The 144,179-nt window shown below is 34.5% G+C and overlaps 6 protein-coding genes across 7 annotated transcripts; 4 read left to right on the forward strand and 2 right to left on the reverse strand.

Annotated features, from left to right (window-relative positions):
* Window positions 1-3,782: 3,782 nt before the first annotated feature.
* Window positions 3,783-29,442, forward strand: LOC128204632 (dentin sialophosphoprotein-like). The gene is made up of 7 exons (XM_052906033.1): window positions 3,783-3,915; window positions 6,505-6,588; window positions 7,751-9,402; window positions 9,465-10,343; window positions 23,735-23,831; window positions 26,425-26,508; window positions 27,671-29,442. The coding sequence occupies exons 1-7, from the start codon at window positions 3,849-3,851 to the stop codon at window positions 29,440-29,442; spliced, it is 4,635 nt and encodes a 1,544-aa protein (XP_052761993.1). The 5' UTR covers window positions 3,783-3,848.
* An 18,141-nt stretch (window positions 29,443-47,583) lies between these two features.
* LOC128205274 (perlucin-like protein) lies at window positions 47,584-50,715 on the forward strand. The gene is made up of 6 exons (XM_052906796.1): window positions 47,584-47,716; window positions 47,952-48,052; window positions 48,379-48,466; window positions 49,104-49,196; window positions 49,498-49,630; window positions 50,631-50,715. Exons 1-6 carry the CDS (start codon window positions 47,674-47,676, stop codon window positions 50,653-50,655), a joined length of 483 nt encoding a protein of 160 aa, XP_052762756.1. The 5' UTR covers window positions 47,584-47,673; the 3' UTR covers window positions 50,656-50,715.
* Window positions 50,716-51,696: 981 nt separating this feature from the next.
* LOC128204133 (perlucin-like protein) lies at window positions 51,697-55,869 on the forward strand. Its single transcript, XM_052905499.1, has 6 exons — window positions 51,697-51,818; window positions 52,702-52,799; window positions 53,241-53,328; window positions 54,538-54,630; window positions 55,055-55,187; window positions 55,707-55,869. The coding sequence occupies exons 1-6, from the start codon at window positions 51,758-51,760 to the stop codon at window positions 55,729-55,731; spliced, it is 498 nt and encodes a 165-aa protein (XP_052761459.1). The 5' UTR covers window positions 51,697-51,757; the 3' UTR covers window positions 55,732-55,869.
* Window positions 55,870-72,662: 16,793 nt separating this feature from the next.
* LOC128205651 (uncharacterized) lies at window positions 72,663-79,316 on the reverse strand. Of its 2 annotated transcripts, none has more exons than XM_052907460.1 (5): window positions 79,223-79,316; window positions 78,549-78,933; window positions 76,969-77,133; window positions 76,373-76,545; window positions 72,663-75,112 (listed from the first exon to the last, which is right to left on the reverse strand). In XM_052907460.1, exons 2-5 carry the CDS (start codon window positions 78,832-78,834, stop codon window positions 74,981-74,983), a joined length of 756 nt encoding a protein of 251 aa, XP_052763420.1. In that variant the 5' UTR covers window positions 78,835-78,933; window positions 79,223-79,316; the 3' UTR covers window positions 72,663-74,980. The 2 variants fall into 2 exon arrangements, with proteins under 2 accessions (XP_052763420.1, XP_052763421.1); XM_052907461.1 differs by having other exon boundaries at window positions 78,549-78,883; window positions 79,223-79,283.
* A 98-nt stretch (window positions 79,317-79,414) lies between these two features.
* On the forward strand, window positions 79,415-83,453 carry LOC128205652 (uncharacterized). Its single transcript, XM_052907462.1, has 3 exons — window positions 79,415-79,803; window positions 80,993-81,145; window positions 81,621-83,453. The coding sequence occupies exons 1-3, from the start codon at window positions 79,548-79,550 to the stop codon at window positions 81,869-81,871; spliced, it is 660 nt and encodes a 219-aa protein (XP_052763422.1). The 5' UTR covers window positions 79,415-79,547; the 3' UTR covers window positions 81,872-83,453.
* Window positions 83,346-92,300, reverse strand: LOC128205650 (RAD52 motif-containing protein 1-like). Its single transcript, XM_052907459.1, has 8 exons — window positions 92,230-92,300; window positions 91,252-91,379; window positions 90,532-90,634; window positions 89,534-89,646; window positions 86,700-86,819; window positions 85,832-85,970; window positions 84,641-84,822; window positions 83,346-84,253 (listed from the first exon to the last, which is right to left on the reverse strand). Exons 2-8 carry the CDS (start codon window positions 91,354-91,356, stop codon window positions 84,101-84,103), a joined length of 915 nt encoding a protein of 304 aa, XP_052763419.1. The 5' UTR covers window positions 91,357-91,379; window positions 92,230-92,300; the 3' UTR covers window positions 83,346-84,100.
* Window positions 92,301-144,179: the final 51,879 nt, after the last annotated feature.

Raw genomic sequence — 144,179 nt, forward strand, 5'->3', positions numbered from 1 at the left:
TAGTAAGGTAAAACTTGTATGTTCCATTTAGTATCATAAAACGTGTATGTTCCGTTCAGAACGTATAACGTGCATGCTCCGTTCAGTAAGGCAAAACGTGTATGTTCCATTCAGTAACGTAAAACGTCTATGGTCCTTTCAGAAGGTAAAACTTGTATGTTCCATTCCGAATATGTTCCATTCAGTAAGCTAAAGATTGTATGTTCCATTCCGAATATGTTCCATTCAGTAAGGTCAAACTTGTATGTTCCATTCCGAATATGTTCCATTCAGTAAGCTAAAGCTTGTATGTTCCATTCCGAATATGTTGCATCCAGAAGGTAAAACTTGTATGTTCCATTCCGAATATGTTCCATTCAGTAAGGTAAAATGTTTATGTTCCATTCCGAATATGTTCCATTCAGAAGGTAAAACTTGTATGTTCCATTCCAAATATGTTCCATTCAGAAGGTAAAGCTTGTATGTTCCATTCCGAATATGTTCCATTCAGTAAGGTAAAATGTGTATGTTCCATTCCGAATATGTTCCATTCAGTAAGGTAAAACTTGTATGTTCCATTCCGAATATGTTCCATTCAGTAAGGTAAAACTTGTATGTTCCATTCCGAATATGTTCCATTCAGTAAGGTAAAACTTGTATGTTCCATTCCGAATATGTTCCATTCAGTAAGGTAAAACTTGCATGTTCCATTCCGAATATGTTGCATTCAGAAGGTAAAACTTGTATGTTCCATTCAGTAACGTTAAACGTGTAAAGTCCGTTCGGAATGTAAAACTTGAATGTTCCATTTAGTAACGTAAAACGTTTATGGCCTGTTCAGAAGGTAAATCTTGTATGTTCCATTCCGAATATGTTCCGTTCAGTAAGGTAAAACTTGTATGTTCCATTCAGAATATGTTCCGTTCAGTAAGGTAAAACTTGTATGTTCCATTCCGAATATGTTCCATTCAGTAACGTTAAACATGTATGCTTCGTTCAGTAGCGTAAAATGTGTATGCTAAATTCCGTAAGATAAAACGTTTATGTTCCGTTCAGTAAGCATTTGCATTTTTTAATCTGAAACACATACATTATTTTCGACCCATTCTACACGAATGACCAAAAAATGGAATCAGTTAAACTAAATGGGTGAAATAACAAATCTTCACCTGCGCTCAAGAATCCGAAATATAAAAGCCAACACTTCTAACGTCACTATTCATCCGAAAAACTCATTTCTCTGAAAACAGGCTTCAAATCACAAGACAAGATAGATGAAGGTTAGATGAATATTGAATGTAGGCAAACTTTATCAATATCAGACGCAGAATCGCAGTCCAATACCGACGGAACGGTGTCGAGCATCCCGAAACCGGCTCTCCCATGGCCCTCCGCGTCTGTATCAGTTAACCGGAAGCGTGACAGCATCTCATCAAAGGAGCCGAATTCCCGTCTTAATGGTCGGTCCCAGTGGACGTTTTAATAATAAGTTGGGCCGTTTTGTTTCTCCGAAAATATTCTGCAATGTGAAATGATCGATGGCATGTTATTATTTAGTTTGTTAGAAAATTGATGTTTAATAGAAGAGGAATTTGAATTCAATTTACTGTGCGATGTAAATAAAGTTAAAAAATAAAGATAAAACTATTTGGCTTAAGTACGCAGTGTTTGTATAACACATGAAACAGGCAACAATATGACTGTTATACATAACTGTAATAAGTCAATAATTGTGAAATTCCTCAAACAGGGAATTAAACTTTCGTCCCCAGCCAATTTTTCCACATTTCATTTCTACACGAGAGCCAATTTCAGCTACACATTAACCACTAATTGACCGATATTCTGACCATGTGTTTATTCATGTTATCATATCTAGGGAGTTGTTGTAGTTCAGGTCAAGATTTGGAAAATGTATTTAATTTTGCCCAGACAGACGTGAAGAGTTATCAAGTGTTAGACATAATCACGGAGTACTTAATTTAGTAAAACTTATTATTTACTTATTCTTAAACAAAAATATGTTGTTTTTAATGAGTAACATTATTTTTTTAGACATATGACAGATGTTAATAAAATGGTATGGTTAACCAACTGTTTTATTTGGAATGAAAATGTAACTCAACTCAACTCAACTATACTTTATTGTAAATACAACATAACATTGTAAATAGTATATAATTTAAATAGTGCCCCCTTTCTATATCGATTATCCATCGGTTTTAATAGCAATCATTATTTTTGAAACATAGTATGCTACTTGCTTTAAAGTGTATGCATCTTGGAAACTCATTAAGTTAATAAATGTTGACTGACATGTCTGACCATTTGTTCTTATTTCCCCGTATTGAGGACACTCAAAAAAGACATGATACTCATTTTCAATGATCTGTACGTTCAGAAAATTGCTTAGTTTTTGTGTTCATCTGGCATTGTCTTCATACAGTGACCGGTGAAAGAACATAGTTTGACCCCCATATAATCACGGCAATGGTCGCGGTCCTTGAGTGACTCCTTTTCTGTACAATATTGACCCCCCCCACACACACACCCCAAATAATAACATGACTCCCAACGATCGTTACTATAAATAGGTATTTAACCCCACCGAACAGAACCGACTATGTTGGTCATTTAATACGTGTGCTCTTAAGTCTTAGTAATGAAGGTGGTAATGCTGCAGCTATTGCTGTTGATACTACCACTACTGCTTCTGCTATTGCCACTGTCAACACCACCACAACCACCACCATGACCACCACCTATGATGATGATGATGATGATGATGATACCCCTAAAGCTACTGCCGCTCCTTATGAATTGTTGTTGTTGTTGTTGTTACCACTTCTACAACAACAGCTACTACTATTCCTTCTACTAACTATCATATATCTACTACTGATGCTGTTAGTCTCGCGTTAATCAACTATATGTTGCTGTGAATGGAGGAACTAAGCTTTTTGTAACAATGCGAAGACCCTTCATTTATCTATTTATAATGAGCGCAAAGTACAATGAACCCTTAAAGGGACTGTACACCAGATTCGCACCAAAAAAAGTTTTTTTCTGTAAAATATCTCAGGACAATTAACTAATGGAATGTGTTACGCTTTGATATCATAATTGTATAAAAATACCAAAATGTAAAAAAAAATGTGTCGGAGACCGGATTCGAACCCGTGTCGCCAAAATTGCAGTCCAGCGTCGTATCCACTGAGCTACGGCGGCTTACTCTATTACTAACATAATTAAGCTATACACGTACCTCGGTAATATCACGTGACTAGCCAATCACGCATAAGGAATGAGTTCTACCTGGTAGACATACCCAGTAATCTTTTTAATGGAAACATACGAAATAACTGCTTATAAATTGTAAACTATGTGGTACTTCAGTTAGTAAGTTTCAATGCATTGTACACATCGATGCCAAGTTTATGTCATTTTTCGACAATTTTCTTTTTTTTTCGCTATTTTATCATACGGAGCACAGACCCTTTAAGCAGACTTTCGACATCCACAGATAAACGACTCCCGGTATCATGTTATTAAATATACATGGGTCATTACATTTTGAGCCGGTTGTCGATAAGTTTGACTGGGGTTCGTGATTCTATTTGGGCTAAAATACATCCTCACGCCGGCCAAATCATAATAGCCTCTTATAGAACAATACCGTAATCAAGTTGTTAAATTAAACCACTTGATTACGGTATTGTTCTATAAGAGGCTCTTAGGATTTGGCCGGCGTGAGGAAAATATTTAGCTGTTGGGGAACTAAGACATATAGTTAGTACATTTGTACATGATGTTTTCAATCTTTAAACATAATCCAAGAGTGAGGTTTAGATAGGCTGGCATCACAGAACATGGGTAGATTTTCGCTCCTTGTTGCCGTGTGTTTGATTGGATGTGTGTGGATGACCTCAGCCAGATGTGAGTATATAGTTCTAAATTATAAGCGATTATCTAGTAATCTTACCGGACAACCACTTTGAAATTCGGTCGATGATCATTTTTTTTTGTTATTCTCAATTCGTATATGACAAATGATGTATTGTATCAACCTGTATTTCGTGGGGTTCATGCTAGATGGTTGTAGATCAATATAGAAATGAAGGGTGTTGCAACAGCCTTGGTCTTAGTCCTCGAATTATTTATAACGAAACTCCTTTATTTATTACAACGTGTATGAACATTTTCAAGCGATAAACATGCCAGATATTACAACATAGGATTTTTTCTATAGAAGGTTTTTATATTGTGGCCGATTTCTGCAATTTCCTTTCTTCACATTTTTACGGCGATACGACAAAAACGCATCTATAATAAATTCGAAATGAAACACATAGTAGGTAAGCGAATCAGGGTGTCAATATACTTTACCATTTAATGCCTAGCGGAAGGCAAAAGGGCGCAAATGCGAAAGTTAGCCAAATGGCGAGGCGAAAATGCGACAGGTTTCATTTCGCCCCGCCTCCGTCACGATTTCGCCCTGCTGAGTTGCCAAATTTCGCATTTTCAATCTACGAAAACAATAATCCAAATGACAAAAATCAGCCACCATACTAAAGACTTTGTTATACAAAATCATTATACGGAACCAGCAAAGAGACAACTGTCACCATGTTGTATAATAAGCGGTGATTAAAGTAAACATCGCCGGTTCAATAACATTAAATCATCGATTAATTTTATCCTTGTGATTGAATGGCGAGTAAACTGCTTAGTTAAACAAAGTTATCTATTGAATCCAAGTCCACGATCTTTAATATGCTGATCAATTATGAGTAGCAAGTGGTTGCTGGTGGTTGCAGGTGGTTTTGCTTCATGTTAATAACACGATATGCTTAAAGTGACACACTCATTCAAAATCAAAACACACATGTATAACAAACATAAATTTTGAGTGATAAACCTTTAACTACTTGGAAAATAATGCAATTATGGAAAATATTAATTACTGAAAACAAGATTGTAGCCGTGTATTTAAAAGCAGAAAGCGCAAAAATGTTAAATGATTGGTAAATGCTTAAAGATTTACAGTGATCTTCTATATTCTCTTAAGGTAGAAATACAGCGTTTTATGCACATTTCCTTTAAATCAAATTCGGTATCCTTCATAAGAACAATTGTTTTTGACATTTATTCATCCTTTAAGGAATATTAAAACAATAGTATTAATTGTGGTAAATCTTTTTTGGGAGTAGGAATGCATCTTAAAGTTAAAGTCGTAACTACAACGATTGTAAAACACCTCGTTACAACAGTATATTAATCACTCTCGTTGGCATGATGTTGCGCGAGATTGCCGTCTTGTATTGTCGGGAAAACCGGAGAACTCGAAGAAAACTCCAACTTGGTGACCACTTACCAAACTCACATGCGCCCAGGCCAGAAATCGAACTAGGGTCGTTCGTAGATAAGAAGCGAATGAGCTAGCCACTGCCGGACACCGAACAATGTCTTTATATAATAGCTTCGACAATATTCTGATTCGACCCTTCATTGTTTTCATTTGTATATAATTATTTAAATTTTATAAAATTTATGTGTCACAAGAAAAATCGATGATCGTTTATGGTCAAAATAGAATTTTGCCTCAAAGCTGGCGCCCCAACGCCGGCGATAATCGATTTTGATTTTATTTTTTATCGCTAGCAATGAATTTATATAAATATATATAAATATGTGCTTTGCTTGAAATTAAACAGGAGTTTTACCAAATGATGTATGTTAAACAGATTCAAACCACAGTTTTTTAGTACTATTTAAGTTTTTTATTTATTTCAAAAGCAAATGTGACATTTACGTCTATGTTCGGAAGACATTTTATATCATTCATGAAAACACTTTGCAGTAACTTTTTTCTTCATATCATCAGTTTTGAATATGCCAAGTACTCCGATTATTTCCGATAATCGATATTCAACCCCTTTCGATTGAGAATGATTCACGACGGCAAATCCAGATTTACGCAAGTTAATCAAGAATGACGTAGTCATTGTGCATAAAGTTTTGGGCAAATATTCTTTCAACTTTCAACTTTTATTTCACAAAAGCACAAGGTCCCTACATAAGGACAGCATTAGCATACTTAATATATAATGCGCAATGGATACTGCTATATGAGATATTAAGTATTAATTAGTTTAACAAGGAGGTTTTTCATATGTTTTATTTTCAACTCTTACTTATAACTTCGAAAAACGAATACAACTATTTGGGTTATAGTTAATGTCTTAAACATATTGTTAGGAATAATGCATTGTTTCGACATACGATAAGTAACACTTTAAATATTCGCGTGTAACCGGCTATGGTTCGGTTGCTATTCTTTGTTACTAACGGGGTCCATTTCCGGAATAAATCAAGCAGAGAGGAGAGTTCTACACGTGTGAACTATCGGTTAAATAAACCACCAAAATTCACGTGTTTTGGAACAACCCTCGTTCGTCCAAAAGAGGAGGAAGAATAAGAGCAAACTATCCACAAAGGAATAACCGTCGTTAATATTATCTTCAGATATTCGACGGGAAGTCAAGGCAGACCAAGCGCTGGTCGATGATGATCTGCTTCACATGATAGAAAATTGGAGAGGACAATTGAGTAAGTGGCTTTTTGTGTTTAAGTACGCCTGCGACCGTGCAAAGAAATGGCTTTCATTGTGTTTTAGTTTGCCTGAGACCGTGAAAACAATTGGCTTAGTATGAGCTCAGTCACAAAGGTGGACATATGAATAATCTAGGGATGCAAAATAATATTCGAATATTCGTTCGCGACGTTTGAATATAAAATTCCATATTCGAGGCTTTTTTTGAATAACAACAGAACAAACTTTCGTCGGCTCATAGCGTCATGAAACCGGGAATTTACGATCTTCGCCGATTTTATTTCGCATTTTCACACAAATATGAATGAAGTGGTATTGAAATTATTCGATTATGTGTTTTGTCTTTTCAAAATGTATTGCTTTCTTGTATATTTACAGAAAATTCGGAATTTCAGAGGCTATTTTTTGAAAAAGATTCAGTGTCCGTCGCGTGTAGCGGCTACGATATAAAAGAGTAAAAAGTCCCCGGCTATTACCGAATCGAATAATGCTTGTTTACTATAACTACTCAAACAAAAATCATTTTGTTAATCAAATATTTGAATTTTCAATCAAAAGAATTACCGATTATTCAAATATCAACTTTGCCATTCGTTTGCATCCCTAGAATATTCACTATAGTTTTCAAGTGGTTCAGTGCATATATATTAAAAATTTAAACAATAAACAAAAACAGACTAAATGTCGAATAAGTATATACAGCAACTAAATATAAAGTTTAGTACGTTATCACATAATACGGTATTAAAAGCTTGATTCTCAGAAAGTTCGGTTTATATTTATATATTATTTATATATTTGATCAAAAAACATTACTGCATTTTCCTTACAAAGTCTGGTAGAATAACACGCATGAATATATGTGTTTTATCATTAAATATTAACATACCACCCTACTTTATGCCGTGTGCTCCGATTAAGAATTTTATTGTCTAAACAATCATCAAAATACCCAAAAGTAAATTCATTTAATGCATTTGTGTTGCAGTGTTTATTAAAGCAAAACCTTAATTAACATTTTCACGAAATATTATAAGAACATGTCAAACACTCAGTTATTTGTTATATCAGTTATTTGTAAAGTAAACGTATTATTTAATGGCCCCTGTATACACTTTGTAGTAAGTGTCACAAAACAGGTTTAATGTCTATTTGAAGCTGCCGTCAGATTGCGACGTGGGGTTGACAGTTCTTCAAGCGACACAGAGGATGAAAATAGTGATTTTGATGAAAGTAAACGCCGTTCCGATGACTCTGATGACTCCGATGACGACTCTGATGGCAATGATGATTCTAATGATTTCAATAAAAGAAAACGCCGTCCCAACAAATCTAACGACTCCGACGACGATTCGGATGATGACTCCGATGACGACTCTGATGACTCCAACGACGACTCTGATGATTCTATTGATTTGAATAAAAGAAAACGCCGTCCCAACAAATCTAACGACTCCGACGATGATTCTGATGACTCCGACGACGACTCTGATGAATCTAATGATTTCAATAAAAGAAAACGCCGTCCCAACAAATCTAACAACTCCGACGATGATTCTTATGATGACTCCAATGACGCCTCTGATGACTCCGACGACGACTCTGATGATTCTAATGATTTCAATAAAAGAAAACGCCGTCCCAACAAATCTAACGACTCCGACGACGATTCGGATGATGACTCCGACGACGACTCTGATGATTCTATTGATTTGAATAAAAGAAAACGCCATCCCAACAAATCTAACAACTCCGACGATGATTCTGATGATGACTCCAATGACGCCTCTGATGATTCTAATGATTTAAATAAAAGAAAACGCCGTCCCAACAAATCTAACAACTCCGACGATGATTCTGATGATGACTCCGACGACGACTCTGATGATTCTAATGATTTAAATAAAAGAAAACGCCGTCCCAACAAATCTAACAACTCCGACAATGATTCTGATGATGACTCCGACGACGACTCTGATGATTCTAATGATTTAAATAAAAGAAAACGCCGTCCCAACAAATCTAACAACTCCGACAATGATTCTGATGATGACTCCGACGACGACTCTGATGATTCTAATGATTTGAATAAAAGCAAACGCCGTCCCAACAAATCTAACGACTCCGACGACGATTCGGATGATGACTCCGACGACGACTCTGATGACTCCGACGACGACTCTGATGATTCTAATGATTTAAATAAAAGAAAACGCCGTCCCAACAAATCTAACAACTCCGACGATGATTCTGATGATGACTCCAACGACGACTCTGATAAATCTATTGATTTCAATAAAAGAAAACGCCGTCCCAACAAATCTAACAACTCCGACGATGATTCTGATGATGACTCCGACGACGACTCTGATGACTCCGACGACGACTCTGATGATTCTAATGATTTAAATAAAAGAAAACGCCGTCCCAACAAATCTAACGACTCCGACGACGATTCGGATGATGACTCCGACGACGACTCTGATGATTCTAATGATTTGAATAAAAGAAAACGCCTACCCAACAAATCTAACGACTCCGACGATGATTCTGATGATGACTCCGACGACGACTCTAATGACCCCGACGACGACTCTGATGATTCTAATGAATTAGATAAAAGAAAACGCCGTCCCAACAAATCTAACGACTCCGACGAGCTTTGTTGTTTTTTCACTGTAAAAAATATTGAGTTCGTAAATATACGTATACACCATGGAAAATGGAAAATACAAACGAAACTTGAAAAAATACATCACATTGGCGAAACTGAATCTCCGAATATTAAATTTATTTCAATTTTGTTCATATCATCATGAACACATTCTGAGGCGTTTAAAATGCATTTTCGTATAACTGATTGCGATTTGTTTTTGCAATGTTTCAATCTAGAAAATTGCTTAGTTTTTGTGTTCATCTGGCATTGTCTTCATACAGTGACAACAACTCCGACAATGATTCTGATGATGACTCCGACGACGACTCTGATGATTCTAATGATTTGAATAAAAGCAAACGCCGTCCCAACAAATCTAACGACTCCGACGACGATTCGGATGATGACTCCAACGACGACTCTGATGACTCCGACGACGACTCTGATGATTCTAATGATTTAAATAAAAGAAAACGCCGTCCCAACAAATCTAACAACTCCGACGATGATTCTGATGATGACTCCAACGACGACTCTGATAAATCTATTGATTTCAATAAAAGAAAACGCCGTCCCAACAAATCTAACAACTCCGACGATGATTCTGATGATGACTCCGACGACGACTCTGATGACTCCGACGACGACTCTGATGATTCTAATGATTTAAATAAAAGAAAACGCCGTCCCAACAAATCTAACGACTCCGACGACGATTCGGATGATGACTCCGACGACGACTCTGATGATTCTAATGATTTGAATAAAAGAAAACGCCTACCCAACAAATCTAACGACTCCGACGATGATTCTGATGATGACTCCGACGACGACTCTAATGACCCCGACGACGACTCTGATGATTCTAATGAATTAGATAAAAGAAAACGCCGTCCCAACAAATCTAACGACTCCGACGATGATTCGGATGGTGACTCCGACGACGAATCTGGTGATGACACCGACGACGACTCGAATACAGGTGATTCTAGTGATTCTGATGACAGAAAACGCCGTTCCAACGACTCTAACAACTCCGAGGACGATTCTTATGATGACACCGACGAGGCCTCTGATACAAAAGATTCTGATAAATGAAGTCGCAAATCCGACGATTCTGAAGACCCCGACCCGGCTCTGAGGAGAAGGATTCTGCAGATGGCAGTGATGTAGTTGTCGTTGTTGTTTAGTGTAACGGTTGAGCATACAAAAATACTTAAAAAATAAAAACTTAATAATTAAACTGAAAAACAGAACAAAATAAATATCAGTATAAGTGTTTGTCTTTGATTTCATATTCGGGGGATATTCTGTCGTCAGCGCTGCCTTATGAATATAAATGAGCAGCATATTCTTCTTACAGATGTAAAAAGTGTAGTCCAAGTCACACAAAAATAAAAACATGTTGCGTGATTTCATTAAACATGTTCTTCTTGTTTATAACCGGCAGAACTACTACAGTAACTAATGTGTCAAAAAATAAATCAATAAATCAACGAAAACTAAAAGGTCAAGACCAGTAGTCGAAAATTCAAAAATAAACCTTGTTTAGACGCACAAGGGCCAAAATAATAATGAACTATAAACACCACATACACCAATATTTATGCGAAAAGCTACAAAAACAAGCTCAGTAGCAAAAAGTGTAAACATAAACCCGGTTTAATGGCACTGGGTAAACGCCAAAGACATAAAATCACAAACAAGAAACATGGAAGAACAGCACAAAACTCCACAAGCAGAACAGTGCATACATACTATATATAAAAAATCTAGGTATGTTTTTCAAGGATTGTTAGGTACCGCAATGGAATGATCAGTGAAATGTAAATTAACTGGGGGGGGGGAGGGGGTAAACCAGTTTGTGTGCACAACCTCACTCTTATCCTAAAAATCCCGAATAAAGTAAAGACGTAAATGGTAAATCCTATCAAAGTATACATTGACTTGGGGAAATATAAACCCCGTTTAATGGCACAGGGTAAATGCCAAAGACATATAATACAAAAACGAACATTCACAAACCAGACACATGAAACAACACCACAAAACTCCACAAACAACTCAGTTCACATATACTATTTAAAGAAATCAAACTAGGGGTGTTTATCAACAACCACTTCAAACGGACCACAAACTAATGGAACTAAATGGTTGGATAAACGCTTTGGAACGGTCAGTGAAACTCGAGTTCACTAAAACACGATTCTACTGCTATGGGGCTTAAAATTTTACTCTCACAGATTAAACGTTTTGACAACTTTTTTTGTCTTTTTTTTTTGTCTTGGAACCAGCCATTTTTTTGCGAAAATCCATAGAAACCAGTTATATAATACTGCTGACAAAAAAATTCGAACGGAAATATGAAAATCTACCATCTGATCAGCCATCTTTTATCATTGGTTTGCAGATATATACGCAAAAATCTGCTATTTCCAAGACAAAAAATAGACCATTATAATCCTAAAATCAAGGTATACTTCGTTTACGGATGCATTGTAATGTAAATCAGATGGTGTTCAAACTTCATAACACGATAAAAAAAACGTTGACTGACGAGTTTGTGCCAGGCCGTCTGTAGTGTCTCACACATTTAAGAGTCCACAACAAACAACAAAAGGCTGGACTCATTATCCATTCGTGTTCATAGCAGAATCTGCATCAATCGCGTCAAAGTAAAATATATATGTAATAAAATATAAGTAATGTTAACGTATGCAAAATTGAGGTAAACACGTATCACGGTTTATTTCTTTGATGTAACGAATTTAATGATCGGTAGTTTTTAAAACGTCACCGTTTTTATCACGAAACTTTATACTTATAGGAAACTGGAGCAAAATAAAAAAATACTACATTTTCTTAAAATCAATTCTAGAAGCTGCATGCGTTTTTAACTTTAAATAATAGTCAGATGACATGAATTAAAATCTTAATGATTTAGAATGGGTGGAGTGAGCGTAGCGAAGGAGCCCTTCTTTATACTTAGGATATAACTTCATGTCATGTCAACGCAAAATCTGACACAGGGAATATGTATCAGATGAATGGCAGTAGGTGAACTTTTAAACATCCGCGAAAATTGAAAATCTTCATGATTTAGTCTAGTATTTAATGATTGCCTATCTGCAATTTCATTGGCTGAAAATGTAGGGTGTATTCTAACCCTTGTTAGTTTTTTTTTTTACAGAACAAGATTAGGACAGATGTACACATGTATATCAAAAATTAAACACATGAAATTGTATTACATATGTCAAGCGTCAATATCGTCATCCCACGGGATCATACCAGAATGTCGAAACGCGCCCAGGAGCGAACCGCCATACAACATGTATTGGAGCCGGTTTTCCTCACACACGGTTATAAATACATCAAACAGGGACATCAAATCGTTAAATTCCTCGTCTGTAATCATTTGAGCAAACGCCCTGTATCGTGGATTGTTTGTTCTGTTTAATAGGTTCATATTCCCCCATGCAGCTGCGAATTCCGGAGACGGCGAATCAATTGTTGAATTATTTATTTCGAACTGATTAAAATCATCACTGGCTGTCATCGTCGGCGTCTGGTTTGGAAGCAGCCAAAAGTCCGCCGGAAACTGGACATGATTAATGCCGACCACGCACGTAACGTCAGTCCAAGTTGCACGGGCCCTGTTCTCTGATACATCACACGCCGGGTTAATAGAATCATGATAAATGAGCTAGTCACTATAGCCGCGAATCCAATAAGCAACCCTCTCACTTTAGCTCCATTAAGGCGCATGCCTGATTTCTGGTAAATGAATGTAATTTTGATTTTTCTAATCCATTGGGCTTTCTATTCATTTAGATTAATCTAATTTAGCAGTATCATTAATGTCACGGAACTCCACAACAATTGGTTAATAGTTTGTGTCTGCTCTGTGTTACTGCTCTATGGAGTTCTCGCACTTATGTTTCAGACATTAATCTACTGCTTGAGGAAGTCGCTATATACATTGATACTGTATTAATATAAAATACGTTGTTGATTATTTGTGTATTTTTAAATAGTTTTTTTATGATTCAAGTTCATACAAATCATTATCAAAATTTATTACCTAAATTATATTGTATTAGTAATGGCTATTTTAATGCAACGTTTTTTTTTTGTAAATTGATATTTATAACTGATGCTCATCATGATCTAGTTCTTGAAAACTTCTGAAAGCGAATATTATATATAAAAATTATATTCACCAAAATTTTATCGGCTTATCTGCTGCGTCGTACGCTGATATCCCTAATACAACCGTAATCCATATCATGTATATATTGCGTTCATTTAGTTATTGTATAATTTCTTTTCAATGCAATTCACCTTTCAGATTACATGTTTACTAAATAAGTATGTAAATAGTTTCATCTTGAGATGAATAAATCCAATCGTAATCTTTATACCCCCACAAAAGAAGTTTGAGGGGGTATATAGGAGCGAGCTTGTCGGTCGGTCTGTCGTTCGGTCGGTCGGTCTGTCGGTTTTCGTGGTTTCCGGATGATAACTCATGAAAGGCTAGACAGATTTGAAAAAAAAATTGGTACACAGGTGTAACATACAGGTCAAGTTCGATATTGGGGCTGGTGGGGCCGAAGTCAAGGTCACTTTACTAAAAATAGAAAAACGGTTTCCGGACGATAACTCACGAAAGGCTTGACAGATTTGAAAAATTTTTGGTACACAGGTGTAACATCAGAAGATACAGGTCAAGTCCGATAGATCCTTCAAAAACTAAATGAGCAAATATTTACCTTAAAAGTAATTGACACTTGGAAAGATGAACAAACAAAACAAATCCAGCATGCTTCATTTGAACCAGATGCCAGTGGAATACCAGCAGAACTTAAGTATGGCATATTTGCCACAGTAGTGCTTTCTACAAATATTGACCTGTCAGATGGACTTGTTAATTCGGCTACAGGAACAGTCCTGAGATTTATTCCCAGGTGAATAAGGATGCATTCAAGCCCAAATATGTACTTGTAAATTTTGATGATGATCGTGTTGGAAGAAAAGCTACTGAATGCTCTAGATGTCTTATTCCAGAAGATATCAGCTAGAGCATCAGCTAGTTTTTCTTGTCAGCAGTTTAACTTTTTAATTACTCAACAGATTTAAATAAAACAATACATGCATGATAAAAGAAGATGCAGTGTGCAGTAACCTTGGAGTTATGGCCTCTTTTCAAAGGAATGGTTTGCCATTCCTGTGTCCAGGCGGCATTTGAGGGTATTCGTCACTCCTGTGACAGCTCTAGTTTGACTTATTTGCGCAGTTCAGCCACTTAAAACGTGAATGCTCCATTCAGGAACGTCAACGTGTAGGCCCGTTCAGTAAGATAAAACATGAATATTCCGTTCAGTAATATTTGCAATTTTTCACCTGAAACACATATAATTGTTCGACCCACTCCACGCGAGTAGAAATCAGTCAAACTAAATGGGTGAAATAACAAATCTTCACCTGCGCCCAAGTATCTTAAACTTCTGCAGTCAATATTCATCCGAAAAACCCATTTCTCTGAAAACAGGCTTCAAATCACAAGATAAAATAGATGAAGGTCCGATGAATATTAAATGTAGGCAAACTATATCAATATCAGATGCAGAATCGCTGTCCAATACCGACGGAATGGCGTCGAGCATCCCAAAACCGGCGGTCCCATGGCCCTTCGCGTCTCTACTAGTTAACCGGAAGCATGGCAGCACCTCGTCCAAGGAATCGATTCCCGGTCTTAATGAAAGCAGGTCCCAGTGGACGTTTTAATAATGAGTTGGGTCGTTGTGTTCTTCCGCAATTATTCTGCAGTGCGACCTGATCGATGGCATGTTAGAAGTTTTAGTCTTTTAAAAGTGATTAGGTAATAAAAGATGATATCACTTAAATTCGCTTTACAGTGCAATGTAAATGAAGTAAACAGATAGAGACAAAACTGTAAGGTTTAATTAGTATTTATTTCAATGAATCATTTTTCATTTTAAGACTGTTGGTCAGTATATTGGCGATTAAAGCAAAACATATGGCTCAAGACCACAGTTATCTGTCCCTCATTGACCAAGATCCTGATGTTAATGAAGAACAAAGAGTGCATGTGTTCAAGTATCAATATTTTATTAAATTTGAATGGAAAAAAAAAGAAACAAAATCTTTTTGCACAGAACTTGACTCAATTCGACACTCTTTTGCAGCAATTGATAGTTTCCAGTGTATATATTGGAAAATTCATATCCTGTGAAAGTCTGAAAATTGGTTGTTTGTAGCCGATTAACTCTTTTTGCGCTACGATTATGTACTTGTACTCGATTTTGACAGGCGGGTCAACGTGGTGTTTTATGTGATTATCTTTTGTGTCTTGAATTATTCTAGAACTGCCAGGTTCTTGTATTTCAATTCGGGCTGTTATAAAGTTAAAAGCTAGGTTAGTGTCTATATGTAGCATATAGTAAAAATTACTTAGGGCTCACGCCTGATATGGCAAGTAAAAAACCGATCAATAAGGAATTTAAAATTGAAATATTTCCCCAAAATACTGCCACCCCTTTGGTTCAACCATTATTGAACATTAAACGATAGTAACTTCTACATTTTTCCCATAGCGTTGTGTTGATAAGTTCATTTTTCCATAATATACAATAATACAATTTTAGAAAGTTTATTAACATTTCTCTATTTGCGATCTACGTTCAACTTTATAAAAGCTTTCTACGATTGTCGATGCTTAAAATTTGATTTTAGTGAAGTTAGGTGTAGCCTTATGCCTGTATTGATAAATCATTTGCAATTCCCACAGTTATTTTATAACTTATGACCTTTCCTTAAGTAAAGTAACTCACTGGTCAGATGATATAATAACTTACTTATATCTAAAATTATTTATTTTTCATTAATTTTATGTAATGTAACAAACTCTATTTTGACCTGCGTATTTGATACTGACATTAAAATGTTTTGTGTTTTATTGAGTTTTTTTTTTAATTAAAGCTAAAGGGCTTTTAAGGGGCAAATATAGTTGGACGCAAAATAATGGTTTTGTTTTGTTTCTTGATATTTTAATGCATTATGATGTTTAACGAATTTGTTCCCCAATTTAAAGTTTCGTGGCCACAAAATCGCCATTTAAATAAGCGCCAACATATGCTTCATTTTTTATCGGTACACAAATCATATGCTTTTTTTGTTTTCTCATTAAAGTCAACGATTAAAACATGATAATGCACTAAAATTAAAATTAATAATATTTATATCAACCAATGTTGTGTTGTTTTAATTGGCTATTCGTTTAGTTGCCCAAGCAGCGTTTTAATAATACTAGAGAGACAAATCCAGGTAGATGCTATAGATTTAGTGTGTAGAAGAACCTCATCTATGTGCTATAAATGAGGCGAATTGACTACAAGCGCAGTGGTAAACGCACTCGCTTCTCACCAAGGCGACCCGGGTTCGATTCCTAACCTCGGTGCATATGAGTTTGGTTAGTGGTCATCAAGCCGGACAAGTGGGTTTTCGCCGGGTACTCCGGTTTCCCCCACATTCTAAGACTACACTCTCGCGCAACATCGTGCCAACGAGAGTGACTTAGTATAAAGTATCATAGCTTTCGTCACAATTGTTGTAAAATAAATAACGTTCAAACTAATGTGTTACAAATGAGTACAAGGCGGTGTAAGCCATAATTATTATAATTTATTGACGAATTTTAGTGAAGAAAGCATCAGGTATTATATCAGAGATGACACAGTCACAAAGGCGTATAAATGTATTAGAGTGAAAGAAATACTTGAATTGATTGGAGCGGTTAAAATTTGAATTTGAGGGGAAACATTCAAAACGGCAATCAATTAACCGAAAGTCATGCGGGGTAACGGATAGCACCATCTGTCACAAACGGAAAGAAAGGATGCAAGTTTCTGCAAGGAACTGACACCTGTTTCCTGTCTGAAAGTGTATAACTTTCTTCCTTGTGCGAAAATGTTGACGTCACACATAAAGTGACGTCATAACTTCTGTCTAAAACGCTTCTAATATCTAATGGTACATGCGGTCGGAAAATGTAATATGAATATCTTGTAAGAGGAAACACTATTTCTTTTGAATAAATATAAATGTCTCGATCGGAATAAAGGTCCCATATGTGTGTCGTGTTTTCTCCAAAGAAGAAAATGTCAATGTATGGCCATTTGTTCCCATTAGCGCGCGTTTTATTGTAGAATTTCCACTGTCTGTCTGGCGGCGTGTGCAGACGACAACCGTGGACGTTCCCTAGGGTTTCCAGCAGCATGGACTTCTCACTTACGTTCATAAATACGTCAATATCGTCATCCCACGGGATCATACCAGAATGTCGAAACGCTCCAAGAAGCGAACCGCCATACAACATGTATGGGAGCCGGTGTTCCTCACACACGGTTATAAATACAGCAAACAGGGACATCAAATCGTTAAATTCCTCGTCTGTAATCATTTGAGCAAACGCCCTGTATCGTGGATTGTTTGTTCTGTTTAATAGGTTCATATTCCCCCATGCAGCTGCGAATTCCGGAGACGTCGAATCAATTGTTGAATTATTTATTTCGAACTGATTAAAACCATCACTGGCTGTCATCATCGGCATCTGGTGTGGAAGCAGCCAAAAGTCCACCGGAAACTGGACATGATTAACGTTAGCAGACCACGCACGTATCGTCAGTCCAAGTTGCACGGGCCCTGTTCTCTGATACATCACACGCCCGGCTAATAGAATCATGATAAATGAGCTAGTCACTATAGCCGCGAATCCAATAAGCAACCCTCTCACGCTTGCACCATAAAGGCACATGCCTGATTTCTGGTAAATGAATGTAAGTTTGATTTTTCTAATCCATTGGGCTTTCTATTCATTTAGATTAATCTGATTAGCAGTATCATTAATGTCACGGAACTCCACAACAAAAGGTTAATAGTTTGTGTTTGGTCTGTGTTACTGCTCTATTCTATTTCTCGCACTTGTGTTTCAGACATTAATCTTCTGCTTACGGGAGTCGCTACATCAATTGATACTGTGTCATTATAGAATTTGTTGCTGATGTGTTTTATTTTTATTTTATTTTTGTAATAGTTCTTTTTTTCATGTTTTAAGTTAATACAAATATCTTTCCAAAATTCATTGCTTAAATTATATTGTTATAATTATTTTTATTTGTAAGCAACATTTTTTAATTATGTTAACCTAACCCTGCCCAAACATGCTTGACCTAATTCTGAATAAAACTTAAACGGAAACTATAGAAATACATGTTCACTAAAAGTGTATTGTCTTATCTGGTGAATGCACAATTCAGGAACGTAAAACGTGTATGCTCCATTCAGTTAAATAAAACATGTATGCTCCGTTCAGTTAAATAAAACATGTATGCTCCGTTCAGTAGCGTTTAAAATATGCTTCGTTTAGTAGCGTAAAACGTGTATGCTCTGTTTAGTAAGGTAAAACTTGTATGTTCCGTTCAGAACGTATAACGTGCATGCTCCGTTCAGTAAGGCAAAACGTGTATGTTCCATTCAGTAACGTAAAACGTCTATGGTCCTTTCAGAAGGTAAAACTTGTATGTTCCATTCCAAATATGTTCCATTCAGTAAGGTAAAACTTGTATGTTCCATTCCGAATATGTTCCATTCAGAAGGTAAAACTTGTATGTTCCATTCCGAATATGTTCCTTTCAGTAAGGTAAAACTTGTATGTTCCATTCCGAATATGTTCCATTCAGTAAGGTAAAATGTGTATGTTCCATTCCGAATATGTTCCATTCAGTAAGGTAAAACTTGTATGTTCCATTCCGAATATGTTCCATTCAGTAAGGTAAAACTTGTATGTTCCATTCAGTAACGTTAAACGTGTATAGTCCGTTCAGAATGTAAAACTTGAATGTTCCATTTAGTAACGTAAAACGTGTATGGCCTGTTCAGAAGGTAAATCTTGTATGTTCCATTCCGAATATGTTCCGTTCAGTAAGGTAAAACTTGTATGTTCCATTCAGAATATGTTCCGTTCAGTAAGGTAAAACTTGTATGTTCCATTCCGAATATGTTCCATTCAGTAACGTTAAACATGTATGCTTCGTTCAGTAGCGTAAAATGTGTATGCTAAATTCCGTAAGATAAAACGTTTATGTTCCGTTCAGTAGCATTTACATTTTCTAATCTGAAACACATACATTATTTTCGACCCATTCTACACGAATGACCAAAAAATGGAATCAGTTAAACTAAATGGGTGAAATAACAAATCTTCACCTGCGCTCAAGAATCCGAAATATAAAAGCCAACACTTCTAACGTCACTATTCATCCGAAAAACTCATTTCTCTGAAAACAGGCTTCAAATCACAAGACTAGATAGATGAAGGTCAGATGAATATTGAATGTAGGCAAACTTTATCAATATCAGACGCAGAATCGCTGTCCAATACCGACGGAATGGCGTCGAGCATCCCAAAACCGGCGGTCCCATGGCCCTTCGCGTCTCTACTAGTTAACCGGAAGCGTGACAGCATCTCATCAAGAAAGCCGATTCCCTGTCTTAATGGTCGGTCCCAGTGGACGTTTTAATAATAAGTTGGGCCGTTTTGTTTCTCCGAAAATATTCTGCAATGTGAAATGATCGATGGCATGTTATTGTTTAGTTTGTTAGAAAATTGATGTTTAATAGAAGAGGAATTTGAATTCAATTTACAGTGCGATGTAAATAAAGTTAAAAAATAAAGATAAAACTATTTGGCTTAAGTACGCAGTGTTTGTATAACACATGAAACAGGCAACAATATTACTGTTATACATAACTGTAATAAGTCAATAATTGTGAAATTCTTCAAACAGGGAATTAAACTTTCGTCCCCAGCCAATTTTTCCACTTTTCATTTCTACACGAGAGCCAATTTCAGCTACACATTAACCACTAATTGACCGATATTCTGACCATGTGTTTAATCATGTTATCATATCTAGGGAGTTGCTGTAGTTCAGGTCAAGATTTGGAAAATGTATTTAATTTTGCCCAGACAGACGTGAAGAGTTATCAAGTGTTAGACATAATTACTGAGTACTTAATTTAGTAAAACTTATTATTTACTTATTCTTAAACAAAAATATGTTGTTTTTAATGAGTAACATTATTTTTTTAGACATATGACAGATGTTAATAAAAATGGTATGGTTAACCAACTGTTTTATTTGGAATGAAAATGTAACTCAACTCAACTCAACTATACTTTATTGTAAATAAAGGCCTCCGGCCCAGAATACAACATAACATTGTAAATAGTATATAATTTAAATAGTGCCCCCTTTCTATATCGATTATCTATCGGTTTTCAATAGCAATCATTATTTTTGAAACATAGTATGCTACTTGCTTTAAAGTGTATGCATCTTGGAAACTCATTAAGTTAATAAATGTTGACTGACATGTCTGACCATTGAACCAATTAAAAGGTAATTTGTTCTCATTTCCCCGTATTGAGGACACTCAAAAAAGGCATGATACTCATTTTCAATGATCTGTACGTTCAGACGTGTGAGACAATAAAAACAGATGCGATCATTACGCTGAACATTATAATGTCTGCCTAATTCTATATTTGGTTTATGATAGAGCATCTAAATCTCGCTAGTGATCGCCTTATCTGAAATGGTATGTCAATGAATAAGTACTTTTCAGGATTCAATAGCGATTTAAAGCAGTTATAAGTATCGTAACCTATATTACATTATATATGAATCTGGCCGTCTCATAGGTCGAATTATATTTAACGGTATGCTTTACTAAGCGTATGGATATTGATTTTAAAATGTCAGATTTATTGGGTTCGCATTTTTTAACAAAAACACACACTCTTATTATTCATTTTTAACGCTTTGTTGTTTTTTTCACTGTAAAAAATATTGAGTTCGTAAATATACGTATACACCATGGAAAATGGAAAATACAAACGAAACTTGAAAAAATACATCACATTGGCGAAACTGAATCTCCGAATATTAAATTTATTTAAATTTTGTTCATATCATCATGAACACATTCTGAGGCGTTTAAAATGCATTTTCGTATAACTGATTGCGATTTGTTTTTGCAATGTTTCAATCTAGAAAATTGCTTAGTTTTGTGTTCATCTGGCATTGTCTTCATACAGTGACCGGTGAAAGAATATAGTTTGACCCCCATATAATCATGGCAATGGTCGCGGTCCTTGAGTGACTCCTTTTCTGTACAATATTGACCCCCCCCCACACACCCCCAAATAATAACATGACTCCCAACGATCGTTACTGTAAATAGGTATTTAACCCCACCGAACAGAACCGACTATGTTGGTCATTTAATACGTGTGCTCTTAAGTCTTAGTAATGAAGGTGGTAATGCTGCAGCTATTGCTGTTGATACTACCCCTACTGCTTCTGCTATTGCCACTGTCAACACCACCACAACCACCACCATCACCACCACCTATGATGATGATGATGATGATGATGATGATACCCCTAAAGCTACTGCCGCTCCATATGAATTGTTGTTGTTGTTGTTGTTGTTGTTGTTGTTACCACTTCTACAACAACAGCTACTACTATTCCTTCTACTAACTATCATATATCTACTACTGATGCTGTTAGTCTCGCGTTAATCAACTATATGTTGCTGTGAATGGAGGAACTAAGCTTTTTGTAACAATGCGAAGACCCTTCATTTATCTATTTATAATGAGCGCAAAGTACAATGAACCCTTAAAGGGACTGTACACCAGATTCGCACCAAAAACAAAAAATCTGTAAAATATCTCAGGACAATTAACTAATGGAATGTGTTACGCTTTGATATCATAATTGTATAAAAATACCAAAATGTAAAAAAAAATGTGTCGGAGACCGGATTCGAACCCGTGTCGCCAAAATTGCAGTCCAGCCTCGTATCCACTGAGCTACGGCGGCTTACTCTATTACTAACATAATTAAGCTATACACGTACCTCGGTAATATCACGTAACTGCTTATAAATTGTAAACTACTAAGTATGTGGTACTTCAGTTAGTAAGTTTCAATACATTGTACACATCGATGCCAAGTTTATGTCATTTTTCGACAATTTTCTTTTTTTTTCGCTATTTTATCATACGGAGCACAGACCCTTTAAGCAGACTTTCGACATCCACAGATAAACGACTCCCGGTATCATGTTATTAAATATACATGAGTCATTACATTTTGAGCCGGTTGACGATAAGTTTGACTGGGGTTCGTGATTCTATTTGGGCTAAAAAACTTCCTCACGCCGGCCAAATCCTAAGAGCCTCTTATAGAACAATACCGTACTCAAGTTGTTAAATTAAACCACTTGATTACGGTATTGTTCTATAAGAGGCTCTTAGGATTTGGCCGGCGTGAGAAAAATATTTAGCTGTTGGGGAACTAAGACATATAGTTAGTACATTTGTACATGATGTTTTCAATCTTTAAACATAATCCAAGAGTGAGGTTTAGATAGTTAAATACTGTTATCATGGAGATTGTTCATAAACGATATCAAAGATGTAATGCTTAGCTTAGTTAATTAATAATTATACTTTTTATAGTTAAGAAAATCATGTCAATACTTAATAATAAACTATTATTGAAATTTATGATTTATTTTTGACAAGTGTCGTAATAAACAAAGTGAGATGAAGCGTTAAACCTAAGAAACATGCACTATAGAAAGATTTTCCGAAAAATGACCCAAATCATTGCTCCCCTGAATTTCATGCTGGTCGTAATGGCCATTAAATGAAATGAATTAGCTGTTACAGCAGATAACTGATAAAAATTACATGGAGAACCAAGTCAGCCCTTTAACCCTTAGCACAAAACCACTGAATGGAACATAATGCATATGCTGCTAAAATCCAGGTATATGCTGGCATACAGGGGTTTCCTTTTTAATCGAAAATTGGATAGGCATGCATGGTTTCAATTTAATTTCTTCTTTTTTAATTTAATTTTTTTTACGCCATTTGGCCACACGATACACAAAAAAAATGTTGTATAAATAAATCAAATTAAAATAAATTAAACCAATAAAAGTCAATCTGTTGTGTTATGAGTTCAGATGGGTATCATATAGTTCAAACATCGGCTACTCATGTGCGTTCGCTTAGAAACAAAGAATATACATATCATATATATCATTCCAATCGATTTAAATAACGATAACTCAACCTGTGAAACAAGAACCGTTAAGTAGGTTAAAGCCTTTTGGCCACATGGAAGAAAAACAACTGTGTTACAAATATAAAACAAAAATAAACCAATAAAAGTTAATTTGTTGTGTTATTAATTTAGATGAGTATCAAATAGTTCATACGTAGGTAACTCATATATATACGCTCATTTAGAAACAAAGAATATACAACGTAAATTTTATTCCAAGCGTTTTAAAATTACGAATACTTTACTGTAAAAAGTTGAAACAAGGACGGCCGGCTGGCATCACAGAACATGGGTAGATTTTCGCTCCTAGTTGCCGTGTGTTTGATTGGATGTGTGTGGATGACCTCAGCCAGATGTGAGTATATAGTTCTAAATTATAAGCGATTATCTAGTAATCTTACCGGACAACCACTTTGAAATTCGGTCGATGATCATTTTTTTTTTGTTATTCTCAATTCGTATATGACAAATGATGTATTGTATCAAACTGTATTTCGTGGGGTTCATGCTAGATGGTTGTAGATCAATATAGAAATGAAGGGTGTTGCAACAGCCTTGGTCTTAGTCCTCGAATTATTTATAACGAAACTCCTTTATTTATTACAACGTGTATGAACATTTTCAAGCGATAAACATGCCAGATATTACAACATAGGATTTTTTCTAACGAAGGTTTTGATATTGTGGCCGATTTCTGCAATTTCCTTTCTTCACATTTTTACGGCGATACGACAAAAACGCATTTATAATAAATTCGAAATGAAACACATAGTAGGTAAGCGAATCAGGGTGTCAATATACTTTACCATTTAATGCCTAGCGGAAGGCAAAAGGGCGCAAATGCGAAAGTTAGCCAAATGGCGAGGCGAAAATGCGACAGGTTTCATTTCGCCCCGCCTCCGTCACGATTTCGCCCTGCTGATTTGCCAAATTTCGCATTTTCAATCTACGAAAACAATAATCCAAATGACAAAAATCAGCCACCATACTAAAGACTTTGTTATACAAGATCAATATACGGAACCAGCAAAGAGACAACTGTCACCATGTTGTATAATAAGCGGTGATTAAAGTAAACATCGCCGGTTCAATAACATTAAATCATCGATTAATTTTATCCTTGTGATTGCATGGCGAGTAAACTGCTTAGTTAAACAAAGTTATCTATTGAATCCAAGTCCACGATCTTTAATATGCTGATCAATTATGAGTAGCAAGTGGTTGCTGGTGGTTGCAGGTGGTTTTGCTTCATGTTAATAACACGATATGCTTAAAGTGACACACTCATTCAAAATCAAAACACACATGTATAACAAACATAAATTTTGAGTGATAAACCTTTAACTACTTAATAATGCAATTATGGAAAATATTAATTACTGAAAACAAGATTGTAGCCGTGTATTTAAAAGCAGAAAGCGCAAAAATGTTAAATGATTGGTAAATGCTTAAAGATTTACAGTGATCTTCTATATTCTCTTAAGGTAGAAATACAGCATTTTATGCACATTTCCTTTAAATCAAATTCGGTATCCTTCATAAGAACAATTGTTTTTGACATTTATTCATCCTTTAAGGAATATTAAAAAATAGTATTAATTGTGGTAAATCTTTTTTGGGAGTAGGAATGCATCTTAAAGTTAAAGTTCTAACTATTTATTTTACAACGATTGTAAAACACCTCGTTACAACAGTATATTAATCACTCTCGTTGGCATGATGTTGCGCGAGATTGCCGTCTTGTATTGTCGGGAAAACCCGAGAACTCGAAGAAAACTCCAACTTGGTGACCACTTACCAAACTCACATGCGCCCAGGCCAGAAATCGAACTAGGGTCGTTCGTAGATAAGAAGCGAATGAGCTAGCCACTGCCGGACACCGAACAATGTCTTTATATTATAGCTTCGACAATATTCTGATTCGACCCTACATTGTTTTCATTTGTATATAATTATTTAGATTTTATAAAATTTATGTGTCACAAGAAAAATCGATGATCGTTTATGGTCAAAATAGAATTTTGCCCCAAAGCTGGCGCCCCAAAGCCGGCGATAATCGATTTTGACTTTATTTTTTATCGCTAGCAATGAATTTATATAAATATATATAAATATGTGCTTTGCTTGAAATTAAACAGGAGTTTTACCAAATGAAGTATGTTAAACAGATTCAAACCACAGTTTTTTAGTACTATTTAAGTTTTTTATTTATTTCAAAAGCAAATGTGACATTTACGTCTATGTTCGGAAGATATTTTATATCATTCATGAAAACACTTTGCAGTAACTTTTTTCTTCATATCATCAGTTTCGAATATGCCAAGTACTCCGATTATTTCCGATAATCGATATTCAACCCCTTTCGATTGAGAATGATTCACGACGGCAAATCCAGATTTACGCAGGTTAATCAAGAATGACGTAGTCATTGTGCATAAAGTTTTGGCCAAATATTCTTTCAACTTTCAACTTTTATTTCACAAAAGCACAAGGTCCCTACATAAGGACAGCATTAGCATACTTAATATATAATGCGCAATGGATACTGCTATATGAGATATTAAGTATTAATTAGTTTAACAAGGAGGTTTTTCATATGTTTTATTTTCAACTCTTACTTATAACTTCGAAAAACGAATACAACTATTTGGGTTATAGTTAATGTCTTAAACATATTGTTAGGAATAATGCATTGTTTCGACATACGATAAGTAACACTTTAAATATTCGCGTGTAACCGGCTATGGTTCGGTTGCTATTCTTTGTTACTAACGGGGTCCATTTCCGGAATAAATCAAGCAGAGAGGAGAGTGTACACGTGTGAACTATCGGTTAAATAAACCATCAAAATTCACGTGTTTTGGAACAACCCTCGTTCGTCCAAAAGAGGAGGAAGAATAAAAGCAAACTATCCACAAAGGAATAACTGTCGTTAATATTATCTTCAGATATTCGACGGGAAGTCAAGGCAGACCAAGCGCTGGTCGATGATGATCTGCTTCACATGATAGAAAATTGGAGAGGCCAATTGAGTAAGTGGCTTTTTTGTGTTTAAGTACGCCTGCGACCGTGCAAAGAAATGGCTTTCTTTGTGTTTTAGTTTGCCTGAGACCGTGCAAACAATTGGCTTAGTATGAGCTCAGTCACAAAGGTGGACATATGAATAATCTAGGGATGCAAAATAATATTCGAATATTCGTTCGCGACGTTTGAATATAAAATTCCATATTCGAGGCTTTTTTTTGAATAACAACAGAACAAACTTTCGTCGGCTCATAGCGTCATGAAACCGGGAATTTACGGTCTTCGCCGATTTTATTTCGCATTTTCACACAAATATGAATGAAGTGGAATTGAAATTATTCGATTATGTGTTTTGTCTTTTCAAAATGTATTGCTTTCTTGTATATTTACAGAAAATTCGGAATTTCAGAGGCTATTTTTTGAAAAAGATTCAGTGTCCGTCGCGTGTACCGGCTACGACATAAAAGAGTAAAATGTCCCCGGCTATTACCGAATCGAATAATGCTTGTTTACTATAACTACTCAAAAAAATCATTTTGTTAATCGAATATTTGAATATTCAATCAAAAGAATTACCGATTATTCAAATATCAACTTTGCCATTCGTTTGCATCCCTAGAATATTCACTATAGTTTTCAAGTGGTTCAGTGCATATATATTAAAAATTTAAACAATAAACAAAAACAGACTAAATGTCGAATAAGTATATACAGCAACTAAATATAAAGTTTAGTACGTTATCACATAATACGGTATTAAAAGCTTGATTCTCAGAAAGTTCGGTTTATATTTATATATTATTTATATATTTGATCAAAAAACATAACTGCATTTTCCTTACAAAGTCTGGTAGAATAACACGCATGAATATATGTGTTTTATCATTAAATATTAACATACCACCCTACTTTATGCCGTGTGCTCCGATTAAGAATTTTATTGTCTAAACAATCATCAAAATACCAAAAAGTAAATTCATTTAATGCATTTGTGTTGCAGTGTTTATTAAAGCAAAACCTTAATTAACATTTTCACGAAATATTATAATTACATGTCAAACACTCAGTTATTTGTTATATCAGTTATTTGTAAAGTAAACGTATTATTTAATGGCCCCTGTATACACTTTGTAGTAAGTGTCACAAAACAGGTTTAATGTCTATTTGAAGCTGCCGTCAGATTGCGACGTGGGGTTGACAGTTCTTCAAGCGACACAGAGGATGAAAATAGTGATTTTGATGAAAGTAAACGCCGTTCCGATGACTCTGATGACTCCGATGACGACTCTGATGGCAATGATGATTCTAATGATTTCAATAAAAGAAAACGCCGTCCCAACAAATCTAACGACTCCGACGACGATTCGGATGATGACTCCGACGACGACTCTGATGACTCCAACGACGACTCTGATGATTCTATTGATTTGAATAAAAGAAAACGCCGTCCCAACAAATCTAACGACTCCGACGATAATTCTGATGACTCCGACGACGGCTCTGATGATTCTAATGATTTGAATAAAAGAAAACGCCGTCCCAACAAATCTAACAACTCCGACGATGATTCGGATGATGACTCCAATGACGCCTCTGATGACTCCGACGACGACTCTGATGATTCTAATGATTTCAATAAAAGAAAACGCCGTCCCAACAAATCTAACGACTCCGACGACGATTCGGATGATGACTCTGACGACGACTCTGATGATTCTATTGATTTGAATAAAAGAAAACGCCGTCCCAACAAATCTAACGACTCCGACGATGATTCTGATGATGACTCCAATGACGCCTCTGATGATTCTAATGATTTAAATAAAAGAAAACGCCGTCCCAACAAATCTAACAACTCCGACGATGATTCTGATGATGACTCCGACGACGACTCTGGTGATTCTAATGATTTGAATAAAAGAAAACGCCGTCCCAACAAATCTAACAACTCCGACGATGATTCTGATGATGACTCCAATGACGACTCTGATTATTCTAATGCTTTAAATAAAAGAAAACGCCGTCCCAACAAATCTAACAACTCCGACAATGATTCTGATGATGACTCCGACGACGACTCTGATGATTCTAATGATTTCAATAAAAGAAAACGCCGTCCCAACAAATCTAACAACTCCGACAATGATTCTGATGATGACTCCGACGACGACTCTGATGATTCTAATGATTTGAATAAAAGAAAACGCCGTCCCAACAAATCTAACAACTCCGATGATGATTCTGATGATGACTCCAACGACGACTCTGATGACTCCGACGACGACTCTGATGATTCTAATGATTTAAATAAAAGAAAACGCCGTCCCAACAAATCTAACAACTCCGACGATGATTCTGATGATGACTCCAACGACGAATCTGATAAATCTATTGATTTCAATAAAAGAAAACGCCGTCCCAACAAATCTAACAACTCCGACGATGATTCTGATTATGACTCCAACGACGACTCTGATGACTCCGACGACGACTCTGATGATTCTAATGATTTAAATAAAAGAAAACGCCGTCCCAACAAATCTAACGACTCCGACGACGATTCGGATGATGACTCCGACAACGACTCTGATGATTTTAATGATTTGAATAAAACAAAACGCCGTCCCAACAAATCTAACGACTCCGACGATGATTCTGATGATGACTCCGACGACGACTCTAATGACTCCGACGACGACTCTGATGATTCTAATGATTTAAATAAAAGAAAACGCCGTCCCAACAAATCTAACGACTCCGACGATGATTCTGATGATGACTCCGACGACGAATCTGGTGATGACACCGACGACGACTCGAATACAGATGATTCTAGTGATTCTGATGACAGAAAACGCCGTTCCAACGACTCTAACAACTCCGAGGACGATTCTTATGATGACACCGACGAGGCCTCTGATACAAAAGATTCTGATAAATGAAGTCGCAAATCCGACGATTCTGAAGACCCCGACCCGGCTCTGAGGAGAAGGATTCTGCAGATGGCAGTGATGTAGTTGTCGTTGTTGTTTAGTGTAACGGTTGAGCATACAAAAATACTTAAAAAATAAAAACTTAATAATTAAACAGAACAAAATAAATATCAGTATAAGTGTTTGTCTTTGATTTCATATTCGGGGGATATTCTGTCGTCTGCGCTGCCTTTTGAATATAAATGAGCAGCATATTCTTCTTACAGATGTAAAAAGTGTAGTCCAAGTCACACAAAAATAAAAACATGTCGCGTGATTTCATTAAACATGTTCTTCGTGTTTATAACCCGGCAGAACTACTACAGTAACTAATGTGTCAAAAAATAAATCAATAAATCAACGAAAACTAAAGGGTCAAGACCAGTAGTCGAAAATTCAAAAATAAACCTTGTTTATACGCACAAGGGCCAAAATAATAATGAACTTTAAACACCACATACACCAATATTTATGCGAAAAGCTACAAAAACAAGCTCAGTAGCAAAAAGTGTAAACATAAACCCGGTTTAATGGCACTGGGTAAACGCCAAAGACATAAAATCACAAACAAGAAACATGGAAGAACAGCACAAAACTCCACAAGCAGCACAGTGCATACATACTATATATAAAAAATCTAGGTATGTTTTTCAAGGATTGTTAGGTACCGCCATGGAATGGTCAGTGAAATGTAAATTAACTGGGGGGGGGGGGGGGGGTAAACCAGTTTGTGTGCACAACCTCACTCTTATCCTAAAAATCCCGAATAAAGTAAAGACGTAAATGGTAAATCTTATCAAAGTATACATTGACTTGGGGAAATATAAACCCCGTTTAATGGCACAGGGTAAACGCCAAAGACATATAATACAAAAACAAACATTCACAAACCAGACACATGAAACAACACCACAAAACTCCACAAACAACTCAGTTCACATATACTATTTAAAGAAATCAAACTAGGGGTGTTTATCAACAACCACTTCAAACGGACCACAAACTAATGGAACTAAATGGTTGGATAAACGCTTTGGAACGGTCAGTGAAACTCGAGTTCACTAAAACACGATTCTACTGCTATGGGGCTTAAAATTTTACTCTCACAGATTAAACGTTTTGACAACTTTTTTTGTCTTTTTTTGTCTTGGAACCAGCCAATTTTTTGCGAAAATCCATAGAAACCAGTTATATAATACTGTTGACAAAAAATTTCGAACGGAAATATGAAAATCTACCATCTGATCAGCCATCTTTTATCATTGGTTTGCAGATATTTACGCAAAAATCTGCTATTTCCAAGACAAAAAATAAACCATTATAATCCTAAAATCAAGGTATACTTCGTTTACGGATGCATTGTAATGTAAATCAGATGGTGTTCAAACTTCATAACACGATAAAAAAAAACGTTGACTGACGAGTTTGTGCCAGGCCGTCTGTAGTGTCTCACACATTTAAGAGTCCACAACAAACAACAAAAGGCTGGACTCATTATCCATTCGTGTTCATAGCAGAATCTGCATCAAACGCGATTTTTGCGTCACATGACATTATAGATGTTTGTTAGCGTTTGTACATGACTAACTTAATGTCATGTTAAAGTAAAATATATATGTAATAAAATATAAGTAATGTTAACGTATGCAATATTGAGGTAAACACGTATCACGGTTTATTTCCTTGATGTAACGAATTTAATGATCGGTAGTTTTTAAAACGTCACCGTTTTTATCACGAAACTTTATACTTATAGGAAATTGGAGCAAAATAAAAAAAATACTACATTTTCTTAAAATCAATTCTAGAAGCTGCATGCGTTTTTAACTTTAAATAATAGTCATATGACATGAATTAAAATCTTAATGATTTAGAATGGGTGGAGTGAGCGTAGCGAAGGAGCCCTTCTTTATACTTAGGATATAACTTCATGTCATGTCAACGCAAAATCTGACACAGGGAATATGTATCAGATGAATGGCAGCAGGTGAACTTTTAAACATCCGCGAAAATTGAAAATCTTAATGATTTAGTCTAGTATTTAATGATTGCCTATCTGCAATTTCATTGGCTGAAAATGTAGGGTGTATTCTAACCCTTGTTAGTTTTTTTTACAGAACAAGATTAGGACAGATGTACACATGTATATCAAAAATTAAACACATGAAATTGTATTACATATGTCAAGCGTCAATATCGTCATCCCACGGGATCATACCAGAATGTCGAAACGCGCCCAGGAGCGAACCGCCATACAACATGTATGGGAGCCGGTTTTCCTCACACACGGTTATAAATACAGCAAACAGGGACATCAAATCGTTAAATTCCTCGTCTGTAATCATTTGAGCAAACGCCCTGTATCGTGGATTGTTTGTTCTGTTTAATAGGTTCATATTCCCCCATGCAGCTGCGAATTCCGGAGACGTCGAATCAATTGTTGAATTATTTATTTCGAACTGATTAAAATCATCACTGGCTGTCATCGTCGGCGTCTGGTGTGGAAGCAGCCAAAAGTCCGCCGGAAACTGGACATGATCCGACCACGCACGTAACGTCAGTCCAAGTTGCACTGGCCCTGTTCTTTGATACATCACACGCCTGGTTAATAGAATCATGATAAATGAGCTAGTCACTATACCCGCGAATCCAATAAGCAACCCTCTTACTTTTGCTCCATAAAGGCGCATGCCTGATTTCTGGTAAATGAATGTAAGTTTGATTTTCCTAATCCATTGGACTTTCTATTCATTTAGATTAATCTGATTTAGCAGTATCATTAATGTCACGGAACTGCACAACAATTGGTTAATAATTTGTGTCTGCTATGTGTTACTGCTCTATGGAGTTCTCGCACTTATGTTTCAGACATTAATCTACTGCTTGAGGAAGTCGCTATATACATTGATACTGTATTATTATAAAAAACGTTGTTGATTGTTTGTGTATTTTTTAAATAGTTTTTTATGATTCAAGTTCATACAAATCATTATCAATATTTTATTTCTTAAGTTATATTGTATTAGTAATGGTTGTTTTTTATGCAACGTTTTTTTGTAAATTGATATTTATAATTGATGCTCATCATGATGGGCCTAGTTCTTGAAAACTTCTTAAAGCGAATATTATATATAAAAATTATATTCACCAAAATATTTTCGGCTTATCTGCTGCATCGTACGCTGATATCCCTAATACAACCGTAATCCATATCATGTATATATTGAGTTTATTTAGTTATTGTATAATTTCTTTTCAATGCAATTCACCTTTCAGATTACATGTTTACTAAATAAGTATGTAAATAGTTTCATCTTGAAATGAATAAATCCAATCGTAATCTTTTGACTTATTTGCGCAGTTCAGCCACTTATAATGTGAATGCTCCATTCAGGAACGTAAAACGTGTAGGTCCGTTCAGAAAGATAAAACGTGTATGTTTCGTTCAGTAACATTTGCAATTTTTCACCTTAAAAACACATATAATGGTTCGACCCACTCCACACGAGTAGAAATCAGTCAAACTAAATCGGTGAAATAACAAATCTTCACCTGCGCCCAAGTATCCAAAATATAAAAGCCAACACTACTGCAGTCAATATTCATCCGAAAATCTCATCTCTGAAAACAGGCTTCAAATTACAAGATAAGATAGATGAAGGTCCGATGAATATTAAATGTAGGCAAACTTTATCAATATTAGATGCAGAATCGCTGTCCAATACCGACAGGACGGTGTCGTGCATCCCGAAACCGGCTCTCCCATGACCATTTGCGTCTCTATCAGTAAACCGGAAGCATGACAGCACCTCGTCCAAGGAACCGATTCCCGGTCTTAATGAGAGCAGGTCCCAGTGGACGTTTTAATAATGAGTTGGGTCGTTGTGTTCTTCCGCAATTATTCTGCAGTGCGAACTGATCGATGGCATGTTATTGTTCTAGCCTTTTAAAAATGATTAGGTAATAGAAGATGATATCACTTAAATTCGCTTTACAGTGCAATGTAAATGAAGTAAACAGATAGAGACAAAACTGTAAGGTTTAATTAGTATTTATTTCAATGAATCATTTTTCATTTTAAGACTGTTGGTCAGTATATTGGCGATTAAAGCAAAACATATGTCTCAAGATCTGTCCCTCATTGACCAAGATCCTGATGTTAATGAAGAAAAAAGAGTGCATGTGTTCAAGTATCAATATTTTATTAAATTTGAATGGAAAAAGGGAAGAAAGCATTAGGTATTATATCAGAGATGACACAGAAACGAAGGCTTATAAATGAATTAGAGTGAAAGAAATACTTGAATTGATTGAAAGGGTAAAATTTGATTTTTTGGGAAACATTCAAAACAGCAATCAATTAACCGAAAGTCATGTGGGGTAACGGATAGCACCATCTGTCACAAACGGAAAGAAAGGATGCAAGTTTCTGCAAGGAACTGACACCTGTTTCCTGTCTGAAAGTGTATAACTTTCTTCCTTGTGCGAAAATGTTGACGTCACACATAAAGTGACGTCATAACTTCTGTCTAAAACGCTTCTAATATCTAACGGTACATGCGGTCGGAAAATGTAATATGAATATCGTGTAAGAGGAAACACTATTTCTTTTGAATAAATATAAATGTCTCGATCGGAATAAAGGTCCCATATGTGTGTCGTGTTTTCGCCAAAGAAGAAAATGTCAATGTATGGCCATTTGTTCCCATTAGCGCGCGTTTTATTGTAGAATTTCCACTGTCTACCGGGTGGCGAGTGCAGACGGCAACCGTGGACGTTCCCTAGTGTTTCCAGCAGCATGGACTTCACACTTACGTTCATAAATACGTCAATATCGTCATCCCACGGGATCATACCATAATGTCGAAACGCGCCCAGGAGCGAACCGCCATACAACATGTATTGGAGCCGGTTTTCCTCACACACGGTTATAAATACAGCTAACAGAGACATCAAATCGTTAAATTCCTCGTCTGTAATCATTTGAGCAAACGCCCTGTATCGTGGATTGTTTGTTCTGTTTAATAGGTTCATATTCCCCCATGCAGCTGCAAATTCGAGAGACGCCGAATCAATTGTTGAATTATTTATTGCAAACTGATGAAACCCATCACTAGCTGTCATCGTCGGCATCTGGTGTCGAGGCTGCCAATAGTCCGCCGGGAACTTGACATGAATAGCGTTAGCCGACCACGCACGTAAAGTCAGCCCGAGTTGCACGGGCCCTGTTCTCTGATATATCACACGCCCGGCTAATAGAATCATGATAAAAGAGCTTGTCACGATAGCCGCGAATCCAATAAGCAACCCTCTCGCTTTTGCGCCATGATGGCGCATAACTGATTTCTGGTAAATCAATGTAATTTTGATTTTTCTAATCCATTGGGTTTTCTATTCATTTAGATTAATCTAATTTAGCAGTATCATTAATGTCACGGAACTTCGAAACAAATGGTTAATAGCTGTTGTCTAACCTGTGTTTCTGCTCTCGCACTTGTGTTTCAGACATTAATCCAGCGCTTAAGGAAGTCATTAAAGAATTTGTTGCTGCTGTTTTGTTGTAAAATAGTTTTGTTCATGTTTCTAGTTAATACAAATATGTATCCAAATTTCTTTCCTTAAATTATATTGTAATAATGTTTATTTGTATGCAACATTTTTGTATAATGTTACCTTAACCCTGCCCCACCATGATTGACATAGTTCTGAAAAAAACTGAAAACGAAAACTATATAAAATCATTTTCTGTCATATAATATGTATCGTTTTATCTTGTGTATGATACGCTGATAACCGTATGATACGCATATATATCATGTATATATTGCATACGTTTGTCAACTGTTTCAGTTCTGTTCAATGCAATTCACCTTTCAAATCACATTTTTACTTAATAAGAATGTAATTTGTTTCATCTTGAAATAATTGAATCCAGTTGTAAACTTGCGAATTATTTTCTCCGTTTAGGAACGTCAAACGTGTATGCTCCATTCAAATACGTTAAACGTGTATGCTCCATTCAATAAGGTAAAACGTGTATGCTCCATTCAATAAGGTAAAACGTGTATGCTCCATTCAGTGAGGTAAAACGTGTATGCTCCATTCAATAAGGTAAAACGTGTATGCTCCATTCAATAAGGTAAAACGTGTATGCTCCATTCAATAAGGTAAAACGTGTATGCTCCATTCAGTGAGGTAAAACGTGTATGCTCCATTCAATAAGGTAAAACGTGTATGCTCCATTCAGTGAGGTAAAACGTGTATGCTCCATTCAATAAGGTAAAACGTGTATGCTCCATTCAGTGAGGTAAAACGTGTATGATCCATGCAGTAAGGTAAAACGTGTATGCTCAATTTAGTAAGGTTAAACGTTTATGCTCCATTTGGAAACGTTAAACGTGTGTGTTCCATTCAGTACAAAACGTGTATGCTCTGTTCTGTAACTTTAAACTAGTATGCTTCATCCATTTAGCTAAAACTTGTATTCGCCATATTGTATCATTTACATCTTCTCATCTTAAACACATGAAGATAGTATTTTTGACCAACTTCACACGAGATGGAATCCGTTAAACTAAATTGGTGAAATAACACACCTTTACTTGTGCTCCAGTATCCAAAATATAAAAGCCAACACTTTTGCAGTCAATATTCATCCGAAAAACTCATTTCTCTGAAAACAGGCTTCAAATCACAAGACAAGATAGATGAAGGTCCGATGAATATTGAATGTAGGCAAACTTTATCAAAATTAGATGCCGAATCGTAGTCCAATACCGACTGTACGGCATCACGCATCCGGAAACCGGTGGTCCCATAGCCCTTCGCGTCTGTATCAGTTAACTGGAAGCGTGACAGCATCTCATCAAAGGAGCCGAATTCCCGTCTTAATAATCGGTCCCATTGGACGTCTTAATAATAAGTTGGGCCGTTTTGTTATTCCGAAAACAATCTGCATTGTGAAATGCAATCAATAAGATATATATTAAAACATTGCTTTATTTCCATTTAATGAACACTTAGAAATGTCTCTTGTTCTTTACTGGTCAGGCAATACTTCCTTTTACATTTAAATATCAAAAGATGTAATTCTTTTGAACCAAAACCACTGTGGTAGCCTCATGGATATATTTGTTGATCTACATGAGCTTAATATATATATTTTGATTTTTATCCAGATTGACATCTTTTTTAAATGAAACAAAACAGATCCCATGAAGTGATCGTGTCGTACGACCGCTCTTTCAAGCGGTAATTATAACTCTTTTTTTCAAACATACTAGTTTGGCTGAGACAGTTATATATTTATGTGACATTGACTGAAAAATTAACACAAGTATTTGATCCTACGATGTTATAGTTTGTTGTCATTGCTTAAGACAACTTTTCTGAACTAAGAATTAATACATCTTAAAACAAAATATTAATAAGCAAACATTTCTTCATTTCTTTTATTGCAAAAAACACCTTTATAATGTATAATGATTAATTATTAGAATAAAATAACAGGTGAGATGGCGTCACTGTCGAGTTATGTTACAACAATGTTATACAACTTATTTATATGAGAAAGTAAGTAGTGTTTGTATTACAAATGAAACAAGCAACGATATAAGCGTTATAACTATAATTAATTGTTATACATAACTATAATTAGTAAATAAATGTCTTAAACGGGGAATTAAACTGTCGTCCTTTAGTTTCAATTTTATTTCTTTTATTTAATTTCATTATATATCATGTAGGTAAAAGCCATTCATGGCCTCAAGGTAATAAACAATATTGCAATAAATATGAAGCCAATAAAAGTTCATTAATTTCGTAATTAATTAAGATGGGTACCATAATGTTCATGCGTAGGTAACTCGTTTATAAACGTTCATTTAGGAATCGACGAATATACATAGTAAAAAATACGGTAAATATCATACCAAGCGTTTTATAATTACGAATAATTTACCTTTACAATATTGAAAACAAGGACGGGTTGTCATCATAGAACATGGGTAAATTTTCGCTCCTAGTTGCCGTGTTTTTGCTTGGATGTGTGTGTCCTCAGCACGATGTGAGTATATGGTTCTAAATTATAAGCGATTTTCTAGTAATTTCACCGGAAAATCACTTTGAAATTCGATCGATTATCGATTTTTGTTTTTCGAAATACATATAGTACAATGTTTCGCGGGCTTCGTGCTAGATGATTGTATTTAAATATAGATATAGATATTATTACAACAGTCTTGCTCTAAGCTCTTGAATTATTTTAACTAAACTGCTTCATTGATTGCCAGTCTTTACATAATAGGTGTGACAATATGATGTATAATAGTCAACTAAAGACAATGACAAGTTTGAAACTTTAATTAAAACTTAAATTTCGCATTTTAACCCTCCGAAAACACAGAAATGGCAGAGATCAACCATCACATGCAAGTCGTTTTTATACAATATCGTTGTACGAAACCAGCAAAGAGACAACTTTAACCGCTTTGTGTTTTTAGCACATCGCCGTAATAATATTGCGATTTAATTACTTTGTTGAACAAAGTAATATGTTGGATCAAAGTGCATGTACATCTATTGGATAAGAGTCATGAGTATCAGTTGGCTCGGCTTCACGTCAATTACACGATATTCTTAAGTTTAAGTTAAAAAAATACATGTATTTATTTTAGAACGATTGTGAAATAAGAAACAATAACATTTTATAAATCACTCTCGTTGTCACGAAGTTGTGCGAGAGTATGGTCTTGTGTCGTAGGGGAATTCGGAGTACCCTGTCCAGTTTATTGACCACAAACAGACCTTACATGCGCTCAGGCCAGGAATAGAAACAGGGTTGCCTAAATGAGAAGCGAGTGCGCTAACTATTGCACTTACTGGACACCGAACGATATGTTTATAATATAACTTCGTTTAAATAACTTATTTCTCCTTTTTACTTTTATTTGTATATAATTATTTGATTTGAAAGCTGCACTCTCACAGATTGAACATTTTGACAACTGTTTTATTTTTGGTCTTTGAACGGGCCATTATTTTTCAGAAAATCAATGGAAACCAGTTGTTTATGACTGCTGACAACAAATAGATCGCAGATTTTTATATTTAAGTTCAAGAAAGGATTTTAGGCATTTTTTTTAAATCCGTTAGTAACGGTTTAAGCCATAAAACATTAAGTTTCGAACAGAAATATGATAATCTACGCTCTGATTTTTTATCAGCAGTCTTATATCTTAGGTTTGCAGACATGTATGCAAAAAAATGCTCTTTCCAAGACAAGAAATAATAAAGTTGTAAAAACGGTAAACCTGTGAGAGTGCAGATTTAATAATGTTATGAGTGAATGTTAGGGATAAAACACTGATCGAGAATGGCCGATAATCGATCGCCATCCCAAAAAGTAATGATAATCGATAACGATTTCCAATATAAACATTATAAACTTGAAAAACATTGGACACTTTACCAAATAAAATTGTTTAACCAGATATTGTTCGCGATGATTTTTGTAGTATTAAAGATTTTATGCCAAAGCAAAAATGTCGTCTAGCCGAATGTTATTTTATATAATTTATAAATTTACTATCAGTGGATTTTTTTTCTTCATTTATTCAAATTCGATTAAGAAATTGAAGATTGGTCGAACTAAACTGTTATTTCCGACAATTGATTATAACTTTGTCAGATTTAAAATCTCTTTTAAATGGGACTGATTCACGAAGCTTGTTCCAGAATAACGAATGCCGTCCAGACTGACGAAGTGATTTTGCATTAACTTGTCATTTGGGAATATATCGTTAGAAACATCAAAGCTAACGTGTTTTAAAACAATCCTGATAGTATCTGTCATGTGTTCCCGTTCCGGATAGAAAAATCCGACCCGAGGGCACCTGCGTTGCCAGGTAACGAGGCCTGCCGAGTTACCGGCCACGCAGCGTGCCCGAGGGTCGGATTTTTCTATCCGGAACGGACACACATGATAGATATTTTTTCTAGCATACATAAATTACAAAAAAAATATGGAGAAAATACATAAAAAAGCGCATTTTTATAAGTATCACCAAAAAGCGCGTGCGATGATGTTTACTGACGTCATGACGCGCAGTAATTTGTATTCACTGCATACGTCAAGAAGTTCCTACAGTATCACGTCTTTTAATGGTTATTATGTTGTTGTTTTAAAGTATATTTTTGTAAAGTTAATGTTAATGGAACTTATCTATTTAAATCTCATAATTATGATTACATAAAGTGTATTATAAAAGAAATTGAAATTATTACGTCACAGCGCGTGACTCATCTGGCATGGGGGGATGCCAGATGGAGTTTTCCAGCACGGCTGAATTCACCGGAAATGCCTATCTGGTGTGCTAGAATCGTTTGTCTATAGATAGAAGAAGAATTATGGCATATTTCTTTACACAAAGAATAACTGTCGTTCATGTTATATTCAGCTATTCCGCAGAACGTCAAGGCAGAACTAGCGTTTGATTACTTCCTTCTCATGGTGAAAGAAGGGAAAGGAAAATTGGATGAGCTATTTTTTGTTTTTATCAAACATACCAAATAGTCGATAGTATTCCTGTATTGATCGGGTACCAGGCCCCAATAGTACGAAAATACTTGAGTCAAATCTCAGAATTACTAATGTTTTACTATCTTTAAAAGGATATACTCACATGTATTATGTTGATTAACATGATTGCTCAATTTTCTAGAAAAACATATTTCTACAGCTTTGGTTTTGGTTTTAATTATTTCTGCGTGTTCCTATTGGTTAGGGATTTAAAGGAGAACCAATCAATTTAAAAGTCCGGTTTGGTTCCTAATTTTTTCATAAATACCCTGTTTTGAGCGAATTTATACGGGTACCAATAAATTGATATTTCCAGAATCAAAATGGCTGCTTCCTGTTAAAGCTGCACTCTCACAGATTTACCGTTTTGACAACTTTTTTTTTTATTTTTGTCTTGGACAGATTAAATTATTGCGTAAATATCTGCAAACCAGTGACAAAAGATTGCTGACAAAAGATCAGAACGCAGATGCTCATATTTTCGTTCGAAAATTAATGTTTTATGGTTTAAACCGTTACTAACGGTTTAAGAAAAATGCATACATCATTTTTTTAACTTCAATAGAAAAATCTGCGATCTATTTTTTGTCAGCAGTCTCATATAACTGGTCTCCATGGATTTTCGCAAAAATTGGCTCATTCCAAGACAAAAAATAAAAAAAAGTTGTCAAAACGTTTAATATGTGACCTTGGCCTTAAAGGTCAATCGACAATGTAAACAGAATGGCATATTGAAAATAAATTGTCATATAAGAGCTCGGTTAAAATCACTTTCTGCCAGTGCATATCATATTCAATGGCTCACTAGTAAAATTCTGTATACTGATATAGTCGGGAACTTTAATACATGGTCGTCATCAACGATTCATTTAACCCTACTATCTAAAAGTGCCAAATTTCGGGAAAAAAATATGACAGAATTCTTCCTCTAAAGGCCTAGATTAAGAAATGTTCTGCATGATAATCCCCTGCTGTGCATGGCCTGTTTATTGTACTGGTGTCATAGTAGGGGTCTATTTTCTGTGTATTCGTTTATTGGCTCAGCGCTTTTCAGGGTCCATTTCTATAATAAAACTTTCAAAACTGCTTAGCAGGATACTCAGATCGGAGATCTGATAAGAGGGATCAAGGCAAGTAGATAAAGATCAATTTTGACAACAGAGTGAAATATGTCTAAGGAACATAGTCATCGCAAAGTAACATACATCTTGGATTTATCATTTTTATTGAACAAAACTATAGTTAAACGTAGCACTGCATGCTGATATAACATAATTATTTTATTTTGTTGTTTTATTATTGAAATTTGCTAGGGGCACTTAGATGATTTTCTTCGATAACTTCGAAATACGTTAACGTATAACGAATGCATGCCTTGTGTGTAATTAAAGACCTTTCAAACTTTTTTAAACAAAACACTTTACGGAAAATAGATTATTATCAAAATTACAAAACATCATTAACCCATATACATTTGAGGACGTCCATTTTATAACAAGATTACCAGATTAATTAGAAAAGCAGCCTGTCCATAACCTTTGCAAACAAAACAATATACAATAAAGTTTTTCTATGTGATTCAATGCATACATATTACAAAATAAAACAATAAACGAAAAATAAGGCTAGATGTAAAACCAGCATTTTCAACATCTAAAAACGTAAAGTCAGCTATGACACATTTTGGACATAAAAGCTTGATTCTTAGAAAGAGTTATGCACCAGTCAATTGTAACCACGCCCCCCCCCCCCCCAGGTCCGGGGTATAGCGGGGACTTTGACTTTCGGTCTAACCAACCCCGGCTAAAATCCATGCCCTGCGGGGACGCACAGATGTATTTAAAGCGAAGACAAAACCACCGCACTCACCCGGCACTGCGGGGCCACCTGAAAGGTAAACACACGGCCCATTTCCCCGGCTATCCCCGGTATACCCCCGGACCTGGGGGGGCGTGGTTACAATTGACTGGTGCATTACTCATATTTGCATAGTATTCTTACATTTCACCAATATTAAATAAGTGTATTTCGACACTAAGACTAGCATTCAATATTGGTCTTAATTGAATCTAAGAACGATGAAGCTAATCGGATTACTTGATATTTATAACTCATCAATAGAGTAAGTTGCATATTGAATACCCCCCAGTATTGAAACATAAAACGCCTTTATACATGTTTTCTATCATCAAATATTTATCCATAACTCCATTAATGTTGTGTGCTGCGTTTCAGCATTTGATTGTTAAAATAATGATCAACATACTCAAAAGTCAATGCATTTAAAATATATTGATTGCAGTGAAAAGAATACATCAATTAATATGCTCACAAATTAGAATGATAACAGGTCAACACCTTTATTATTAAAGTGGATGTCTACATGTTTAATAGCCCTTGGTTACACCATTCGGAACTCCTCGGCCATTTTTATCATAACTTTTTTCTAAAATGTGCCCTTTGAACTTATACTTTTAAGCTGAAAAAAATATTATCTTAAATTTGTTTTTTGTAGATGCCGCCGATTTTTGACTTAGTGATGACATTTCTTTAAGCGTCATAAAAGATGCAGAAAAAGGACGCCGTTCCGCCGACTCCGACGACGACTCTGATAATGAAACCGAAGACGAGTCTAATACAGATGATTCTAGTGATTTTGACGACGACTCTAATACAGATGATTCTAATGATTCCGACGACGACTCTAATGATGATTCTGACGACGTCTCTGACACAGATGATTCTAGCGGCTCTGATTCTGAAGATGGTGGTGTTGTCGTTTAGTTTTATGTTCCCTCATACAGTAATAAACATGCAGAAATCCTATTACTATAAAGAACATGTGTTAATCATTAAACGATCATGGTAAGGATGGAAAACAAAACAAAATAAATGTCAGTTGAAGTGTTTGTCTTTGATTTAAATGTAACGGTACTTTACCGACAAAGCGAATGGTATTCCCAGCACAATAAAAAATAACGCAAGCGTGCTATGTGTCAATTAACCATAAAACGCAATTCTATGCACATAAATAGTACATACATCTTTAAATGTTTTCGATTTCATAGTTATATCGATACCCTCCGGAATTTATATCGATACCTTCTTGGTTTTATATCAGAACCCTCTGGAGTTTATATCGATACCTTCTATGTTTTATATCAATACCTTCTGAAGTTTATATCGATACCCTCTGGAGTTTATATCGATACCCTCTGGAGTTTATATCGATACCTTCTAGGTTTTATATCAATACCTTCTGGAGTTTATATCGATACCCTCTGGAGTTTATATCGATACCCTCTGGAGTTTATATCGATACCTTCTATGTTTTATATCAATACCTTATGGTTTTATATCAGAACCCTCTGGAGTTTATATCGATACCTTCTATGTTTTATATCAATACCTTCTGGAGTGTATATCGATACCCTCTGGAGTTTATATCGATACCCTCTGGAGTTTATATCGATACCTTCTATGTTTTATATCAATACCTTCTGGAGTTTATATCGATACCCTCTGGAGTTTATATCGATACCCTCTGGAGTTTATATCGATACCTTCTGTAGTTTACATCGATACCTTCTATGTTTTATATAAATACCTTCTGGAGTTTATATCGATACCTTCTGGAGTTTATATCGATAACTTCTCGAATTTATTTCGATAGCTTCTAGGTTTTATATCAAGACCTTCTGGAGTTTATATCGATACCCTCTGGAGTTTATATCGATAACTTCTGTAGTTTATATCGATACCTTCTGGAGTTTATATCGATACCCTCTGGAGTTTATATCGATACCTTCTGTAGTTTATATCGATACCTTCTAGGTTTTATATAAATACCTTCTGGAGTTTATATCGATACCCTCTGGAGTTTATATCGATACCTTCTAGGTTTTATATAAATACCTTCTGGAGTTTATATCGATACCCTCTGGAGTTTATATCGATACCTTCTAGGTTTTATATAAATACCTTCTGGAGTTTATATCGATACCCTCTGGAGTTTATATCGATACCCTCTGGAGTTTATATCGATAACTTCTCGAATTTATTTCGATACCTTCCGGAGTTTATATCGATACCTTCTCGAGTTTATATCGATACCACCAAGACGGATTCATGCATTTTACGCGCAAACTTAACCGAAAGTATGAAGAGATCAATTGAAAATGGGATAAATTGAAACTGTTCATTGACTTGATATAGATTCAACACTGCCAACACCCCATAGCACTGTCGTTTAAGGCTGTATCTCTAATACAAACTGGGTAGAGAAACACAAACGTTTTAGAAAACCATGTTCATTTAGTTTGAGGTACAAACCTTTGCTAAGATCAAACAAATTATATGATCAGTACGATTCAAAAACGCAAATATTTATAAAGGAGTCGACGGAATCAATGATGATATACAAATGCTATACAAAGATATAAATATTGATATGCCTGTGAGGTTTTATCATAAAAAGGTAACAACTTTCGATAAAATGAGGTATCATTTTGTGTTAGAAGCATATTTTTGTTGCCTAAAGCTCAACTGATTTACTCACTGATTTATCAAAAAGTAATTCAAACAAGGTTCCGGAATATTTTGCTTTTTCAGCTTTTAACGCATAATTAACCAGCTTAATAAACCGCCAAAGAATATCAGTTTTCGGACGATATAGTTAAAAAAATCCTTAAACGATCAAGTTATCATATGTTGTTGTTTTTTAATTTTCTTTTCTTACTTAACGTGATCTGTTGAGAACATACATACACGTACTTTAAACAGTATTTAAAATATGATTATATAAATATGTATATTTTGTAAAATCAGGACGAAAACACATGTATAATATATGCACTATTGTTGTTATATCTGATAAACAATCGATGATTAAGAAAAATCGGATATGTATACTCTTACTGTTCTTTGACATAAATGTCTGCTTACTTTTCATAAAGTAAATTTAATTTTTTATCGAGTTATGTTGCTCGTCAACTTCAACTTTAGCACTGATTGTGGTATGAATTGTACCATATAAACGGTTTATTGATAATTTGTGTTTAATTTAAGGAATGAATTGCGGGGTTGATGTCATAATCGGGGTATCAACGCAATTGGGCACGCGTACTTTGACCAGCCCAATTGCGTTCATTTCCCCGATAATGACATCAACCCCGCAATTCATTCCTTATATTTATACCAATAGTTCATAATTGTATTCAAGAAAGGTTAAAAAAATAATTCATTTCCTTTCGGATTACCTTTCAGTAATCCTTTATTACCCATTCTGTAAATAGGACGACTCGACTGTTACCGGAAACATTTTTTTCAACGTCACAATAACGCGGGAAAAGACCACTTGAAATCACTTTTAAACGTAAAATTAAAACACTTTTGGCAACAAAACGTTTAAAATATAGTAACTTAGCACTTCCTAAAATGTTGATTTATAATTTACGCAACCTGCTGACACAATACAAACAATAACAAGATCAATAGTGTTCATGTATATTGTTATGCGATGAATTGCGATCCGAACATATCCGAAGATGTTGCGTTCATCGATTGATGCACACAATTGCCGAGGCGGTTCAAAGAAATGGAAGTTGGGGTGTAAATATAGGTGTATAGATGCCTTTACGTTTGACTGTCTTTGAGTTAGCTTGGATATGTTTAAGTTAACTTGGCTGTCGCTAAGTTATCTTGGTTATCTTTAAGTTAGCTTGGCTATCTTTAAGTTAACTTGGCTGTCGCTAAGTTAGCTTGGCTGTCCTTGGCCTAACTTGGCTGCCTTTAACTAAGTTAAGTGAATAGTTATGAAAACAATAAACATACTAACTATCTAAATAAACTTACTTAAGTTTAGTAAAAACAGGAACTAAGACAGATGTAATTATTCTGCCATTATAACTTAACATTATTATGTCATCTGCATATAAAACACCGTCTCCGTGGCCTAGTGGTTAAAGCTTTCGCCTATGGAGCTGGAGGTTGTGGGTTCGATCCATGGCCGCGTCAAACCGAAAGACGTTAAAAGTAGGTACAAGTAGCTCCCTTGCCTGGCGCTCGGCATTCAAAGGGAAGTGCTTTGAAAACTGGTGTACTCAGTACTGGTTCAACCCAGGAAAGTTGTATCCCGTGTACCGGTGCTTTATACCGAGCACGTAAAAGAACCAAGAGGTCTCTTCACAAAGAGCTAGGGTCTCGCACCTAGATCTCTTGTATCTCACCCTGTTTCTTCAAGTCTTCCAATGTCTGGATTTGACTACGAATTGCTGTCACTTCTATCTCATGACACTTATGGCATTTAAACACAGTTTAAGTCGTGATGGCGTCACGGCGGGGTCAAGCCATAATAATTTCCGCGGGCAGACCTTGATAAACTCAAATAAACAAACCTGCATATAACAGAATAAAAAGCGTCAGGAACTGAGGAAGTTCATTGTCTCATTAAGTCGGATTGAAATTCCGTTAACTGTTCGCTTTGACTGCAAGAATCCACGTAGACCATTACGGAATAATGAAAAAAAAGAGAGGCGAAAGATTTTCTCATTACCTGACTCCTATATTCACGGAAACAATTGGAGTATTGTGTGGTAGATGACAGAAACACTCACACTTTGATATTCCTATCCATATAAGTTAAAGATCTTAAACATTTACCCGAATTATTCAAATTTTATACTTTTTTTCAAGAATCAAGATCTCCATATCTTATTAAAGGCTTGTTTAAGGTCAATAAATGCACACAGAACTTACAGAAGCTGGGCCTTCTGCACTTTAGGTCATCTTTAGAAATATAACTGGGCGAAGATAAAAGGAAATGTGACAGTTATGCTTTGTTATCAGAACACAATGGATACATAAAGCTTTTGTTAAAAAATATAACCAGGCTGCTTCAGGTAACATGTTAAAATGCATTCGTATAGAATATACCTATCGGTTCGGTAATGAAGATCACATTAAATCGGTTGGTACAAAATCAAGTTTGGAAAAAAATAAAATCAGACAATGTTTAGTTCTAATAAATCACTTTTGTTCGGGTTCATAACCTCTGGTAAATTTATTTAATATTCCGCATTAACCAAGTTTCATTTTCGCAAATGATTTTTGATAACAGAAGTTCGTTTATATCATGGCTTCCAGGGGTCTTATCTAGAACGTTCACTGATAACTGTCCATACCCATACATTTGATAGTTTCCAGACCTACCACTTATACTTGCACTTTTCACTTATGGTCAACTTTAACACCATCTGAAGTATTTACCTCTAGCAAAAAGCGTTCTTGTACTGGATGTAGTTTCATTTTGCCTGACTGGTTTAAAACGTTATATCTTTGCGTGAATGTTAGAAGGGACAGTTTACTTTGCAGTATGTGTTTGCATACGCAATATGGGTGAACGAGGAAAAACGGTTGGATATAACTTTAAAAAAATCAAAATCTTTAACAACTGTATGAGATCGACTGTGCGGTACAAGCTTTAAATATTGAGGATGTTGTGATGTGCTTAACTGACTGCGCAACCTAGTTTCAACAATAGTCTTATCTGTTATACACTTACACACTTAATGGTGTGCATATATTACTGACATTTAGTAAGTAAACATGGAAACGCTTTAATAATGTATTTGCAGTGTGTGTTCATAGTGACAATTTGCCTTTGTGGTAAGTAATTATGTTTTCATCTGCTTAACCAAATTCTAGTTCTCAAGGTAGATAAGATTTACTTGAAACAAAGTAATTTAGACTCATATATTGATAATATCATATCTTGAAATCATTTTGTGTTGGGTCAGTGAAAATGGCCAAAATGTAATAGAAAAGATAATACATCAAATAATTGCAAAAGCAACTATTAATTTATATGTACGTTCGACTATGTTGTACGAATCTATTCTAGGTGTGTATAACATCAGATTGTGCCCCACAGGCGGGTGGTTTTACCATGGACATTGCTATGACTTCCATAATGAAAGTTATGCGACTTTTACACAGGCACAGGTACTTTCTACCTTTATTATAACATTCTCTTGTTATAACTTCCTTTGTTTTTTTACTTACGTGAATATAACCAGGTAACACTATGCTAAATATACGTTATATATTAAAGAAACTAATGAATATACGTTCATTTATATCTCATTTATAGAAAATTATTCTTATCTAAAATATTTCTTTTTTCGCTGTTATTACGTCGTAAGATTATCCGGCTTAAGTACTTCAATGACGTTCCAACCTATGTCAAAAATAACCAAGGCTCGATACTTTATTTCCGGAATATTGCATGATGACCTTGACTTATATTATACACCAATGGTGTGCTTCAGGAAAGATGCGTTCGTGACGGAGGTAACTTGGTTCACGTTAACAATGCTGAGGAAAACGCCTTTCTTGTTGAACATGTGAAGCACCTCCGTAAGCACATTGAATAAAGCTTGCCTTTTATTATTGTCTTATTAGATGTATCAAATATTTAACCACTTGATAATTGCTTTACTATTTGTCGATGGTGAGATGTAAGTGGAATATAAGAGTTTAATTTTGGTGTTCTACAGTAAATGGACGAGCCACGACCATGGTCGATAAATCTGGCTCCATTTTCGGAACAACGTCAAAAGGATCTCTTACCTTACAAAGAACACTGAGTGTAATTTAATTATCATTGATAATTGAAATTCTAAACAGACGAAGAAATTGTGCACATTCAAATTTATTTCATTGCAACATAACACCAAGACTATTAGTTGTGTACGACCTTTGATTGACAAGTATGTGAGGTGATGCGCATATTTACTATACTGAATCATGGCGGTTATTTCATCTTTTATTTATCAAGATTTTTGGATGCGTTTATTGTATGTTTGTGATGAATGGGTCTTTTGTTGAGTGTCGTTTGAGCTGTTACCTTGTGCCTCCAAACAGAGTTTATATTTAACTTTTGTTTACTGGATTTGCCCCTTTAGTTGTCTTTTAATTTTGTAATTTGAAGCCAAACATGTATAAGGTATAAGTTGTGTTCTACATCATACATATGATGTTCCCCATTTTCAAGGTCCCATAAACAGCTGGTGGATCGGCCTTTGGTACAAAGACACGGAAGGAGAATTCTCCTGGATAGATGACCAATCTTATATCACATATCAAGGTAAGGGGTAATTTGTGTTCCGTACCATCGGTCAAAGGTGAGCCACGGTGGTATTGTTTTTATTTGCCTTCTATAATTTCTTAAACTGTCCTATTGTTTCAGTGGTGTCATTAAGATAAATTTCAGTGGATATGATGGTAGAATAACACTTTTGATCGTTATGATAGTATGAATATCGTTGAAGATCCTTAACCTAATCATTGCTATATTGTGTCTCATCTGCTATATGGGTCTTGCCTAATAAGGAAACTCCAACACGTTAATATATAGAAATTACCAGTTTTACCGAATATAACTGCAGACTTCAGCGCTCACCAGCCTGATGACCATGGCAGTCAACATAACGAGGATTGTGTCCTCATTTGGCACAAGGCAAACTGGACATGGAACGATGCCAAGTGCAGCTCACAATATCACTTCGTCTGTGAAAAAGGGTACTTACACAAATATGGCGATCATAAAATAAGTCATTTTGCTAGGATAATTATGAAGTTATGTGTGTAATATCAGCAGCATACTGATAAACAGGGTTATGCAGAAACCAGTTGATTCTATCTACAGAAATGACAAACATGTTTATACGACTAATCTAGACAAGAAACATTGTACTATTTAGCTAGATGATAATTGCCTGAAGTCCCAGTCACACATGGCTCACGAACAATCGTTGACTTTAGACAACCGTTGGTCGCAAGTTGATTGTAAGAGGTCTTAAAAGGACGTGAAGTGGTTGTTTGTAGTGTGAAAAAGATTGTAAGTTGTCATTTATTGGTAGTTGGAAACTTTAGTTGGCTTAACTTTTCGCTGTTTCATTGAAAAGCCTTGGCCAGCCGAACTGATCACCTTTTTTTCTTCTGGTATTAATCGATGGTCCTTGTGTGTTCTCTATAGGTCTCGAGTTGGTTACCAGACCTCGTCGATCAGCTCTAGTCAGACTATGTCAGCATTTGATCGGCAATCATCTAAAGATAAATTTACGTTCAATCGACGAAGACATTTACAACTAGCAGCAACCATTTTAAGAATGGTAGGCGCTCGCTTCGCCTATGAAGTGGCCTTCTTCGGTAGTATAGCTGAAGAAGTAATGCAATGGGTCACTAATAAATAATGATTATATGCTGGTAATCAACGATAATTCGACGATAAGGTGTTAACTTGTTGCCGACACTCGCTCGAGTGGTCGGCCAGTCTGTTATAACCGGGAACTGGTCGAGCACCACACGGCCTTGCATGGTCGTACAATCAAGTAAAATGCATGCACATTTCGAGGCTTCAGTTGGCACTGGTTGTCGTTGGTGGTCGCAGCTCTGGTTCCATTGCGAAGAGTCGGTTAATGGTCGTGGCGTATGTGTGACTGCGCCTTTAGCGCAGATGATACATATTGCTTCCTGTATTTTATTTTCTCATCAGGTAGCATTGTTTATCAATTTTCAGATCAGTTACAGACTTGGTTGGGTAGACTGACATATCGGTCAAGAATGCTTTATTTGTATTCACCTTAGGAAATAAATGGTAACCATAATGTTTTCTTTCTTCTTTTCCAACAATAAAAAATACTTACGAAGACACTTTATTGTGTTGTTCTTATACGGTTTACGAGTTTGTTTTTCTGGATTTGTTTTTTTGTTTTTTGTATTTTCCTGTAAGTGAAGGAGATTTTGATATGAGTCACTCACTCTATATACATAACATTTGAGTAGGTTTTTTTAAATATTACTATTGCCCGGGAGTTTGATGTTTATTGGTCCCCGCTATTGGCAAGATGTTCTTTTAGGGATGATGATATGAACGCAAATTAACCCTCAATGAATTGAAAACAATTACAGTGGGCACACTCTTGTGAAAGACCCTTTTCATATAAATGTCTGTTAATTGTTGCCTCTAAGGGCTATTTTTATTTTATTTTTATTTGTTAAAATAGATACTCTGTTTGCCACTCCAATACAATTGTTATTATTTTTCATAATATGAAATAAGGCACTGCCTTATACGGGCTCTAGGTATGTTATCAACTACAGGCAAAATTGATTTTATATGACATACTATGGCTATGACTACGACCAATTAGATCATTTAGGTGCATCAGAAGTAAGGTTAAGGCAATGCAAAGCAAATTTAATATTTTATTGCTTTTTTATTGATTTATTGCTTTTATTTATTTATATTGAAGGAGGTGGCCTGTATTAGCTTTGACTTTCCGATCAAATTTGTATGTTGTCAATTGCACAAATTCATGAAAGAAATATGTTTAAACGAAGAGCTCCAGGATAATTTGTACATTTGCAAGTGATGTCTGTATCTGGTATTTGATTCATTGAAGTACCTTTATGAACTTAAGCAACTATTATAAATGATTTCAAACTAATGTCAATGTCTTTAAGTTCACGGTGTATTCTAATGGATAGAAATAGGTGAATTTAAATGTAAACATATTTATATAGTGTTATCTTGAAGTAACTGTTGGCCAGGCATAACCACTTTGTAACCTCGTCTGCTCAGTTCTTATCAGTCCAATTAGTGTGAATTATATTCATTAGTTTGTACTTTCTGCGACAGTCAAGATGGGTTTAAGGAAGGTTTTCTACTTTCAGTGTTTTGCTGTAGCCACGCTTTACATTTATGGTAAGTACATTAACATATTGTTTCGATTGGAATAATCTATTTTATATTTCAAATGAGTCAGATCGAAATCGTATCACATGTATACGACATCTGCATACATATATCCGTTTATAAAATAAGCCATTCATTCACATGTGTTTTCATGTTATGCTCATAGACATGTATGTGTTCTTTTCTTTACTTCCCAATTCTAAATTCCAGTCGTTTACGCCCAGTTATTATTTCTTCCTTAATAAGACGAAACATTACGTTTTCGTATAAATCAATTACAGTGTCTTTAAACTTTCATGTATATGCGACGAACTATTTTCGTGTATAAAAATTAGCACACATAACAACATATTATGTCATTGGGTGTACTAGTAAGATATCATGGACGTCAAATTTAAAATATCGAATATCAATCGTAACAACTCGGCAATATCCGGCAGACTTCGGGATATTCGTAAATTGGCTTCAAGATATACTAAAATGGTATGCAGCCGCCGGAAATTAACTCAATTACCATCACTCTAAGTAGACCCATTCGATAATGCACCAGTCAATTGTAATCACGGCTCCCGCAGTGCCTAGTGAATGCGGTGGTTTTGTCTTCGCGCCAAAAATAGCGGAGGTAGGCCTTACCTAGGGTCCCTGGGGTGCGGGGGCATTTGTCGGAGATTTTACGAGCAGTTCGTTCCCGAAGGGCGGGGATTTTACCCGGACTTGGCTTGACCGAAATTCAAAGTCCCTGCTATTCCCCCGACCCGGGGAAATGGGCCGTATTTTTACCTTCCAGGTGGCCCCGCAGTGCCTAGTGAATGCGGCGGTTTTGTCTTCGCGCCAAAAATAGCGCGGATTAGCTGGTGCATTAATGAAACGGCAACTTGAATTATTTTTGCAGGAGCATTAAGCGTACAATGTCCGGATGGTTGGGTGCCCAATGGTGCGTCCTGCTATAAGTTCCATAATGAAGAGGCCATCACCTTCATCGAGGCGCAGGTGTGGTCTATTTAAAGATGCCCTCTTACTCCCAAATAAGATTTACCACAATTAAAACAACTGTTTTAATATACCAAAAAGGATTAATACATGACGAAAACAATGCAAAACAAATCGCGGCCGAGCGTTCATACTGCGTGAACGCACAAAAATAAGAATCAATCCTTAATTTAACGTCCGCGCACAAGCCAAGGCTAGGACGCAATTTCAACGACGTCATTTTTTCTGAGAAAAAAAACCCTGTAATTTAATGTTATTTCTATTTTTGTAAGGCATATAACAAAAAAAATGTTTGTTTCAGTGTAAGGTCGCAATATATTTCACCGAGTGAGAACCATAGGCTATATTTCACTCGTGGCTCTTCAATCGTATTTACTTTTGGTGTTCACGGGGTTAAATGTACATACAATTATATTCTATTTCATGTTTCTCATATTGAAGGAAAGTTGTAATCGCGACGAGAGTTACTTGGTACACGTGGACGACGACGTAGAAAACACCTTTCTCGTCAACACTGTGCAAACTCTAAGTAAGTAATCTAGCAATTTGAGAGAGCTTGCAAAATAATATGTGTTAATCTATTTGTACGTGTAGTCGAACATAATACGATGCAAAATACAGGGACAAGCCTAGTTTTCGAAAATTCAAAAATAAACACTGTTTAAGGGCAGAAGACAAGGGCCCGAACGACAATAAACTATTGACACAAACACATTTACATCACATTCACAAATACAAAACCCAAAACAAACTTAAACACATACACAAATACAAACATCACAAACAAACCATCACCTCAACAAAATTGGATGGGATTACCGCTTTGGAACGGTCAGAGAAACATAGAAAATACGTTTCTCGTCAACACTGTGCAAACTCTAAGTAAGTTACCATGCCATATGAGAAGGTTTTCGAATCATTATTTGGAAATGTTCTTATACGTGTAGCCAGGTTGAAGTTCAAGTAACTTACAAGTTGCTTGTGAATCTCTAATTGTACGTAAAGCTAACGGACGCTAAAGAGAACGCTTTCTGCGTAAGTTTGGTTTTCTATTGATGCACAATTTTGCAACGATTCATGGTATTGTAAAAATATTCGAATCAAATATTTATATACAAATCAGCATGATATATAACGTTTTTTTCTAAAACTCCAACATTCTTGTATTCTTACTCCCAAATAAGATTTGCCATGTTTAATACAATTCTTTAAATTTACCAAAAGGTATTGATAAATGTCGAAAACAATGGTTCTCATGAAGGATACTGCGTTTAATTTGAAAGAAAGGTGCAGAAAACGCGATATTTCTAACTTATGAGAGGATAGTGGCTCATAGTTAATCTTTTAGCATTCACCAATCATTTAATATTTTTGCGTTTCCAGCTATTAAATTCACAGTGATATTGTTAATAGTAAATAATATTATCCATATATTATCCATATATACATCATTAAGAAGTAGTTTAAAGTTTATCGCTTAAAAGTTATGTTTGTTTTGCATGTGTATGTATTGATTTTTATGTATGTATTGATTTTTATGTATGTATTGATTTTTAATAAGAGTCTCACTTTAATGAGACATACATGAAGGGCCTAATTGTTTATATGTACTTTTTTAAAGTTCAGAACGTTTCTAGAGTAAACGTTCTTCATTTTTAAATCTTTTCTGATAGTTAAATGGATATATTTGTGATCTGCAGTATGTCGACTGCGTATCAGGTTATTCTTCTCTTTTCAGTGCCGATCAACAGCTGGTGGATCGGTTTGACGGACAATGACACCGAGGGAGTTTTTCAGTGGGTGGACGACATGGCCAACATCACTTACCAACGTAGGTTTCTAGAACTCATTTAAAAAAATAACATTTCAGGATGCATGATAAACTTTATTTGTAAAATGAAAACTGTTTTACAAACACGTGACAGGCATTCTAGAGGTAAGATGTATCGAAAGGCAAAAACAAATAGCCTTCTTGGTTTGTTTGATATTCGTTATTTCCAGCAATGAATGTAGTACCAAAGCACAGTGAACATGATTATGTCGTTTTCACAGAACATTGATGCAGGTTTACAGGTATGTTTAAAACAAAATAAAGGCGAGGATAGTGAAAATGGTTGAAGCCATGACTCAATTATTAGTGAGTGATCCGTAGCAAATTTTAAGAAGAACATAGTTTTTCCCTTTTGGGCATGGAAGAGGGCAACACACTGAAAGCGTGAACCATGCAGTGGACCTTGATTTAACTATAATTCCAGACTTTAACGCTCACCAGCCTGACGACCATGCTAGTCGCCATGACGAGGATTGCGTCATCATCTGGCACGCGCAACACTGGGGTTGGAACGATGCCAACTGCAAACTTCATTTCCACTATGTCTGTGAGATCAAGTATGTGTATGAAATGTCATTGATAATATGCTATCGTTCTTTAAAGAAGTAAATGTATTTTTTCGTTCTTAATGCTGGAAGAATGCTTGGGACAAGCTTTCAAAATCCATAGGCTTCAATGCAAATGTTCCAAATTGCCCTTCTGCGTTCATACAGCATAAATAACACACAAATGTAATCAGTCCTTATATTTTCATTTTCAATATGTTTTTATCATGAATAAAAAAATCATGCCGTGAAATGTACAAGCAATCATTTTTTATGTCAGATTAAGAGAGAATAATTTAAGGTTTGCAAGAAACAATTTCACAAATGTATTTCTAGTCCTGATCAAAAACTTTGACCAAAGCTGCGTTGCCTGTGGTCGGATTAACCGATCGCTACCGGGAACGCATGATATAAAATATTCTTCGCATATTAAGGCATTATTTTTTGTCAAAATAATTTTTACTTTAAACATGTTGATATTCGTTTGTTTATTAAGTCCTTTTTCTGTACAGTATATTTCTATGCTTTCAGTGCCGATCCCGACATCATTGGATAAACAAGACAGATATTAACAGATACATTGTGAGATATAACCAATAAAACAGTGGCTTTAATATGAACAGAACAGAACAGACAGTTTATTCGACATATACATGACTGTGTACATCGTCGTAATACATATACATATAAACATGTCACGTATCTAAACTTACAAACATAATATAATAAAATAAAATATAAGAAAAAATATTATGTAAATTGAATACCAAATAATTATTATGTTAACTTTGGCAGTGAGGGAATGTTTCATAACTTCTATATCAAGTTAAATTATTTATAAGTGAGTTGCGTATAATAAATGATTCTTTAATATATTTACAAACATTCATAACTTCCTTTTTATCACATGATACCAATAATTGATGGAATTTGAATACAGATGGATTAACATAATAGCATCGTTTTATATAAGTTACACGTAACTGACGATAGCATGGACAAATACATATGAGGTGATATTCATCCTCTATGTCCCTGCTATTACAACATAAACAATATCTTTCGTTACGAGGTATATTGTAACGTGAATAACGTCCTGTTTGTATTCTTAAAGGGTGTGCAGAAACTCTCAATCTAACAAAGTATAAGCGTACATTCTTGGAACTAAATCTAAATATATTTCATAATCAAAGGAAGTTTTGAAAATTCTATACATATCCAAAACAGAACTGTTACTATTATTACCATACCATTCTTGTTTAAATGTATCTATAATTCTACATTTAAATTCGTTTATAAATACATTAACATGCGCAATATTTGGGTTATCAAATACGTATGCAAAACCATAATCATTTAACAGTTTTTTTACCTTAGAAACCCAGTTTATATAACCCTTATTACAGTCATCAATGGCCTGGTTATACACGGACTTTATTATAATGTTATTACTGTTGCAAATCTTAAACCAGTATCTAATAATTCTTACATATCGATTAATGTATAAAGGGTATATACCTAGTTCTCCATACACTGTAGCATTACATGTGTTTATTTTAACGTTTTAAAATTGTAAATGTATACGTTCTATTTCTTTTGACTTACTAAAACCCCATATTTCACAGGCATAATTCAATATTGAGCCAACAAAAGAACTAAATAGTTGACAAAATATTTCAGGTTTAAGGTCGTATTCTTTGCATTTATATAATAAAGTATTCATGGCCTTAAGAGCTTTTCCAACCAAATGCTCTTGATTCAATGTAAACCTTCCAGTGTAATTTATCACAGTACCTAAATAATTAAAGTTATCAACAACATCGATAGTATGGCCATTATATGTCCAATGCTCATTACGACGTATTCCACCCCGTTTACGGAAACCCATTCTTTTTGTCTTTGATGTATTTACATTTAATCCCCATGCTTTGCAATACGAGTAAAGAGTGTTTAAATGGTTTTGGACTTCCTCGGGCGATTTCCCTAAAATGGCCATAGCGTCAGCAAATAGCAACATAATTAATACAATTTCATCAATACTTAAACCGGAAGTGATGATATCTTGCATATATAGTTCTAAGTCCTCTACAAACAGGGAAAAAAGAATCGGGGACATAACCTCCCCCTGGCGCAGGCCAACGGCATAACTAAAGTATTCAGAGTAAGATGTACATGATTTCACACAAGATTTAACATTTTCATACACAGCTTTCACTATTTTAAGTAATTTACCTTTTATACCAGATTTATACAACTTAAGCCACAGAGCATTGCGATAAATACTATCAAAACACTTCAACATGTCGACATAAATAACATATAATCTTTTATTATCATTGATGTATTTTTGCACAATAAACATTAAAATATAAATTGCGTCAACTGGTGAGCAACCTTTTCGAAATCCGAATTGTGCATCTGAAATAGTGGCATTAGCCTCATAAAATGACTCGATGCGCTTATTTAAAATTGTTGTAAATACTTTTGAAAAACAACTAACAAGTGTAACTCCTCTATAATTATTGACATCATTAACAGAACCTTTTTTATGGAGTGGAATGATGACACCTTCTGTTCACTTTTCTGGAAAAAAACCAGACGCTAAAATGCTATTAAATACATCACAAAAGTGGCTTGTTAATATGTCAGCGCATTCAATAAAGTACTCATTTAATATACAGTCGCTACTAGCCGAATTATTTCGTTTTAAATGCTATATTGCGTTACGTACTTCTATAATAGAAATAGGTTGGTCTAACTCTGGAAATGTAGAGTTATCTCATCAAAATCATTACTTGAACAAAACTGTTCAGCCTCGTCGTTATTGCAATCAGACGTATTGTTGCTACGATTTTTAAAAAATGTTTTAAAATCTTCCAAAGGGATATTACAATTATTAACTTTATTTTTTTATTTAAAAAATTTCCAAAATTCTCTAGGTTTATTTTTTTCTTAAATTCTCAATATCCTTCATTTTTTGACGATAAGCAAAGTTTTTCTTTTTACGAAGTAAATCTTTATAAGACTTCTTTTGTGCACACAGACTAGCTCTAATATGCATGTATTTGTTCTTAAATTGATCAATTGATGAATTCCGACAGTAAAACCTACAATGCACATATAATCATACCGGCACTTCACAAGACGTAATTCCTATTATGTAGGGCAAATTACACCAATTCGGAATTACGAGAGTTCTTTTCCTTTTTAACCCATTACCAGTGTGTGTATACCACGTGATAAATTACGTCATATATGCTACGTCGGAAGGAAATATTTTGCTTAAAATGAAGACTTAAATCAAAGATAACTTTTCTTTAAGTACACCATTTTGATTGAAACAAAGGGCCGCTTAAAGAGCCACGCCTTCGTTTTATTACCGGAGTTTGATAAGGTGATATGTTTCATCAAACACTTCGACAAACCTGTTTCCAAAATAATGTTTTGACAGTGCTCCGTCAGACGTCCGTATTGCGAAAAGGTTTGTCGAAGTGTTTTAAGATACACTCTCAATCAAACTCTGGTAAAAGACCAAAGGCGGGGCTCTGTTAGCAGCGTAGACTGCGCTGTTTCCTTTAAAATGGTGAAGAAATAGGAAAGTTATCTTCGTTTAAAGTCTTCATTCGAGCCAAAATATTGCCTTCCGACGTAGCATTTATGATGCATCACGTGGTATACACACACTGATTACAGTGAATCAAAGCATGGTTTTATCAAAGCACGGTTTTATCATTTCAAACGAGTGGATACTTTCAATCTTTTGAGGCTAAATGGTTTGTGATTTAGACAACGCGTCGATCATGCTGGAACTTTTTTATCTAGTTTTTGACATTTTAATCGCATTGTTTGTACACCTATACCGGTCACTCTATCAAATACATAGGGATTGCGTTCCACTATTTTTATTTTTATTATAAGAAACGTAAAATAATTTCCAACCCTGTCTAATGTTAAGTACACAAGTAGAACCTTCTTCCCATATATGATGTGTGGGGTCGTGAAGCCCTAGCAGTTCTATTTTGCGTGATAAATGGTTAATTGACAATACAATACACAGGAAATTTAATTAATGGTATCTAGCCTGTACGGTGTTATGATGACATTAAGCTTGGCCCTCGATATGTGCTAAATATATATTTCTGCATGAGTTAGATTTTCTTTTTTTTACCTTCGATGCATTTCCTGTATGGAATAAGAGAAATTGCTTGACTTTGGCTTCATTATTCATGTCCCGAAGATAGAGGAATAAGCACATTTTAGCCACAACGTGTTTAAACCCTAATTCACAAGTGTTTCAACGTCTCTCTCTATGAGGTCATCCTGGGCCCATGATTACGAACAGTCTTTGTCTGAGTCTGGACTAAGTCTCCAAAAAGAACACGTTTTTAAAATAACAAAGAATCTTCTTAATTCCATTCGAATTACAAACGTAAATCTTCGTTCTTAATAGTTTTAACATTCAGCTAATTTCATTATCAATACTCAACTAGAAGAAAAGTTGCAAAAATGAAGTTTTGCATTTTTGCCACTTGAGTCTCAACTCAGTTTTGAGACTGTTTTCAGTTTGGCACAATACTTGAATTTCACAAACATTCTGAAGTCCCTTATAACAAAATCAAGCTAAGCTCATAATATCTGTTCGGTATAAATTGTGTATTTTCCTCCTTAATTTTAAGAAGTTTTGAAACTCACTAAGGAGATACTCATCATGAACAATGTTTTGGTTTATAAACTCAAGTTGAAACAAGTTGTTTGGCTAAATGGAATACTTTTATAATATTAAAACCTGTGTTACGCTTACGATAGTTGGAAGTATTGCGGCCTGCAGGAGATCAACACGATTTCGTTGATCAGCTATTAAGTATAACACATTATCCATTATGTAACTTTAATTCAGGGCTGATAAAAAAGGAATTAGTTATAGGTTATACTATTATCTTGCACTTGGAACGTACACTAAACAAAAGCCTTAGTCCCGGTGTGTTGGTATTGGAACTTTTCGAAAGGCGGGTTTTAGCAAGGTACCCTTGCGGGTTTTTTTTAACAAAGCGTTTTTCTTTGTAATCGGCGGCTTTTTTTCGTAGCGCGATTTAGTGTGGCGAGTTTCGGATGTCGGCTTTCCGCTACGTTAATGTAGAATCATTGTGTTATTAGTTCTCCTAAATATACACACGGTAAGCCAGGACACCAACGCGATTTCTCGGAACTCTGTTTGCCTCAACTGTACACTATTACACCTTATCCTTTATTTAGTCTTAATTAATGAGTTATATCAGAGTGTGTGATAAGTTGGTATACCTACGTGCGTTTTACAATGAATCCAACTAAGCGTTACATACACTAAACAATAAAACTAACTTTGCAAGAAAAGGTGATATTTTCTACCAAACACACCAAATGGAGAAATTGAAAGAAGGTGATGTTTTCTCAACCACAATTATTTGATCAATATCATATGAAAATATAAAAAGAAAAGAAAACACCAATGGAAATCACCTATGACTGATAAATACAAAGAAATAACAACACAAAATTAAAAAAAAAAAACGAACAAAATAACATTCTGGAAATTGAAAGTATATTTTTTTTATTAAACAGTCCACCATTAATTCAGTTATACACTGAGACATGTCTGTTTGAAAGCAGTTTTAATAGAGCGCCGAATTATTGGTCATAGCGAAAGAACGTAGGTGTGTAAACCTAAAGATGTGTTTATTTCTAATACTGTCTTAAGCAAATATGTAGCAAAGTAAAGAAAACATGATACTTCACAACAAATTCAACTAAGAAATTCATTGAAACAGCCTCCAGACTTAAAGGTTTTTCTACGTATAACCCAAAACAAACTCAGCTAAACGGACGAGCATTGATATTCGCCCTGTGCTGCTCTTGTTGTGTCAGTTAGAGTTAAAAAAAATGAAAGCAACTAAACAATGCTGTAGTTTTTTTGTCAATCTATTGGTTAAGGGTATGTTGTAGATCTCTGATGGTAGCCGGCCGTCGGTTTATTTCATGTGTGGAGTCAATCAAAAAGATATATGTGTTCCATTTGACTTGAAATTCATTAGATAGATAAGGGTTGCATATGGTATTTCTCGTTGTTGGGTTTTCGGAGTGATAAAAGTACAGGCTACAGTCCCGACCTCCTTGGTGGGAGCGGGACACAATATACTTGCCAATATTTCTCTGATTATCCGTCGGCGCCTTGGTGCCCTCATTCGTGTGTTACGTGTAAATTACAAGTATAGCATTACTAAAAAAAGGAGATATACGAATCTACGTCGGTAATGCTGGAGTGGCTTTTGCTATGCCTACAAGATGTTTTATAGTGCGTTTATTAACCGACGTTTGAACCTGCAATGTTCATTGCTCCCTGTTCCGGTCAGGGGTAATCTTATATATATAACAAACATAACATGTTGTTCACCATTCCTGACCTGGAGGTGTTGGCTATATGTAATGACAACTACAGGTTTTAACTACGATTTTCACGCGCTCTACATGATTGTGGTGTTTATGGATCACAGCAAGAATTAACACCGCCGTGCCAGTTACTTCCAAGTTCTCAACAGATGCTAATGCTTACAAGCAAGCTACATGTTCAGCATACTCTCATGAAATTACCTTTGGTCAGTTTCCCTATGTTAGCTAAACTATCAAAAACCAAGGTGTTTCGCGAAAGTACAGAGATTTTATGTTTATGGAGAACGACAGTATGATGGCCATATTACATTAGAGAGCTACAAGCTTTAAAAGACTGTCGTCGAGATAGCTGAAGCAAGCATTCGGTCATATTTCTTTCACACCCGAAGTTAGGTTAAGACTTTCATTCATTTAAGGAATGAATTGCGGGAATGAAGTCATTATCGGGGTGTGAACGCAGTAGGGACGGTTCAAGTGTGTGGAGTCCGAAGGACTCCACGCATACTTAACCATACATACTTTACTCGCATATAAAATGGCGAGCTTGACAAATTTACAGTACTATGTGAAAAGTTGGTGAATTGTTCTCTTGTTCGAAATAACATAGTCAGAAATGCGCATGCCATGTTACTACTTTTTGATATTATAATGATATACAGTATTTAATACTCATCATTTCGTAGAAGTATGCACTTTTTATTACATTTCCGTTTGAGAACAAGTGTCAGGATTGCAAAAAAATCAGTTCAAGCTCTTGTCAATAAATTATTTATAACGTAAATGAAACCGAAAGTAACTCCTGTGATCTGTCCCTTCAAAATGTATATAATAAAATAGATATGTCAATCACTGCACACTTCCTATCGAATGTATATGTTTGTATACGATATATATCAAATATAAATTTTAAATTTCGAGTAAAATAAAGTTATTTCCCTTACTTAACGTCAATATCAAATCGCCACAGCCTAAAAAAGACGAATGTAAATTTTACTTGTTCAAAATACCTAGTATACGTCCTGTAAGTTACTAACGAATGAGGTATTGTAATGACATCGAAAATAGTACGAGTGTTTGAAAATAGTCAATCATGGCGATGCCAATATTGAAACGCATTGTAGGTGTTTTTCAACCGTCAAGGGCCATACTAGATGTTTAAGGGAGAAAAAAGAGGCATTTTACCAGTCCTAAAAGTTCATTTTCAAATTTTGTTTTCAAGTACATTGTATTGAACTATTGTGCCAAATCGACTTTATCGCATGGGTGTACTTACCTTGACAAAAATTATGTTAAATGCCGGAGGCCTCAACACATGTTCGTATATCTTGAAGCCCATTTACATGGTCTATCCAAAAACTTTCCGGAGCTGGTACCCTTGGGTGTATGATGTGGTAGTATGCATTTAGAAGCGACCATGATTGTTCCATTAGTCGCCTGTTTTTAAGTGTCATTGGTGGTGTCATTAAAGTAGTTAATTGATGTAATTGAACAAATTTTGAGGAAATTTAATTATTATTAAGGGAGGGAACTCTTTCTCAGCGCCGAATGTTTAATTGTCCGCCCTTCTTTATTTTGGCGCATTTCTCACTTGTTCTTTAGTTTTAATCCGGTTAGACGTGTGTTTTCTCCCTTCCTCCCGCCCGGTTCTTTTTATTACTTTTTGTCGGACAAGTCCCCAATTTTATCTTTGCTTACATGATTAATCCATCTCTTCCCTCTATTATTTTAGGATATTGAATATTGTATTACGTTTTTCACTTTATTATGCTTTCTAATGTGGTGTATCCTCGCATGGAGGATTTATGGCTCCTTTTGACATAAGCTTTATATCTATGTTAATTTCATTTCCAATCTAGCAGCCCATTATTTCGGCAAAATTAAATTAATATTTACATTTGTCTTCGTTTTTCCTGAGCGCATTCATTGCAATTACATGGACAAGCTCAGTAGTCAAACAATCAACTATAAACCCTGTTACGAGGCACGAGATAAGGGTAAAAAGGCAATATAAGAATACTGAGAAAATGATGGCTACCAAAACAAGGGTAGGCGCAATATCGAATTTATAGTTTTAATCAATTTATCCATTAATTTATTAATAATGAGTATATATTATTGTTGAAGCTTGACCTTAAACTCACTGCAACAGAACAAATTATTGAACATTAATATGCTAGTTATATTCCGATTTGTAAAATCTATAATCATACATAAAAACTACAGGGACACACCCAGTAGTCAATCATTCAAAAATAAACCCCCATTAGAAGTACAAGGCAAGGGCCAATAGCGTCAGTGTAATAGAGACACGAACGTATAAACACCACATACACAAATGCAAACACCACAGACAGACCACACACATTAAAATAGCTTCACCGATAAATGACGGGACTACCGTCTCTGAACGATCACTAAAACTAGAGTCAATATGCACATTGCAGTACGTGGGGCTTAAACTAGTTGCATGGCAAAATATAAAGTGTATAAATGTCAGGCACACCTTAGGAGTGAAAAGTTATTTATTTGATGTTTAATATCTTAGAAAAGTTGGACCAGAAGTTTCTACAATTGAACAAAACCTGAACCGTTTCTGCGTCACAATCTAACAATTCAAGATTACTGCGCAGAAGTATAAATAGTACCATCAAGCACAATCTAACAATTCAAGATTACTGCGCAGAAGTACCATCAAGCACAATCTAAAAAAGGTAACTGCTCAAAATTACAAACAGTACCATCAATCACAACCTAACAAGCCAATGTCACTGAGCGTAAGTATGAAAAGTAACATCAAAGACAACTTAACAATCCAAAATAACTGCACACAGGTGTAAATAAATGTAGTACCATAAAGCACTGTCAAGCAATTCAAACTACTTTCGATTAAGTGTGGATAGTGCCATCAAGCACAACCTAAAAATTCAAAGTAATTGCGCACAAGTATAAACATGGAGCATCAAACAAAACCTAAAACTTCAAGGTAACTGCACAGAAGTATAAATGGTGGCATCAAGCACAACCTTACAATTTAAGGTTATTTCGCAAAAGTATAAATAGTAACATCAAACACAATACAATTATCCAAGGTAACTGCAAATAAGTATTAATAGTGCAATCTAACACAACATAACAATTCAAGGTAACAGCGCAGATGTATAAAAAGTAACATTAAACACAACCAAATAATTCAAGGTAACTGAGCAGAAGTATGAAAAAGAGTCCTCAAACACAACGTAGTAATCTAAGGTAACTGTTCAAGAGTATGAATATTACCATCAAACACAACCTCAAATTCATGGTTACTGCGAAGGAGTATAAATAGTTCCTTCTTCGTCCAATGTAAACTTCAATTAGGCACTACGTTCGAAGCCTATGGTTTTTCGAAAAGAAGAATTTTATTATTAAATGATGGTGTTGTATTATCAAAATAAAATGTCCCTATACCTATATATCAGTATGTTTCCTTTTAATATAGACAATTTCACGCGCATTAATTTACGGCTGATTGATATCGCACTATTGAGTCTATGACTGTCCGCGCGCGATACCGTTGTAGTATTTAACGTTTTACTTCAGCAACCAAGTAGTCTAAATTGGAAAATGTCACCAATGCTTGTTCGCTTTCTGTGGTAGGAAACAATTCAGACAGAACCTTATTCCGGATAAAAAAGTGTGCTCAAAATGTCGTGGTAGTTTTTACCCATAACTTATCAGTAGATGGTTAGAAGTACGGCGATTGGTAAACGAAAAAAACTTTTTCATTTCAATTTGCTTTTTCTTATGATAGTTGAATGTTTTATATCACTAAAAGGTATTTTATATATCAGTAGAGACAAAGAGATTTTATTCCAAGCCAATTGAAAGCGCGGTAGAAACTCGCTTAGCGCTTTGAGCATCTCCGTAGCAATTAGTTTTAGGTTAATGTGTGATTGTTTTTGCCATGGATTGACTTAACTGTTATACACATGTATCTAATATGGTCATCTTTTTCAGACAGTTACGACCAAAATGATCACGAACGTCACAGACGTTGTTTTATCCGATAACCAAAAACAATTGATTGAACGTGTGTATGGCAGTATCATTCTGCAGTTGAACGTCATGGCAATGGTTTACATTATTAGAGCTTTGAAAGGAAGAACCGATTCCGAAGCAAGTTATTATCTGCAGCTGTTGTACATTTCAATAAATGACTCCATTCTGGGAGCACTGATACTGGCGGCAAGTTCAATTACTACAACTAACGTCCATTCAGCGACCGCATGCCAGGTTGTCGTGTACCTACTTTCTACTTTCAATTGCACTTGTCAGATAAATATGTTGCTCGCTTGCATACAGAAATATATGAGAGCTAAAGAATCAAACATGCCGACACAAAGCTGGAAAACATTGTATACAAACCGCTTAGCAGTCATCAATCTACCGCTTGGTCTGTCAATATTCTGCGTGTTCCTTACCTTCGCAATCATGCGGGATTTCGGATATTCTAGTGAACTTTGCATTAGCGCTGAAGTGGCTACGAGTACTCTTGGCCACATTGCATTGCCGATCATGACATCGGCTATCTTTATTGGTTCTCTTTGTGCATCCGATGTCCTACTTGTTTTGACATTCAAATCGCTTAAGAGGCAATTATGCATCCATTCGGAACAGAGCCTTTCATCGCTCGCACAGCGGAAAATAGCTAAAACACTGGCCATGATGGCGTTCGTCTACAATATTTCCGTGTTCCCCGTTCTGATCGACATTCCTCTTACTATGGTCATTGGTGTTGACGAAAGCAACGAACGCATTGTCTTCGTAACGTGGTTTCTATATTCAAATTCTTTGTTCAGTCCACTTATTGTTTTGACAAGAGCGACATGCATTAAAAGATTAGTCACAAAAGATGCACAGTATATTAAATCGAAAATCGGAGAACTTTTTCAGTCGTGTTTACGTCACAACAGAGTGGAACATGTTGAGACATTAAACTTATAAAATTTCGAGTTGGGTGGTTTAGTCGCGTGTATGCCAAAGGCCATAGGTTCGAGCTAAGTAGTCGCATGTTCTCTTTGTGTCTTAGACAGATCACGGCCGGTAACAGAACTGCAGTCAAATGAACAAAATTTGGCTGTGTACAATCTAAGTTTGCACATAAAATTGATTTGATTTCCTACTAATAATTATTTGACAAATATTGGCCAATAATAATTTATAAACCTTTTTAACTAACTTTTGATCAAAACACGAAGATTCTTGACCATTTTTTAACAATCAATTTCAGTTTTCTACTCGAAAGGGATTCATACCAGCCTAGATCTGTTTTGACAATTGAACAAATTTAAAATGTAAAAGCAAGACCAATAAACCCTTTCGAGCCCATAGATTCTTTCTATTTGGACGGTAAAGGACATTTCATCACGCAATATTTACTTGTGTATAAGAAAATAGAAAAGACTGTTTTATTAAATCCAATAATATTACACGTAAAAGTCAGAAAAAAATATCAGCTGGATTTTCGACACATCATAATTGTTTTAATTCACATACTTCAACAAAAATATCGTTTTTTGTGCGTTTATTGGTTTAAAGAGAGTAGATAGAAAAGTTTGTAATATAACAATTTCAATATACACGTCAAATGTCATCTCTTATTTAAACTATAGAGGTGTCCAACGGGGAGAGAACCTGGCTCCAAGTGTGTGTTTTTTGTCTCTGAACAATGATTGTTTTGGCAGGATGGATTTTTGTTTGACTTTATTGAGCTCTTATAATTGATTAAAGGTGAATCGGTCCTGCTATTCCATTGCCGACGGAATAAACAACGATAATTAAAACGCATAAGCATAATTCACTATTGAGACAGTTAATAAGTTACTGTTTCGATTGCCTGGAATGCTCGCAACTGTTGTGATATTTCATTGAATCTACATTTGTGTAATTATTTGAAAAAATATTGTTAAACATTTATTGTGTATAAATGTAAGAAATCAAACGTATAAAACTACATGTATATATTTTGATATAATCTCATTTATGCTTGTATGTATTAGATTGATTGAATAAAGGGAACATGCCTTGTTACAAAAAAGCCGTCACCACTTTCGATGTTTATCGATTTTTCTTTGACTTGTATTCGTACATTCATGTATGTCTATAACAGACATTTTTGTTTTAGGAATCATTCCAGCTATGGTCTTCTTAGGTTAAGCTGGTGTTTTCGCATGACTGGTGACCCCATATTATTTAGTATTATTAAAAAAGAAATTGAATTGAGATTGGATTCAATTGAGATAAGGTGTGGGTTTTTTTGCCTTAAATGATTCAGTAGTAATAGCAAATACACAACTGTCATAAATGTATGTGTGATGTTACACTTTCTGTGATTTATTTACACATAAGTAACCATCAAACAAATACCTTTTAAATGAAATCAAAATTGTACAGGGTCAACAGGCGTCACTATTTAACATTAAGATTAATGCAGCTTTTAGAGAACAAGCCTATTAGTACGTCTGATACCTTAAAGTGACTCGTTCATGGTTTGTATAATGCACTTTTTGTAATTAAGAAATAAAGTGTGGCAAATCATAAGGAGTGTTAAAACAAAAATATCAAATGCTGGAACCCTCCAGCAAATGCTGATATTTGCCCAAATATCGTCTTTGAAGACCACAACTTACATTAGCGTTTAAAACGCGAATGAAAATTAATTACGGCTGTAGTGTTGCGTGATTGGTTGATTGACATTATCACGTGATGTTATCAATGTAGTGGCCGTGTGTTCTAGCCGTCTGTTTTATATTTTGTTCTTGACTTTACCGGCGTGAGTTCGAACCCCACTAAAACCAAAATACTTTTTTTATGTTATAACTGTATTTTTTCTGCAATTTCGATATAATAGAGTAAAAATAATGATAAAATAAGTGTTTTCAGATGCATTACCGGGAAACTGGTCCAAAAACATGAGCGAGTCACTTTAAATGGTCTTGTTTTATCCTAAATAATTATGTTTGACGCAGTATCTGCTAAAACTATGAAACTAAATTCTAACAATACTTACAATACAGGTTTGAAGGTCTCATTGTGTAATAAATTCATAACGTGTTCATTTTATTTTTAGATATGATGTAATATGTTTTGTAAAGATGTCGATAAGCGTGTACCTTTACCATTTTTGTTGTATGTTATGCAGAAATAAATATGTATCTCTGTCTTTTTTGATTTGTTAAACATAAGATCCGGGAATGACCATTGTTTTGTCAACTGAGTATAATTTTAATAGATAGAACATAATATTATCAGGATTATTACGAGCTTTCTGCAGAAGGGGAACTTGGCCAAATGATAGTGTCATGACTGTTAAGCTCCAAATGACTAAGCGTGGAACTTATCGGAGGCGGAGAAGCGATTTCATTGGCTTAAAATGTAGATTATGAACTAAATGTACTTGTTAATGTTTTTTTCAAACATTTGTTCTGGTGATATATTATGATCGGACTAATTATAAAGTTTGATGTTCATAACAAGACATAGAAAAATGTGTGCAAGTTTCATTAAGACAGGTTAAAACGTAAAGCTCTAACTTGATGATGTTTTTCAAACATTTGGACTCGAGTCCTTCGTTTTACGCTGGCAGGACATATAAGCGACTATGACCTAGATAGACTCATTCTGACCAAGTTCCATGAAGATTAAAGAGTGTATGTAGATTCGTTACACTATTTTGTTTTATCCTTTGATCTTGACCCAGTCGACATTGACATAGATTTTATTGAACAGTGTGACCAAGATGTGAAAGAAGCTTTGACTCCATTGCATACATATTGACCAAATTAGCTGCTTTTGTCTCGAAAAGACCAATATTCCAAGCTTATGGTTCCGCCACATCATATCGTTCTGGTCAGTTTTCTATGACGTCCGTGGTCGCTGGTATAGCGCCAAAAGAGCGTTGTGTGAACGCTTTGAACGCTTGTAATATTCGATAATCGTCCGTGATCGGCGGAAAACGCGGGTCCGAAAATAAAGTTTTGAACATGCACAAAAGTTCTCATGGATACCAGCGTTCTTAAACGTTTAATTTTAAACGCTGGAGAAAGTTCGTTGAACGTAGTTCTAACGGTCGGCGAACGTTGCACGCGTTTGGCTATTGTTTGTCAGTCGTTACCCTGGCGTTACTTGGTTATTATTATTTTACACAACCTTTGCTTTACAGTGAACGAATCGATGGCGACCTGTCAACGCCATCTGAACGGACCCCTAGCGCAAACAGCGCATGGATCCGCTAGTGCACACGGTTTTGCATTGATTTAGTATTTTGGTGTTTGCATGGGTCCACAATATATATGAAAACAAGCCACTGAATTTTGCTAGTGCGCTAAAGAAGACATCAAATGTTTCTACTAGTTGGGAAAAATAATGATATTACAATCACAAATATGCTATAACATTTTTGATGATTATATAGCAACCACAAGTGTCTATCTGGTGTTGATCTATAATACCTCACTTTATTTACAATACGTTTTAAAAAAGCTATCATGATTCATTGGGCCGATTGTTTAGAAGTGTGTTTAAGTTAACAACGTGATTTGCGACATCGTTGTTAACTTATAAACTAGTCTAAAATAAAAGACGTGTTATACGGGATTCGCCATATCAAAAATCGTGAAAAAATCCGTCAACGTACAATTATTTGGACTAACTTATAAACGTGAACTATTTGACGGTGTATTAAAAAAATCAAATGTAACAAGTACAGCTGAAGAAGATGTCACAATTTTCGAAAGGAAAACTGCAGCTCACATATGTATCCGTTATTTTACCAGAGTGGTTAAGATTGGAAAGTTTACAACGGTGACGTTAACAACGTTGTTAACTGTGACAAAGTTCTGAAAAATTGCCCCATCTCACATGGGATCTAATATACTACTAAAATGCTAATTGACACCTAAGGCTTTTACTATAGAGCCCTCCAATTTTGGGAAAATCAAACACTGGCGAAACCAAAAGAATATGTTACAGATTAACAATACTTTTGCCAGAAATCATTGATAATTAGCATACATACGACTTGGGTGTCCTAGAATACAACTGGACGGTTGGATACATTCAGACTTTGTCCTCATAGCAACCACTTGTTCATTCACAACTTTCATAACATCTTCTATATACAAAGTTTCATGAACGTAGCTTCAGTGCTTGTTTAGTTATACCCGAAGTCCAGTTAAGTGCAACTTCAAATACTTTCGTTGCCATAGGAACCATTTTTTATCCGGCAAAAGCAATAGAATGGCATCCTTAATTATGTATATTATATTTAAACGTTACTAAATTAAATATGTTTGAATCTTTTAAACATGATGTCCTCACTGCCCTCCAAACAGGGATTTGATTCACCTGTGAGCTGAATGTTTTGATGGCGATAGGGGTCAAAGGGGTTACAGCACCATGCCACAGAAGAAAAATTGGCTTTTCGGAAGCCCTTTTGAATTTGAAGCAAATTCGAGATTCAAATTAACAAACAGATAAATAAGCAACCAAAGGCAAACAGTTTTTTCTCACATCAGTTAAAACAAAACAAATATTAAAAAAGTAGTACTTGGAGCCATTAGATCCGTGTAAACCCGCGCACCAGCGGACAAATCACATCTCTGCCCGAACGCATACAATGCTTCGTATAGAATGTACCTATCTCGCATACTAACTGCTATTTAAGATATGACAGGATCCACTTTTTTCTGGAAGGACGAAAAGCCATTTATATGCTATAAGTTGCCATAGCAACCACATTTTTATCGGACGAATTGTATTTTTAATGTAAATGTGATTTTAACAACTTCCCTACAATTGCTACATCTTTATCGCCGTCTACCCACACACCAAGTTTAATGAACGTAGCTTTATTACATTCCGCGATAAGACAAGATCCAATTTCAAGTGTATATTTCGCCTATTTTCGTTGCCATTACAATAATATTTTTGTCTGAAATATAAAATTTAAAAATGACGAGCATAATCTCCTTATCGCCATCTTACTTTTCATGTTTCCTAAAAGTGGCTTTCATACCTTTGCGATATAACAAGATTCGGTTTATCTCCGGACAGGAGGATGGAGGGTATACCTTATCTAGAGGTGTGACAGACTGTCACAAGGTACGCTCCGTCGAAATTATATGTTGAAGTTTGTGCAATTTAAGCAATTGAAGGGCCATATCTCTTTATGTCTGGTTATCGGATCTCGATCGAGATATTCCGCCCTTTACACATATTTACCATGTTTGGCAACGAACTGACAAACGCTCGAGTTACCTCGCGGACAGCGAAGTTCATTTACTTCAAACTTTTCAATGGCCATAACTATAAGTGTGTTGGGGAAAATGGCTGGTTATAGGATCTGGACGATATATTCTTCCCATACACATATTGTTCAAGTTTGGTTATGAACGGACAAAAGTTCGAGTTACAACGCGGAGAACATAACGTTTGTGCAATTTAAACTTTTAAGGGGACATAACTCAAAGACACTAAGGAGACATGGCTGGTTATCAAACCTGGCCGAGATATCTTGCGCAAACGCATATTGTCCAATTTTGGTGATGATCGGACAAATACTTAAAGATTTATAATGCGGTAAACCTGAATATGGTGCAATTTAGCTATTCAAGGGCCATAACTCTGAAGTGACTTTGGGGACATGGTTGATTATTAAACATTGCCCATTATATCTGCCCATACACATATTGTCCAAGTTTGGTGGTGATTGGACAAAAGTTTCTAGATTAAAAACGCGGACATAATATGGTGTAATTTAATCTATTCAAGGTCCATAACTCTGAAGTGACTGTTGTGACATCAGTGGCTATCAAACTTGGATGCAATATTCCGCCCGTACACATATTTCCAAGTTTGATGATTATCAAACAAAAGCTAGTCGATGCTCCCAACCGCCTGCAGCAACAAGTGAATCCGTACTATTAATCTTATGATCCAGTATAATAAACAATTATTATTCATATAATGAAAACAAACTTTTGTTCTAAGATTGTGAAAAGAAATACACCAAAAAAACACAACAAATACTTTGATATTATTTATTCATATAATATTTATGGTATAAAAAGAAATATTTACAGTGTGCAAGCAATCAAAATTGCAGCATATTTTATGTGCTTGTTCCCTTCAACAAAAATGAAATCTTAATATGTTATAAGATTCAAATCGTTTTTCTTTATCATTCCAACTACAAGACAAGGAATCAACATACATTTGCCAAACAGTTCATGTACATGATATAAGGAACTGTGCTACCATTACCTTGACTTGCTTTCTTAACATTTGAATCTTTGTATGCTAATATTTAAAACTTCTTAAAGCAACAAGTGGTAGTTTGTGTAAAATGAAATGGAATGTAAGATTTGAAGGACAGAGAAAAAGTTCAGATTCTCATGATGCAATATTTTAAACTTGAGCCCCACAGTACCACAATTAGTCAGTTAATTATATTTTAATTGAGCAAGGGACAGAACTCCACAATCATTTAAACCATAGTGATGGGTGATGCTATTAAAATTGTGCGTAATGTCTCTGGCAACAAGTGTAGCAACATGGGAACCAAGTTTCAATTGTATATATATATTCAATGCTTTGTTAAGTAATAGCCAGGGCAAGGGGTATGCAATACCTCACATTTTTTTCGAAGAGCTAAAAATAGGGAAGGTTATTTTTTATATTTAAATTTTGCTTAGAATGGCCAATTCCAAATATGTACAAGAAGGGTTTTGTTGGTGTGCTTGGACAGGGGTTGGCTGGGGATGAGAATCTATTACATATTTTCTCTGCCCTTATATACTATCATAGCACTGATATTCTAGATAAAAGTGATTATATACATGTAATGAAAATTTGATATATCTACAAAAATAAATTGACTTTGTCAAAATCAATCTTATATATTTACAACTTAAAATATGTTTATATACAAATTGACCTCAGTACAGAAATACAAAATAAAACCATCAGACGAAAACTAATGTTTGTATTGTCAAAGCAATGGAATGCTTACATGACGTTTAGACAGCTTCACAAAAAATATGCTGGAGCTGTTTCCAACATTTCCATCATGTTCGAATTGCGTGCCTAAAAATATTGCAAACATTTTCACACAACTGAAGCTGATTAAAAGTAAAGCATCATATTTCATGAACATATGAAAGAGATGGTAATGTCCCTTTCAATTCTAGTAATAACACTATAATACATTTCAAGCTCTATTGTGCAAAGACAAAAGAGAGCCATATGTTTTTTTGAAAATATATTAGGAGAATGTCAAGAAACTGTGCATGCAAGAATATACCCAATCTTAGATAACCACAAAAATGGCCTTTTTTAAAGTTAATTCTGAAAATTGTCATATCTTTTGAGGAAATATGTCTCCATTCTACAGTAACATTTTTTTTAGATTTGTTATATAATCAAAGTAAACATCATATCATCATGAAACAACTTGACATTATTTTACAGAGATTTCAGTATAATGCAGTTTCTTTTTATGCTAGCATAATAATTATAACAATGAAAACTCCCCTTTGTTTTTATCTCCCCTTTAACATTATTATAATTGATGACAAAATGAGATTGCACAGGTATACATTAATGGTTCAAAAAGCTTACATACGGTCACAAAAGCACTTGGGTTAATTAAAACTGTCATCTACATAAAACCCTTTTTAAATTTATAGAATTAACAGATCCATTTAATGAAATATCAATGCTAGGGTCCTCCTTTAATTTAAGTCTTAAATTACGGCCTCTAGTATAATCCAGAAAAACAATGAATGGAGCATATATATATATACTACATGTATGATACATGTATGTTTACAACCAGTAACAGCATTTTGTAACTTATCTTTTAAATTGTCTTACTAATTGACCAAATTCCAAAACGCCTTTAATTATTTTCATATAACAACAAAAACCAATTTTGAAAACATTGATTTAAATCATGTTAGATCTAACAATTAAACCAATTTAGAAGGTTTGAAAGAAACAAAACAACATGGGACATAAATTTCAACACATCCTTTTGCTAAATTATTTCCAGCTAAGTCCTTTGCAAGTGTTCCATATAGATTTAGTGTATGATATTTAACTACACCACCATTCTGGTAGACAGCTAAAAAGAGAACTTAAAAAAAGGTCATTCGAAGGTATAGATCATTCTGCTTAAAGAAGTTTGTCACTAAATTCTTAACCAAAAAAACCCAAATCATTACAGATGGAAATCAGAATATTTTGTCACTATGATGAACAACATATACTTCTGTCAATTACACATTGTAATAGAATAACACATTAAAAGGTTTTTTGTACAGAGAAAAAGTCCACACTGTAGACTACACGAAAGACTCCGCCTTGCTTTTATCAGTTGCTGCCACAGAGAGTGGCGCGGTGACAACCGATTCAGTGCCCCTGCTGGGTGTCTTCAGCTCCTTCTCTATACGGTCATCATCTCTGAATAACTTCTCCTGAAATGGGGAAATAAAATGAAAGGGGTGGCGGAGAAAGGGGGAGAGGGGAGGGATGAAAATCTGGCAATTAATTTATAGTCGCCTTACAGTTGAACAAGCAAAAATAACTCAACAACTTTTATAGCCAGTTATAGGCCTTGCTTCACATGTTCAATTATCAACATTTGTTTGTTTTATTTCACAGTTGAACAAGGGAAATAACTCAACAACTACTAAAGCCAGTTATGAGCCGTGCTACATGAAGCTCAACTATCCGGGGCAACATGTATACCAAGTTTCTTGAGAATATCTTGAATGATTTTTGAGTTATAGCCAAACTTCATGTTTTTATACGAAGGCGATGCTGTACTGTATATGAAACCAAAGATAAAAGCTTAATTAATTTAAACTGATCAAATTCATCATTATCTGTGTAAAATGTTATGTAATTCTTTAACCAAGTATTTCAATAATGCCTATTCAGTACATCATTTCATTTGCAAGATAAAAAGCTGGTCTTTTCAATTAGATCTTCTCATGTTTCACTGTGAGTCAGACATATTTATTTTTAGTTTCATATGTGAATAAACTGTTTGTTACATAGGATTAAGTATTGACAAGAAGTTCAAATGAGAGGTCTTTTCCTCCTGACTGTTTGAAAATATGAAGAAAAAACACCACTTCAGTTTGCATTAGAAATTCTATAGAATATTGATAAGTATGGATTTACAAATCCTAGAGCTATTCCTTTTAAACATAAAACCCACGGGGGGGAGGCACTTTTGAATTATACCACCCACCCTACAGAAGCAAATTTACTCTTTTGGGGTCCAAATTAGTAAAAAAAAAGACACCCACCCATATATATATAATACATAATAATTGACCAAAAATACATCACTATATGGTTAAAATAATGATTGCAACAATCATGCTTCTTTCTCATCTGTGTTTCCCTGTTTTAAACAGCGCATAATGGTTTCCCAGATCAAATCATATCTGTTTATGAGTACAGCTAAATATACCGACGCTATTTTCAAACTTACTGGGATTTACTTGGTAGACAACCGTACTAAATTTCAAATTGAAAAAATGCACAAAAACTGCGAAAGATGCATGTGTTGTAGGCAATGTGTTACATCAGTCAATAAGATTCAATGCATTGTACACAACAATACCAAATTTATTTAAATTTTTGACCATTTTCTTTTTCTCTTGCAATTGTATCACGAGGTGTCTAGCACCTTTAAACAGCTTACCACTTTCTGCTTCACTCACCTTCAAGATCATGGCCATAATGAAGAAGCAAATGCCCGCAAACGCGCTGAAAAACCCAGACAGGACGTTGAATCCAAAAGACCATGAAAGATAGTTCATCCATGGCCGGGGAAAGTAGTTCTCCTGGCGTGACATCTCAGCAAACACAAGCGACACAATTAACACCAGGAATGCTGCAAGGGATAAAAGTGGGTTATAATCATTACTGGCAATGAAACAAAAAATGAAAAAAAAATTGGACTAATTTTTAAGCCATTTCCTGTTACTGAAATTGAACCGGCAATGTCAAAATCACTTCTGACAAGCAAATTATCGACTTTTAAAAGCTCTGATCATTAGAAACAATGATCAATAGCAGTTATTCAATCCGTAATTATAGATGATCAATACTTACAAGAATTTACCGAAGCTGCTTCCTTTACACATAAAATATGATTATATTGACCAAATTGAATTTTTTCACCTGATTGTACAAACAGTTTTATAACTATTTCTAGCTTCATTGCCTATTGTTGATAGTGGTATCCTAAATCATGCAATCATTCAGTATGAGTTTGTTGATACAAATTGTTCATATAAAATTGATCGATTCCTACCTGCAGCGAACAGAACAACTGAGTTAATCATGTGTATGAGAACGTATCGTCCATGGTAGATGCGTTTCCTCCACTTCCCGACAATGTAACTCACACACAGAATCAGGGACGCCAGGTTACAGATCAAGGTGAAACATACTAACGCTTGGCAAGCACGAAACCAGGCTGAAATGAGAGCATGGGTTGAACTATTCTTATCATAATCCTCTATATGATCAGTGAAGTCACAAACTATGATACCATAGAAACAAATTGCATGACTGAATAATACTTTTTTTAATAAATGTATATTTGTATACTTTTTCTAACAAGATGGATGCTGAATTGTACAAAGAGATTAATTCACAATATTCAATTATTTAAAGTAGATGTCCAATAAATTGAGAATTATCAATAAGTAATTCAAGATACTATTACCCCATAGTTTTGTTTTTGAAATTGAATACCAACTAAGGTATAAACATTTTTTTTATGGTGTGAAAGTAAATTAACAATTACAAACATCATAATTCAATGCACCAGTCAATTGTAACCACGGCCCCTCCAGGTCCAGGGAATAGCAGGGACTTTAACTTTTGGTCCAGCCAAGCCCGGGTAAAAACCGTCCTGCAGGGACGAACTTATGGTCCCGCACCCCTGAGGGACCATAAGTAAGGCATATATACCCTGCTATATTTGGCGCGAATACAAAACCACCGCATTCATCCGGCACTGCGGGGTAACCGGGAGGGTAAAACACGGCCCATTTAGCTGGCTATTCCCGGTATACCCCTGGACCTTGGGGGGCCGTGGTTATAATTGACTGGTGCATAACTCCGATAGTCTAGTTTTGAATTCTACATGGCAATCAATAGAAAGCTTTTAAAGTAAAACGCCAAAGGACCGGTTCATTTCAGATTTACATCCGCAAAATAATTGGTGAAGCACGTTCAAACAATGATCTAGTTTTAACTGAGACCAGACAAGTTTACCAAATTGAGCTTAAATTCCATTTATTCACCGAATTAGGAGAATTCTATAAATGAATTTGACTGATTATGCACCAGTCAATTGTAACCACTGCCCCCCCAGGTCCGGGGGTATAACGGGGATAGCCAAGGAAAAGGGCCGTCTTTTTACCTTTCAGGTGGCCCCACAGTACTGGTAGAATGCGGTAGTTTTGTTTTCGCACACAATATACCGGGAAATGAGCCTTACCTAGGGTCCCTGGGGTGCAGGGCATTTGGCGGGGATTTTACCATCAGTTCGTCCCCGCAGGGCAAAGATTTTACCCGGGGTTGGCTGGAACGAAAGTCAAAGTCCCTGCTATTCCCCGGACCTGGGGGCTGTTGTTACAATTGACGGGTGCATGATATTTATTCTTTTTTTCTTTATCATCTATGTAATCGTTACTCACTGATTTTAAAAAAAAAATAGCCTTTTCTATGATTTTAATTGAATAGCCAGTATGCGCAAATATGCACCTATCAGTAACTCTGATTATCGTTTTACATAATTTTCCCATTTCCTGGTTTTGTAATTAAATCAAAACTCAGTGTGAAATATGAATTGTATCTACTTATGTATTAACAGTAACTCACGTGGCATGATGAAATTGTCAACATCGCTGAAGAAACTGGAGTGAATCCACCAACAACCAACATAGCTCTGTAGAGATGGATCCCTTGGTTTAATGTAACCGGAAAGACAAATATGCCAGAGACCAACATTGGCCAGAGAACTGTGAACTCGGCGCCATGACTGGTACCAATAGGGGCTACAGAACCCCAGGAACATAAAGAAGAAAGCGGCGATTGATGAAATCAGCCCGCACCAGTAAAGGCGCATTCCAGGGCTGATTTTGTATTTCGGAGGTCCGTTCGCCATTTTGAATTGTTGTTATTCTCACGAAAACGTGAGCGAGTCTATTGCACACCTGAAATTAGGGTGGACAGGTAATCTCGTCGAAATGGATGTCAATTTCACCTGTAAAATGCCAATTATTTGTCAGTTTCGCCTTGGAATTGTTTGTTTTAGTCAAATCTGCTCCCCAACATTGAAGAAGAAAAGTAGTTTATGACTTTATAGCTATATGTATATATATATAAAGATTTGTACGCGCAGAAAATATTGATGTAAGCGGTATTTTAATTCCAATAAAATGACTCACAAATACATTTGTTATTAATCATTTTCGTTGAATAATTATTTAATTCAGATATATTTTCTTTAAATCAGAGATATAAATAATTAAAATTATACATTTCAACATTACCTTTTAAATATACCTTATTAAGCGTGAATTGACAAATTAATTAATTAGGTCATGTCAGGTAAATGACCGCTTATGTCGTTGAGATGGAATAATACGAAACGGCGTATTTAACACAAATACATAAATAGTGCTTTCTGGTGCTTCTAAATCAATCTCAGTTTAATATTGATAAGGATTGAGTGCGATTTTAAAAAGGCCATACATTGAGACTCAATTTTGAAGTTACTTATTTTTTTTGTTATTACCTAATTCGTACTCTTTCACACCCATAGGTGCGAAAATGGACTGACCCAGGTGATATTGTCAACTTCCTGTAATAATCAAAATGGGGAAGGATGTTTTGACTGTGTGTGGTTTTGTGCTGTCTGCTGCGTCATGTCTGTTCACAATCATTTCATTTGCCACATCTCACTGGCTAGAGAGCTTTAAAGACGCCCGGACAGGGTTCGACAACCTAGGGCTATGGGAAGCTTGCTTTAACATGTACAGTTATGACAGGGACTCTCTTGGGAAAACCTACGATGGATGTGAATGGATCTTCAGTTATGAATACAGACCCATCTTCGATTGGCTTAACCCTGGTTAGTATATCATAGATCATTAAATGACGAAAGCGTAACGTAACAATCCATACGCAAGTGGTTATGCACCAGTCATAACCAGGGCCCCAACAGGTCCAGGGGTAAAGCGGGGATAGCTGGGGAAATGGGCTGTCTTTTTATCTTCCAGGTGGCCCCGCAGTGCCGGGTGAATGCGGTGGTTTTGTCTTCCCGTCAAATATAGCGGGAAATGGGCGTTACCTAGAGTCCCTTGGGTGCGGGGGCATTTAGAGGGGGTTTCACAAGCAGTTCATCCCTGCAGGGCGGGGACTTTGCCCGGGCTTGGCTAGACTGAAAGTCAAAGTCCCCGCTATTCCCCTAATCTGGGGGGGGGCCATGGTTACAATTGACTGGTGCATTAATGTATCTACATGTACATGTAGATCTGAATCAAAGAGTGACAAAGGGGTGAACAGGGCATGTGTGGGATAACCACACAGCCTGTCCCTGTGGTGCCTAAGGTACATTTACTGATTTGAACTTTGCTATTACCCATGCTATATATGGTGTCAGGACATTACGCACAATGCACTTAAGGGACAAGAAGTAATTCATATAAGTAGTTCATATTAACAGCCCCTTCAGTCTTTGATGATTTTTTATTGGAACAAATTGAATATCAAAATGTAAAAAAAGTTTCCTAAACGCGCATTATTGTGGCTAGGACAAGAAGTACATGTAGCTGCCCATATTTTTGGGTTTAAAGTTTGCATTAATATTTTTATAGTCCATCTTATTTTCAAGCATGGTCCGTAGTGTCCCCAAAATGTGGTATGTGATAAAGTAAAAATAAACTGTAAATAAAATTTGAATTCATAGTCTGTTATGTTCTTCTGTGTCATCCGCTATGTCCCAAAATACTGTCCGTTGTGTCTGGTCTGTTATGTCCAATTGGTCCGTAATTCCTATATTTATACTCTTTCTAATGCTAATAATAATTAATGTAACTCAATGAAACATTTCTGTTTAAGGTTTTTGATCTGGCTTATGGTTTAGAGTCAATACTCTAGTGGGAATACATATAGTTAGAATTGAATATATGGGTTCTATTATAATCTACTGTGAAACAGGAAGCATTGCCAAATATCTGTCAAAAGTCCTATTAATGCATGTCATGTACATTTTTGGACTAATGCTAAAATTACATGTTGTTTTTTTCTCTCCCATACAGCTTGGTTTGTGGCGGTGCAGGTGATGATGACTTTGAGTATGGTCTTGACACTAGTCACATCCATCCTCTGTCTGCTCGGCATTCTCAACTTCTGTCCCCCACAACGCAGACCCATGGTACAGCTGATCAACTCAATACTTATGTTTGCATCAGGTAGTTGGCAGAAGTTTTATATTTACACTAGAAGTTGTTGCTGCATAAGGACCGTTGGGCCTCATTTAAGCCTCAGAATGGAGATTACTTTCCTAATATTTTTAAAAATCTTAATCATGAAATGCCATTTTTTTTAAAACTTAAAAACAACACATTTAGCTCTAAGTTTAAACAAAATGTTGAATTGAATTGAATTGATTTTAAACTAAATAAGTTGTCCTGGATTTTAATGAAATCTATTTGATAACAAGTTGAGCTTGATTTGTATAATATGTGATATAATCTGTTGTATATTTCACATGCTTATTAACCTTTATTTTTATTTGAGTAATATACCATGCATATTTTTCAAAGAACAAAAGACCAGGTACAATCACAGCCTACATGTCATAGACTGCAGGTTGAGCATCTGATACATGGTGCTCTTGCTTCCTGTATGTTCACCAGTATAACATAATCCCTAACATAATTGCAGGCATCATGCTGGGCCTATCTGTGACTGTATTTGGAATCAGCTCTGATGGTGACCGCGATTGGCTCCCGCGCCCAGATCAGAACTACCTTTCGTGGTCATTTGGAGTTGCAGTTGTAGCCGGATTCTTTGCCATATTTGCTGGCATGTGTCTTGTTATTGACAGCATGCGACTAGGCCAGATAAGAAGGAGACAGAATGCTCCACCACCATATGCTGGTTACAAAATGCGGACTGGATATCCGGATTATTAAATTATAACTAGCTTCAAACTCCACAGTCCACATGTTTATACATGTAAATAGTATAAATATTGCATTTCCCATCATACAAATTAAAGTATGAAATTATATTATTTTATTGCCAGTTTTGAACTGATTTACAAAATTTTACATACAAGTTAAGGACAATGGACAAATTGGTTAATATTATTTAAGTGTTAAAAAATTACTAGTGCTTGCTTTCTAAATCTGTATTCTGAACTTTCTTGTCTTACAAGCGTCAAAAATCTATGATCCAAGATTATTTGTGTTTTCTATTAATTTATAACTTGCAGTTTCTCAGCACATGTATGATAGGAATAATTCAAAATAAATCAGCATTCTATTTCAAATAAAATCCTGTTGAATCCTCTGCGATACACATTTGTTATTTGCAATATTATAAGAATGAAAATACTTTCCTTTACTGTATATATTTTTGTACATATCATCTTTTTATGTTATTTTATATTTGTTAATGACTTGTTGTGAATTATTGTCTGAATTTTAGAAACTGTCTTTCAAAGAGAGGTCTAAATATTTATAATATTTTAATGTATTTATAAAATGAACTTCCAAATTACTGACGCATAACTTTCAAGTTAATCAGTCTGAGAAATGAAGATTTGTGTTGCTCGGCATGCTATGCAGGGGGAGACAATAATTTTAACACTGATGTCCGCCTGTCATACTTCAGTGTCTGCTGCGCATGTGCGTCAGTCCTGTCGGTCTCACTCTTGTTAACAATGTTTATATCCTAAACCCCTTGAACAATTTTCATTAAACTTTATATTCACCTCATCCATATTCCTTTCCATATATCCCTATGTCAAGTTCTGTGGAGCAGAATAAGACAACCATGGAGGGAGACATCTGCAATTCTATTTATAAGATTTTTTTTAAATGATCTACTACATTGAGCCTGAAACTTATTGGCTTAAAAACGATAACCTCCTGGTTGAAATGAATTTCAATCACTGAAGAATACATGGATGTCTGCAGTTTGACTCAGTTTATATTTGAGAGCTAGAATCTGAAATTTCATAGCATAATAAATATAAGCAAAGATTATATTTAGATAATTAACTTTGTTAAGACAGAATTTTTGAATTTTCGATATTTTCTGAATACTGTCGTCTGTTAGACCATTAAAACAGATTTCTTAGTTTTATACATGTACATTCACATGACTGCAGATTTTAATAACTTTCACTATTTAACCACATCATTTCAATACAATTTTTATCTGATATGTTCCAAGTCTCTTTGCAACACGTAAAAATATGTTTTTTTTACAACATTCTGGAAATGAAATACGATTTTGCAATAAAAATCCACAAATATCCTTTATATATATTGCCTGTAATTTGCTTTTGTTATACCGGTAGTTTCTGATCATTTTAACAGTTATTACTGTCAGAGCAAGATCCTTAATTATGTTTTTGCTATGTAAAATACATTGAACAACCCTTTTTCACATTCTATTATTTTCATCTATATATATACATTCCATACATCAATGATTTTTATACTTGTGAATGATGTAAAACAAAATAAATGCATAGCATTCCTGATATTTTCATTTATTTCAACTGAACTTGTAATAACATGGCTTTCCCCAGGCCATGTTAGTGCCCCAGCTTTCAGGGGCAGTTGAATTTTGAAATCTGGGTAACCTGGGCGCTTCAAAACAGGGAAGGAAATCACTAGGCCTATATTTATAAAACAAGCCATTTTGTAAACTAAAAGTCAATTTCTTAATTCAATTTCCTCACTGGGCATATGATATACCATTCCTTCAATTTGGTATAGATCTGTATATTGAATTGTCCATGTCACTACTTCACATCACTTAATTGCATTAACAATATTTTGACGTGGTTTATTTCCAATACCTGACCTTTCTGTAGATTGAAGCCTTAAAAGTTTCCTGGCCAATAGCCCACATTACTTGCATAGACAATATTTTGACCATATTAAAGAGCTTTAATTCCTGACCTTCCTGGAGATTAATGCTTTAAAAGTCCTGGCCAGCAACTCACTTTACTAGTATCAACAATCTTTTCACCATCTCACCAAGGGTTTTTTCCATTTCTGGATGTGATATGAATATTGAATCTAAGTGTCCTGGCCAACGGTTCACATTATTTGCATCAATAATATTTTGACCACCTTAAGGCAGGTCATTTAATCATTAAATCATTCACATGGGAAATTTTAATATCACATGTCATCTTCCAATTCCTGAAGTATCTGCAGGTTGATGTCGTCCAGAGCGCTGGCTGACAGTTTATTTGTGCTAACAGATGTTGTCGTAGCATCTTCTTTGTCATTCATCTCTTGTTCCATCATTGGTTGATCGCTAAGTTCAGTCACCTTCAATTAGTTAAATGTAGATCATATGATATTTTAGACTTTGAACACAGACGAGCACAGATTAACAAACATCAGGGTGTTTTTTTTTTTAAAAATATGAAAACCTTTATATCTTAATGAAACCATCAGGTGCAAAAGGATTTGAAAAGCGCAGGGTGTTAGGTCAGTAAAGGCTCTTTTTATGGGGATTGAATGAGCCTTAATTGATCACTTGCAAGGGTCAGAGTTAAATTCATAATATAGTGTATGTGTTGAAACTACTTTCAATACTAATAGTTTGTTATGAATAACTTATATGTTATCTTGGATAGAGAAAACTTCAACTTTAATCACAATAAAGCTGAAATATTTAGTAACAGTCAAAATACAGAAACAATGTTTGTATACCTTGACCAGTTGGTCATCCTTGACCACATCGGTACGCAGTTCTGGGACTGTTGTGTCAATCTCTACATGAACCTTCCCGTTGCCCAGGATAACGAGTAACAAGTGCGAGAAGGCGTTCTCTATCGCCCGCATGTGACACAACTTGCGGCATTTTCCTGTTGCTTGGATTCTCACCAACGGATCTGAAAGGATAAAACTATTTTTGTTGATGGAAAAATATTGATCCTAAAATAGAGGGCAGTTTTATTTTAGAAAAAAAAACACTCTAAAAAAAAATTCTGGGAATTAGACTGTTTTTACCTGGTTTAAAATAAATTATACCCTTCACCATTCTGTTTTCCGTCAAATAGATTTTAATAGTATATTGATCCTTTTTCCACAGATGGGGCAAAACTCACTACCGATTTTAATTTGAAAGAAATGAGCATAAAACACAGAATTTTTACATTATGAGACTATAGAAGACGACAGTAAATCTTTTAGCATTCACCAATCAATTAATGTTTTTGCACTTTCTGCTATCAAATACACGCTTACAATCTTGTTATCAGTAATTAATACTTTCCATAAATGCATTATTTAGTAAGTAGTTAAAGGTTTATTTAATAGTCAAAATGAATGTTTGTTATACATGTGTATGTATTGATTTTGAGTGTCACTTAAAGTTTTGCTGCAGACATCAACAAAATTACTAGTGTTATGAAAATATATCAAAGTATTTTGTTAAAACAAGTGGACCATGATGCAAACAACGCTCAACTTTTTTTCAGTGGAATAAAGGGGATAACTCAACAATAATTAAAAACAGTTTAATGGACCTTGGTATAAAGGTACCCATTGTCTCTGGCAACATGTGTACTAAGTTTGATTTGAATATCCTGATTGATTTTTAAGTAGTAAGATCCAAGGTTCAACTTTTTGCACGCTGATGCTGCTTTCGACAACGATGCCAAGGTTATAACAACACATTTACTCTTTTCGTTAAAAAATAGTTGAGCTAAAAAAAGACAACTTTTAAAAATCAAAACTAAAACTGGCATACCTGTAGATTTCACAATTTTGAAGTTTATGCCAAGGTTTTCGCATGCTGACAACACCTTCAAAGCCAAGGCTTTGACAATACATGAACCTTTTAAAAGATGATCTATAAAAAGAAAAGTTTTTAAAACTATAAAACTGAAAGTAATGTACCTGTAGATTTTACAAGGGCTTCTTGCCATACCCCTACTCCCTCCGTTACCAGATCCAACACCCGCAGTTCCACCAGGCTCACGTATTTGATGTACAATGTACGACTCGTATCTGTGACACTTTCCTTGTCTTCAAACATCTATAAAAGAGAGATATAAATACAATGTGGAAGACAGATCCTGGATGGAATGAAGCACAAACTAAAGTCAAACCCCATTGGCTTACGCTTGCTTGGCTTGATTTCCCCATTAGCTCGAACTGGATGCAAACGACAGATTTCTTTCAACTGAATCTAACGAATCTTGACTGGCCCAAATTTTCTGTGGCTCGAGATATATTCGCCGGTCCATGTTCCCGCCAACAGGGTGTGACTTAAATCAAAAGTATGTGATCTTGTTCCATAATTATCAGTGTCTGAATTTCAGACTCGAGACAGTCAAGAGTGAAAATTTACTATTCTTGGAAAATTGCTACTACAATAGCATTCATGTTATTAATTGCTGAATATGTTCTGATGTATAAGATTTACCAAAACTTCAAGGTTAAAAGAAAATTTATAAAAACTATTTTCATAAAAAAATTGCATTTCTGAAATTAAAACTCAGATTTATGACGTGATGTAACTGAATATGGGCCCAGTTGTCTAAGTTTGACTGAAAATGTTCATAGACAGTTATTAAAAATGCAACACAGTCGCATTTGAAAAAAGCCTGGACTAGTAAATTTTTTATGGAATTTGTTTGTGCTGATATATTCAGTTTGTGGGTAACACTCTTGTTATAATATGAGCATACATCATATAAAGCAGTCAGACTTGTTTAAGAAAATCTTAATTTCGATTACTGATAGAATTATGACAGCCACCTACAGTCTTAAGAGTGGTCGACCAGCTGTTGAAGCCTAGGTAATGATTGATCAACTCATAACACTTGGTGAAGTACAGCGAACATTTCTCCTGTAGCTCCTTCTTACGCTTTGCAAACGCAATCTGAAAATGATAATGATTCTCTCATTATAATGCACCAGTCAATTATACAGCAGGGACTTTGACTTTCGGTCCAGCCAATTCCCTGTAAAATTTCAGCCCTGCGGGGACAAACTGCTGGTAAAATCCCCGAAATATGCTACCCCTCCCCCCACAACACCTCAGGTACATCCTAGATAAGGCCCATTCCCCGCTAATTATGGCGCAAAAAAACAACATTAAATTCATTTAGCACTGCAGGGCCACCTGGAAGGTAAAAAAACTTTACATAAAATAATATGCAAGATACTAGCTTTTTTTATGAACACAGAGCATCAGATAAATGTTTTTTTACATCTTTGTACATCTTTGTAGCTTTTAAAATTGAACTTTGTGATTTAAAATAGGTCATATGAAACCAATAACGAACACAAATGAAAACAAAAATGAATTGAATAAAAAATGATTTTTTTTTTAAATAAAAATGCAAAGTTGCGTCAGAGGTGTTCACAGGATTTGAACCTGCAGGTAATCCAACAAGGTATTGATAACGAAGTAACCTCACGACTAAGCTCGCACAGGTATTGCAACATTATGGTAGTGGTTTTATACTAACCAGCTAGGCAGTACAATGCAGATATATATATATATAAATAGATTAATCAATATCCAATGATCAATTTCAAATACTACAGCCTATATTAAGATTTTCGGTTACACACTACTAAATATAATTTCCTATGTAATTAATTTCAGATTTATTTTTAATCTTTTAAGTATTATTCTTACAAATCATTTTCTTAAGCATAATAAAAAAAATGTTAAAAATACAAAATGAGCTTAATGAATATTATTTATTAATCTCAATTATTTAACACATTAATGGAGCCAGGAATTCATAACTGGGGTGGGGGGGAGGGGAGAGGCCATCAAAGCCCCTCAATTCCTTTATTTCACTTAGATAGTATAAAATCGTTCATGCATTTCAATCCTTTATTCAGAAATACTTTTATACATCTTATAAAGTGGACATACTTAAGAATTTTTTGTTATGTATATATAAATCAGCGTACATCAATTTCAGGTTACTGGAAGGCATGAACCCTTATGCACCCCCCCCCTCCTCACCTTACATCAAATCATGTGACAGTTTTCAGAATCTATAAAGGGGCTGTACTCTGTATGATGAAATAGCAAGAAAAAAAGAAAATGTCGAAAACTGACATAAACTTGGTATCGATGTGTACAATGCTTTGATACTTACTAAGTATGGTACCACATAGTTTACAATTAATTTATTTTTTGCAGTTTTTTCGTATTTTTCCATTAAAAAAGATTACCTAGTCTACCTAGTAGAATTCATTCCTTATGCGTGATTGGCTAGTCGATGTTACCAAGTTAGGTATTTAATTTAAATATTCCAACCGTTTAGGGTAAGCCTTCGTAGCACAGTGGATACAACACTGTACAGCAATTTTGGCGACACCGGTTCGAACCCGTTCTCTGACTCGATTTTTTTTTACATTTAGGTATTTATTTTACAATTATGATATCAAAGAGTAAAACATTTTATTAAATAATTGTCCTGAGATTCGTTACTGAATTATTATTTTTGGTGCCAATCTGGTGTACAGTCCCTTTAAGTAGTTATATCTGGAGTTTTATGAAACTGTTTCTTTTTTTGCATGCTGAATATGCTGGATCTACTTTTTATTGTTACCACTTTTACCACATTGTGTGTACTCCTACGCAGGATTGCGCAATTCTATTAAATACATCGTGGTTACTTTATAACACGTAAAAAATTCTTTTTTTCTTTGCTGTTTAACGTTAGGTAAAATTGTGTAACTTTTGTCAATATATGGTGTTGGGGATGGTGAAAAACCAGAAACCAGTGTTATTTTGCTAGCAAAGTGGTAAATTCAGTGTAGAATACATATACATGTATATAGGGAATTTATTTAGTGGTCAATAACCATTTAATGAATTGCAAGCACAAGAAAGACAACCCATCTAGGATTTAGTAAAAATTGGTTATCTCCCTTGAATGTATGTCGTATCAAGATACCATATTGATATACCGGTATACATTGCTACCTGGCTACTTACCTAATAACATGAAATTTTACAGTTACATCAAGAGCTGTCATTAAACAGTGTGCTTGACTATATGCTATTTTTTTGTGCAATATATATTATATAACTAAATAACCAGAAATATTGATGAAATATGTGCATTTCAAAAACAAGGGCCATAACTTGTATCAAAGATTATATGGAGCTGATTAATGTAATTTTCTTGTGGCCTTGAAAACTATCTAAAGGTGACGTTTTACGTTCATTGCATTAACACTCGAGACATGATTAAGCTGCCAAATGCTTAACACAACTTTATAAGTTGATCAGGAGCCATAATCTGTATTTAGGATCATACAGATTTGTCTTAATTGTCTGATGGCCCTGAACACTTAAATGAAGTATTAAGTCAATTGAATTGAAGTATGGTCAAAAGTCCCAAATTAACTAAAAAAAATTAACAAAAATTTCCTATGTCAAAAACAGGGGCCATAATTGTATTAAAGGAAAATTAGAGTTTTCTTACTTTACTTTATGAACAATTGTGTGACAAATCTAGTTGCTTGCGGGAAGTAGAAAACCCTCTACATTCTTTGTAAAGTTATGCTCAAAAACTACATCAGCTACACAAAATGTTAAACATCTGCACATAGTGAATGTACCTTGCATTCTTCCCCGGCCCGCATAACAACACTGTTGAGTGCTCCCTTGGCTTTAGTGGCCTCCATAGCCGAGTAGAATGTGACAAACGCATAGTACCCAGAACACTGCTGCTCTGTAAAAATATAAGAGGGTCATCTTAAACAAGTATTTAAAGCTGTCTCCATGTCCAAGTGGTTAAGGTGTCTGCCTACGGAGCAGGGGTCTTGGGTTCGATCCCTGGCCACGTCATACTGAAAGACGTTAAAAATTGGTACAAGCAGCTCCCTTGCCTGGCGATTGGCATTTAAAAAAGCACGTAAAAGAACCAAGGGGCTCTTCGAAAAAAAGCTAGGGTATCGCACCCGGACTTCCATGTATCCCACCACTGTTTCTTCCGCGTGCTGTCCCTTCAGCAAAAACAAAGGACCCGTTGGAAATAAGTGCTTGCACTTTCACAGGTTATCGTTGACCACAAGGTCTAAAGAAATACATACATGTACATACATATCTCAATCATACAGACCTTTTAAAGTCTAGATACATCACCATTATCATGCATAATACTATTTTTTACCAGGTTTCTGTGATCTGTGTGAAACTTTTAAGATGTTTTATTGAATATGTGCTTACATGGGGTACCAATATTTTGAAGTTAAGACCAGAGTTCAGACAGCTTAAAAATAACACTTTGTAAATGTATTGGAAAGCACATGCGTATTTATAGTCCAAATGCTAAGTGTTTAACTAAGCTCACAGTAATAATAACTAATTAAACGTTTTGGGTGTGAGAGGTCTCAGGGCATAAATGTCTGCCTCTCACCAAGGGTTGTGGGTTCGAGACCCATCAGGGGTACTTTCTTTTGGCCTTTCTGACAGGACACAAGTCCTGATTTCTACTTACGCAACAGACTTGACAGTGATTCAAAATAGTTTTCAATCTTACTTTATAATTGAGTTTAAATAAATATGTATAAACTAAAATATTTTGTAAATCTGACCAATTTGAAAGAAACCGTACCAGTATTTTCTACCTCTGTACCAGGCTTAGGTTTCCACTGTGTTGGGAAGACCTGGACCCTAAACAGTAGACCATACGGCTCAAATGTTTCTCTCAGTTGATACTGTAACAAGGACTATATTACAGTTTCAATCAACTCTGAAGATAAAAGGACATCATTTATTTTAATATATCTAAACTTTTTTTCTAAAATGTATAAGAACCATTGGGTATAAGAATGACTTTGCCTCAACCATAATCATTGTTAAAAGCTGATTAGATATTTATGTCTTAAAAAAATGAAGAGATAAACATGCACTTTAAGTTAATAATTGACTCATCTTATTTGCGTTTCAAGTTCAATACAATAGCAAAAAAATATATGGTTATCCTATAGCCCAGGGCTCATGATTACAGTCTCAAGTCCGAGTTTAGCCTCAGACTCAGAGCAGCACTTACATTAAATCACAAAAAATCTGCTTTGTTCAGTTAGTTTTACAATAATAAATCTAAATTATTTTACAATTTCAAATAGTCATAAAATTCAGGAAAATATCATTATTAAAACATAATTTCTAGGAGGAAAGTTTTAAAGAAATAAAGATAATCAATTTTGCTTCTTCGGTCTGAACTAAGTTCATTAAATTTTTAGCCAAAATAATCATAAAATATAACAAAACTTCCCTTTTTTGTCTAGCTTGTTCCCATTTTTTTTTATTTATACATTACAATTCTTCTTACCACAACGTCTTCATCAGCTAGTTTCCCAGGTATGTTAGTGATGAATAGATTCTTCCTGCTGCCATCTGGCCTTGTAAAGTCAATGATTTCCACATCTCCAGCCATTAAAGAGGCACCTCACATCACAGCTAAAAAGGAAATAATATAAGGCATCAGATGGCTGCAGAGCTTCACAATTATTTAAGCCAGAGACATGGTCACCCAAAGCAAATTTACCAATTTTTTTAGAGTGGTTGCATTACTTTAGGTAACAAGAATGGTAAGCTCTTTGAATTAGATTATTGGTGCCTGAAACATAAACTGAATGACTATCTTTGGTATGATGAAGGTATTTACACTAGGTCTGGGGATATTCAAACAAGCAAACTTAAAGGACCCAAATGCTATGCCACATTTTATTTCGTAATAAAGACAAAAGTACATTTAACAACCTTTATTGTAAGGGGATTGACACAAACTGTTTTATCAAAAACTAGCAGTCTTAGTTTTATAGTGTGTGTGGGTAAGAACCAGCCGCCGGTTTAGCTAAGTTGATTAGAGCACCATGCTTTTAAGCCTGTGTTCCGAGGGTCGTGTTTTCGAGTCCTGCACCGGGCGCACTTTTCCTCCAAGAATTACTTTGATTTTAGTGTGTGTGGCCTGTGGGTAAGAACCAGTGGCTTGGTTAGTGGTGAAATTAGAACAAGCCAGCAAGCCCAGTGCACTGGTAAAATGGTTTCTGGGCTTGATCAAATTCTGGGTTTAATACAGCAGGGCTTGGTCAAAAAAGTAATGACAAGCAGTTGTTAATTGATTCGGGCTTGTTCATCCAACAGACTAATTTTGATGACAGGGTGTTCCGAGGATCGTCGGTTCGAGCCCCGCACAGGGCGCCGTTTTCCTCGCAATTTTACTTTAGTTTAAATCTAAGTTTAAGATTAAGCTTAAAAGAATTTACGATCAGGTTATTGTCAGGAAACAGTGAAATATTATACTTACAAAAGAAAAAAGAGGGAAATATAAATCAGAAAAAGTCTAAGTTTGCAGACGTACATCACAGAGCGTTTGCGCTACGTAGATTATTGACAAATAGTCAACTCGTCTAAAAGAAAAACGGTATTGACGTACAGAGGGACCTTTTTACTGAGGTCGGGCTGCGTGATATGGTAATCAAAGACTCTGTTCTCTCTGTAAAACGCATATTTTTGGTGACAGAATTCATTAGTTATTGGAGTGTGACCATTTCATTGAAGAAAGGAGGAAACCCTTTCCAAAATACTACTAGAACCATTCAAATTCTTACGAACTGTATATAGTATATACTGTAAAACTAAAGGTAAACTTATCAAATCCACTTTATTTCGTAGAATGATGCGTTGTTAATGATAAATTACACTTTATAAAATAAAAAATATATATGTGCAAGTAGTTGGAAGACGAGTATGATTTAAACTCATAGCACTTAGTGTACCATGCACGGATTTCAATTAAAAATACGGTGTTACTTAGTCCGACTAGGGCACTTGTAGTAGTCACACGATCAAATTGCATCTTCAGGGCGAATACAGGGGTTCACTGACGTAATGTATCCATACGCTGTATTTTTTTTCCGTGGATTTTTAGTAATCATTAAGATGTAGAAAGGAAAACTGTTGTACCTTTATTGATTTGTCACACACAAAAACAAAGCGCTTCTTACCAAACGTTACGGCAATATCTCCCGGCCATGTTGCGGTATGCACGAATTTCAATGCAAAGCAAAAGCGTTGTACTAATAGTTCTTTTTTTATTTATTTTGTTTTATCATAAAGATGTTAACCGGTAGACTGTTGTACCTCTTTTAATTGTAAAACACATGGCGCTTCTCACCAAACGTTACGGCAAAGCTGTACTTGTAATACTATCTGCTTAACGTTCGCATGCATGCAAAACAATGAAAAAATCAAGAAACAAGAGCTGTCACAGTATGTGACGAATGCCCCCGAATGTGACATTGACCTATGAACAAGGTCAGTACATGAAAAGTTAAAGATCAAACAAATACATATGGCAAGTTATTTTAAATTGCCTCTGAACATAAAAAATACCACCCATACTTGACCACCTACATTCTTATGTCCTTATATTCAGCATTCCATTGTGAATAAACACAAAGTGTATCTTTCACCTTAGAGGTAGGGACATGGGTCTTGCACGTGACACGTCGTCTTGGTATGTCGAACACGTGTGGCAAGTAATTTTAAAATCTGTCCATACAAGAAAAAGTTACAGCCCGGACATAACAACCAATACTCTGTATCCTTATATGCAGCACTCCATTGTGAATAAACACCTAAGTGTGACCTTGACCTTAGACGTAGGGACACGGTTCTTGCACGCGATACGTTGTCTTAGTATTTTGAACACATGTGGCAAGTGATTTTAAATTCTGTCCATACAAGGGAAAGTTACAGCCCGGACACGACAACCTATTCTCTATGTCCTTATATGCAACATGCCATTGTGAATAAACACTAAGTGTGACCTTGACCTAAGAGGAAGGGGCACGGGTCTTGCACGCGACACGTCATCTTGGTATGCCGAATACATGTGGCAAGTTATTTTAAAATCTGTCCATACATGGGAAAGTTACAGCCCGGACACGACACCTAAACTCTATGTCCTTATATGCAGCACTCCATTGGGAATAAACACCTAAGTGTGACCTTGACCTTAGAGGTAGGGACACGGTTCTTGCACGCGACACGTCGTCTTGGTATGCCGAACACATGTGGCAAGTTATTTAAAAATCTGTCCATACAAGGGAAAGTTACAGCCCGGACACGACAACCTATACTCTATGTCCTTATATGCAGCATTCCATTGTGAATAAACACTTTCCTTGTCTTCAAACATCTATAAAAGAGAGGTATAAATACAATGTGGAAGACAGATCCTGGATGGAATGAAGCACAAACTAAAGTCAAACCCCATTGGCTTACGCTTGCTTGGCTTGATTTCCCCATTAGCTCGAACTGGATGCAAACGACAGATTTCTTTCAACTGAATCTAACGAATCTTGCTTGGCCCAAATTTTCTGTGGCTCGAGATATATTCGCCGGTCCATGTTCCCGCCAACAGGGTGTGACTTAAATCAAAAGTATGTGATCTTGTTCCATAATTATCAGTGTCTGAATTTCAGACTCGAGACAGTCAAGAGTGAAAATTTACTATTCTTGGAAAATTGCTACTACAATAGCATTCATGTTATTAATTGCTGAATATGTTCTGATGTATAAGATTTACCAAAACTTCAAGGTTAAAAGAAAATTTATAAAAACTATTTTCATAAAAAAATTGCATTTCTGAAATTAAAACTCAGATTTATGACGTGATGTAACTGAATATGGGCCCAGTTGTCTAAGTTTGACTGAAAATGTTCATAGACAGTTATTAAAAATGCAACACAGTCGCATTTGAAAAAAGCCTGGACTAGTAAAATTTTTTATGGAATTTGTTTGTGCTGATATATTCAGTTTGTGGGTAACACTCTTATTATAATATGAGCATACATCATATAAAGCAGTCAGACTTGTTTAAGAAAATCTTAATTTCGATTACTGATATAATTATGACAGCCACCTACAGTCTTAAGAGTGGTTGACCAGCTGTTGAAGCCTAGGTAATGATTGATCAACTCATAACACTTGGTGAAGTACAGCGAACATTTCTCCTGTAGTTCCTTCTTACGCTTTGCAAACGCAATCTGAAAATGATAATGATTCTCTCATTATAATGCACCAGTCAATTATACAGCAGGGACTTTGACTTTCGGTCCAGCCAATTCCCTGTCAAAACCTCAGCCCTGCGGGCACAAACTGCTGGTAAAATCCCCGAAAAATGTTCCCCCTCCCCCATAACACCTCAGTTACATCCTAGATAAGGCCCATTCCCCGCTAATTATGGCGCAAAAAAACAACATTACATTCATTTAGCACTGCAGGGCCACCTGGAAGGTAAAAAAACTTTACATAAAATAATATGCAAGATACAAGCTTTTTTATGAACACAAAGCATCAGATAAATGATTTTTTTACATCTTTGTAGCTTTTAAAATTGAACTTTGTGATTTAAAATAGGTCATATGAAACCAATAACGAACACAAATGAAAACAAAAATGAATTGAATAAAAAATGATTTTTTTTTAAATAAAAATGCAAAGTTGCGTCAGAGGTGTTCACAGGATTTGAACCTGCAGGTAATCCAACAAGGTATTGATAACGAAGTAACCTCACGACTAAGCTCGCACAGGTATTGCAACATTATGGTAGTGGTTTTATACTAACCAGCTAGGCAGTACAATGCAGATATATATATATATATATATATATATATATATATATATATATATATATACAAATTCAACCTTTGGGACAATTTGCCTATTTGAACAACCTTTGGAAGACATTATCATTACATGCTATATATCCTATGATAATATATTCTTTGCATATTCCTTCATAAAATATGCATAAATAAATGTAGTAAAGCATAATTAATGATGTTGTTTTCCCAAAATACTAGCCATCGAGAATATACAATTTTTGACTGTCGCCTAAAGGTAAAGCGCCGGATGTTCATGAAAAAGTACAACCTTTGGGAGAAGTACCCCAAATGTTGTACTGTATATGTCGCCGAAAGGTTCAATATTATATATAATGTAATTTGACTACTTAACTCAGCCGGTAGAGTGGTCTGAATGTCTCGCGGCAGACCCTGTTCGAAAGTTTTAGTCCTACTGACAACGTTAAGATGCCAGTTCGGTAACCATGATTTATGTAGCCATCTCCTCAATCCTTTCAATATATTGTAAAAATATTATTTCTTGCATTTTATTTGCTGTGTTCATAACAATATTTGAAGCTAATTTTAATTTAAAGTCGGGCTAGGTTGTGATCTTACTCTCACACTAAGACGAAGATTTATGAACCTTAATAAACAATAACAACAAAATCTATGCCATTATTAATAAACCACATACATGTTGTTTGTCCAATGGCATGCTCTATTGCCGTTTTCATCATAGCATTACACTTGTAAAAAAGCAGCATTGTTTGCAATTATGACTGGGTTGCTGAATTGCTTTAACCACCAGTTGGTGTGTAAGCTTCTTTAAACTCGCACTCGGGCCTTGCCCATTCGACGAGTGCTCTGGTAAGAGTGTTAGTTATTTAAAATAATTCGAGAATGGTGCACAGACACAATAAAACCCTGGTTTGAGACAATCCAATTCTTTGACGTGCCGCAAAATATAGAACTGTCACATGGAACCCCGATTAACGTCCATCCCGGAAGATGATTAGTATATTAGTGTTGCGTTTGGGAATAGAAACTGGATTGACTAGTGTGACACAAGACCACGGAACCACCCGGAAAAAGTTGACAAGCTATTAACCGTGTATTTCGGTATTTTCTCCCTATATATGGCGATACCGATGAGCAATGCGATGGTTGTCGGAATAAATCCTCCGGCGCATTCGGAACTCCTCGGCCATTTTTTCGAAAACAACCTCGGATGTATGCCGGTACATCAGTTGAAGTAGTCCGTAAATTTTTGAATAATATCATTAATTAAATGTAGTGTTTAAGAGTTGTATTCATTGCTCTCAGTTTAAATTGATTGCCAGTGAAGTGTATTATTGCAAACATGATTAAGATTCCCAAGAGTTAAGTCATAAAGTTTAACAACTAATTCAGATTATTACGCGATCTATTTGCAGCGGACTTAAACGTACCACTTTTTGAGTATGTAAACCGTCCAAATACATCCGAGGTTGTTTTCGAAAAAATGGCCGAGGAGCTCCGAATGCCTCCGGCGGGATTATGTATGCCAAAAACGTGCCCTGGTATCCAAACGCGTAGTTAGCAGCTAGCCTATTTCATTTTCGTGAGCTGGTAGAACATCAATAATTATGAAACGGGTATAAAAATTACAAGTTATTATGACTATATGCAAAATGCAGCATGAATGACTCATTTAAGTAATAGTTTAATACGAAAAGTTGAAATTGTTGTGTATGATGTCCACATCCTGTTATGCCAATGCCAAAACGATTGTCTGATGGAGGGTCAGACATCGACGGCCCTATACTTGGAGGAAGAATTGGCGATTGGATTTTAAATATGTCTCTGGTGTAATGTTGTCTGCGATTGCATACGTTTTCTTCTCAGACTTTAACAGACGTGTCGTTGCAAACCCACTGTTCCTATACTTTAAATAACAAATATAAACCACTCTTTGCTAATATCTACCGTTATGGCATTCCTTAAAACACCTAGTGCACGTGCGTTTTTCAAAATCATTTCAGAACTGAGAAAAGAGTGAAATCTATATACATTGTTAATTAATTATGTTTTCAATTTGAAAAAAAAAATGAAATGCTATGAATATATGTAAGTTTCACTCGTATCTGTTTGATTGTTTAACCAATCGAAATAATTATGTGAGGCTTTTTTCCAAGAAAATAATGACTGCAAAACAAATCAGTAACGTATTATTTCACTTGAGAAACAACCACCAGAAACCATATAGTAAAATTACACTAAGAGAAATGATTTGTTTTAATGAATGTAGTGCACTTAATCTCTCCAAAAAGATTTAAAGGTGAACTACAATTATTCTTGAATATTTGATACGGTATAAAAGCGGTTACAGCAGGCGAGAAAATGCACAATATAAGATAAGAAGGTACAACACTCGCCCCAGGCGGTAGGTCCTGACGCGAGGCCAAGACGATGGATTCAAGTAAAAAACGGTTAGTGGCAATATCAATTTGATATTCAATCTAGGGAATGTTCGTGTGTCGCTTTGTTTAAATGGGGTATAGAAGGGGTTTACATACTTAATTATTATACGGCTCCAGACATTAATTAAGTAGAATTGCATTTTAAACATTGGCATAACACATGTAAATGGGGGGTAGACGATGTATAACAAATATAAGATATTTTGAACGTTTGAGATTCAAAGATTCATTTAAATATGTATCAAAATGAATCTAGGAACAATTTAATTTATTCAAAAATGGTTCTTATATAGTTTTCCCATCAATTTATAGAAATTATTCAAATTACAAATCGAACTTCAGTTTTCCAGACATACTCATTCGTTTCACGATGTCTCTCCCAGAGGAGTCCGGCTGCAAATATTAATTGTTCAGATATTAAGAATGTGTTCATTGGTTGCACGACACCTAGTTTAGTTTAAACTCTTTTTACTAATTTGTGGGATTATATTGTTCCTGAAACAATTCTTAGTCAGTAAAACCTTTAAAATTGGTTATTTTGTTTTGTATTCGAATAACAAGGGACCACATAAATCCGCTGGCGACTTTTGGACACCAAATAACTGGGGGTTGACGTTTTCACTTAAACCCAGGTTATGGTTACACCATAGAAGTCGAGACAACCGTTGAAGTATAAAAAAAAACCGAAAAGAATGAGGTCACAGGAGTGGAATTTTATACAGGAAAATGAGGCCTAAATTGAAATTGATTCGACTTTTTTATTGAAAACCCTGTAACGGAAAAAGATTTATCACAAGTTTAGAAAAGTCCTCGGTACACACAGAACATAATGCTTGACAAACCTATTGACTATTTGACATAAGATTTTGTTTTATTTTGACTGACGAAGAGGTGTATCACTGTTATATTATTGAAATGCATTTACTGCATGTTTTAAAGACTTATTAACACATAACAAACACTTTGCAAACACGTCCTAGCAGTAAATGCACAGTTGTGTTTATGTAAGGTTTATTCGTGTTTCTTAACATGACTTTTACCTCAATTATACACCAATGATATATCTAAATCAATACGTTGAATATATAACTGAGTCGGAAATAAAAACGTTTGTTTTATAATTATCAAGGTTTAAACGAAATCCTTATTTAATTTACATGGAAAAGAGCTTTCATGTGAAATACGTTTAAGCGACATACAATATACATGGATTTGTATTACTTCTTCAGGAAGGATCGCATAAGATCATATCGTTATTTACATGAAGCTTACAAAGGCCATTTTTCCTGCAACAAAATAGAGGGAAGAACAGAACAATAACACTAACATAATTTTACGGAATATTTACATTTGTTTGAATTGTATTCATAATCTTTTTAAGTTCTTAACCAGACGACTTACACTGAGCAGAGATTATCGGTTGAAAATTTAAAACAATTTGCACTTTTGGGACATATAAATTTGCATAGGTCCTTAAGTACGAATGTCCTGAAAATCCTGTGACAAGCATATCATCAACTTTTATGTATTTACGTCAATCTTTGATTTCGCATAACTTGACGTAAGAACGTGAAGGATTCTGTATTTAAGACACAACCGTTTCATTCATTGGCAGGTATATTGTCCTTAAGTCTATAATAAATTCATATAGTGTACTAGATGCCATTTTTTCTAAATCGAACAACTTATAGAATATTCAGTGTTTCACATATATTTTACTGTTTGAAATTATGGAATAAAACAAAAATGACTTTATGGACTTATGCATGGCATAAAGAACGATATATTAATCAGCTTTTAATACTACTGAGCCCCGTAAACAAACACTTATTATTACAATTATTTTGATGATCTATTATCCACGTTGTGGTGACAAAAAAAATATTCTTTTCTGTTTTCGTTTTTACATGATAGGATGAGGTATTTCAGAGTATGATTTTACAAATCGGTCTAACCATAAACAATTAAATACATGTCACCACAAAAACATAACGTCAAATGAATAAACGCATCAAGAAAAAAAATATCGGAAAAAATGTATATATTATAAACAATTTTTCAATTCTTCTCATTTAAAGCTTGTACACAACCATTGTACTAATAGAAGTCCAGAATGATACATGGTATATGCTATGCAAGTTGATGGTAAGCTTCGGGTCCAAGTACATTGTAGGTTTTTGACCCAAGCCTAATTCATTCAATAAAAACTATTCAAATGCAGAAAATAAATTATATCCAGTGAAAAAGAGCATACACTGAACTAGGGGCGACATGTTTATGTCTAGATAGTCAAGTATGGGTAATAATTACCTCCTACTTGAATACTGGACGAAACGTCCTGATCTCAGAACACTCTCTTGCCAATGAACTGTCCGCGAGTCTTACTCATCCTTTAAAAATATCAAAGTTACCGTACTCTAGCTTTTACATTTTTAAGACACGCATGCTATCCAATTTCTAAATTACAACAAGTCAAGACCAATGAAAAAAAAAACATATCCAAAATTCAGGGCTGTGGGACCACATATTTCATTCATCGTAGAGTCCGCGGTTACTCATTTGGCAAATTTCCCACAAACAAATGGGATTAACCCATCCCCTTGGCCTCAGAAATATGTTTCAGTCACACTTGGGGCTGTGACGGAGTCAAGCAATAGCGCAGCCTCTATAGAGTGCGGGGAGACCGTAAAAACTCAACAACGGCAATAATACACGCCAAGTGGCGACATGTCAAGCCCGCTAAATAAGCTTCAGACACAGTCAGAATATTTTCCATGTTATTGCAACACAGACATACATGGAGTTCAACAGTAAGACGAAAACTATTTATATCTAGTATGATATATTATTTGGTAACGATCAACTTGGAAAATTTAAAAAAAACTCGAACATCTCAAATTATTGTGTACTCAATTAATTAATGTTTCAATAGTACTGTTTCAAATGTTGACCTCTAAGTGTTACCTTCAGGCCTGGCTGATGTGTGTGCTACGTCGCCTTATAAATGTGAAACCGTTTTGAAAATCCTACTATGTATGATCAATACAGCCAGGACAATGTTTTCTCAGGATCGATTGATGAACTTACGTTCTGTTGAAAATCCTTGTATACATGGTAAAGTTTCAACCCGGAATAAGTTCAGTCAAAATAAGTTCTATCAACAGTATTCATTTTGATATTTAACTTGTATTGTGTCCTTGACATTTGACGTACAAATCATTGCTGTGCGTTCATACCGCTTGTAGGCTCGTACTTAGGCGGGATTCCGATCGTTCAAACTTCATAAACAGACAGAAAAAAGGTACATACATTATCACTACGAAATCGTGGCTTAATAAAATCAATCTTTATTAACAGAATTATCAAATCACTATTGAACTCACGGACAAATCCCGCCAAATATGAGATACTGCGATGACCGTGATAGTATGCAACTGACTGGTATGTTTTGCCTATTAACCGAAAACTGTAATCTAATATCTACAGCGTGCTTAAAAGATAAAAGAGACATTTAGAAACGTTTAAAATTATAAACATATATATATGTTATAGCACCATTACTGATGATAACATTTTACTGAAAATAATTCATCTATGCCATATTCTAACATGGCACATACTACTCTTACTGACAATATATTTTTCGATCCCTAAACTTTACTGTTAGGCAGAGATAAAATATAAATGTCATGCGTAGGCAATTAAAAAGGCAATTTACTTCTATGTCCTTTTACATTAAAATGTGTTTACACCTCAGAGGAATAATGAACCCGCAAAAACAAAAACAACCAAAAGTAAATAAAAAGCAAAACAAAACACGAAAAAACAAATGCGATAACATTAAATGTAAAAACCTGTATGCAAAACTATATTCTTTTTTTAACACAGTGGCTTTTCATTTGAAAAAACAAATTATTATTAAATATAACACCGTTTGGATTACAATCGATTAAACCGTCTGGTAACATACTTTTTTGTCTTCAAAATGTTGCAACGATGTAACCCAAAGGTCGGATTGCCAAACCATTTCGGACACTTTTTTAAAGCATTTTCTAAAAAGATTATTGTTGTTCTTCACATATTACTGACCAAAAATGTCGCGTATGTCATGCTCAAAGTGCTTGTTGGGGTGGGAGTAGAAGGGAAGGGCGACTTTGTATATGTGATATATTCCTTTCTTGTTAGAATGTTCATTATTCAGTTATAGAATTCACATTGTATACTAATACATAATAGCCTTACTCGGTTACTCGATTTTATCTAAAGTGACAACAGAGTGACCTCATCCAACTGTTTGTGGTACAAATACCCATAATAGGGACACACTAGTCCTGAACTTCAAGTGACATCCGCATTTTGGTATTAAAAATCATGATATAGACATGCTTGTTCTGAATTAAACATATAGTGTCTATTGGCATGCCATGGCGGGCTAGTAGGCATAAGGGGGCTACACTGATACGCAATTGTACATTACGTGTCATCGCCTTAGTAGGCACACAATATGAACATACCAGGCATGAACTGAAACTATATTGACCTCATCCTACATTTGGTCGCTCTGATATACATACTTAAGCGATAAATAAGTCATGTAAGGAGCATCAGGTGACATTTGCCGACTGGTTGTCGTCAAAATAAGCTCATATAAGGGTCAAATCGGACCTAAGCCTCACATAGTGGCCTCCTCCTTCTTGTTGTCACTCCAGAAGATACCCTTTTAACCAGGCATGAGATGCCTTTAATCGCATTTATATTTAAGATTGTTTCTTGAAACAACATATATTAACGTTATTTCGGTTTTAATGTTGTTTAAAGAATGATTTAAATTGTTGTTCATTTATGCTGTATGTATGTATGTATTCGCGCCTCCGATCGTTCAAACTGCATTAATGAACAGAAATCGCATATCACTAAGATGTCGTGACGTCACAAAATCTATGTTTATAAACTTATTATGCCATAAAGAAACACGTTGTTTCATGAAATCCGCTTTTCACCGATCATCATTATCAAATAACTTTTTAATCCTTGGACAAAAAGTAACAATATTGTCAGGGTTATTGTGTTACAGCTGTAATCTCACGGTATTAATTTACATTAAATGCAGAAGCCCGGTAACCTCAAACTCTAAATGTTGTTATAAGGTTATACTATGTTCGTATTGTCCTGATTTTTCTATTTTCTATCCTGTGATAGATCCCCTCGGAGATGGGATTCTGCGATGAACGTGATATTATGCAACCGACTAGTATGTTTTGCTTATTTCAGCGATAAAATTTAGTAATCAATACTGCGCTTCAATGACGAGTGAGATATTTGAATTCGCTTCTAGTTATACACTTAATTATGTAAATATAATAGCATTATAACGGATGGTAGAGGTTAAATGAACATAACTTCATTGGCATATTATAGCATGGTACATTCTACTGTTACTGACAATGCATTTTCTGATCCTAAACAATACTTTACATTTAGGCAGAGGTAAAATATTCATGTCATGGGTAGGCAATTAAAAAGGCAATTTACTTCTATGTCCTTTAATAATATCAAATGCGATAACAGTAAATATAAAAACCCGTATGCAGAACTGTATTCTTTTCAAACAGAGTAAATTTCGGGCAAAAGAAAATTTTGTAATCTGGTAAAATAATTACATGTCTCCCAAAGGTCGCAGCGATGTTACCCAAAGGTCGGATTGTGTTAAACATTTCGGACACTATATAAAGTCATTTTCTTGAAAAGTCACTGTTGCTCTTCATATGTTATGAGGAATAAATGTCGCAAGTGTCAGGTTCAACGCGGGGAAAGGGCAACTACTTCAATTTCAATCATGCAATTTATTCATTTTTTTTTGTTAGAATGTTTATTATATAGTGATAAAAACACCCGTGTATAACAATTCATGACAGCCTAAAGCGTACAGTCGATATTATTTATAATGTTATGTGACAATAATGTGACCTCATCCTACAGTTTGTGGTCCAAGTTGGCACCTAACAGGTCAAATCAAGTCCTAAGTTGTGCATAACGTCACTCCGGTTTCTGGTTGATGCCATAATATATACCTAATAGGGAAAATAATGTCCCGAACAGTACATTTAATGTACTTTGCCATGACAACGCGGCAAAGTAGTCAAAATATGGGGACAAACTGGTACTCAGCTGCACACAAAGTGTCATTGCCCAATAGGCACATACTAGGAACATACGAGATATGACCTTAGGCTATTTATGTGATGTTCAAAGTTGGGGAGCGGTAAATATTTATTTTTTATGTATGCAAAATATTCCTCTTTCGTTAGAATGTTCATTAAACAATAATGCCTACTTGTGCGACAACCAGTAGGCGAAGGCCACTATTTCCTGTTCAGGACTTCAGTGTCGCGTTTAAGTGCATTCTAGGACGGTAACAAGAAAGCAAAGATCGCTTTATGTTCATTTCAGGATTTATATGTCTTTGTTATATTTTTACAGGGACTTGATTTACATTATGAATGCATGCATGTGCTTTAATTTTTAGTTACATAAATTTTAAATAAAACAAGTATAATCACAAGTTATTTGTTATTAATTAAACACTGTTTTGACATAATTATATACTGAACTATCACTCAACATTCATAACGGTGTTAAGGTGTTGCACATTTTCACGACTTTATGTTTTATGTCACCAATAAATCGCGCATGCTGTTTTGTCTATAAATTGTTTGTTCGACATACCGTTAATCCTTATCCCGACTTAGGATTAACGGTGTTTAATGTGTATATTGACATCGGCTTACGGATTATCGCCCTAGTAGAAACAAACCCGAGACATGCTAGTACAAATCTGAACTGAACTGAACATAAATGGATATACGCCATGACTGGTAGCAAAGAATTCTCATAAAACGGACATAGTAAACATCCATTAAACATTAAGTGTTGTAGGCGATCTATATCATTCGAGTTTTAAGAACTATGTTTGGAAAAAATACAAGAATATGAGGATAATGGGGATATATAGTACATGTGGAAAATAAAAATATTGGAAATATATTGTCATAAAGTTATTAAAAACTATCGAGTATACTGGCGAGGAGGAAACAAGTCAATGATTATGAAAAAGTGTAGAAATCTAACTGCTATGCGATTTGGGTCAAAAGAAACGCGTCAGTTGGAAACTAGCAATATATGTCTGAAGATCTCAGCAAGTTGATACCAAATTCTGCAAAAACAGTGATATCTTGCCACCGACTTGTAAAGTATGCCTATATGAGCAAAAAAGTAATCTTAATAATTATTACAATACGCCTCAAAAAAGTGATACGTTTGGAATCGTTCCAAATTATCCAAATAAATATGTATTTCTTGTAGCACCATAACTTATGATAAAATTCTAATTACCATTACTTATTTAATATATTCTAGCATGGCAAATACTACTTTTACTAACCTATTAGGCTTAGGTTAATATTCATTTAATTTTTAAGCAGTAAAAACATGATTATCATCTACATCCTTTAATACCATTAGTGTGTCCACATTTCATCAGAACATTGCATCTACATAAAATATATTATATTATAATTTATATATATGGGATTACACAAAATGTAATGAAGCATATGCCAAATTATGTTTTATCAAACACAATACCTTTTGGGCAACATGCTATTTAACCATCTGATAACAAGTACAAGTTTCCCAAAGGTTGCACCCATGTTACCCAAAGGTCGGATTTGTTTAAATATTCCGTAGACGATTTACAATCTTTTTCTAGAAAGGTAACGGTTGCTCTACTGCTCTAGTTTCCTTTTACAGTTGTCTGAACTTACAAAATAGTGACCTCCACCTACTAATTGTGGTCCGCGTATCCACAAAATAGTACTAGCACCCACTGGCCGATGCCCTAGTAGACGCATGAGACGTACCTGTCCTGAATTGAACATAATGTGACATCCACGATGACTTCATGCCCCAGTGGGTTCATAAAAGGAACAAACAGAGCAAATTCAGCTGTCCATATAGTGCCATCCGCATACAAATTGTCACCCTAGTACGCACAAAATATGAACATGATACTCGTGAACTGATTGTTTATTGACCTCCGCCTACTGGGCATCACCCTGTTAAGCACATGCTAGCGTTAAATGCAATAAGAATTCATATGAACCAACTGGTCTAAGGCCGGACATACATTGACATCCAGGTACTGGTTGATGGGCAGACACCTGATAGAGACAAATTTGTTTCAAAATGGGTTTATTGTGACGTCCGCCATTCCTCGTCGCACTATTATGCACATAATTGAGTCAAACGGTAACTTATATTGACATTTGTCAACTGGTTGTCATCAAAGTAAGCACATAATAAGAACCTACCGTACATGAACTTAATTTTATTCACCTCCGGCTGTTGTCCAAGTTAACACATATAACACATATAAGGATATAACAGTCATGAAGTGAACAAGTTATGAACTCCACGTACTGGTTTTTGTCCTATTAAACAAATGATATCCATTTGCTATTGGTTTTGGCCCTGGTAGGCTCATGATAGCGACATACTAAGTATGAGCCCAAAACAGAGTGATATCAGCCTACTGACATCGCCTACTATTTATCTGCCTTGTCGGCACATAATAGGGCCATATCGGAACACATGGTGACCTCCGCCAACTGGTTGTAATCCTACCAGCAGCATTGTAGGGACAAACTAGACATACTGTAATCATATAGTGAACTGCGCCTATTGCTTGTCGCCATAGTAGGCGAAAGAAAACGACATGCTAGTCCTGTCTAAAATAAGTGACCTCCGCCTACTGGTTGTTGCACTAACTGGCACAAACTAGGAAAATACTTTGATTAAAGAAAACAAAAAGCTGAGACTTTCGCCAACCGGTTTTCATCTTCGTAGACGCAAAATAGCGACCGAATGGACATGATAGTGATCGCCCCTACTGTTTTTTCAATAAAACGCAAATACTAGGGACGGACTTTTTCGAGACTATAAGGCAAATTATAGAAACATCATAGACGTGAAATGTTCATTATGACCTGCTTGTGGTTCTTGCACTAATAAGCACCCAAAAGGGCTAAGCGGAACAAGAATGACCTCCTGCTACCACACAGTGACATTTGCCAACTTGTTATTTCCCTAGGACGAACAAAAACAGGGACATATCGGAGCTGAACTTAACATAAAGCGATCTCTGTCTATTGGCTGCCACACTTGAAGGCACGAAAGAGCGACATACACGCCCTGAACCGAACTGGACATAGTTACTTTTGTCTACATTTCGTTGCACTAGTAAGCACTAAAAACGATATACGAGCTGCACACATACTTCTGCATAAAACATTTCAACATAACTTCTTTGGTTTAGTATAGCATGACACGTACTACTGTTACTGACCACAGATTTTCTGAGACCTAAACAATACTTTTAGACAGAGGTTAAATATTCATGTCATGTCTAGGAAGTTAAATATCAGATATTCCTTTATGTCCAGTTATATAAAAATGCATTTACACAGCATTAGAACCATGGATTTACAACGACAAAAATATAAAACACAATAAAAATAAGAAATGCGATAACATTACATGTAAAAACTCGTATGCAAAACTATATTCTTTTTGAACACAAAACTTACTTTCGGAAAACAGAAGATTTGACCATCTGGTAACATTATTTCATGTCTTTCAAAGGTTGCAACAATATTACCAAAAGATCGGATTTGTTTATAATATATTTTAGACATTATACAAAAATCATATAAATAACCAGCCTATGCTGAACACAAAATGATCTCCCTACTGGTTGATACCCGAGATGGGATATATCTTAAACCGCAGCATACTACTTGTCGCCCGAGTAGGAACATAATAGCGGCATTCTATCCCTGAATAGAAGACCAGAAGACCTCAGCCAACTAGTTGTCGAAATTTAGGGATCATAAAAGGGACATTTCAATCTTGGGACAAAACATGTCCGAGTCTTTACCTGAAAAAACATTCCCTGAGCCTGAGGAGAGTATATAATGACCTCATACTTCTGATTGTTGCCATAGTTTACTCATTATAGGGAGTTACTAGACGTGAACTGGGCATAAAGTGACATCAAACTACTGGTTTTCGCACTAATAGAGACATAATTGTGACGTACTTGACCTAAAGTGAATATGCAATGACCTCCGCATGTCCTAGTGCCCTAGGGGGCATAAATAAGGTCATCATTCAAGCTCAAACATTAGCAGGCCATACTGCTTAATGCGCAAGTATCTTTATCATTGGAACATACTGGGCCTGAGTAAATGTATAATAGCTTGCACGTACCGATTGTCACCCTCATGTGCAGATTTAGTGAATCAGCCTACTGGTAGTCTCTCTGTTCGGCACAAATAAAGACATACCAGACCTGATTTGATCTCATAAATTTGACCGCCGCCTACTGGTTGTCGTCCTAGTTTACACATATAGTAACCTCCACCAGCTGGTAGTCCACCCAATAGCCACATGTTATGAACTTATGAAGCTTGAGGTGAACCTTTGAAGATCACCGCCTGCTTGTTGTCGACCTAATACTACTAGGCACATCACAGGTTCCATACTAGTCATGAGTTTAACACATAGTTACCTCAAAAAACTAATTGTCGACCTTTTAGATACAGACTAGGGACGAGACCTCATGTGAACTAAGTTATGTGTTCTTTACATTTTGTTTCGAAATTATATACCAATTGAATGGATTACATGTAACTTCGAATTATTTTTTCAGCCGCGTACCAAATAAGACGTTTTTAATCATATATACAGTCGAACCCCGTTGACATGACATTTTCATTAACAGATGTAGAGCAACATTAAGGAAATACTAAAAAAAGCTTGGTAATAATGTCAAACGTATTTTGACAAATACAACCTTTGGGTAACATCTTTGCGACCTTTGGGAGACATTGAAAATTTTCACCAGAAGGTTATTTCTTCTTCTCGCTAATAGTCAATGCGCGTTTAATAATAATATATTATTGCTAACGCATTTTTATGTAACATGTTTTTTTTATCCCAGTTGTTATTTGATAAATATATTTGAGTTTTGTTTTGTTTTTGAACCAACGTTCTGATGAAGTGGCTACACGCGTTTTGATTCGGACGGAGAATTGATTTTTGCTTTTTTAATTTGCAAGATATCACACCTTATTAATTCTTTACTTAGGACTTTTAAATAAGGCATCGTTTATTGTTACAAACAAATATGAATAGCATGGTACTTCAAATTAAATTTCTTTGACGCGTACCAAATAAGACGTTTTGAAATACATATACAATCGAAATCCGTTGTCTCGATATATCAGGGACTGGCCATAATACTTCGAGCCTCGCGATTATTGAGCCAAGCGATATTGCGTATTGTATGTGTATATTTATACGTTAAAGAAAGACTTGTTAACCTCGTTTGTTGTTTGCTACGTTATCTCCTAAAGACCTATTATTACCGTGTGCATTTCGTACAGTTCACAATATGACAAATTTGATCATATGAAACAATTTGATTTTTTTTAAAATTTATTTACGCAATAAAATTATATAAACCCATCCATAGAAAACATAAACAACTAATCTTGATACTAAGTTAGTAGGCATACGTGCAAATAGCATAGGTTGTACCGAGTCCTCTCAAGATTGCTCAACATTTGACAGTTGTATTAATTCTTCCATTTGGAGAAACCTTCAGCGCAATAATTTTATCTGAAGACGCCTGATCGAAACACAATCAGATTTATACCTGTACTGACATTACTATTAAAACGCACATTAGATGAGTTTGGGCATACATAAATGTGACATAATGCAAATGTTACGAAAGTTGAATTGGAGATGTTAATCCAACGTGTTTATGATCAATGCGTACTTTGTTGGTTTCAAAATGTTAATAATAGTAAAAAGCTAGAAACGTATGTACTTATGAAAATAAGTGTTGTATGTGAGCCCAATCTTAACTATATTAATATAATCAAACATAGAATAGCATGTATCAATCTATTAAACTTACACAGTGGGCGATTTGTTAAACACGAAATCCTCGTGCACGTTCTTATCAATGAGATATTTATGTCAAATTTGGTCTTATACATGTATTCAACAATATTCAAACCCTATATTTTCATCAGGCATGTTATTTACAATCTTAGATAATTGTGTAAATGGAAAAGTTAATGATAACTTAGATTTATCTAGTTCATTTTTTAGATATTTAACAACATAATTTTCTGATGATTAATATTTACATATGTGTTTGTATATACATTACTTGTACACCGTCTTTAAATTGTATTATGTATAATAGCAATGACATTTTTATGTTTATGCTAATAAAACTTCAACTTGACTCTTACATACTTTTAACGTCTGTATTCGTACCAGGTAAAGACAGAAATTAAAGTGAAAGCATGTTTGCTCAAACTGTTAAACCATTTAAATATGATAATGATTATAATACCAATCAAGCAAAATTAATCGATCAGCGCCTCGGCTTAGCCAAGCAAACAAATCAAGGTGTGAAAACTGACATCGAGTAATACAAACAAAACAAAAAGTTTACTGTTTACTAGAGACCGCAAAATGACATCGAGCGTTGAGAAATATTTAACCTCAAATACCAAGCTAACCGATCGAATTTTATATGAACATATTAAAAAAAACAAACACTTTAAACCGTGTTTGAGCCAACGAGGATATCGAACCTTGCGATACCGAGACACCGAGTTTCGACTGTAATCGAATATGAATTCATTGGCATCAGTGGCCGATCTGCCGAGATGAAAACCTATCATATTCATCATTTTGTCACTTCCGATTGCACTTAAGTTTGGGTCTCAATTTTTACACCTTACTTAATATATTGTTTAACGCTATGCGTCTAGAATTTTTATATTCACTCGCGTTACCACGCGCCAAGAAGGCAAGTATCTTAAACCATAGCATATTGGTTGTCGCCAGAGTAGGAACATAATAGCGACATTCTATGCCTGAATAGAAGACAGGGAGACCTCAGCCAACTGGTTGTCAAAATTTTGGAATCATAAAAAGACATTTTCAGTCTTGAACAAAACTTGTACGAGTCTTTACCTTAACAAACCTTAATAAACCGTGGTCTTCACCATGTCATGGCGCCGTATTAAAACACCCTGAGTCTGAGCAGAGTATATAATGACCTCATACTTCTGAGTATTGCCATAGTTTACTTATTATAGGGAGTAACTAGAGGTGAACTGGGCATAAAGTGACCTCAGACTACTTGTTTTCGCACTAGTAGAAACATAATTGAGACGTCCTTGACCTAAAGTGATTATGCAGTGACCTCCGCATGACCTAGTGCCCTAGCGGGCATTAATAAGGTCATCAACCAGGCTCAAATGTCGCAGGCCATCTTTATTATTGGAACATACTGGGCCTGAGTAAACGTATAATGGCCTGCACGTACCGATTGTCGCCCTCATGTGCACATTTAGTGAATCAGCCTACTGGTAGTTTCTCTGTTCGGCACAAATAAAGACATACCAGGCCTGATTTGATCGCATAAATATTGACCGCCGCCTACTGGTTGTCGCCCAGGTAGGGATTCAATAAGGACATATTATGAGTCCTGAACTGAACAAAGAATGATATCCGCCTAATTTTACCGTTCTAGAAGACACCGTATATGGATATACTTAGCTTGAACTAAACAAATTGTTGAGAAGAAATATAGTTGGAACATACTAGGTTGAACTGATCATACAGTGTAATCCTGGTTATGCCTGACACCCTTGCATATGCATAAAAGAGACTTACTAGTCCTAAACTGAATGTATAGTGACTTCCGGCATGACCTTGGACCATAGCTTATACTCATTCGGAGTTCCTCGGCCATTTTTTTCAAAACAACCTCGGATGTATTTGGACGGTTTACATACTAAAAAAGAGGTACGTTTACGTCCGCTGCAAGTAGATCGCGTAGTGATTTTATTTAGTAGTTAAACTTTATGACTTTACTCTTGGAAATCTTAATTATGTTTGCAATAATATACTTCAATGACAATCAGTTTAAACATAGATCAGTAAACACAATTCTAAAACACTACATTTCTAAAATGATTTAATTAAAAAAAATCGAACTACTTTAACTGATGTACCGACAAACATCCGAGGTTGTTTTCGATAAAAATGGCCGAGGAGTTCCGAATGAGCTTATACTAAGCCTAATCTGAACAAATGGTGACCGCCGCCTACTGGCTGTTGTCCTAGTTTACACATATAAGGGAAATATTAGACATGAACTGCATGTACTTAGGCCATAACCCGGGGCCCTTGTTGGCACATATTAGGGACACAAATAACCTGGGCAGAAGGCTGGAAATATAGTAACCTCCGCCAGCTGGAAGTCCACCCAATAGCCACATGTTATGAACGTATGAAGCTTGAGGTGAACCTTTGAAGATCACCGCCTGCTTGTTGTCGACCTAATACTACTAGGCACATCACAGGTTCCATACTAGTCATGAGTTTAACACATAGTTACCTCAACAAACTAATTTTCGACCTTTTAGATACAGACTAGGGACGAGACCTCATGTGAACTAAGTTATGTGTTTTTTACATTTTGTTTCGAAATTATATACCAATTGAATGGATTACATGTAACTTCGAATTATTGTTTTAGCCGCGTACCAAAAAAGACGTTTTTAATCATATATACAGTCGAACCCCGTTGACATGACATTTTCATTAACAGATGTAGAGCAACATTAAGGAAATACTAAAAAAAGCTTGTTAATAATGTCAAACGTATTTTGACAAATACAACCTTTGGGTAACATCTTTGCGACCTTTGGGAGACATTGAAAATTTTCACCAGAAGGTTATTTCTTCTTCTCGCTAATAGTCAATGCGCGTTTAATAATAATATATTATGGCTAACGTATTTTTATGTAACATGTTTTATTATCCCAGTTGTTATTTGATAAATATATTTGAGTTTTGCTTTGTTTTTGAACCAACGTTCTGATGAAGTGGCTACACGCGTTTTGATTCGGACGGAGAATTGATTTTTGCTTTTTTAATTTGCTAGATATCACACCTTATTAATTCTTTACTTAGGACTTTTAAATAAGGCATCGTTTATTGTTACAAACAAATATGAATAGCATGGTACTTCAAATTAAATTTCTTTGACGCGTACCAAATAAGACGTTTTGAAATACATATACAATCGAAATCCGTTGTCTCGATATATCAGGGACTGGCCATAATACTTCGAGCCTCGCGAATATTGAGCCAAGCGATATTGCGTATTGTATGTGTATATTTATTCGTTAAAGAAAGACTTGTTAACCTCGTTTGTTGTTTGCTACGTTATCTCCCAAAGACCTATTATTACCGTGTGCATATCGTACAGTTCACAATATGACAAATTTGATCATATGAAACAATTTGATTTTTTTTTAAATTTATTTACGCAATAAAATGATATAAACCCATCCATAGAAAACATAAACAACTAATCTTGATACTAAGTTAGTAGGAATACGTGCAAATAGCTTAGGTTGTACCGAGTCTTCTCAAGATTGCTCAACATTTGGCAGTTGTATTAATTCTTCCATTTGGAGAAACCTTCAGCGCAATAATTTTATCTGAAGACGCCTGATCGAAACACAATCAGATTTATACCTGTACTGACATTACTATTAAAACGCATATTAGATGAGTTTGGACATACATGAATGTGACATAATGCAAATCTTACGAAAGTTGAATTGGAGATGTTAATCCAACGTGTTGATCAATGCGTACTTTGTTGGTTTCAAAATGTTAATAATAGTAAAAAGCTAGAAACGTATGTACTTATGAAAATAAGTGTTGTATGTGATATAATCAAACATAGAATAGCATGTATCAATCTATTAAACTTACACAGTGGGCGATTTGTTAAACACGAAATCCTCGTGCACGTTCTTATCAATGAGATATTTATGTCAAATTTGGTCTTATACATGTATTCAACAATATTCAAACCCTAAATATTTTCATCAGGCATGTTATTTACAATCTTAGATAATTGTGTAAATGGAAAAGTTAATGATAACTTAGATTTATCTAGTTCATTTTTTAGATATTTAACAACATAATTTTCTGATGATTAATATTTACATTTGTGTTTTTATATACATTACTTGTTCACCGTCTTTAAATTGTATTATGTATAATAGCAATGACATTTTTATGTTTATGCTAATAAAACTTCAACTTGACTCTAACATACTTTTAACGTCTGTATTCGTACCAGGTAAAGACAGAAATTAAAGTGAAAGCATGTTTGCTCAAACTGTTAAACCATTTAAATATGATAATGATTATAACACCAATCAAGCAAAATTAATCGATCAGCGCCTCGGCTTAGCCAAGCAAACAAATCAAGGTGTGAAAACTGACATCGAGTAATACAAACAAAACAAAATGTTTACTGTTTACTAGAGACCGCAAAATGACATCGAGCGTTGAGAAATATTTAACCTCAAAATACAAAGCTAACCGATCGAATTTTATATGAACATATTGAAAAAAACAAACACTTTAAACCGTGTTCGAGCCAACGAGGATATCGAACCTTGCGATACCGAGACACCGAGTTTCGACTGTAATCGAATATGAATTCATTGGCATCAGTGGCCGATCTGCCGAGATGAAAACCTATCATATTTATCATTTTGTCACTTCCGATTGCACTTAAGTTTGGGTCGCAATTTTTACACCTTATTTAAAATATTGTTTAACGCTATGCGTCTAGAATTTTTATATTCACTCGCGTTACCACGCGCCAAGAAGGCAAGTATCTTAAACCATAGCATATTGGTTGTCGCCAGAGTAGGAACATAATAGCGACATTCTATGCCTGAATAGAAGACAGGGAGACCTCAGCCAACTGGTTGTCAAAATTTTGGAATCATAAAAGGACATTTTCAGTCTTGAACAAAACTTGTACGAGTCTTTACCTTAACAAACCTTAATAAACCGTGGTCTTCACCATGTCATGGCGCCGTATTAAAACACCCTGAGTCTGAGCAGAGTATATAATGACCTCATACTTCTGAGTATTGCCATAGTTTACTCATTATAGGGAGTAACTAGAGGTGAACTGGGCATAAAGTGACCTCAGACTACTTGTTTTCGCACTAGTAGAAACATAATTGAGACGTCCTTGACCTAAAGTGATTATGCAGTGACCTCCGCATGACCTAGTGCCCTAGCGGGCATTAATAAGGTCATCAACCAGGCTCAAATGTCGCAGGCCATCTTTATTATTGGAACATACTGGGCCTGAGTAAACGTATAATGGCCTGCACGTACCGATTGTCGCCCTCATGTGCACATTTAGTGAATAAGCCTACTGGAAGTTTCTCTGTTCGGCACAAATAAAGACATACCAGGCCTGATTTGATCGCATAAATATTGACCGCCGCCTACTGGTTGTCGCCCAGGTAGGGATTCAATAAGGACATATTATGAGTCCTGAACTGAACAAAGAATGATATCCGCCTAATTTTACCGTTCTAGAAGACACAGTATATGGATATACTTGGCTTGAACTAAACAAATTGTTGAAAAGAAATATAGTTGGAACATACAAGGTTGAACTGATCATACAGTGTAATCCTGGTTATGCCTGACGCCCTTGCATATGCATAAAAAAGAGTTACTAGTCCTAAACTGAATGTTTAGTGACTTCCGGCATGACCTTGGACCATAGCTTATACTCATTCGGAGCTCCTCGGCCATTTTTTTCAAAACAACCTCGGATGTATTTGGACGGTTTACATACTAAAAAGAGGTACGTTTACGTCCGCTGCAAGTAGATCGCGTAGTGATTTTATTTAGTAGTTAAACTGTATGACTTTACTCTTGGAAATCTTAATTATGTTTGCAATAATATACTTCAATGACAATCAGTTTAAACATAGATCAGTAAACACAATTCTAAAACACTACATTTCTAAAATGATTTAATTAAAAAAGATCGAACTACTTTAACTGATATGCCGACAACATCCGAGGTTGTTTTCGATAAAAATGGCCGAGGAGTTCCGAATGAGCTTATACTAAGCCTAATCTGAACAAATGGTGACCGCCGCCTACTGGCTGTTGTCCTAGTTTACACATATAAGGGAAATATTAGACATGAACTGCATGTACTTAGGCCATAACCCGGGGCCCTTGTTGGCACATATTAGGGACACAAATAACCTGGGCAGAAGGCTGGAAATATAGTAACCTCCGCCAGCTGGAAGTCCACCCAATAGCCACATGTTATGAACGTATGAAGCTTGAGGTCAACCTTTGAAGATCACCGCCTGCTTGTTGTCGACCTAATACTACTAGGCACATAACAGGGACCATACTAGTCATGAGTTTAACACATAGTTACCTCAACAAACTAATTATCGATGTTTTAGATAAAGACTAGGGACGAGACCTCATGTGAACTAAGTTATGTGTTCTTTACATTTTGTTTCGAAATTATATACCAATTGAATGGATAACATGTAACTTCGAATTATTTTTTCAGCCGCGTAACAAATAAGACGTTTTTAATTATATATACAGTCGAACCCCGTTGGCATGACATTTTCATTAACAGATGTAGAGCAACATTAAGGAAATACTAAAAAAAGCTTGTTAATAATGTCAAACGTATTTTGACAAATACAACCTTTGGGTAACATCGTTGCGACCTTTGGGAGACACTGAAAATTTTCACCAGTAGTTCATTTTTTCTTCTCGCTAATAGTCAATGCGCGTTTAATAATAATATATTATGGCTAACGTATTTTTATGTAACATGTTTTATTATCCCAGTTGTTATTCGATAAATATATCTGAATTTTGTTATGTTTTTGAACCAACGTTCTGATGAAGAGGCTACACGCGTTTTGAGTCGGATGGAGAATTGATTTTTGCTTTTTTAATTTGCAAGATATCACACCTTATTAATTCCTTACTTAGGACTTTTAAATAAGGCATCGTTTATTGTAAAAAACAAATATGAATAACATGGTACTTCAAATTAAATTTCTTTGACGCGTACCAAATAAGACGTTTATATATATACAAACGAAACCCGTTGTCTCGATATATCAGGGACTGGCCATAATACTTCGAGCCTCGCGAATATTGAGCCAAGCGGTATTGCGTATTGTATGTGTATATTTATAACTTAAAGAAAGACTTGTTAACCTCGTTTGTTGTTTGCTACGTTATCTCCTAAAGACTAATTATTACCGTGTGCATTTCGTACAGTTCACAATATGACAAGTTTGATAATATGAAATAATTTGTTTTTTTTGTAAATTTATTTACGCAATAAAATTATATAAACCCATCCATAGAAAACATAAACAACTAATCTTGATACTAAGTTAGTAGGAATACGTGCAAATAGCTTAAGTTGTACCGAGTCCTCTCAAGATTGCTCAACATTTGACAGTTGTATTAATTCTTCCATTTGGAGAAACCTTCAGGGCAATAATTTTATCTGAAGACGCCGGATCAAAACACAATCAGATTTATACCTGTACTGGCATTACCATTAAAACGCACAATAGATGAGTTTGGACATACATAAATGTGACATAATGCAAATGTTACGAAAGTTGAATTGGAGATGTTAATCCAACGTGTTTATGATCAATGCATACTTGGTTGGTTTCAAGATGTTAATAATAGTAAAAAGCTAGAAAACGTATGTACTTATGAAAATAAGTGTTGTATGTGAGCCCAATCTTAACTTAATTAATATAATCAAACATATAATAGCATGTATCATTCTATTAAACTTACACAGTGGACGATTTGTTAAACACGAAATCCTCGTGCACGTTCTTATCAATGAGATATTTATGTCAAATTTGTTCTTATACATGTATTCAACAATATTCAACCCCTATATTTTCATCAGGCATGTTATTTACAAACTTAAATTATTATTGTGTAAATGGAAAAGTTAATGATAACTTGTATTATATATAATAGCAATATTCAAATATTCAAAGTTTATTGGCAAATATCGGCATACAAATGCCTATTGCCATTAAACACATAGTCATGGTGATAATATACACAAATTGAAACACACAACGATTCATTAATACAGTACATATCATAATACAAAAAAAGACACAAGAACATAAAGCAAAAAAATCCATAATAATAAGCCAATTGGTTTATACTTAATTATTTCATTAAATTTTAGAAACAGTTAAGTTTCCAGGGTAGATTTTCTTAATTCCATTGCAAATTTGATAAATCTTACAGTATTAAGTAACTTACTAGTTGATTTGTTAAGTAAAACAGATTTTAACATATTTATAGAAGGCCAGGAGGTGTTGCCTAAGTGAGTTTGTCTCAATCTATTGTATAGTATAGAACATAACATCAAATGATACTCGTCTTCTATCATATTGGAAGAACAACATTTACATTTTCTGTCAACTCTGGCAGTACCAATATATCTACCAGTTTCAATTTCAAGATTATGTGCTGATAATCTAAAACAAGTCATATATTTTCTTTGCCTATCATTTTTAATTTGTACAAGATAATTTTCAAAAGAATTTTTTTCTTTAAGTTTACAATATAATGAAAGTTTTGGCGTACTATTTATAGAAGCATTCCATTTTTGAATAAACTGATCACGAATTCTACATTTAAGTAAAGGAAGATAATTTATGTTTACATCGAAGTTTAGTCTTATATCCATAAAACCAAGATGATCAATAATGGAATTTATTCTCTTTGCCCAAGAAGAATTATTTATATTAGCATTCAATTATTATATACCATATGTATTGGTGAATTTACATTTTTTTTACTTTTGACCAAAATTTAACAGATCGTTCCTTGCATAAAATGGATAAAGGAAATCTGTCAAGCTCACCATATACAGCAGCGTTAGGGGTTTGTTGCTTTACACCTACAATATACTTAAGAAATCTAATATGTAGCTTGTCAACTTCCTTAAAGTTATATACCCCCATACCTCTGAACCGTACAGTAAAATTGGAACAACCATAGCGTCAAACAAAGACAATTTGGTTTTAACATCGAGATGAACTTTGTCAAACAATGACAAGAGACTATGGTAGGCCTTTAGAGCTTGATCATTTAGCATTTTTACTGCATGTGACATATTGCCTGTATAATGAAAGTTAACACCTAAATAAGTAAAGTTATCTTCTATATTTACCAATTCATTGTTAATATAGAATTGTACATTTCAAGCTTGCTTCCGATTTTCAAAAACACAAATTTTAGTTTTATTTACATTGATTTTTAAACCCCATTTAACAGAATAATGGTAAATAGCATCCATCTGGGCTTGTAAACTTGCTGGATCTGTGGTAAATAATATTATATCATCAGCGAATAAAATCATATACATTGATAAAAGTTCTTAATCCTAAGTAGTAAATGCTTGAAAATTTAAATTCTGAAATATATCATTTATAAACAATATAAATAAAAGAGGAGAAAGAGGTTCTCCTTGTTTCAGACCGACTGTTACGTCGAAAAATTGGGAAAATTCCAACTCGACAGCAGAGCATAGTTTAACACATGACTGTACGTCAATGACATTTTTATGTTTATGCTAATAAAACTTAAACTTGACTCTGACATACTTTAAACGTCTGTATTCGTACCAGCTAAAGACAGAAATTAAAGTGAAAGCATGTTTGCTCAAACTGTTAAACCATTTAAATCTGATAATGATTATAATACCAATCAAGCAAAATTAATCGATCAGCGCCTCGGCTTAGCCAAGCAAACAAATTAAGGTGTGAAAACTGACATCGAGTAATACAAACAAACAAAATGTTAAATGTTTACTAGAGACCGCAAAATGACATCGAGCGTTGAGAAATATTTAATCTCAAAATATCAAGCTAACCGATCGAATTTTATATGAACATATTGAAAAAACAAACACTTTAAATCGTGTTTGAGCCAACGAGGATATCGAGCCTTGCGATACCGAGACATCGAGTTTCGACTGTAATCGAATATGAATTCATTGGCATCAGTGGCCGATCTGCCGAGATGAAAACCTATCATATTTATCATTTTGTCACTTCCGATTGCACTTAAGTTTGGGTCGCAATTTTTACACCTTACTTAATATATTGCTTAACGCTATGCCTATATAATTTTTATATTCACTCGCGTTACCACGCGTTCTGTTATGTTATATATTGGTGTTATTATTACCCTCTCCTAATGACTCCGGGTATTCTGCGTTATTTAACATTATGTTGTACAATTTGAGCAAATTTGGCGGAACTAATTTCAAATGAATTCTTAAAATAAAACGCCATTGACATATTGATGCCGGGGCTCTTTCGCTATAGAAGATATAAAATTCTTAAGTTCTGTTTCCGAGATGATCCCATCTAGCGACTCACACGCCTTAAAAGGCACTTTTTGTTTTAATTTTTCGCAGCATCAAAAGGTTTCTAAAATGCTTATACAACTCATCTATAGATAAGCCTTCTGAGCTGAGTATACTTTTCTTGTACTGAGTTTTCATTTTATTTCCAAACTGTTTTGTTTTTGTTATTGCCATGTTAGCAATTCTATATTATTATTATTATTATTATTATTATTATTAAACGCGGTTAATCGTTACTGTGCGACTGTAGTAAATTTAAGAATGAATTACGTTTATCGTTATCACACGCAATGTGTATACTGGGGATATCCAATTGATCAAGTACTTGAATTCCTGTTTGTAAACAAATACCTTATAAACATATTGTTATTGCCGAGTGGTCATAGAATTGTGTGGGAGGAAGTATTTCAAAGTTGCTCAAAAGAGAGAAATATCGATAGTTAATGAAAAAATAATCTACCGGGTTATTTGCTTTAGTTTTATTGAAAGTAAAGTCGCTTATTTTACTATCCTTACTAGTAACGTTTTTCCGTGGTTGTCTGAACATTTATCTTTACTTATTATGTAGGAACATTTGTCAACATTTGTTCGAAATGCTCGTTGTCTATATTATTATCAAAACTTATGAAGCCAATTTCATCCGCCATGCGGCCGTTTAAATTGCAATTTAATGCAAGTATATAATCAGTGCTATATATTTCGATTTCCTGTTTAGTTTTACAATTTGTATGCCTTTCAATAATCGTAATATTATCTTTAACACTATCCTTAAAATAAATGGAGAAACATCCACTATAACGATTTTTGTTTGTATTTTTTACTGGAGGTACACCATTTGTAATAAAATAGCAACAGATAAACATGTAAAAATGGAATATAAGACTGATTGTATGTTGTTTGTTTTAATCATATAACTTGCAGTGCGTTTTTCAATTAATTATTTGAATAAGACTTCTAAGCTTGTTCGGTCAGAAAACAATCAGAGTCAATTATTGATTAACAAAGACATCAAAACAATCTTGAAAAATTGCAAACTTTCCATTAGTTTTTTTAACGAAGCCGGCCATTATTTTGTGTCATTAAAACTTCTTTAATTATAAACAATGCGAGAGATTTGAGTAATAAACGCTTAAACCAAGCTGACTTAAAGTAGACCGCTTGTGCAAATTCCCATCACAAGACGGTAGGCGGATTCGAAATAACAAGGCCGACCAATCAACGATCCGAATCCGCTACAGAGATAAGCACCTGCTATTGAAAAATGTACTGGACGCGTGGCTTCTGTAAACACCAACGGGGTTTAATGGTCGTATCCGATAAATCAATACTCAACCACATGCTACAAATGCATTTGCGTTTACGTTTGGAGAGGAATTATAAGCAAGTTATTAGGATGATTTTTTTTCAATTGCTAAAGTGAATTTGATGTTATATTTTAGATATTTAGGACATTTGGTATATTTATAAATATAGACATAATTCAAAATAAAATCCTTAAACGATGTTAATGTCATTTCTGCACACGTTTTTGTTTTTTGATTCTAAAAATTGATATGGTTTCCGTTAATGTAGGTCTAATACATTTGACTTAAACATAAAATATTACAATGAGGCATTCATTTAGATAACGCTACAAAACAATTATGTTTTATTTAATATCATTGTAATGTCCCAAGGCCTATTTCAAGCCTTCTTTAAGTGACAATTGATACCCGACCCGAAACTAGTGTGAATAACTTCTGGGTATTGATCTTTATTTCAATTGTCTTGTGTTCCATATTTTTACAAAACATTTATTTAGCATTAAATGGTGTAAAAATAAGCACTAGTAACTCTGCAATATATGGTGAACTAGGACGGTACCCTCTGTATTTTACTAGACATCTAAGAATTGTAAAATATTTGCTTAAACGGATTAATTTAAAACAGACAGTTCCTTTTTATACAAAACATTGCAAAGCCTTCGATACGATGCGGAAAATAACGCAAAATTCAAACAAGTGGTGTTCTAATGTACGCACACATATCCGGAGTCGATTTATATTGATTATTTTATTCCTTTTTTAGAAGAAGATTAATCGACTCATTTATTGGACATTGGAAAACTTATATAAACTCATAAAGTTCATTAGTGTTATACAGAGAACTACAATTCACTATTCATATGTCATCGTGTATAGATAAATTGTATAGCTATAGACTTAGGAATATTATTGCTATATTTAGATTGTCTTCTCATATGTTAAATATTGAAAAAGGCAGATATGTTAATATTGAAAGAAATCAACGTAAATGTATTGTATGTGTTCAAAATGATATCGAAGATGAATATCACTTTGTTTTGATTTGTCCGAAATATAATGGCATAAGGAAATAAAATATTGTATGTGTTCAAAATGATATCGAAGATGAATATCACTTTGTTTTGATTTGTCCGAAATATAATGGCATAAGGAAATAAAATATAACTAAATTATTCTATGCAAGACCAAGCATGTTTAAATTCATTCAATTATTAAACTCGGAAAACGCTGCATGTCTACGAAAACTAGCTTTGTATTCCAAACATACATTTAAGCTACGATATACTGCTTTGAATAATAATGCTTAATTTTTAACATGTTGAAATCATTGATAGTTTATATATGTATAATGCAATCTCGCATCTATCAACTATTGCCATGCAATGTGTTATGTTATTGTAACAACGATAACTGTAAATGTTAAAGTTAACAATAAATGTTCTGTTCTGGTCAATGATATATAACGTTCAAAGACAAAATGCAAAATCATATGAAACATATCATTGTGATATCATTATAACCATCATGCACGCTGAATTGTGTGATTAACTTGGTTGATATTTTCCTTTTACTCTTTTATTCTTTCGATTTTTGAGTAATTTCTAAAATTTCTGTCAATGATAAAAAATCATTTAAAACGTGTTATACATTAAACTATATATAGTTTGATTGTTTATGTGTGTGCACTCTATATTTCTGTTTTGTATTCATATAATTTAACGATGAGCTTTTTATGTTTAAGTCAAAAATAAACTTTCTGTTCTGACCTTTTCTATCAATAGAGAAGTATACTATACATCATAGTATCAAATTCTTAACATAATAATGTTCTCGATCGTAACAAAGATGCATACAATAAATATTTACTAACTTGGCATATTTTTTTCCGCTGTCTGAGGAAAAAGGGTAATACATTTTGTTTTGTTGGCCAAAAGCAAAAATATGGTTTACAGCAATGATTTCGTAGATTATGATGATTTTGACATACAAAATGATATTCATCTCGATGACATTCATATTACAAAAGCTACATATTCTATATTTTTTTGGAAAGTGATGCTGTCTTCCTGTTTCGATTAAAAGGTCATGTGAGGAAATGTTGTAACGACCGTTTTATATTTATTCATGTGCATACTATTTAGATATTTTCATGCTTGAGTTCATTTTTATACCAGCGATATGTTTCTAGTCTGTTCGATTCATTAATATCTGCATTCCATATATGTCAATTATTCTTTGTCGTATTATTTCTATCAAAATCATAATTGAATGTAAAATATAGGGATGGCAACAAGTAGTAAAGTTAATATTCTAGTACTCGGACGATCGTTCGATCGAGTACCCGGGTACTCGATTACTCCGAAGAATTGAATATATATGTTCGCAAAGACAAGATTGTGTATACATGTATCGTTAATGACGTATATTGTGCGTTGGTCGTATTATTGGTCAATTTCACCTTTAAAGTAAACTTTCATTACGTATTTTAACAAAAAATGATATAAAAACAAAACAAATGTTGTTTCAGGCTTTTAATCTGTCTTATTCGTTTTATTTTATACAAGTATGCACCGCAGAAATGAACAACAATCACAATTACAATGAACGAAAATTAATAGCATACATAAAAATAGTGAACGAAATTCAATACGAAGTTCAGTTGTTTAGTTGTTTACTCTACAATTTTTTTTTAAATGATAGTTTTTTGTACTGTGTAATTGTTGTTTACCTCATTAATATTCATAATTCTTGATTTAAAATATCAACCAATCAATTGTGATAATCATTGCAAAAATAGTTAAAATACGCCCATTAAGAAATCAACTCTCGTAACATTCGATACTCTTTCGCTCGTTAGCGTCCATTGTTTGGTGAAAGGTCTCTAATTGGTATACAATAGAATTGTGTAGGTGAAAGTACCTCTATCAAAACTTCGCTAATTGACATCAGTGCTAATTTGAAATAGAGGTCCTTTGTTGACAGTTTGCTACTATCACAACAATTGTCAACTAATTGACTGAGGTCAATTGTGTACACAGCGGGGATTAGAGGGACCGTAAATTGTCCTCTTGGCAAATAACCAGATCTGATATTTTGTCTGTTAATCGTGAATTTGGTAATTTTTATAGATTTGTTCCCGAGTACTCGAGTAGTGATTTGGTACTCAAGTACTCGGACGTTCGATCGAGTACTCAAGTCCCCGGGTACTCGTTGCCATCCCTAGTAAAATATCAATAAATCGTAGACTTGTCTTTTGAAATTGATTTTTAATAGTTTTATTAAGACTGGTCCACGTCAATCGTTTAAGAAATATTGGAGAGTTCGAAAAATATCAATGAGGGTTGATATCAAAAAAAAATATCAATGAGAGGTACGGATAATATCCCCCCCCCCGGATGATTGCTGATTGCTCCCCCCCCCGACATTAGCCCCTAGGATCATAGCCCTCCCGGAAGAAACGTCTTGAAAAAACGGACGATATCCCCCCCCCCAAATATTAAAATGCATATTATAACCAGTTTATTTAAGCAAATTTGCAAAACAATGATTTTTATTATAAAATGAAACAACCCAAAGGCATAAATCAATGAAAAAAAAACATGAATAGTGAAAAATAAACGGAAAAAAGCATGTGATTTTACAATGAAACATTTATTATTTTAAAAGTTAATTGTTTTCTCTGTTATTTGTTGACTAAGCACTTATTTAATAATCTTTGATCAGTAAGTTCCCACCTTTAATTAGCATTAGCATTGACCTTTAATTATTTAATAGGGTGATAATCCTTAATGCGATAATGAAATTATATGTTTTATTTCTTTTGAAGATGTTTTAGTGCAATCCAGTTGATAATTACTGATTGACCTAACACATTAATTGCATAATAGTATACTATTCACATGGTGGGGTGGAAACATCAAAGTTGTTTGCCTAATTGAACGTTAAATAATACTTAAACAAAGGGTATTTATCTTTTGTCCAGTTTATAATTATACTTTGAGTCATTTACATTTCACAATCCAATGCTAAATGAAGATTTTGCTTGTCGCCCTATATAAGTCAAAGGACCACTAAATGGCATTTTTTTATGTTTTATGAGTTTTATGAATAAGCAAATTTAAAAGAGTGTATATATGTAAAGTCATTTATATATATGCAGGGGGGCTATTGTCTGGGGGGGGGGGGGGGCTTTTGTCTGGGAGGGCTATCATCCGGGGGGATATGGTCCTAGAGGCTAATGTCTGGGGGGCAATCATCCGGGGGGGTGGGGATATCATCCTACACTCAGACCTCTATAGTTATTTGGGTCGTCTTCATTGCTCCCTTTAAATGCAGGTACTAATATTCTTCCCTAAATGGATCTGGGATATTCTCCTGTGGTAAAGATGCGATTTAATAGTTTCAGTAGAAACGGTGATATATCTGTAAATATGGTTTTATAGATTTCAGCATTACAGTTTCATTTATCTGCCAAAATGACCTTTTTATCAAGATTGTCATCGCAAATGTTTGCTCTTAATTTTGAGTTGTTAGTATAATCTTAAGTACTATATAGTGTTTTGAAATTATCATATAAACGCATTTTGATTCTCAGATTTTGGTTAACTTTTTAATATTCGTTTTTATTTTGTTTCTAAAAATCGTTAAGGTTTATTTTGCTCATGCTATCACGGCTTTTTTGGAAGCGATTTTGTAGAAGTTGTATCATTTTGTTTTTTGACAGACCGACACAAAGACGAATTTGAATTATCTGTATGAACGAATTTGTTGAACCGTCAATGTTTAATTAAAATCTAATTGTTCTACAAATCAAGACAATTGGTTACATTTGAATGACAAACTACTTTTAAGTTCTTCAATTTTGGATGGATTCCATTCAATTGGATTATCATTATTGATATTATTACTCTTACTATTATTTTTGGCATTATTTTTCCCCAACTGCTTATTACAAGCGAAAACGATCCATGATTGATTCGAAAATTCGGTTGGATCTTGTATTTGAAAGTCTGAAACAGAAAATATATTTTGAAGCTGAAGTATTTAATAATCCAATACGCCGGATTGATTCTTTTTTTAATAAAATGTATATTCGTCCATACCTGATCGGTGTGCAGTCGACATATAACAAAAATATCAAATTTGGAATGACATAACTCGATGAAGCGTTTACCTTGTGTAACTAGCACCTAATCTTTTGAATCACGTGGTGGAATGTAAGCACAATCTGACAGCTGATTACCCGTCGAATGTTAGGTAATCTATGATTTAGAGCTACTGCCATCCGCTGTTACCAAACATTTATTAAGTTGGTAATCCTTTTTAAAACCGAAAACAATCAAATTGATCATATCGTAATAGTTAACAGTTACTTTATCGGTTTTTCTCAGCAATTTCAAAATATTTGCTAAGTGATTTGTGATGTTAATATTCATTTCACGCGTTTCGTTAGTATAGCGTGAAATATTTGTCTTGGCGAAATGATAGTATTTGAATACAGTAGTGGTCAGTCTTGCACGAGGATTTCGTGCTATATTGGTATATTAGCGTGAAGAGTCATTCTACCAGTCGACTTCATTCAGTTCACTTCGTAACCTAAATTTTCACTTCAATATTTTTAGTGATTTTGTTTCACTGTTTTATATCCATATTTGAAACCAGACAAATGAATGAGGTTCGACATTCATACGTTGTGGATCGACACTTGACAAACGAACACAGGTTTCCAGAGTTAACCGTCTCTGGTTTTGCCTGGCCGGTCGGTTGCACTGCATAGGACTTTGCCAGTGAATTTCATTGTGTTGTGCTCTACATAAATACATGTGCTCGTTTTATACTTACTTAACCTGGCTTTACGTCATCATCTAATAAACAACTCGTCTGGTATTGCACATTTGTGTTGTTGTTTTTAGGGAAAAAAAGAAGTATAACAAAGACATTGGTATGCCACCGCTTATTTCAATTTAAATGCTTAAATTAAAAATATAAGTATGTTTAGAAGTCAATGTGTCTGTTGAAAATATGATATCAAACTTATAAATAATGTCTAAAAGGCTGTTATATAACTTTTGTTATTGAAAGACTATTGATATTCCGTGATATAAATCTTAATTATGACTTCTCTTGACTATGCACTATTGCCAAGGCGCTTGTTTAGCTTATTTGATCTCCGATCTAGGTGGCGAGCTATGAAGCTATAGAAATGCACCAATACATCTTGTCTTTTAGTTTATGTTGCTTTCAAATGGTGATTGTATCATAATGCCTTTAAATAAGGAAAAGAGTTACTAGTATGTAGATAGTCCGTTTATACAATTTAACCGGAATGCGTCACAATTTGGATAGACCAATGATGACCATTCAATCAAAATGGATTTAAATACATGTCATATAACTATTTAAAAATAATTCTTAATTAATAACTACATTGGCTAAGCACATTGTTTAAATGTGTTAATAAGACAATGCCAATTTCTAATAGCAAAGCGTCTACTCTAAATGGCTCTGAACACGATACACGAGTACACAGAAAATGGCCCCTACTTTGACACCAGTGCGATTAACGCATGAACCACAGGATGGGTTAATAATGATAAACATTTTTAAACTAGTCCTTAAGTACTTTAAAAATGACAAAGTTTGCGCACTGAAATGATTCTCAAATTGACAAAATGTGGTCTATAATACAATGTTTACGTTTTCTAAAATAAAGACGGGAACCAAGATTAGCAGAGCGTATTTATAAGACGTCAAAATTACGCGGTGTACTTAAGTTATAATATAATATAGCGTACTTTTCTTTATATTTCATCATAATAGTGGCCATCAATATTAAGTGTTACATGTTAGCATATGCACAAACCCTAAAATCTCTCCCCACACTGGTATAGAAACATCTGCGGTACAAGACCATTTATGTATTTTTATTTAAATAGTAAATCTACCCAAAGCGCCTTCATTGGTTGGGATCAGGTCTGAGCCCTAGATTTCCGCTACGTGCCTTTGTCCGGTCTTCGGGTGCCACATCGCGTCTTTATAATAGCATGAAACCCATCCAGAGTCAACAAACTGGCTTATAATAGAAAAATACGTGGTTCTCTAAGCTGGCCCTTGTTTGCTGATATAAGATGGTAGTTCAAGTTGTCCCCTTCGTACCGGTATCCGGTCTTAAAAAGTCAAACCACATCGTTCTAGTATTATGAACCATATTATTCATAACATATAATATTATATTATATTAATAACGAATGTTAAGTAATTCACCATTCATCAGCCTTCATGAAATATTTCCTAATTTGCTGTTACGGTAATATTATTTATTAATACCTTGGATATATGTTATATTTCGACGTAACCCGCATAGTTATTTGTTTTAAGCTGCGTTATTTTTGTTTTTATTTTTATCCGTTATCCTTCGTTGGTTAAAATAGGGCCTATATAAGGTTCATGTCGCTCACACATGGAGTGAACCTCAGTTACAGTGATTTATAAGTTGACTGCATTTTTAAAAGTTTCTGTAGATGCTCACTGTCATGCGATACACATTAGTCATTACTGATATCGAAGAATGAATTTGAATTTAGCAACTAAGCACTCAAGTTGATGGAAAGAAGATATTAATTACAACTGTTTTTTAAGTATAGTCGACTCAGGTTATTGCAGATGTAAGTGTATTACGTATTAAGTATGAGTAACTACGTTTATTGTCTTCGAATGAACATTTACATGTTAAAATATTATTTTGGGATACAATATTTGATCTTGAGGATTTGGGGAAAACTAGTTAGATATGCCGCTTGTAAACCATACACCATCAGATTAAACTGTTTGTTTTTGGTGAGGAGGTTTAACGCTGAACTGATTTTGGTTTATCAGTACATGATAACACATTTCGACGTATTTTATGATTTTTGCCGTCCATTTGAACAATAGATTATATTTGTTTAACAGATTTCCGCTTTTATGTCGGAATAATTGATTACAAGACGTTTGTTCGGGTTATGTTTTATTTAAAGTGTTTCGTCTGAAATTTTTATCTAGTAGTAACCCAGAGCATTTTTATCTAGACATGAAGAAAACGTCTTGTTGTTATGGAAAACATGTACCTTACTTTAATATATGAACTCATAGTAGATTCGTCATTTTGATGTTATTCTAAAATGTAATCAATGCATCAATATAAATGTTAATCAATACAAATAAAACATTAAAACAATTCTATATCATTATCTGAAATTCACTATCAACTAATGATAGATGACTTCTCTTAAATTCTAAATGTTGGTCAGTTATAAATAGGCAGGAAACTTGAAGCAGGAAACGACATGTTATATATATGTAAACCTATTTGTACCAGCATCTTAGGATTGAGGAGATATGGCGAAGTTACTGTTTACACTGCATATATAAATAGCAGATATTTGTTTATCTACTTTGCAGAACATCTGTATCCCCTTGAGAACGAAACATTCTTAATAAGCTTAAAACAACCTTATCTAATAGAACAGAGTGATGGTTTTATGCGTTAGATTTTAATTGTTAAACCTTTGATGGATGAGAATAAATGCATCCCAAATTTCTAATTACATGACCAAAACAAATCCGATAATCCATTCAAATTATCGCAGGAAAAATATCATACACCAAGAAATTGATTTTGTTGACCACTGAATATATATGTAATGTTATCACATAATTGCTTTATAAATCAATATACTTTTGTGTCTTGGCCATAATTAGATAGTTTGTAAATGGTCAAAGGCAAACATGCCGATTCGCCAATAAACTCTTGAAACTCTTAATCACGAAACTCTTAGACATCAATTAAAATTATATAATTTTTGCTATAATCCCTTTAAACATTGATTTTGTTTTTGAACGGCATTCATCAAGTTGATATTTCATATTCAGGAAAATTTATAAACTCTTTAGTTGACCAAGGGTCCATTCTGGGACACCTCATGTTTTATATATATAAATATATATACATCATAGGCATTCCCTTTGAAATACAAAATCTGATTGTCTTGTATATGGATGGTGTCTTACCTTATCATAATAATTAACGTAAATGCACAAAAAATAAATGTACGTAGAAACTATTCTTGCACAGCATATCAGAGTGGTGCGTATCGGAAATAAAAGCTATCACGTGTGAAGAAAACAACTAGACTTTAACTTACAGGTCCAAACAAGTATATTGCTTAGCAGCACAGATTTAACGTTTTTTACAACCTTTTTATTTTTAGTACAGAAATGAGCAGAATTTTTCGTAGTACTAAATATCTGCAAACCAGCGATAAAAGACTGCTGATAAAAGACTTTTACATATTTTCATAGTTCCGTTCTTAAATTTATATTTAAAGCTAAAAGTGTTACTAACTGTTTACAACAAATGCATAAAACATCATATTTCGAACTTAAATAAAAAAAATATCTGGGACCAATTTCTGTCTGAATTCTTATATGCCTTGTTTACATGCATTTTCACATAATTTGGCTCGTTCTAAAACAGTTGTCACAACGTTCAAGTTGTGAAATAACAGCTTTAAAACGCGAATAAGAATTGTTTGAAAAAATAAAACGGATTCAATATATAAACCATTGGTAGTATCAAACAGCTGCATTTGAATATTAATCCTTACTAAATCGTCACACTAGCTATTTTTGAGAAATCATTACTATATCTTATACTGCAGCATAGGACATCGTCTCTAAACGAAGAAGATATCGCTCATTTTAGGCATACAAAACAATAGAAGAAACACATGCTTGTAGAATAAACGTTTAGAACTTTTATGAATAGATAAACATAAATCTAAAAACATGTAAGAATTGCTTTACAACATAAGATGCAAATACAAAATTGGATTTTTTGTGTAAATTTTGTTAGATACATATAAACAGATAACCTTTAATTGTATTTACGATATTATAGTTGTTTTAATTGATCGATATACTGTCTTAAATACATTGTATGTGTTCCTTAATTTACTGTAAATAGTTTATAAACATTTTATGTGATAACATGATGGTATCGATGGATCGATACAAAATGGTGTAATCTGTGAGTGTGCATGTGGGCGTGTGCGAGCGTGTGATACACGCGGGCATTCATATTTCTTATAAATGATTGATTTGTTTAATTGACACTGTTTTATTGGACTAATTGACTTGCGTTTTGTTTGTTTGTTATGTGATGCTAGAAGTAGCCGGGAAAGCTGCGTTATTGACCGATAGTATTGATAATTCTGATTTTGCGGTCACAATGGACTGCATATGCAACAAAATCAAGTATCAGTGTGACGTTATATCTATTTTTTAGAACTGCACAAGTTGAGCTCACTATGGCAGAACCAATTTTATATATACTACTCGTATCAGATGATGCTTAAAATTAAATATAAGTTAATTAAAATGTTCCTCATACAAAACGTATTGTCATTCAGGAACGGATGTTGTATATTGAGCAGAAATAATAGCCTAAAATCTTAGTAAAACTTCAAAAAATCAATCTTTAAAAATGTATATTGATTGAGATAATGAAAAACGAATAATAAAACACCAAGTGTGCAACTGTTTGCAGTCTTTTTGCAATGGAAAACTAAAGTATATTTTGTCAAACTATCTTTAATTGGTGCAATATTTAGGATATATTCAAGGAGCTTGAAATACCAAAACTTATAGTCCTCGACGTTTTGCTGAACCAGTGTTGAATGGTCCATTGTGAAGAAAGTAAAGTTTACTGATAAGTAAATTAACAGTTTTCACAATCATTGTAAAATAAGTAAGACTCATATATTAAACAGTGAAGGCGTGTCACGTTGGAACTGAAATATACGGATTTCAAACCAATGTTTTAAAAAACGCAACATTTTGTGTTGTTTACCATTATTTTGATTCCTTTGATGATAAAATTTCAGCCAACTTATATACAAATCAAGAACACTACCAGGCGGTCGGTCTTAAAGCTAGTTCTGCATTAGCTAGACTTAGCATATTATACTTACAATATTATTTATTGTATTGTAAAACACATTTGAACGTATATTGCCATATGACAAGAGTGCTATATAAATCAGGTATAATAATAATTATAATAATAACAATAATAATAATAATATAATAATAATAATAATAATAATAATAATAATAATAATAATAATAATAATAATAATAGTTGACTATCAATGAACTAGTGATTGTGAAATCCGATCAGGCGTTAACGTTCAATGCTGCTCATCTCTTTAACACAAAAGTATGTTTGGTACCATTGTCGATAAAACATATATTAAGTAATTTAGTTTCATCCTAGATTTCTTACAGGTAACCAATGGTTTCTACAAAACTTTGAAATGATGTACTGACTACTGAATGTAATACAATTATGTGCTTACTATCATGATACGAAATTAAGTTAATTAAAACCAGTATCTCTATACTATGTTGATCTTAATGTGCGATTGCCTGTATTTATACATTTGGCTTCATTTAGTAAGAAACAATAGGCATAAGTATTCGTATATATTTTTAAGATTAATGCCGTTTGACTTCACGAAACTGTATTCATTTTATTGCTTGTAATATTTTGTTTATTCCATGTTATACACGATTGGTGTAAAAATAATATTTGTCAACATTCGTTCAAATTGCTCGTTGTTTATATAATTAACAAAATTTAAGAAGTCAATTTCATCCGCCATGCGGCCGTTAAAATAGCCATTTAATGCAACTATGCCAGCAGTGCTATATATTTCGATTCCCTGTTCAATACGATCAAATAAATATATTTAAAATTATTTTAAAATAGTGGAATTACTTGGTGGTAAATATAGACTGCATATATATAAATCTTCGAATGCTGAAAGGACACCTAAACATATTTTAGTCTACAAAATAACATTTTTATGTATTTCAATAATTGTAATATTTTCTCTAAAACCATCCTTAAAATAACTGGAGATACCTCCCATTATAACGATATTTTCTTGTATTTTTATATTTAGTACCAAAGAAAGGCTCATTATGAAAATTTCCTATGTCTAAATTTATAGTATGTTTTTTCTGATAGGCATGTCTCTGTTAAAATTACTATATCATATTCACATATAATGTTCACAAATTTAGTATCGTCAAGTTTTCTACGAAGTCCATTTATATTTCACGATCGACTGCAAATTACAAGTACTACTAAATTGGGAGCTATGTTTTGTTATATTAACAATTACGGATAATCATTAAGTCGTAATTATATAAAAAAAATAAACTTTTGAAATTATCACTTGACCTTTGAAACTGTGCAGATAATAAATGTTTTGCAAATCAATAATTAACTTACGACGTCAAGTAATCTTGAATAAGCATACACATAACGCACAATGACTATTGGTCGAAAGAAGATATGACCTTCTGGTGAAAATTTTCAATGTCTTCCAAAGGTCGCAAAGATGTTACCCAAAGGTCGGATTTGACCAAATACTTTGGACACTATTTACAAGCATTTTTAGTATTGTCTTACCGTGGCTCTACATCTGTTATTGAAAGTGTCTTGTGGGTGATATTTCGTTTCTCATACATGCAAAATATTCACGTAATAAAAATATAAACCCATCCAGATGAAAACAATAAACAAGCAATCTTGATACTAATTTAGAACGAATATCTTAGGTTGAACCGAGTACTCTCGAGATTGCTCACCATTTGACATTTGTATTAATTCTTTTATTTGGAGAAACATTCAGCGCAATATTTTTATGTGATCATCAATACGCCTTATCAAAATACCTTCAGATTTATACCTGTCTATACAAGTAAAACGCTTATTAGATGAGTTTGACATACATATATGAAGCATAATGCAAATGTTACGAAAGTTGAATTGGAGATGTTAATCCAACGTGCTCATGATCAATGCGTATTATGTTGGTTTGAAGATACTAATAATAGCAGAAAGTTAAAATCTTATGCAGTTATGAGGAAAAGTTATATATATGAACCCAATCTTAACTATATTAATATTATGAAGTATAGAATAGCATTACCACGATTCAGGTGTTCTAAACATAAACTTATGATTCAAGAAGGTATATACAGAGGCATCGATTGAGCAAAAAGACTGTGCACAAAGTGTAATATGCGTACTTTATGAAATATGTGCTGAAATATTTGTATTTAAATGTGCTATGTAAACTTTTTATATGCAATAAGGCCAGAGTTTTTTATTTTTCGTTTTACAGGAAAGTTTTCAAAGTTAAGCGCCATGAGGAGGGAATAAAATTAAGAAAAAGATGTCGAAAAATGAGCGTCGAGAAAAAATAAATAAAAAAGATGGATTTTTCGTATTTTTTTCTTTTTTTCGGAAACATTTAAAGAATGTATGTTTCGAAGTTGTGCACTCTTGTTTCGTACTCCATACTGCCTGTTGTATAATAGATTTGTATAATAATGTCAAAACAAGAAGTCGTTTTCACAAGTAACCTCAATCATGCACCATTGAATTGTAACCAGCCCCTCCCCCAACCCAGGTCTTGAGAATAGCGGAGACTTTGACTTTCAGTCCAGCTAATCCTTGGTAAAATCCTGTCCTGCGTAGAGACAGACGACAGTCTACTGGTCAAATCCACGCCAATTCCCCTGCACCCTGAGGTAAGGCCCATTCCCCACTATTTTCGGCGCAAAATCAAAACCACTGCATTCTCTCAGCACTGCGGGGCCACCTGGAAGGTAAATAACCGCTCATTTCTCTCGTTATCCCCTTTATACCCCCGGACCTAGGGGCCGTGGTTACAATTGACTGGTGCATAACCTGGTGCATAATGCACGTTTAAGGAACTTATTTCAACATTAATTTTGGATATTCATTTTACTCCCTAAACGCCACATAAATTTTTATATATGCATTATTTTAATATGAGCATATATACTTTTGTCGTGCGTTTTATAGTCACTGAAACTGCACCGGCAAAACATAAGGCATCTGGCATATTGTTTGTGTCTAAAATGTTGATTAATATCATTGTGGGTACATATATTGTGATAAACAACACATCTGAACAAATTTAATGTCTTTGATATACAAGAAAAGAAACAAGGTATGTAACTCAAACTTACAAGATTTCACAGTAGAGTCCATTTATTTCAGTTTCATAATCAACATACAAACAATCCATTTTAATATGAGTGACATGAAAAGAGGAGCCAATCCCCATTAAAATGGTATGCGATATGTTGGTATAACTTAATTGTCTTTAGACAAACAAGCCAAATTCAATGTCACATTCTCGTCTTTTTCTGTAGTCGGAACATGTACAGCAAATTACAATTCTCAGTGTATTCCCGTGTAAACAGGTCTACACACAGAAATATTTTAGAGATCTTATGCTTTGGTATAAATATCACAAAATGACAAACGCACTGATTTTATAAACAACAGTCTTCAAACTAAATCCACTTTAAAATTTCGTAAAGGCGGCCACTTTCCTTGCAATCGCTTAGATGATGATAATAGGCAAGTTTCAAGTTTTATTTTCATCATCACATATAATATGCATGTGATATCACAAAACAATGAAACACATTTCAGTTAACATCATAAGCAAAAAGCGCCGGCTTCCGCCATCTTGGAAATTGTGCGCGATAATTTGTTGTTGTTGTGAAATTAGCAATAAGTTAAAAAAAACACTGAATTTTATTTTCTATCGGAGATCAAAAAACGGGCGGCGGAAAAAATAAAAATAAAGTTAGGAATTTGAATATTTTTCTTATTTGGGTTTTGCAATATTTAGGTACGCCGCTCCCGTAAAACGAAAAAAAAAATCTGGCCTAAGATATGAGTAAACCAAACAGGTGGGTCCGTGTAGATGCGTACGTGCGTGGGTGCGTCAGTGTTTGCATAAGTGCGTCCGTTCGGCTTATTAACACTATAAGTTGAACATGCAAGGAGGATAACGAGTGTCAAGATTATAGTCTTAGCTTTATAATAATGAACATTTCTAGAAATAGCGAAGAATGATAATTATTTTGGTTTAGGAAGAAATAGATATCTCAACACATTAACATAATTATAAGACAAAAAGAAAATATTAGCTCGATTAGATAAAAGGTCTTTATCATTTATCACGTACATAAGTGCTGAAATAAGTTTATTTATGCAAAGATCTTGAATAGCTTAAACACCATAGTCATATGATTCTTTTAAAAATGATAAATTACACTTTAACCAACAAGTTATTTATTACAGCAGTACAAGTAAGTTCAGTATAAATGCGTACAAACAACGCTGTATAAAAAAAGATAATTTCGAACAAAATATTACAAAAATGCTATTCAAAGTACATGCAAAATACAGATATAATTCGTTTAGTCTGCATAAGATGAAAACAACATCAATCTTATTTTGGTTACGATGTATATGTAGTCTTAGGTGTCAATATATTTCCACCTTTTTTGTGGCGCCTCTTCTTGTGTTCTGGCTTTTAGTGACGTTAAAGCTTTACGATCACTTCTGATTTATCTCTTGCTAAAATCATTTTTCATACAACATTTAAGAAACATAGCAATAAGTCTTATAAAGAAATATGCAAAACATGTTTTGTTGCATACTTCTCACTAACTACATTCCCTGCTTTGGGAAGGTTTCTGCATGTTGCCTAAAAATACATCAAGGCAAAATCTGCATTTTTAGTAACGTAATAATACTGCCCTGTATCACACATAAGTCTTATTTATTTCATTACATTACTGACAATTTCTTATTTCAATATGAGATATTCATGTAAACACACACCTTCCCCACCATTGTTTTGTTTTTGCTGCCCGACATTTTTTAAGGAACATTTAATGTGACTGCGCAAAACAACTGGAGCCAGCCAATTCTTTGAAGGTTTGTGTAATTTTCCGTCTTAGACTTACGCTTTATGGCTGGTTGTTGGTACATTCATGATTTATGTTCTTTTTAATAATAGTCAGTGTTCTCTGTGACATCTTGTTAGGAAGAGGCAGTGCATTTTTCTTTAAATCATATAAATTTGACTTCCCAAACCTTTTCGGTCAGAAACGATCTCAATCAATAATGAATTAACCAATAAAAAAACTGCCATCTAACTGTTATGCTTTCATCAAGGCTTCAAATTATAAACAATGTGAAATATGTGAGTTATAAACGATTAAACCCAGCTGATTGTGAAAATGCCGATCACCAGACGGTAGGTGGAGTCGAGATAACAGGACTGACTAATCAACAACCGTATCCGCTAATGCGGTATGCATCTTCTTATAAAGAAATCTATGTAAACACCCTGAGAGGTATAAAGTCTTAACCGATAAATCAATATACAACCCCATAAAAATGCACTGAAGATAAGTATGAAAGTTATATTATGCAAGTTCACTTTTTATGCTTTATGGTATTCGAAATATTTTTTTCTTTTGCTAATAGAAGTGAATTTGCTGTTATATGTATCTTTATATATGTATATGTATTTTGAAATATAACTTGAACTTATTTTTTTTTTTGCTTTTTCTTGTGAATAAAAGATATGGTTTCCCTATTCTTTGTCTAATACATTTGACTTAATCATTAACCTAATAATAAGAATTTCAATGTATGAACGCTTCAAATATATGTTTATTTATTTGCATTTAAATGTTTCAAGCTTATTTAGATTGAACCCACTATAGGCGCTATAAAATGCTGTTTAAATAAAATAAAATTATATCGTCCGCATAACAATGTTTACATTTTCTAAAACGAAGTGGGTAACCAAATATAGCAGAGCGTACTCATAAGGGGTCGCTGTTTAATAATTACTTCCTATACGGACGTTAAAATCACACCAGGCGTACTGGAGGTTATAATATACTACTCTTATGGCGTTTCCTCCATATTTAACATACTAATAACAACCATCTTCTAACTAGTTTAAGAGGCATTTCTAGTTCTTCACATTTGCACAAATACGATTGTTTCAACTGGTAAATGTTTAACCAATACTTTGAGCGAATAAGCCAGGACACGGTGCCTTTGGGTGCCGTTATTCGCTTATACCAAGTATTAGCCCTAGATGTCCCATACATACCGGTACCCAGTCTTTAGGCGTCACACCACCCCATCTAGTAGTATTTACCCCCAACAAAAATCCACACCCTGGCTTATAAAGGAAAACTCTGTGGTCCTTGACACTTAAAGTCATTTTGAGTAGACCTACCCGATCCTCCCTTATTGGTTCGGGTCCGGATGGTAAACTAAATGTCACCTACCTGCCTGTATCCAGTTTCCGGAAGTCACATTGCGCACTTATTATCCTCCCAGCCCAGAGTCCACATACTCGCGTATAATAGCAAATTCCGCGGTTCCTGACATTAAGACTCATTACTAGTCAACTTGACTCAAAGCTGGCCCTTATTGGCTGGTATCAGATGGTAACCCTATATGTTCCCTACGTACCAGTATCCGGTCTTTGTGCGTCACATCACCTCCATCTAGTTGTTTCAATCTTAAAATTTGCATATATACCTATTTCGTTTAATTATGTAAAGGATAAATTTACACCGTTGCCCATATTGCTATTTCTGAAAAAGGGTATAGGCGTAGACAACTTTAGTATATATATCTAATATTCACATGTTATTTAGCAATTCACCATTAAACAGTCTAAGTCATTTTTGTCTAACTGGCTCCTACGATGATATTATATGCTAATAACTTGGTTATACTTTTTATTTCGGCTTATCCAATCTAGTGATTGGCTTCTGGTTGTAGTTATCATCTTTTTCATTTGTATCAGTTATCATCACTTGATCAAAATGGGGCCTATTGTTTCATGTGGCGCTTGTACCCCCAAACCTTCAGCTCAGTTTGAGGTTTAAAGGTTTTTTCCTGAAATAATTAAGTTAAATCAATACAAAATGATAAATTCAGACGGTTGGCTTCCTTTTAGACAATAAATTATGCTTGGGAAATAAAAGGTGCAGGGGCTGCTGCCCAATTAAACTGCATGTTTAATTTAATTAAAAAAAACCAGAAACTTATTAAGTTATAAAATGTAATCGAATCAAATGCATGATTATTTTATTTCTGATACAAAAGTCAGCTTTTAAATTAAGCTATGCATGTAATTTTGAAAATCTTGTTGTTCAACTGTACGACTTGTTAGGGGGCATTTCTACATCTTAAATCAAGAAAAATCATAACAAATGAACTATATATGTATGTAAAAAATAAAATATAATATGCATGCAAAACTTGATTTTGAACACATTGATTTTACGATTCGATTTTTGAACAAAGATCTGTGCACTTAATTAAAACAATACCCGATTAGTTTTAGCAATATTCTAATGCATTCAATTAGACCACTTTTTTCTAATATAATAGTTAATCAATATAAATACAACATAATATTCTCGATTGTTATATCTAATATGCAATAACACCCTAATGATGGCTGACTTCACTTTAATTTGTTATGCTTATGTGTAAAACAGCTAGGCTGGAAACTCGAAGCAGGAAACTAACTACTAAATGTATCAACTTATCTGTACCAGCATCTTAAGGATTGGGGGAAAATGGCGAAGTGTATGTTTAATTGTTTATACAGTAGATATCAATAACAGTGTTTGTTTATCTACCTTTGAGAACGTGTCAAACCATTTGAGAACGAACCATACTTAATCAGCTTAAACAACCTAATCTCTTTACCCAAGTGATGATGCTTTGCGTTAGAAATACCGTTATCAAACCTCTGATGAATGAGAATGAATACTAATCCAATGTTTAATTACATGACCAAAACAACTCCAATAATCCTTTCGAATGCAGACAATTGATTTCCCCATCCGGATGAAAATATCATAGTATTTGAATAGGTTAATCACGAAATTCTTAAACATCAATTAAAATATATAATTTTTAGCTATAAGTCCTTAAAACATTTAATTTTGTATTTGCACGATAGACATCAAATTATTAAGCTTGAAATGAATATTCACGAAGATTAATAAACTATGTAGTTCTCCATTCTAGGACTCATCATGTTTCTTATGCATGAATGTAAATAGCATTACCTTTGAAATACAAAATATGATTATCCTGTATGCGGATAGTATAACAAGCAAGAATTTGAATGTTTGCAGAAAATAAACTTGAAACAGTTTGTCGGAGTGGAGCGAATTGGGAAAAACAGTAACATGTGAAGAAAATATGGCTGCAAAACAGGTACAGACAATTATATCTATGAAAACACTACTCGTTTAAAAATAGAATGGACTTAATATAAATAAATAAATAAATAAATAAATAAATAAATAAATAAATAAATAAATAAATAAATAAATAAATAAATAAATTATAAATAAATAAATAAATAAATAAATAAATAAATAAATAAATAAATAAATAAATAAATAAATAAATAATATATACTTATTTACTTTTAAGCTGGGAAATATGAGGTCATATTGACCCAAAATAAATTATTGAACGAGACGATAGAATAGAGAATACTGATTTTGAGGTTAACAACAACTGTATATTATTTCACAAAAATAAGTTAATAGCTGTTTATCTACACGATAACGCATGACGTAGCATCACGTCATGATAACAGTATAGTTAATTGAGAATTCAACTGATATTAAACGCATTGTCAATCAGGTACGACAGTTGTTTATTGATCAGAAAGAATAGCCTTTAATCATAGGTCAAATAAATGAATCTTAATACATGAATATTTATTGAGAAAATGAAATACAAACTATAAGATCTTAGTGTGCAAATGTTTGCTGTCTTTTTGCAATGAAAAACTAAAATATATTTTGTCAAACTATCTTATATGTATTGCTATGTTCATTTTTCGGGAACTAAGGGACAAATTCAGAACAGCCGATTACATTAACACTCCAACCGAATTCCCGCAAGGGACACTGAGGTGACTTTAGTGGTACAAGAGGGATGACACTCGAGAGATATGTTCGTAATCACACGCCTCATTAACACTCCACTTCATCAAGTCACCAATACAATAACAAATACATGTACTTGTTCATGATCATTTCGGATTATGGTGGTGTTTTCAGTAAACATAAAAAATATGTTTATAAGATTTGGGTACCTTATTGTTAGAAATGGTGTCAAATAAAAGACAATTACTATTATAATTTGAAATTAATATTTTAAAACAATCGCTTGAATAAACATTTTGGAAATAAACAAAATGATGCAAAACGCATTGAAATGCACGTGTGTGTGTGTTTTAATATGTAGCCGCTATGCAATGTATCACAAAGAAGAAGAAGAAGAAGAAGAAGAAGAAGAAGAAGAAGAAGAAGAAGAAGAAGAAGAAGAAGAAGGAGAAAAAGAAGAAGAAGAAAAAGAGCGAAAATAATAATAATAATAATAATAATAATAATAATAACAATACTACTACTACTACTAATACTAATACTACTAATAATAATCCAACTGACTGTTTTTGGGGAAATACATATTAATGCCCTGACCACGCTCTGTAATAAAAATGTTGCGTAAAACCTCAAAGCTGCAATGTACGTGATGTTAGCGGCCTATCGGCATGTCGGCCAAGCGGCGTGAAGTAAGCGGCCACCTAAAATTGCTTCCTAATTCAAAACATTATATATGCGCTTTCTTCTAAAACAATAATTAATCTTATGTTCCTATTCACAAATCAATATCCTTAAGCGAATACCGGCATTTTCCCTAAATGGATTGGTGATCAAATTTGTTTTATACTCGCTTTAGAGTGTTGATTGTTTCGTAAACAAGTATTGTTTAAGAAGCAAACACATATAAAAATGATTTGTGTTAATCTATGAATACATTTGCTTTGATTAATCATTGTTTTCATAAAATGAAACGAATGTTCAATTGCATTGAAGTAGAGAAGTAGGACGCCAGGCCACCAACTTCACTCCGCAAGGCCGCTCGTTCCCAGATAATATTCAAGAGACCGGGATAATCCATTGAAGTACATTTTACTTCAATAACGTGGACTTCAAAAAAAATCAATTTTTCAAAAGGATGCAAAAATTACATATTTTTGTTTTGTGCTGATCACAAACGCTCAGCAAACTTGATGGATGCAATTCATCGATGGCTGCAATAAAAGGCAGCTTCATGTACGTGAATTAAGCGGCATAGCGGCGTGAGGTAAGCGTCCAAGCGACGTAAATTAGCGGCCTTGCGGCCTAGCGGCGTGAAGTTGGCACCCTAACGTCCTAAATTTGTTCTCTATCTCAAAGAAATTGTGCATGTGTTTAATTGGAAACTAATGATAAATCAATGTTTTATTCACATTTATATTATAATAGCGGCCTTATATTATTTCTTATTCAAAACATTTTTATATTAGTTTTTTTCTAAAACAATGCTAAAACCATTGTTTTTTATGCAAAATGCAATACTCTGGAGTGATCATTAACATTTGTTTCAAAAATTTGATCGAGCAATCCAGCGCCATAGCAGCTTAAATCTTGGGGCCTAACGGCCTGATGGCCTAGCGGTCTAAAATTCCGATACCACTCAATCCAGCAGCCTAAAAAATAAGGAAATATGCTAATATGTTCGTAAGAACGTTGACCTTTGAATAGAAACATCTAATTTATCATTGTTGAAAAGAACGCATATTAAAAGTTTTGAAATACGGAACGTTGTTAGGCCGCTAACTTCGCGTACATGGTTTTACGCAACATGTTCATTTTAGACCTTGGTCAGAGAAATAATATGTATTTTCCAGCCTACATTCAGTTGGATTTATTCTATTATTATTATTATTATCATATAATGATATTATTATTATTATTATTATTATTATTATTATTATTATTATTATTATTATTATTATTATTATTATTTTTATTATTATTATTATTATAAGTTAATATTATTATTATTATTATTATTATTATTATTATTATTATTATTATTATTATTATTATTGTTACCGTCATCATCATCCGATCATAGGCTCCCTACATTTCTTGATTTGCTTTCAGTCCGAGATGTAATTTTCTTTAAAAAGTAGATTTATTCGTTTATTATTTCCATATAATGAGCTTTTTTATAAAGTCTTAATTTATTTTCAAACTCTAAGACCACTTTATGCAGACTATATTCGAATACATATCCATATCACGTGATACTATTGAAAACGGTTATATTTAAAAAACAACAACAACAGAAAACGAATTTTAACGAATTTTGGAACTGTTATTTTAAATATTCACAATCCAAAACATATGTCAACATTAAATACTGTAAACACCACCATAGTGAAACAGATAATCCGATATGATCATGAAAACATACATGTATTCGTACTGAATTGGTCATTTGATGAGATGGAGTGTAAGCGAGGCGTTTGAAAACAGAAAGATCT

Source organism: Mya arenaria, chromosome 10 (genome assembly GCF_026914265.1).
Source record: "Mya arenaria isolate MELC-2E11 chromosome 10, ASM2691426v1".
Lineage (NCBI taxonomy): Eukaryota > Metazoa > Mollusca > Bivalvia > Myida > Myidae > Mya > Mya arenaria.

Coding starts and splice junctions, on each gene's coding strand:
- LOC128204632 (XM_052906033.1), top strand. CDS start 3,849: ATGGGTAGATTTTCGCTCCTTGTTGCCGTGTGTTTGATTGGATGTGTG. Junction 10,344..23,734: donor ATACAAAAGATTCTGATAAA/TGAAGTCGCAAA, acceptor GTAAAAAGTTGA/AACAAGGACGGCCGGCTGGC. Junction 23,832..26,424: donor GTGGATGACCTCAGCCAGAT/GTGAGTATATAG, acceptor TATTATCTTCAG/ATATTCGACGGGAAGTCAAG.
- LOC128205274 (XM_052906796.1), top strand. CDS start 47,674: ATGTATTTGCAGTGTGTGTTCATAGTGACAATTTGCCTTTGTG. Junction 49,197..49,497: donor ATCTTATATCACATATCAAG/GTAAGGGGTAAT, acceptor ATATAACTGCAG/ACTTCAGCGCTCACCAGCCT. Junction 49,631..50,630: donor CACTTCGTCTGTGAAAAAGG/GTACTTACACAA, acceptor ATCAATTTTCAG/ATCAGTTACAGACTTGGTTG.
- LOC128204133 (XM_052905499.1), top strand. CDS start 51,758: ATGGGTTTAAGGAAGGTTTTCTACTTTCAGTGTTTTGCTGTAGCCACG. Junction 51,819..52,701: donor AGCCACGCTTTACATTTATG/GTAAGTACATTA, acceptor TTATTTTTGCAG/GAGCATTAAGCGTACAATGT. Junction 52,800..53,240: donor TCACCTTCATCGAGGCGCAG/GTGTGGTCTATT, acceptor CTCATATTGAAG/GAAAGTTGTAATCGCGACGA.
- LOC128205651 (XM_052907460.1), bottom strand. CDS start 78,834: ATGGCGAACGGACCTCCGAAATACAAAATCAGCCCTGGAATGCGCCTT. Junction 77,134..78,548: donor TGACAATTTCATCATGCCAC/GTGAGTTACTGT, acceptor CTCTCATTTCAG/CCTGGTTTCGTGCTTGCCAA. Junction 76,546..76,968: donor AGTTGTTCTGTTCGCTGCAG/GTAGGAATCGAT, acceptor TATCCCTTGCAG/CATTCCTGGTGTTAATTGTG.
- LOC128205652 (XM_052907462.1), top strand. CDS start 79,548: ATGGGGAAGGATGTTTTGACTGTGTGTGGTTTTGTGCTGTCTGCTGCG. Junction 79,804..80,992: donor CTTCGATTGGCTTAACCCTG/GTTAGTATATCA, acceptor TCTCCCATACAG/CTTGGTTTGTGGCGGTGCAG. Junction 81,146..81,620: donor AATACTTATGTTTGCATCAG/GTAGTTGGCAGA, acceptor ACATAATTGCAG/GCATCATGCTGGGCCTATCT.
- LOC128205650 (XM_052907459.1), bottom strand. CDS start 91,356: ATGGCTGGAGATGTGGAAATCATTGACTTTACAAGGCCAGATGGCAGC. Junction 89,647..90,531: donor TACAGAGGTAGAAAATACTG/GTACGGTTTCTT, acceptor ATATTTTTACAG/AGCAGCAGTGTTCTGGGTAC. Junction 85,971..86,699: donor GGTCGACCACTCTTAAGACT/GTAGGTGGCTGT, acceptor TCTCTTTTATAG/ATGTTTGAAGACAAGGAAAG.